This window comes from Pinus tabuliformis, chromosome Q (assembly GCF_031772625.1).
Source record: "Pinus tabuliformis cultivar Carrire ecotype Pingquan chromosome Q, CPIR1, whole genome shotgun sequence".
In the NCBI taxonomy this organism is placed as follows: Eukaryota; Viridiplantae; Streptophyta; class Pinopsida; order Pinales; family Pinaceae; genus Pinus; species Pinus tabuliformis.
This window is the reverse complement of record NC_142296.1, coordinates 374991716-375135894: the sequence shown is the minus strand read 5'-3', so window position 1 is coordinate 375135894 and position 144179 is coordinate 374991716. Positions and strand designations below refer to the sequence as shown.

Here is a 144179-nt window from a genome sequence, read left to right as displayed (position 1 = left end):
AGTATGCCAACTCACTTTGTCAGTTGAAGACCATTCAATAGACGCAAAGGACGATGTGCCTCGTGGTAGAAGGTCCTACTACAGAGAAGATGGTCAAAGAAGCACAATAGATCGTGGTGTAGGGTAATGTTGATTTGTAGGTGCTGAAGGTGGACTTCTGCGAACTCTAAGATAAGGTTTCTGCACCATTTGAGTGACTCAAGGTCGAGTCATCCAATTTTTGTTGGGGGCTTGTTGGGATAGGGTCCCTGGGGTCAAGTTGAGTCAAATTTTGTAATATTCTTTTGCAAGCATGTAAAGTCTCCGCGAAATGTGGAAGTGGAGCACGAAGCTTGTATGAGTGGTATTTAGTCCCTTAGGTGGGTAAGTGATAAAGAGTTTTGAGACCCGCCCATGGTCCGCGGACCATGGTATTGTAAGTAAAACTCTATATATAGATGATTTATAGTGAGTCTAAGTATCGATATTTTCGATAAGAATCATTGGTTTGGGCAAGAAGATAAGGCAGGAAAGGTCTATTTCCTGTACTTAGGCGAAAGGGTAAGGCTCCTACAATTAAGTGCGTGAAGACCTTGGTAAGTCCATAGGCTGAGTGCATGGACCCCTGCAGCTGAGTGCACAGGGAAAATAAGTTTGTACTTGAACGATTATACTTAATAAAGAGAGTTTTGAGTCAATTTGAGTGCATCTGTGTATGGTTTCTTATTTCTACAAGTATCTTTAACTTCACTTTGTGTTATGATTTATATGAATTAATGCTTATTTGCTGCACGAAAATAGTATTTGTGTAATATTAACTCATGCTAAGACTAACTAAGAACCTTCACGAAGATCTGGAAGTTGTTTAAGTGAATTTACAGTAACTGTTTGTTCGGAAGGGTTAAGGGTGTGCGAAAGTATATATAAGACATAAGGACTATAGGAATCTATCACACAGGCCTTTGGATGCATAAACTTGGTTTTTTCATCCCCCAATACTACTTTGGGTGAGACTGCAACCTATGCTACGCAGGTTGCTGCTTAAAGGGCCAAAAATTAGGGTTTTGTTGGTTGGCACAGATAACGCTGAACCTGATTCAGAACCCATCAAGCTAGAATTAAGTCACAACCATTGTTATGTCAGTCACAACTATCATTCCCTAAGTCATAACAACTTTTACCTAAAGTTGTAATTGTTGTTACCTCAAACTACCATTGTTGTTACCTTTGGAACAACTGTCGTTTCCTTACTCAAATCTAAATAAGAGTATTTATATTATGTATTTGCAATTATTTTCAGGTATAATAATCCCTTGAACCCTATTTAAAATAATTGTGATTGATTGAAGAGCTTACCTTTTCCCCTCCCATCGCTCTTTTTTCCATTTTCACAATTAGATGGAAGGAGAAAATTATGTTATCATTCCCTTCTAATAATCCAAGTGATTATTATTCCATTCATGTTGGTTATCTTTTTCAAGTACCTTTTTGGGCAATTTGTATCATTTACTATTAAAGAATTAGTGTCATGACTTCTTTGGAGGCCCATTCTCATATGAATGCATATTAAAAAATACAAATAACAATAAAGGTGTTAAAGAGTATGTTGTAATTTTGTCTTACTCCCTAAAACGCTCCATCATACCTCACCTTAAAATAACCACCATAGAATAAATATGATGAGAGATTTGCTCAAAAACCCAACCTAGGATCTAAAATAATGTGCTTAAAGAATAAAGATTTTGTACCATCCACCTTCGACCATTTAAAATTACCATATATACTATATCTTTAATAGGAAGCTAGAAATACAAGCAAACCCACCAAAGTACTAAATAGGCCTGCTGGCAGTGGGGCCATGCTTGTATGGTACCAAGGTAAATTTGTCAGGGTACTGAACAAGCTTGCTGGCAGTAGGGCTATGCCGGGTAAAAGAAGATAAAAAAGTTAGCACTATGCTATTCACCATGGGAAAGGATTTTTCCATATTCAATTATCATCACTTCCATTAGTTAAAGCTAAGTATAATGAACTACATACTTTAGATTTCGGGGAATGATTCAAAATTTCTTCAAAGTCTTACACCTTAATGTCATATTCTAGATATATTACCTTTTTATGGGATGTGGGAGCCCTATGAGTTTTCACATTTTAATTATATTATTTACATCATTATAAGTTTGTTGCAAAAAGGGAATATCTATTCTACTATCATTAAAGGGATATATCATCCAAATACCATTTATTTGATTTTGCATTTATCTATACTCTTCAGTTGTTATCATGTTATTATTGACATGTGTCATGTCAATTAATTATTGTAACAAAATCTTACATATTTAGGAAGCGATATCTTGATTTAATGATTGAGTTTTCAACAATGACCAAATCAATAAATCACATGGTAAGTCACCTCGAGGTATGATTTCTATTCTCGAAATTTGGAATGACCACATGATTGACCACTCCTCTCAATTGAAATTAATGTATTCATTTCTTGGGGATCAAAATTAAATTTAATTGGGGGGGGGGTGAGGGTACAATGTCATAATTTCATCAGTTTCTCTTGTTACATTCACATGTTGTGAATGTTATTCGAAAGTTGTTATTGCATTTGCAATTAGGAAAGCTGGAAAGCTAGCACAAACAATTCAATAATTCATAGAAGTCTGTAACCATTTTTGCACAGTCAAAGTAAGTTGTAAACACAAGTATGGGTGGAAAATCAATTAGATATAAGGCAAGTCATTTGCGAGCCATAAATGAAGCACCCAATCTTATTAACTAGGTATAATGGGTGCAATATTTAGAAGAATTCTTTCGACAGAGAAATTGCATTAGAATTCATGCAAAAATTGAACAATGGAATGAAGATGGGAAAGAATATATACATGTTCAAGTAGATGAAGAAGCTATAGCTGAGGTTATAAGGCTAGCAACAACAGGTGAAAGATGGTATGAGCTACATACTTCGCTCCAAAATGTAGCTCTACTGTTTCTTCGACTATTCCCTATGGAAGTAAAACTAGAAGATTAATAACAAAGAGTTTAGAAGTAGGAAGGGAAAAAGTGAGAATAGGCTTTTCAAAAAAGTTATCACCATAAAAAGGGAAAATATTTCATTAAAAAGGAGGATACAGGAAGTAGAAAAAATATTAGCAGAAAGAAAAAAACCTTTTGCTGGTCGAAAGAGAAAGGATCCTAAGAAATTTACAGTTGGTAAGAAAAGAAAAGTATCTGTGTCAAACCACAAAAATATAGATCGAAGAAATGATTAAGATAGATATAGGAGTGAAAATAGATGTTATGCCTCCAATTTCCCCTCAATCCTAAAAGCTGAAATACAAATGTTAAAGAAGAATACATCTGAGTATCAAGGGGAGGTGGTTCTTCAAGGTGAATATCATAAGTTTTCGAAATGATTCTATGCATCGACATATATGGAATTAGAAACAACTAAGCACTTGGATGATACCTAGAAAAAGATTTGAGAGTTGCAAGAACAAATTCACAAATTGACCCAAGAAATGGATGATATATGTTCCATGATCCCAGATTTCTTTCTGTAGAGCTCCATCTTGCAATTAAGCTATGTTTCTAGTGGAGAAATATCTAATGCTCAAGATTCAGGCAGTACAACATGGATTTCCCTATGAGTTTTTTGATGTTTTGAATTTCATAAATGTTTTCCATAGGAAAAATGAGCAGGCACAATATATATTTTGTGAACTTTATATGCATAATTATCTACTGATGGAACACAAAAATGAAAATATTTTACCTTTTGTCAAAGACGTGCAACTTCAAGCCCTTATATATTTCACACAAAATCATATAAAGTGGCAAAAGACTTGTAACACTTATGAGTAGAAGGAGGCAAATTGTGACTTATGGGTTCAAGGAGAACCTAAGAATGCATTCACTACATTTGATAGGCATAACAAATTTTCCAAACAACCGAATGTTCGCTCTTCACTCAAAAATATTCATTTGGGAGTATTGATCTCATGCCTTGACTATTTGAAGGAAATCAAAGATGAAGCAGTAAAAGGGGCTAGAATGAGATGGATGAGATCTTCACAAGAGGTGAAGAATAGGGAACCTTTGGCCTCCATAACTTTCAACAAGCTCTCTCTAGAGTTCATGCCTATACTGCAATTGTAATGGAGGAAGGAGTTAATTGGATGGGATGTAGGTATCAATGCCCCATGATTTGGTGTCCTTTTCCATGTTATCAATTTGATCATGATTTATCTCAACAAACTGATTATTCAACTCTTCAAGAAATCAACTACAAGGATGGATTCAGGTACAAATTTGAAGAAACTTATGAAGCTTACTCCCTGACTTCCTTGCATGTTAACTATCTATTTGCATGGTCTAGAGATTAATTGCATGAGGACATGCAATCAAGTTAGCTGGGGGCTGATGTTAGGCCCTGTAATTGTTATCTTTTCTTCCATTTAATATCTAAGTCTTTATAACAATTCCTTGTTCTTGATGACTTTTATTCATGTTATTTGCTTAATATGATGCAAACTTTGGTAAAAAACTATTTGATCATATAATTGTGTTTTAATAAGATAAACCAAGGATGTTTTCTTTATAAGTAGGCTAATAATTCTATTGGATGAGATCATGTTGAAAATAGGGACTGTGACAATTGTGGAGAACAACCATATTGAAGGAGTTCATGGAAGTTGTTCCTTATTGGAGAATCAAGTATGAGACAAAATTATTGGTCTCTTTGCTAAATATAGAAGAGTCAGCCTAATTTAAGATGAACATTTTGAGAATCTTTGCTTCTTAGGAACATTCCTTATTTTGCATAGTTTATGTTATAACTCTCCTTTTTGTAATGAAAAAAAGGAATGTACCTCTAAGAGGGGTTATTGTACTTCTTGTAAAAAAGACCGAAATGAAAACAAAGCTTTTGACTGTAATCGTTTCTCTTTGAAGGATTGTATTGCAAGGATTTCCCATTTTATTTCGGTGTTATCAATTATTCTTTAATTTGAATCTATTTTAGAGGTAGTCCGATTTCGGTCAGTGCGGGTCCGCTTCTTGGATGAAGCACTATCTTTTTTGTGTAAATTAAATTATATCAGTGTTTGTTGTTTCCTTTTTATTAGTAGTTCTTTCCCAATAATTGGTCATCAACGAGTTTTGTTCATGGTATCATTTCGCTTTACTATTTCCTAGATAAATGATAGTTGTTTCTTCGATTTTTTGATTGTCATTTCTTTAATTATGTGTTGTTGATTTGTCATTGTTGTTTCGTGAAAAATTGTTGTTAGACTAGATTATTTCCGATATTATTTTATGAATGGTTATATCGCTGATAAGTTTAGAATTGAAGTTCTTTATGTTGTTTCTTAGTTAGAACACTTTATTCAGTAGATAATTGTGCATTTGAATTTCCATTTTGTAATGAGATTTTCTTTCATTAGGTGTAAAACAATTTGTTGATAATTAGAATTAGTTTGCTTGTGTAAGAAAGACTTAGAATTTAGATAATTTCATATAGCACCAATATAGTTCTTGAATGCCTCTTGCATAAACTTTGTCAACTACCTTGAGATAGAAAGATGGATTTATAGGTAGATAAATTAATGTTGAATACTTGTCTTTTTTAAAGCAATAAATAATCTCGACACTCCCCAAGTGGGATACTAACGCATTAGCTAGAGAAGTGCATGGGTCAACATGCATAAATCTTAGTGTCCATCATCTACAACTAGGACTATTAAGATACATGATCCTTTTTATTCTTAGTTTTTTGTCTTATTGTAAGTGTATACATTGAAATTGTTGTTTCTCTTTTCGAGCTAGAACTGTTTGGTACCTAATCCATTTTATTTTGATACTTTTTTTCTATGTTGATGTCTACTTAGAAATGTGGTTTCACTATCGTTTCTCTTTTGGATCTCTACACATTTTGTTTCCCCACCACAAATTGTTAAAAATGGGAGTCCAAATTAACGTGTGAATAATAACCTCAATACATAATAACAATCACACATAATGATAACCTAAGTATAAGGGATGTGTATAATACAATACATATAATTAAGCTGTATCTCTCAACTTTCTCTTAGACAAGACGAGGCTCCTTATGTGTGTGAGAGAGACACTTCTAGCATAGTAACATAAAAACAATTTAATTTTACAATTTTAAAACTTTTAATCTAGAGTTTTTACAAAAGAAGGTTGCAAGGTACCACATACTTTTATTCTATTGTCCCATTATTGTTTAGAAAGATAACTCATTGTAAAAGATTCATTAAATTAATTTCTACATTTTTTTTTTCTCCGTAAAACTGATCTATTTATATTACAAAAAAGTCAAAAATGTTACAAAAATTACAGCTAGGCCAAAGCCCTGTTTCTTCAACGAAGATCATATACATTACTTCCATGCTGAGAGGAGCGACACATAACAAACTGAGACCGACACGTAACATGCTGTGACCGACACGAAGAGTTCCAGAGATGACACGGTGGATGATGGACAACATGGTGAACATGATGGACGACGCGTGGACTGAAACTATGGCGATATGGACAGAGATTACCGTCCTGAGCTAGATGACAGAAATGCAAAGAACTGAAAATGAAAAGGTCAGAGGAATTCATCCCTTGCTTCCCAGACTTGGCGAGTGCAGCGCTAATCTTCATCCGTGGAATGCGGCTCATCAGAAGCAGGTCCCTTGAGATTTTCCGCAGCTCCCTTGCCCTTGTCTGAGCTTCGTTGCACAGGCTCCCTACCCGGACTCGAGCTTCTGCGAACAGGTTCGCTGGGGCCAGCTTCATCCTTCTGGACCGGGCGCGTGAAATCCACAGTGGGAGTCTCCATTTCGACCCGCGGAACTGTCACCGTGTCCATGCGCCCCTGAACACTGCTGCAATGCTCCACAGTAACAGACACTATGAGAGTATTGTTAGCAAAGGCACAGGGAATTCTGTAGCGAATGGCCGGATGTTCCGCATGGCCACACTCCGGCATACCCCAACAATTGCCTCTGGCATTACGGCCTGGAGGCCTGTTTTGCTCAGAGGTGATTTCAAGTGAAGACGAAGGAGAGATTTCAGGCCTCTGGGAGCCTGAGCGCCCTCGAGACATGCCTCTGCGACTGCACATCCTAAGTCGCTCCCTCGGCATATGGCTATGGCCTGCCTCTCCAGCAATACCTCCAGAATCCCAAGCAATTACCCACTCCTCTGGATTGTCAGAATCCCAAGCAATTACCCACTCGACTGGTTTGTGATTCATCTGAGCGGTAAGGATGGCCTCCTTATTAACCGCCTTGCTCCTCGTATGTTGCAGCGCATTGAATGGCGCCTGCAACTCCCTGTACATTCCTCCAACGCTCCTCTGCTCCAGACGGGACAGCCAAACGACATTCCCATCCCCCCGAGACATTGCGAAAATACCAATTGCATCGCCTTCCGGCGAATTTAAGGTTCGAGCAGTTTGGCTAAATTAATTTCTACATTAGTTAATATAAACATTATTCTTTTATATTCATTATCATAACAAGAAATGAATTGGGATGTGGCTATATTTTTTCCAAGTTGCAAGCATGTTAATGGACAAAAATAACCATATCCAATATTGAGGAGATCACTTGGTCAGGGTCCCAATTAGACCCTTATCTATTTGGTATCGTGATTACGACTGGTTCGGCGAGTCTCTAGTTACCCTTACCCTAAGACTAACCTAAGGTTAATCTAGCCTAAGCTAATATATGTACAAATATCTATGTACAATGCCTTGAGTTTGTTTGTGTATGATATTTATTTTTATGTTCATTTGTATATGATATCTATTGTTTTTATTAACAAACTCAATGGAAAGGAATTATGTGTATTTTATTTCTCTAAAAATGATGATTCTTATTAGGTCACTGAAATCAGGGTTCAGTCTAGCCACAATGAGGCCTGCTCTTATAAAAGGAGACTTAAAGAATAAAAAGAATTGATTCAAAAAGAAATGCAAATTGAATATATGAGGCAAAAAAACAAAAGAAAAAATTAGTTGAACCTATCTCAACGAGAAGAAGGATGAGCCTTCTATTCAAGAGTAGTTAACTAAGAAGAGGGGATAGCACTGAGTTTAAATCTAGGGTAAATATTTACTTATAAATCATCAAAATATTTTGATAACTCTCAAGTTGTTTAAACACATATGTGACAAAAATATTTCAACAAATAATTATTAAAATAATTTCATACACATACCCAAATTCAAATTTGTAAAATTAATTCGTTATAACATTTATATTAAACCAAAGAATTAGTTCTCTAAATATAATATAAGTTAGCACAAAGCAAGACTACGATTGATTAATAAATAGTTATTAACAGGGAAAATCAAGCCTCCATGAATCAGTTTTAAATTCCAATTCTAATTCTACTCAGTCCTAAGAAAACAACTTTCTAACGAGCAACAATTAGCATAAGATAAATCACATCAACGATAATGCCAAAATCGATTACCAATATACTAATTGACACAAAATCGAGCCAGGTGGTATAAACAATTGAAGAAATAATAACAAGATTACAAGTCTAACACAATATTGCAAAGAGAAGCAAACCTATCATTACTTTCTCCCAGTGTTTTTTATACATATCATAAAGGTTTTTATTCATAAGCTATTGAGTCAACATACCCGAGATTGTTTTTCAGGCCGAAAAAAGCTATATTTCATTTATATCAGTAATATAAACAAGAACATTATATCAGTTTATCTGAACTTCATACATAACTTAAAAACATACGAGAGATTTATCCCCAAGGCACAAGCCAAAACTGGAAGACGGAAATGCTCCACATATATGAGCCTATAATAGGAACCCAAACAAATTCCCAATAAGATTGAACAGTATCTGAATCAGACTGCCTAATGAAGCCAAACATCTACAGACATTAAAGGATTGAAGCTATAGCAGACACGCAGTCCATAGCAAATCACAGACAGCAGAAAGAAGCGTGTCCTGGAATACTGCTTCCAGCAACAGGATAATGTAAACACTCATGAAGAACCTGCGATCACTAGAACAACAAGATTAGCAGATAAACCTTCATCTACCAGAGAGAAATATCAGAGTTTTCTAGAAACAAAACCAGAGAAATATGAAAGATCTAGAATCAAAACAAGGATTAGAAATCAGGAGGGAGAAAGTCCTGAATAGATATAATATTGCCCTCAAAAGAAACCTGCAAAAACCATAATCCTGGAGCCACCCGGAGACCCTTTTTGGATAAATCATCTGCGGCATGGTTAAGATCCCTCTTGATATGATGAATGGACACACCCTTAGATCTGTTCCATAAAAAATTAATCCTCTCAATCCAACCAGAGAGCTGCGGATTCCTTATAATGTTCTTACCACGGAGGCCATCAACCAAGACCTTAGAATCACCAAATATGGAAACATCCTGGAGATCGAGAAAAAGACAAAGATGAAGAAGGCCAGCAAGGGCCATCGCTTCCGCCTTACTGTTTGAACCACTGCCGACATTCCAGAACAGATGAAAATGACAGATTTCATTTACCACAATAAAAACGCCGCAGCCACATTGGCCATCCTGTTCAGCCCCGCCGAAGAAGGCTCTCGGCATATCAAACATGTCCTGCTGAATCACACATTCTTTCTGAACTGGCACCTTGGAAGTGCTTTGCGGGATTGATTCAAATATAGAAATGATGGAGGATAAAATTTCCATGAACTGGGGGACCTTACCATTGAAGACAACCTTATTGCGCCATTTCCATATGCACCATATCGTAATGATGAATAATGATCTCCATGATTTCTTTTGAAGGCTGCACCATAAGAACGCATCAGCAATAGAAGAGTGAGACAAGTGTCGGAGACCATGGGTATTCTCCAGATTCCACCACAGAAGACGAGTCCTATTGCAGTCAAAGAAGAGGTGGAAATTGGTTTCTTCTTCAGCCCAACAGATGGAGCAAACAACCGGACCTTGCCAACCACGCTTTCTTAAATTATCCCAAGAAAGATTCCTATTGTGAAATGCCAGCCAAGAAAACAGGATCAATTTTGAGGGGCAACCTGTTTTCCATAGAATGGGCGGAAAGGATGGCTTGAGAAGAGAAGGACCTTTGCTAATCAGATCCTTGTAAACATATTTTACTTGGACCTCATATAAAACCTTAGAACTTCTCCAGATGAGATTATCATGTTCCTTTGATCGAAAGATTCCACAATTCCTGAGTCGTAACTTTATTTTGTCCCACTGCAAAGTTATGTCTTCAGTCATCCCCATATGTTTAGCTTCCTTCCATAGGGGGATGGGACCATTCCATTCAACAATAAGACTCCCACAATAAAAAATACCTTTTCTGTGGAGAAAGTTTAGCAGAGAATTCTGAATCTCAATCATTTGAGAACCGCTCATAAAATAGTCTTTTCCAATGAGAATATTTTTACCTATTTGGAAATGCCAGAATAAATTTTCTAGAAAAAAATTGCCAATTTTCCGAAGGCTTTGCCAAATAGGAGATCCCCTAGAAGAGCCTAATTGCTTTCCCCTGAGCCAGTATGCCAAGCTCTTCCTTCTTAGATATTTGAAATGGATAATGTTACTCCACGAACCCTCCTCAAAAATGCCTCTCCATAGAGTCCTGCATAGTAAAGCCTTCCCAAAAGATTTCAATTCTAAGAGCCCCTAGCCTCCGAGTTTCTTTGGTTTGGAAATGCGGACTAGAGATGGTATTTTTCTCCCCACTTGGTCGAGATTGTTACAACCATCAAAGAACACCATTGACTGCCTGCAATCAACGCACACAATCAGGAATCAAATAATTATGTCTGGTATAAAAAATAAAATTATATTATTGAATTGCGATAATTATAACCATAAGCTCCCCGTGTTAATAAACATCTAAACTGTGATAATCTAAAGATTGCGATGGTTTGAGATGACACAAATCAAATTGATTATTGCGATAGTTATAACCATATTGTAATAAGCTCCCCGTGTTAATAAACATCTAAACTGTGATAATCTAAAGACTGCGATGGTTTGAGATGACATAAATCAAATTGATTATTGCGATAATTATAACCATATTGTAATAAGCTCCCCGTGTTAATAAACATCTAAACTGTTATAATCTAAAGACTGCGATGGCTTGAGATGACACAAATCAAATTGATTATTGGTGAGCACCATCAACAAAGCAACTCTATATGAAATTTCTGGATTAGTTGGTGCTATTAGGTGAAAAAAAATGTGATGATTCATTTCTAAAATAAATGCAATAATTTCATGCATTGGAAAACATATAATTTTTTTGACAATATGACATTGTGAAAATCAAGCGATATAGGTCCCAACCAAAGACTACACATGAAAAGTGTGACAAAGTTTTGAACAATGTTGTATGAGCCATGGCATATTTGTGGCCAGAATAGTGTGTCTACAATTGCAGTTATGCCACAGTGAAATGTGATTAGTCTAATTAGTTTTAATGTAATTAGTCTAATTAGTTTTCCATTTATCAATGTGATATGCTAGAATTTGTTATCATTGCCTCTTTCTAGAGAGAGACTGCATGGGAACTTAGATGTCTTTCCATTATCGTGATTAACCCAAGTAAAAAAGGCAATAGGTCTGATCAGATATTCTTTCCATCCATACACTCAACTTGTAATATTTTATGGCTAAGCTCATATTTAGCATCTTCATAGATTTTTCATGGTTTTTGTATAATTGCTAACTTAAAACAAAAACTTCACGTGCTTTCTATAATACAAATATAATATAAAACAGTCAATACAATACAATACAATATCATATAATATAATATAATAGAATATTCAATATTTACACTTTTGTTAATTACATATTACGTGAGTTTTATTATGATCCCATACAAAAAAATTATTAGCTTGAAAACGATTAGTTTTGCACAATCATTATTTAGTATAATAAAACTTGAATGATGTATTTACAATGTTTAATTATATATTCATGTGGTTTGACTTTTTGTCATATAGAAAATGTATTGTTTATAAAAATATGAAAAATATATTGTATTTTATATAATAAATTACAATTTTTATATTAATTTTATATGTTTTAAAAGAAGAAATTATTATAAATATTTCATGTGAAGATCAAGACAATTTGATATTGGACAACTTAAAAGAAAGAGTTCATCAAATCGCTAAGACAATAAAAAGAATTGCAAGATTTTAAAATGTCATAAATTTTAGTATGGAGGTCGAAATTGAATAAACTTTCTATTATTGTAAAGTAGGTGGAAAGACACACATAATGGAGCCATAAGCAATGAAAATTGAAATAAGTTGAAAACAATTGGAACAAAGGAAAGTAGGCTAAAAATGACATTAACCAAATTTAATGGAGGGCCCCATAAATTTTTAGAAAATTATGGTGGTGTTGTGGCCACAACAAAGATGTAAACAAAATACTCCAAGGTGCCTTGAATAATAGGGCCATGCATATATGCGGCTACTCTAAAATGGCCAATATTTTGTCTAAAAGTAAGCACCTCTCACGATGTTTTCTAATCTATCTAATCAAAAGATAATTGCAAGTTCACAAATGTCCATTGTTTTGTATTTATTTGATTATGGAAGGTCCTATGTGATGAATTCACATTGAATTAATGCTTTAGTTTTTAAGATTGAATGAAATGAGAGAAAACATTATTTTTAGATTTCATAAATTTCATTTTTTTTGGGTTAAAAATTTGTATTAAAATTAGTTTTTGTTTCCCTTTCTAAAACATGTTGAAATAATGACACATATTACAACTTATTGGAAAATTATTTTGAAATCAACAATCAACATGTCAAAATTGATTGATATATACATTTCCTACAGTAGGTACAATTAACTATGACAACATGCATGCAAGAAGTTCTTTGCTCCCATATACATAATGTCAACTTAGAATGACAACATTACCACCTCTTTTGGCTTCCTCCACATGAACCATTGTTACAATGCTAATTCACATTGTCGATCTTATACATCATTTATAAAATAAATGAAGTTTAAGGGGTTTCAAGAGATATGGTTTTCATTCTAGGTACATGAGTAGGATGACTTGCACTTTATCCAAACATGTAAGTTGATAGCTTGAAGTCTTTATTGTCCCAGTCAAATACCTAGTAGATAAGACTATACAATTGTTTATTGCTCATGCACACATGGAGAAAATCAAGATGGTGCAGAAAATTGTTTTATCTTAATAGAGATCAAGGTACATGTAATGATTCTCTATGCCTCATTGAATGCTTGCATATTTATATTTGAGGTTGATTATAATACAATTGTTGTGACCAACATAACGAATTATGTTGTAACTAACATAATTAATTGTGTCGATTAATTGAAAGGTAAGGCTTACATAGTATTCTAATGAATAAGCATGTATGCTCGGTAAGGTTAAATGCATGATAATAGACCTTGAAACATCTTTTCCACTGACAAGGGTTGTTCAACAGTCGTAGAAAACATAGATATATTTTCAAGGAAAATATTTTTTCACAAACATTGAGTGCAACAATTATTGTTATTATTTTAATTTTGAACATCTTTACATTAGGTTTCATCACTGGACATAGGATCTAATAGAGGATGATGATTGTGTTGGTGGAATTTGTTCCTTTGTTGATATAGTTTCTCATGTCCAAACAATAAGAGATGACAACGATGCATAAGAAGTTATTCTTCTCGAATGAATCATTGGTTCACTCCTAACCATTGTGAGTATGATTTTGATTAAATAGCAAATTTTAGTTGGGATAGCAATGGAATACTTTGCATTGAACCACACAAACCTTTGACACAAACAAACACAAGTGGCTAATCTAATCTTGTTAATATGGAAGTATCATGCACATTTTCTTGAGTTTAGTGAATCTTACTAGTAAGAGAAAAATATAAAATACATTGTAACTATTCAAATGGAGGTAAACATTGATTGAACAACTTGGTAAACATCTTGAATTTGACAATTAGCTAAGTGGATTTAATCTATAGTTCCTTGTATTCAACTAAATCAATGTTGACTAATGCTTTTATGTGAAAATTAGTTCAAAGGACCTAGAAGAATGATATGCCTTTCTAAATAATAATGAGTCATAGTATATTGCAAACTCCTCTTACAAAACCTTGAAATTGAAGCTTCAAAATTTGTGACACTTGACATGCAGCTATCTTTTAAATTCTTTGGATTTCTCTAATATAAAATTCTAAACTTTATGAAAAGTTGTGTTTACCAATGCAATGCTCAAGGTCAACAACTATTCAAATACTTTTATCTCTCTTTTTCTTTCCAAGACATTGGTAAACTTGGAAGTTTTTGACTTGTTGAATTGCATGCAACTATATTATATAAAGAATCCCATGCCATTTTTAATGCTAATGATTTCAATATGAGCTAGCGTTGAAGGGATTATTCAATAGTACTAGAAATAAGTAATTTTACCTTCTCACAAGATATCAAGTGGCTTTATAGTGAATGTAGAAGCTTGAAAGCTTCTTGAATTATATTGTGTGAATGTGATGTTATATTTCATCTCTATGGTTCGAGAACTAATGGATACATTGTTTAAATATTGATCAATTCTAAAGCTCTCAATCATGTATTGATTTTTTATAACAATTTCAATAACAAGAGCATTATAGGTGTGGGAGGAGTATCAATTGCTAGTGCCCCATATTATTATTAAAAAATCAAACAATAATATTAAAAATAATAAATAAAGTGCAGGATAAAGATAAAATAACTAAAAAACAATTTTATTGATAAAAGAAGAAGGATAAAATAAGTAACGATAAATTTATGGAAAAGTTAAATTATGATGTTAAAATAAGAATAAAAATGTATGAGGATGACCTTCTTCTAATGGTTAATTAACTATTCCTTCAATAAAGATCCTAGATTGTTTGAATTTCATGTCTTGCAAAATATTCTTCAATTTATGTGGGTATTGTTTCATAAAGAATTATAATGATTGTTTGTTTGATGATAGTCTCCTTAGTTGGGCCACTATCTTAAGGTGAGAGCTTAAGTAAGATCAAAAGTTTAATGAAGAATTGTGATTGGGAAGAGTTTGTGTGTCATTTATGTGATTGAAATTGGTATTGTTTTCTTTCCGCCAAATTTTCGTACTTGGAACCTAGATGTGCATTTAAATCAACAGATCAAATTTTCTGCTAGGAATTTAAGTGTTGGGTGCTAGGTTTGCAACAATCTAACATGAGAGCGTTGATTACCTGAAGATCATGCTCATTGAAAACCTTAGTGGTGATGATAAGGATGAAACAACATTAGAAGACTTTCCTTGAGGAAAATGTGTTGTTTTCGTTGTTTCATGTTTGGAAATTCCATTAGGAAGTTTTGAATGTACCTGGTTACAAACTTGAGATCTAACAATGAGAATGATCGAGTTTAGTATTTTTGTAGTCATTGTCCAATGTTGAATGAGAATCATGTTACACTTGATGAATGGAAATTTCAGGTTCAATTATTTGAATGATAAATTTCAACTATGCTTTTTCTTCATAGGTAAATTTTAATTGTGTGTGGCCTTGATGTATCCCTTTCTTTTGTTTTAAAATGTTCCATATCGATAAGTTCCACATTGCTGAGACCTTATTTTTTATGTTATGAACACAAACATTTGATTATAATCTTCTAAAGAGTGCATATATAGGAAGCACTTTGACAATTCTCTCTCTCTCTCCCTCCAACCCCCTATATTGTTGCAATCATTGAGTTCTTTTACCTTTGCATTAGATACCATTCTCTATTATTAGTCTATATTCTATGGGAATATATTATTAGAAGTGTGTGTGTGTGTGTGTATATATATATATATATATATATATATATATATATATATTTCACCTGTTATTTGTTCCATGTGACTAATACAATACCCATTTTCTTTCTTTTTACAGGATTTAACAACATTTGTTTGTGTTTGCATTCGAGAATTCCTTTCCATTTATGAGATAGAAAAAATGGTAGAGGAGCTTGAAAAATTTGATATTGGTACACATAATATAGTCATGAACCAACTTATTTATAATGAAGAAGGTATTCCTTTTATTATTAGAGTTTCAGTATGTGCAAAAGAAATATCTTGTCCTCAGTTATTTTAGGAGCAACCTCATGTAGAGGATGTCTTATGATAAAGATATATTTGGGTCTCTTCATATTTTCTTAAATGCTATGGGCGACTCACAAAGTGCTATTTTTCTAGTTGATCATAAACACATTCTTTTTGTTAAGGATGATGGCTCCAGATTAACTACTTAATAGGAGTCAAAGTGCACATAAGCAAAATTTGTCCAACATCCTGAAGTTTTTATGTACTTCCAAACTAGTGGCTTCGGTGGAAGTTTTAGGCAATATTATCTAAATGTGGTGATTTTTTATTGAGGGTACAATGAATGTGTAAAATGGTAGAGAGTGCAAGCTCACTTGTTTAGCTTAACCACACTTTGTTAAGATGTAAAATCCTAAGAAAACATTGAGCCTAAGTTGAACTTTATTCATCTTGCTATTAATCCAAGCTTACTTTTGTAGCTAAACCATAAACCTGTACAATCTGTCAAGATGTAGAATCCTAAGAAGTCATTGAGCCTCAGTTAAACTTTATTCATATTGATATTAATCCAACCATATCACATTCTTAACTTGAATTTGGCTTTATCTTGTTGCTAACATGAGGTTAGAGAAATAAATGCAAAGAATAAATATGAAGTTTTTAATATTTTAAGTACTTGTGGGTAAGAATTCTCTCATAGATATCTGAGACAATTTTAATGATCTTTTCTTAATTTTTTTTCTTTGTTTTCCATCTAGATGTTTCTTCGTTCGTTTCTTGCATATGTTAAAGTTTCTTTTATTTTTGGCTTTGATTGCATAATTTTTCTATAGCACAATGTTCATCATAGTTAGCATATAAGGAGAAATTAAAAAATTCATTGATATGAGAATTTTGTAGAAATTAACATGTAAATTTAAAAGGAAAATATACGGAAACTACAAGACTTATATTGTATTTAAAATTATATTTTTCTAATACAAGTAAAGCACCAAAAATACCAATAAACTATGCTAAATCATTCTCGTTCCAATCTATATTGTCATCATCCTCACTATCAACCTTGGCATGATTACCAACATTAAGATTTTCAATTGGTGATTTACATGGCTCTTAACATATTATAGCTAAGCAAACACAATTTGCCATAGACAAAATATAGGATTCTTTCTTTTATGGTCTTCGCTTGTTATTCTTCTTGGAATGCTTGAACATAAGGTTACCTTAGTTCATGTGGTAGACATCTGAGTGTTACATTGGCTAAAAATACGTGAAGTTTTTAGAATCTAGTAGAATGGTTCAATAGGAATCCATAGGGAATGTTGTGATGTGTCTGTTAGAAATATGGCTTAGGAAACAAAAGTTTCTTCCTCATCCTTGTAGGTAGAAAATTGATCTAGTAACCTCATTGGAAGCAACAAATTGATGTCAATGATTGTAACCTTTCTTATACTACCCTCCCTAGAAGCATTAAATTAATCTGAAGAGTCATAAACTTTAATGTCTAGAATTTGTAATGACAATCTTGCAATCCATTAAAAGATCACCATATGTTGTGCAACTCTCCTCAAACGGATGTTGAGAATACAATGTTCATTATTTAATTTTCACAAGCAAATGTGGTGTTTTTCTACTCAACTAGAAGATTCATGTGACTCTTCTCATTGTGCTCCATTGGTGGTCTATATTAGTTGGCTTTAAAACCTCATTTTTTCCCTCATCCATGTCTTTTGGATTTTGCCTCCAACACCATCTGGCCCATTTTTCCGTCTGTGGTCATTTCTATTTATTTTCTCACTTGTTTTTGTTAATATAATAGGGAATGATAGGGGAAAATTGGAATTACTGTCTTTTTCTTCTATGTCATATATTTTCTCCGATACAAATTCATAATGCATATCTCTATTTGACTTACATGGAAATGTTTTGTATAAATGGATTATATTAGTAATGTTTCCTTCTAAATGCTAGGTGACATTACAATTACTTGGAAAGGTATTTTATAAATGGATTGTAGTAAGTAACGTTGCCTTCTAATCAGTGAGTGGCATCACAAAATTTTTGAGTATAAAATAACAGTTTGGATCTTTGTAATGGAATTTATATGTTGTGAGTAGATAATGAATCAAATTTTCTTAAAGCACAAATGCAGATGAAACAAAAATATCTTGATTAGTTCTATATGTTATATAAGGACTTCCACATCATCTTGCTAACACTACTACTAGAAGAGGTTAGTGAGTGAGATATAAAAAATGTTGACAAACAAAACATTATTGTATGGTGGAATGCTTTGATCCTATTTAAATATTTCAGTGCCTTAACCTTTTAGAAATACAAAATGTGCACAAAAACATTTGGCATGTGCTGTTTTGTAGGTTTGTGGAGTTGAAGACTTGATGCAATTTTCTTCTAATCTTATTATTCAAACCAACTTCAGCTAAAAAGGTTCCAGAGGGAAAAGTAGATGAATTAGAACAAATAGTATCTACTTTGCGACTTCAGTTAAAATAAGTAGAGTCTGAGCTAGATAGATTGAGAAAAAGGAAATACAAGATATATGATGATTCAATTTTATAGGCATTTATTATACTTTTAAGTGTGTCAATTTAGTTATTTTCATGGCCTATTGACTTTTGAACATTTGTGGATATTAAAATATTTGCATTATAAGGATTAGTTAACATTTCTTTTCAAATTCATTCATCCATCTTTTGAGCTAGATAGCTAGTTTGTCATTCTACATGATTAATTTGAATGTTATGTATTTTTTATCAACAATTTGTTTATTATTAGTTTGATATTTTGATTTTTCATGATCAAATAAGCATCAAGTCATTTTCTTCTTTACACCTTTTTCCTAGGAGACCATTTAATTGAAAAATATTCTTAGGCTAACCAAAGCAACTTGGAAAGTCAAATCAACAAGGAGACATGCATATTTATTTGTTATAGAGAGAGCACCATATTCTTGAGGACGACTCTTGTGATTTACTATAAGTAGCTGACATTACACATAAGTTCATGTGAGTTTGTAAACTATTTAAGAGGAAATACAATTCTAATTTCTATTTCAAAGGAGAGTTTGCAATGCTTTTGTTATGGGCAGTATACATAGGAAAAGGAAATGTTTGGTGCAAAAATAAATTAATTACTCACTTACTTAGTACATAGTGTACAATGCTATAACAACCATATTCAGAAGATTACTTTGATGAGCGGAACCGTTTAGTATTTTTTTGTGGATAATACATTTATGTATGCCTCTGATTATGAATTACTGCTAAAAGGTCGTGGCTAGGATTTCTTAAAAGATATATTTTGTCGTCAATATTAGCAAATTCTAGCAACTAAATATATCATACAAATCCATTAAAGCATACTAAATCTTACTGCCTTATTATGATCTTTATACCTGGGGAGGGTTTTTCTATATTTCAGTTATATTTGAATGTTTCCCATATTTTTCTATTATAGGATATTTCTATTCTTGTAAGGAAATACGACACTTTATAATCAAGAAACTTAAGAATTTTGTTCCATGATGGAATTATATCTATTTCGAATGAAAATTAATTGAAAATATTGGATATGAATCTGAAATCTGTCATACACATCCAACAAATGGTAATGATGTTATTGCCTTATTATTATCTTTATACTTCGAGAGGATTTTTCTATATTTCAATGATATTTAAAATTGTTTCTTGATTAAGACATTGAAAATTTATCTCATCTTTTGCTATTGTAGGATGTTTCTTTTGTTTTCTTGTAAGGAAGGACACCAATTTATAATCAAGAAACTTCAACATCGTGTTTAAAGGTAGTTTCTAGAGTGTTACCTAATGGAATTGATATATATTTCAAATGAAAATGAATTGTATATTTTGTCATTTGGAGGTGAAACAAATTCTAAGAAACATAACACTTCCACTCTTTCCTAAAGGTTGTATACATTTTGGTGCCATGAAACTTTCCCATCAATCATCTTACTATGCCCATTGATTATGTTCTATAGCTCCGTTGCTTGTCTGGGCCCTATTTGATTCCTTGAGTTTCTTTCTTGTGAAAATACTCCCTAAGTGGGATACCAATGCATTAGCTACAACAATGCATGAGTCAACATGCACAATGCTCTGTGTCCATCATCTACAACTAGGACTATCAAGATATCTAATCCATTTTATTCTCTGTTTTTTTTCTTGGTGTAAGTGTCTACATAGAAAAATGATTTCATCATTGTTGCTCTTTTTTAGCTAAAAATGTTGGGTGCATAATCCCTTTTATTTGGCCACTTTTTTCTGTGCAAGTGTCTACTTAGAAAATTTCTTTCATTGTCGTTACCCTTTTTGATCTCTACTCATTCTATGCCCCACCAGAAATTGTTATTTTAATTTTGAATATCCTTACATTAGGTTTCATCAGTGAACATAGGAGCTAATAGAGGATGATGGTTGTGTTAGTGGAATTTGTTCCTTTGTTGATGTAGTTTCTCATGTCCAAACAATAAGAGATGGAAACAATGCATATGCAGTTGTCCTTGTTGAATGAATCATTGGTACAATCCTAGGAATTGTCAGTTTGATATTGATTAACTTGCAAATAAATGTTGGGTTGGGAATGGAATGCTCCGAATTGAAACACACAAACCTTTGACATAAATGAACACAAGTGGCTAATCTAATCTTGTTAAATAGGGAGTATCATGCACATTTTCTTGAGTTTAGTGAATCTTAACATTAAGAGATAAATATGAAGCACATTGTTACTGATCAAAAGGAGATAACCAGAGATATTGAATTTTACCATTAGCTAAGTGGATTTAATATATAGTTCATTGTATTCAAAGTACAAAATAATACTTGACTCATCGAGCATCTCGAAAACTAACTCAATTTTGACTAATGATTTTATGTGAAAATCAGCTCCAAGGGCCTAGAAGAGCGATATGTCTTTCTAAATAATAATGAGTCCTACTATGTTGCAACCTCCTCTTATAAAACCTTGAAATTGAAGCTTCAAAGGTTATGACACTTGACATGCAAATACTTTTAATTTTTTTGGCTTTCTCTAATATATGATTCTCAACTTTATGAAAAGTTTTGTTTACCAATGCAATGATCAGGGTCAATGGTTATTCAAATATTTTTATCTTGTTTTTTCATTCCATGACATTGGTAAACTTGGCAGTTTTTGACTTGTTGAATTGCATGTAACAATAGTCTATAAATGTAAAATCCCATGCCATTTTTAATGCTATTGATTTCATTATGAGTTAGCATTGAAGGGATATTCAATAGTACTAGAAAGAAATAATTTTTCCTTCTAACATAATATCAATTGGTTCTATAGAAAATGTAGAAGCTTGAAAGCTTATTGAAGTATCTTGTGTGTTTGTGATGTTAGATTTCATCTCTATGGTCCGTGAAATAAGCTCTCAATCATGCACTCATTTTTTATAACAATTTCAATTACATGACCATTATACGTAAGGGTGGAGTATCAATTGTTAATTCCCAATATTGTTATTAAAAAGTCAAATAATAATAATAAATAATAAATAAACTGAAGGATTATGATAAAATAACTAAAAACAACAATGTTATTGATAAAATAAGTAAATATAAATTTATGGAAAAGTTAAATTAAGTTGTTAAAATAAGAAGAAAAATGTATGGTGATGACTTTCTTATGAGTGTGGTTTTTTCTTCTCCTTTCAAATAACTAGCTTTGTGAGGGTGTTGATACTTTTGTTGTCATTTGTGCTGAAACTCGAGGTTGCTTTAAAGGAATCTCATAATTTGAGTGTTATAAAAGCTTGTGTAGACAAGATTTGTGTTAGTGGGACTAATTTGAGTGTTATAAAAGCTTGTGTAGACAAGATTTGTGTTAGTGGGACTAACTATAGTCATGTCAAATACATAGATGTAATAGGATGTGACTCTTATCATGATTAATTAGTGATTCCTTCATTAAAGTTCCTTTTAGACTGTTTGAATTTCATGGCTTGCAAAATATTCTTAAATTTATGTGGGTATTGTTTCATAAAGAATTATGGTTTTGATGAGAGTCTCCCAATATTGAGGCAAAGTAGTTTTGTGGTCTTAGTAGACCTTGTTTCATCATATAGAATGTTTGTGGAGTTGGATGGGAGAAGTTTTGATGTAGAAAGGCTTGCTCCATACTCTTAAGTATCTTTTGTGTTTTCCTTTATAGGAGAAACCAAATACTCACACATATAGTGCACATACAAATATAAGAAAATATAGATTGTGTTGCCACTCCATTCACTTTGATGCAAATCTAGGGAGATAGAATCACATATATCAGCACTAGAGTAGGGGATTTAGCCTTGGTCAACCTTGGGTATTACATATATCATGTATCCATTTACAAGTTTTTATTTAGTAACACATGTGACTTAATTTTTAATTTTTAAAAGATGTAACAAAATTGAGAAAGCAAGTACTCTTGGGATATTGTTGTCTTCATATCCATTGTCTTACTCAATTTTCATAAACATGTCCTCCTAAAGTTTAATGATATTTTTATTTCCTAAAAATGACTTTTTGAATAAAATATTAAGGGATGGTTGATGTCAACTTTACAAGTTCACCCAAAGAAAGGTTCCAATTGGACATTTCTCTATCAAATGGCAAGCCTTTAGTTTATGTCTCAACCAAAGTAACTTATTTTTTTTAATAAATAACACCCTTTTCCAACTTTACATGTTCACCCAAAGAAAGGTTCCAATTGGACATCTCTCCATCAATTGGAAACCCTTTAGTTTATGGCTCAACCAAAGTAACTTGTTTTTGTTTTTACTTTTTTAATAAATAATGCGACTTCTCTAATTATAGGTGTTGAATTCAATGCTCCTAACAACAAACCCAATCTACTCTCTTTTAGCTAAGAGTATTATAGAAATTAAAGAGACAAAACCAAAAGAAACAAGTTAAAAGCAAAAAACAGGGAAATAGTTCACTATATTAAAGTGCTTACGGGTTTACAAATAGGTGGCATAAATTGAGGAAAGCATATAATTTTATTGAGAAATTACATTCCATATTATTTTTCTTAACACAACATACAAGATAAAATTAGTAAATACATTAACATGCACGAGACTAATCTACAACAGTGATACCCAACCTAATAGATTTCTAGAGAACCATGAACACCAAGAATAGTCCACACCCATTCCCATTGATTCAATCCTAGGTCTCCTTTGTGAGACGTGAACAAGAATAGTCCACACCAATCATGATAACACCAAAATTATCAAAGAAGTTGTAAATATAGGATTCATAATTGACCACGAAGATAGCTTAAGTTTCTAAAGGAAAAACCATTTCTTCTTTGTAGTCATAATATTTATACTAAACTTTTGAGGAGAGGAAGTTGAATCATTTAAGTTTCCTGGCTATTCAACTTCTAGGCCTAGTTAGTAGAAATTTGTTTAATGAAAATTTCCCTATATTCTATATAGTCCTTCCAAGCATTACATGCCTTGTTTATTTCAAAATAGCTTAGAAAATGATGCTTCTCAATTGGTTACAATATTTCAATAGTAGCCATATGTCTTCAATCAAACTATGAGTAATTCCCTTCTAGTAGTTTAATCCCATAAAATAATACTGATTTTCTTTTCTCTCAATCAAGGGCATTTTGAGGTGGTTTCCTTGAAATCTTATTTCCATCCTTGCAAATGATTTATTAATTATGGGTACCCTTCTCCTTTCGGTCACTCCTATAATTTGTTAGTAACCATGGGTGCTTCTTGATGTTTGTATTGCAGGTCTAGTAGATTGTTTAAAAAAAAAAAATTGCACCAAGTTCACATTGACATGTATTTCAAAGGAATATTCCATGAAGTCAGTTATATTATATTTAAAAAATTTGCAATATTCTACTTGGCACTTTAAAATTTCAATTTCTTTCTTATCGCCTTCCATCCAATGAGCCATTTTAAGAGCAAATGAACCATTATAATAACATTTGACTTGTTTTCCTAAGTTGTATCTACTCTAGCAATGGCCACGACAGTGGGATCCACTTCATTATTATCCATAATGGTGTTCTCCATGGTTTATATCACTATTTGATCTAAGTCCATCATTATTTCTTATGTGTTTTATTGAAATGTTGCTTTCTCTTTTAATTTAGTGAAATTAGTTCTAACCAAGCTATTTCATCCCCTATTGTTAGATCACTTTCCATGAAGTACCGAAAATTATGATTATCTAGACTAAACAACCCTCTTGTCATCTCAAGGCTCGTGAAAGATGTTGCTAAAATTTTGGCTCTTGTGTTCTAGATAACTTATTCTCTGGGAGACTTATCTCCACCATCACCTTTTGCTTGAGTATCTCCCTTGGGGTTCTTGAAGTCTTTCTCGATGTTGGGTGTGACACACACGGGATTTAGTATCGGCTGTATTATTTCCCCTTGTTACCCCGCCATTGTCCTTCATTAGCCTAATTTTGTACTTCCTTGGGTTTGTCTACAACCTTCATTTTTTTCTCCTCGGGCTTCTTTGGTTTCCTTCATTCTCTCGAATGCCTCATAAGGGAGCATCCTCCATTTTAATTCCACTTTAGTTTACTCTTAATTCCTTGATGTGATATATTTTATCCAATTTAGAGTAAGAATGCATATATCGAATTGACTTACCTGGGAAGGTTTTGTTTAAATGGATTATAGTAGTAATGTTGACTTCTAATCACTAGATGGAATTACAATTACCTAGGAATTATTGTATAAATGGATTGTAGTAGTGATGTTTCCTTCTAATCACTAAGCAGTGTCACCGGAATTTTGAGTATAAACTAATAGTTTGGCTCTCTATAATGGAGCTTATATTATGTGAGCATATGTTAAATCGAAGCTAGTTAAAGCACGCATGCAAATGCAACAAAAATATCTTGACCAGTTCTATATGCTATATGAGGACTTCCACATCACCTTGCTACCACTGCTATTAGAAGAGGTTAGCGAGTGAAATATAAATGTTGTTGAATAACATACCATTATTGTTTGGTGGAATGCTTTGATCCTATTTAAATTTTTTGGTTCCTTGAGCTTTCTGTAATATAGAATGTGCACAAAAACATTTGGCATGTGTTGTTTTCAGGTCTATGGAGTTGAATCCTTGAAGAAAATTTCTTCTAATAAGAGTATCTAATTTGTGACTACATTTAAGAGACGCTGAGTCTGAGGTATATAGATTGAGAAAAGGGAAAAAAAAGGTCTATGATGATTTAGTTTTGTAGTCATTTATAGTACTTTTTAGTGTTTCGTTTTAGTTATTTTCATACCCTACTGAGTTTGAAACATTTTTGGATATTAATAGATTTGCATTATAAGGATTAGTTAGCAGTTATTTTCAAATTCGTCCATCCATTTTGGGAGCTAGATAACTAGTTTTTCATTATACATGACTAATTTGAATGTTAATTATTTTTTAGCAACATTTTTTGTATGATTAGTTTGGTATTATGCTTTTCCATGATCACACAAATATCAAGTCATTTGCTTCTTTACACCTTTTCCCTGGGAGACCATCTATTTGAAAAATATTCTTAGGTTAACCCAAGCAAACTGGAAAATCAAATCAACAAGGAGGCATGCAAATTTATTTGTTATAAAGAGAGCATCATATTCTTGAGGTTGACTCTTGTGATTTATTATAAGTGGCTGACGTTACACAAAAGTTCATGCAAATTTGTAAATTATTTAAGAGGAAACACAATTCTAATTTCTATTTCAAAGAAGAGTTTCCAATGCCTTTGTTATGGGCACATGTATAGGAAAAATAAATGTTGGATGCTAAAATAAATTAATTACTTACTCAGCACATAATGTATAATTCTATAACAAACAATTTTGAAGCTTGTTTTGATGAGTGAATATTTTTAGTATGTTTTTGTGGATAATGCATTTTTTTATCCCTCTGATTATGAATTACTGCTAAAAGGTTGTGGTCATGATTTCTTAAAAAGATATATTTTGATGTCAATATTAGAAAATTCTAGAACTGAAATCTATTATACAAATTCAATAAAGCATAATAATGCTTATTTCCTTATTATTACGTTTATACTTGGGGAGGATTTTTCTATATCTGTCGTACAAATCCAACAAATCATAATGATGCTACTGCCTTATTATTATCTTTATACTTCAAGAGATTTTTTCTATATTTCAATGATATTTAAAACTGGTTCTTGATTAAAACATTGAAAATGTATCTTATCTTTTGCTATTGGGAGAATTCTTTTGTTTTCTTGTAAGGAAGGAAAACAAATTATAATTAAAATACTTATCTAATCTTGTTAATATGGAAGTATCATGCACATTTTCTTGAGTTTAGTGAATCTTACTACTAAAAGACAAATAGGAAACACATTGTTACTAATCAAAAGGAGGTAAACATAGTTTGAACAACTTGGTCAACATCTTGAATTTACCATTAGCTAAGTGGATTTAAAATACAGTTCCTTGTATTCAAAGTACAAAATAAGACTTGTGTCACCACGATTTCTCCTCACATCCAGCCTCTTGACAACTAACTCAATGTTGACTAATGATTTTATGTGAAAATTTGTTCAAAGCCTGACCTAGAAGAATGATATGCCTTTCTAAATGATAATGAGTCATAGTATGTTGCAACCTCCTCTTACAAAACCTTGAAATTGAAGCTTCAAAAGTTGTGACACTTGACATGCAACTATCTTTTAAATTCTTTGGCTTTCTCTAATATAAAATTCTCAACTTTATGAAAAGTTGTGTTTACCAATGCAATGCTCAAGGTCAATGGCAATTCAAATACTTTTATCTTACTTTTTCATTCCAAGACATTGGTAAACTTGGAAGTTTTTGACTTGTTGAATTGCATGTAACAATATTTTATAAAGAATCCCATGCCATTTTTTAATGCTAATTATTTCATTACAAGTTAGCATTGAAGGGATTATTCAATAGTACTAGAAAGAAATAATTTTACATTCTCACAAGATATCAAGTGTTTTTAGAGTGAATGTAGAAGCTTGAAAGCTTCTTGAAGTATCTTGGGTGATTGTGATGTTATATTTCATCTCTATGGTTCAAGAACTAATGGATACATTGTTTAAATATTGATAAATTCTAAAGCTCTCAATCATGTATTGATTTTTTTATAACAATTTCAATTACAAGACCATTATAGGTAAGGGTGCACTATAAATTGTTATTGCCCCATATTATTATTAAAAAATCAAATAACAATATTAAAAATAATAAATAAAGTGAAGGATAAAGACAAAATAACTAAAAACAACAATTTTATTGATAAAAGAAGAAGGATAAAATAAGTAAAGATAAATTTATGGAAAAGTTAAACTATGATGTTAAAATAAGAATAAAAATGTATGATGACGACTTTCTTCTCATGGTTAATTAAGTATTTCTTCAATAAAGGTCCTAGATTGTTTTAATTTCATGTCTTGCAAAATATTCTTCAATTTATGTGGGTATTGTTTCATAAATAATTATAGTGATTGTTTGTTTGATGTGAGTCTCCTCAGTTAGGCCACTATCCTGGGACGAGAGCTTAAGTAAGATCAAAATTTTAATGAAGAATAACGATTAGGAAGAGTTTGTGTGTCATTTATGTGATTGATATTGGTACTGTTTACTTTTTGCCGAATTTTTGTATTGGGAACCTAGATGTGCATTTAAATCAATAGATCAATTTTTCTACTAGGATTTTAAGTGTTGGGTGCTAGGTTTGTAGTAATCTAACATGAGAGTGATGATTACTTGGAGAACATGCTCATTTAAAATCTTAGTGATGATGATAAGGATGAAACGGCATTAGAAGACTTGCCTTGAGGATAAAGTGATTTTTTCACTGTTTCTTTGGAAATGCCATTAGGAAGTTTCGAATGTACTTGGTTACAAACTTGAGATCTAACAATGAGAATGATCAAGTTTAATATTTTTGTAGTCATTTTCCAATGTTGAATGAGAATCATGTTACAATTTATGAATGAGAATTTGAGGTTCAATGATTTGAATGATGAATTTCAACTATGATTTTTTTCTTCATAGGTAAATTTTAATTGTGTGTGCCCTTAATGTATCCCTCTCTTTTGTTTCGAAATGTTCTGTATCGATAAGTCTCATGTGCCTGACACCTTAGATTTTATGTTATGAGCAAAAATATTTTATTACAATCTTCTAAATAGTGCATATATAGTAAGCACTTTGATATTTCTCTCTCTCTCTCCCTCCAACCCCCTACATTGTTGCAATCATTGGGTTCTTTTACCTTTGCATTAGATACCATTCTCTATTCTTAGTCTATATTCGATAGGAGTCTATAATATATATATATATATATATATATATATATATATATATATATATATATATATATATATATATATATATATATATATATATATATATATAATAAATATTTTCACCTGTTGTTTGTTCTATGTGACTAATATAATACCCATTTTTTTTTTTAAACAGGATTTAACAACATTTTTTGTGTTTGCATTCTAGAATTCCTTTCCCTTTATGAGATAGAGAGATTAGTAGAGGAGCTTGAAAAGTTTGAGTTTGGTACACATAATATAGTCATGAATCAAGTTATTTATAATGAAGAACACATTCCATTTATAATTATAGTTCCAGTATGTGCAAAAGAAATATCTTGTCCTCAGTAATTTTAGGAGAAACCTCATGTATAGGATCTCTTATGATAAAGATATATTTTTGTTTCTTCATATTTTCTTAAAGGCCATGGGTGACTGAAAAAGTGCTATTTTTCTAGTTGATCATAAACACATTATCTCTATTAAGGATGCCGGCTTTAGATTAACTACTTGATAGGAGTCAAAGTGTACAAAAGCAATTTTTTTCCAACATTCTGAAGTTTTAATGTACTTCCAAACTTGTGGCTTCGGTGGAGGTTTTAGGCAATATTATCTGAAGGTGGTGATTTTGTATTGAGGGTACATTGAATGTGTAAACCAGTAGATGTAAAGTCCTAAGCAAACATTGAGCCTAAGTTGAACTTTATTCATCTTGATATTAATCCAAGCTCACTTATGTAGCTAAACCATAAACCTATACAATATGTCAAGATGTAGAATTCTAAGAAGTTATTGTACCTGATTTGAACTTTATTCATATTGATATTAATCCAACCCTATCACATTCTTAACTTGAATTTGGATTTATCTTGTTGTTAAGATGAGGTTAGAGAAAGAAATGCAGAGAATAATATGAAGTTTTTAATATTTCAATTACTTGTGGGTAAGAATTCTCTCATAAATATATGAGACGATTTCAATGATCTTTTCTTACTTTTCCTAATTTTTCTTTTCTTTTTTTAAGAATTTCCTTGTTTTCCATCTAGTTGTTTCTTCATTTTGATTGCACAATTTTTCTGTAGCACAATGCTCATCATAGTTACCATACGAGGAGAAATTAAAAAATTCATTGATATGAGAATTTTGTAGAAATTAACATATAAATTTAAAAGGAAAATATACGAAAACTACAAGACTTATATTGTATTTAAAAATATATTTTTATTATACGAGTAGAGCACCAACAATACCAATAAACTATGCTAAATCATTCTCATTCCAATCTATATCGTCATCGTCCTCATTGTCAACATTAGCATGATTACCAACATTAAGATTTTCAATTGGAGATTTACATGACTCTTAACATATTAGTGCTAAGCAAACACAATTTTCCATAGACAAAATAAGAGATTCTATATTTTATGGTATTTTCTTGTTATTCTTCTTGAAATTCTTGAACATGAATGTACTTTAGTTCATGTGGCAGACATTTGAAGTATTACAATGGCTAAAAATAAATGAAGTTTTTAAAATCTAGTAGAATGGTTCAATAGGCATCCATATGGAATGTTGGGATGTGTCTCTTAGAATTATGGCCTAGGGAACAAAAGTTTCTTCCTCATCCTTGTAAGTATCAAATTGATCTAGTAACCTCGTTGGAAGCAAAAAATTTATGTGAATGGTTGTAACCTTTCTTATGCTACCCTCCCTAGAAGTAGTAAATTAATATCAAGAGTCATAAACTTTCATGTCTATAATTTGTGATGATAATCTTACAACCCAGTTAAAAGATCACCGTATGTTGTGTAACACTCAAATAGATGTTGAGAATACAATGTTCATTGTTTAACTTTCACACACAAGTGTGGTGTTTTATACTCAACAGAAGATTCATGTGACTCTTCTCATCGTGCTCCATTGGTGGTCTATATTAGTTGGCTTTAGAGCCTCTTTTTTCCCTCATTCAGGTCTTATTAGATTTTGCCTCCAACACTGTCTGGCCCATTCTTTCGTTTGTGGTCATTTCTATTTCTTTTCTCACCTTTTTTTGGTTAACATTATAAGGAATGATAAGGGAAAATTGGAATTACTATCTTGTTCTTTAGTGTCATATATTTTCTCCAATACATAGTCATAATGCATATCTCTTCTTGACCTACATGGAAATGTTTTGTATAAATGGATTATATTAGTAATGTTTCCTTCTAATCAGTGAGTGGCATCATAGACTTTTTTTTTATAAAATAATAGTTTGGATCTTTGTAATGGACTTCTATATGCTATACAAGGACTTCCACATTAGCTTGCTACCACTACTACTGGAAGAGGTTAGTGAGTTAAATATAAAAAATGTTGATAAACAAAACATTATTGTATGGTGGAATGCTTTGAGCCTATTTAAATATTTGAGTGCCTTGACCTTTGAGCAATATAAAATGTGCACAAAACATTTGGCATGTGTTGTTTTGTAAGTTTGCAGAGTTGAAGCCTTGAAGCAATTTTCTTCCAATCTTCTCATTCAAACCAAATTCAGCTAAAAAGGTTCCAAAGGGAAAAGTAGATGATTTAGAACAAATAGTATCTACTTTGCGACTAGAGTTAAAAGAAGTGAAGTCTGAGCTAGATAGATTGAGAAAAATGAAATAAAAGATGTATGCTAATTCAATTTTATAGAAATTTATTGTACTTTTTAGTGTGTATATTTAGTTATTTTCATGGCCTATTGACTTTCAAACGTTTGTGGATATTAATAGATCCACATTATAATGATTAGTTAGCATTTATTTTCAAATTCATCCATCCATTTTCTGAGCTAGATAGCTAGTTTTTCATTATACACGATTAATTTGAATGTTATGTATTTTGTAGAAAAAATTTGTTCATGATTAGTTTGGTATTATGATTTTCCATGATCAAACAAGTATCAAGTCATTTTATTCTTTACACTTTTTTCCTAGGAGACCATTCAATTGAAAAATATTCTTAGGCTAACCCAAGCAACTTGGAAAGTCAAATCAGCAAGGAGACACACATATTTCTTTGTTGTATAGCAAGCACCATATTCTTGAGTTCGACTCTTGTGATTTACTATAAGTAGCTGACATTACACATAAGTTCATGTGAGTTTGTAAATTATTTAAGAGGAAATACAATTCTAATTTATATTTAAAAGGAGAGTTTGCAATGCTTTTGTTACGGGTAGTATGCATAGGAAAAATAATTGTTTGGTTCAAAAATAAATTAATTACTTACTTAGTACATAGTGTACAATGCTATAACAAACATATTTCGAATCTTACTTTGATGAGTGAAGATGTTTAGTATGTTTTTGTGGATAATACATTTCTGTATCCCTCTGATTATGAATTACTACGAAAAAGTTGTGGCTATGATTTCTTAAAAGATATATTTTGTCGTCAATATTAGCAAATTTTAGAAATTAAATCTATCATACAAATCCAAAAAAACATAATAATGCTCACTTCCTTAATATGACCTTTATACTTGGGGAGGATTTTTCTATATTTCAGTTATATTAAAATGTTTCCCATATTTTTCTATTGTAGGATGTTTCTATTCTTGTAAGGAAAGACGACAATTTATAATCAAGAAACTTAAGAATTTTGTTCCAAGGTAATTCCTAGAGTGTTACGTGATGGAATTATATCTATTTCGAATGAAAATGAATTGCAAATATTGGAATTGAATTTGAAATATGTCATACACATCCAACAAAGCATAATGATGACACTGGCTTATGATTATATTTATACTCCGAGAGGATTTTTCTATATTTCAATGATATTTAAAATTTTCTCTTGATTAAAACATTGAAATTTTATCTCATCTTTTGCTACTGTAGAATGTTTTTTTTGTTTTCTTGTAAGGAAGCACAACAATTTATAATCAAGAAACTTCAACATCTTGTTTCAAGGTAGTTTCTAGAGTGTTACATGATGAAATTGATATATATTTCAAATGAAAATGAATTGTATCTTTTGACATTTGGAGGCACATACACATTCTAATAAACATAACACTTCCATTATTTCCTAAAGGTTGTATACATTTTGGTGCCAGGAGACTTTCCCATCAATCATCTTAGTATGCCCATTGATTGTGTTCTCTAGCTCCATTAATTGTCTGGGCCCTATTTGAACCTTTGAGTTTCTTTCTTGTGAAAATACTCCCCAAGTGGGATACCAATGCATTAGCTACAATAGTGCATGAATCAACGTGCATAATGCCTAGTGTCTGCCGTCTACAACTAGGACTATCAAGATACCCAATCCATTTTATTCTCAAGTTTTGTTTTGTTTTGTTTGTTTGTTTATTTTTATTTTTACGTGATGGAATTATATCTATTTCAAATGAAAATGAATTGAAAATACTGGAACTGAATCTGAAATATGTCATACACATCCAACAAAGCATAATGATTTTACTGACTTATTATTATATTTATACTCCGAGAGGATTTTTCTATATTTCAATGATATTTAAAATTGTTTCTTGATTAAAACATTGAAAGGTAGGATGTTTATTTTGTTTTATTGTAAGGAAGCACAACAATTTATAATCAAGAAACTTCAACATCTTGTTTCAAGGTAGTTTCTAGAGTGTTACATGATGGAATTGATATGTATTTCAAATGAAAATGAATTGTATCTTTTGACATTTGGAGGCGCATACACATTCTAATCAACATAACACTTCCATTATTTCCTAATGGTTGTATACATTTTGGTGCCAGGAAGCTTGCCCATCAATCATCTTAGTATGCCCATTGATTGTGTTCTCTAGCTCCATTAATTGTCTGGGCCCTATTTGATTCCTTGAGTTTCTTTCTTGTGAAAGTACTACCCAAGTGGGATACCAATTCATTACCTGCAATAGTGCATGATTCAACATGCATAATGCTTAGTGTCGATCATCTACAACTAGGACTATCAAGATACCTAATCCATTTTATTCTTAGGGTGTTTTTTGTTTGTTTGTTTGTTTTTTTTTTGTATTTGTATTTTTTTTCGTGATGGAATTATATCTATTTCAAATGAAAATGAATTGAAAATACTGGAACTGAATCTGAAATATGTCATACACATCCAACAAAGCATAATGATGCTACTGACTTATCATTATATTTATACTCCAAGAGGATTTTCTAATTTCAATGATATTTAAAATTGTTTTTTTATTAAAACATTTAAATTTTATCTCATCTTTTGCTATTGTAGGATGTTTCTTTTGTTTATTGTAAGGAAGCACAACAATTTATAATCAAGAAACTTCAACATCTTGTTTCAAGATAGTTTCTAGAGTGTTACATGATGGAATTGATATATATTTCAAAGTAAAATGAATTGTATCTTTTGACATTTGGAGGCGCATATACATTCTAATCAACATAACACTTCCATATTTCCTAAAGGTTGTATATATTTTGGTGCCAGGAAACTTTCCCATCAATCATCTTAGTATGCCCATTGATTGTGTGCTCTAGCTCCATTAATTGTTTGGGCCCTATTTGATTCCTTGAGTTTCTTTCTTGTGAAAATACTCCCCAAGTGGGATACCAATGCATTAGCTACAATAGTGCATGACTCAACATGCATAATGCTCAGTGTTCATCATCTACAACTAGGACTATCAAGATACCTAATCCATTTTATTCTCAGGCTTTTTTTTTTGGTGTGAGTGTCTACATAAATGTTGACACCTAGTTAGAGGGATTGGGTGTACAACTGTAATTAATGTAAATAAATAATAGAGAAGACAGAGAGTCATCAAGAGATGAACTGAACAGTCACTCCCTCTTGTATATAATAATGAACAACCTGAATGAATAAAATAAGTTTTGATTTAAGGGGTTACCTCCTGGTCTGACATGGTATCAGGGCAAGTGCCATTTTTTGGCTTCCTCTTTTAATTTGTAACTCCTATTCTATTTTGCCTTTATTTTGCATCTTTTGTAGGCTGACATCTCTGTCAAATCCCTGCGAAATCTCATTCATTGTTTGATACATTCGTTGAAGTGTGTTGCATTGGAGCTAGCTGTTTTCTTATTCACCGCATACCTTTTTTACATATAAACTACCAATGGTGATGACTTAACCCGCTCGGACACAGTTCCCGAGGTCTAACTTTATTGGGTTCATTCTCGACCGTAGATCTCAAATCCCAAAATTCGATGGTCCACAACAATTTCGGGTCGACTACATACACGAAAGTTAACCGCCCGAAATGTGTGCTTTTTTCTCTCTCCTCGGGTTCATTCTCCACCGTAGATCCCATCTCCCAAAATCCGATGATTTATAGCAATTTCAGGTGCATTAGTTGCACAAGAGTTACCCGCCCGATACGAGTGATTTTTCTCTCTCCCCTAGTCACTATGTGTCCGTCGCTTAGTGGTAGCGGTCGCTCCCCTCTCAATACCACTTACCGTTTTTTATCTACCCAAAATCCCATTTATCGCTTTAAAACCGCCCTCCATCTTGGTTAACGCCCAGACTTCTTCACTTTCGATAACCCTTGATCTTCTACAATTGACGGCCCTTCTCTGTATTTCTCTGCCGCTCATCTCCACCGCTCATCTCCATCGATTCATCTCCACCGCTCATCTTCGCCGTTCATCTCTACAGTAAAAGAACTATAGCTACAGTCAAACTCTAGTATACGGGTGAAAGAAAACGATACCAGGATTATATTAAGTTGAATGCTGTCGATATAACGCTATTGGTATAACAATTTTACGAGTAAAATTTTGCAGCAACAATATTTTTCTCCACTATACACAGATTTTACAATGCATTCAATTATATCTATTGTGGGAGTAGTTCTCAATGGAAAGGAGAATTATCTTGAATGGTCGCGGAAAATCCAACACACTCTCATTTTTAATGAGCTATGGAAAGGAGTGTGTGTTGGAGAAGGAGATGAAGCGCTAGTCTAGCCTACCTTAGACAAGGAGCTCACCAATTGGGAAAATAAGAACAACAAAGCCTATGCATTGATTGCAGCATCAATAAGTGAAGAGGTGAGTCGACACATTTCGCCATTTTCAAATGCATTCGAAGCCTTACAAAAGCTGAAAGAACTCTATGGCTCACACTCTAAGCTTGAAGTTGTTCAACTCATGATTAAACTCTTCACCCTTGAATTACAAAATAATGATCCTCTTGCTCTTGCATCCGAAGTAAAATCTAATGCATGATATCAAAGTCACTAAGGTTGAATTGGATATTCCTCTGATCGCTTTTCTCAAGGCACTTTATCCTACTTACTCCAATTATCTTGAGTCATTGCAAGCAAATGGAAACCTCAAAGATATTACCTTTGACTCCCTTGTGAAAAAAATTGCTGAAAGAGAGAAAGATTTTGGAAAGAAGACAGCGCCTGAATCTTTTGAAGAGGCTGTGTGCCTTACTCATAAAGAAAATAATCTTGCCCAAGATTCTTCTAGAGGAAGAGGTGGTCAAAGAGGAAGAGGAAGATATTTCAGAGGCAAGGGAGCAGACACTCTCAAGGAGAAAAGTCAGATTTGCACTGCATATGCTATAAAAGAAATGGATCACATGATGCCTCCACATGCAAGTTACCTTGGGACAAAATTGAGCAGCAAAGAAACCAACCCAAAGGTAAAACTAGTAACACAGAAAAAGGTAAAGTACCTAAATCCGCTCATTATGTTGTGGCACAATGTAATATTGGAGTAAATGAAGACTTATTTAATTCTTCACTTGATTCTTGGAAAAATGATTGGTTGCTTGATTCAGGAGCAACTTGCCACATGACTCATAAAAAGATTTTTTTGAAGAATTTACTGACAATGTTGACGGAACAGTATACTTTGCAGACCAATCAAAACTCAAGCCATCAGGGCTTGGCACAATCAAGCTTAAATTGCCTGGTCTTCTAGACTTTCTTCTGCATCATGTTCTATATCTCCCACAACTGAGGAGAAACTTGGTGTCCTTGGTCCACATCTGCCAGCAAGGTCACTCCATTCATATGTTTGATGGCAAGCTTGAGGTGAGAAAAGCATCTGACCACTCACTTGCCATGACAGGGATAGAAGAAGAAATGCTTCTCAAGCTGTCGGGGACCTCTGCTCGTGCACAACATTTCTCATACAACACTCATTATGAAGAAGGTACACTTCCATCAAGTTTATTATGGCATGCTAGATTTGGACATTTGAACTATGACAACCTTCGCTTATTGAAGAAAAATGGTGTTTCTGGTTTGCCTACAATTCCTAGAAAGCTTAAGCAATGTGATGCTTGCATTATAGGAAAGCATAGAAAACAGTCCTTTCATGATTCACACTCCAAAGCACATAGAAAACTTGAACTCATTCATTCAGATTTATGTGGTCCAATGCATGTTCCTTCTGCAAATGGAAATAAATATATGATGACATTTATTGATGATTACACCAGAATGTGTTGGATTTATTTATTAAAGAACAAATTTGATGCTTTTCAAACATTCAAGAACTTTCATACATGGATTGAAAATGATGCACAATCTCATATTTGCTCTATTTGCAATGATAATGGAAAAGAATACACTTCAAATGAATTTGAAAACTATCTTCGCCAACATGGGATCAAACATCAAACAACTGTGCTTTATAATCCCCAATAGAACAGTGTAGTTGAAATAATGAATAGGACAATCTTAAATATGGTACGCTCCATGCTCTTCTTCAAAAATGTAAAAATGATGTTTTGGGCTGATGCAGTTCTATGTGCTGTATATATAAAGAATAGATGTCCATCTAATGCTATCAGAAAAAAGACTCCTTATGAAATGTCGTATGGGCACATTCCTTCAGTAAAGCATCTCAGGGTCTTTGGTTCCACCTGTTATGCCTTGATACCAAAGGTACATAGAAACAAACTTGGTGCAAGAAGTCACAAGTGTATCTTCCCGGGGTATTCAAACACCTCCAAAGCATACTGTCTCTATGATGAAGTCAACAAAAAGTTTGTTGTATCTAGAGATGTAATCTTTCTTGAATCATACAAAACTGACAATGTTGTTGAAAGGAAACTTGATCACTTGGATAGATTCACAAATACAAAATCATTTCAAGAACTTGATAATCAGATTCCACATCTTGAAGGGGGGATTCCTATATTAGATCAACCTATGGAATCTTCTTCTGAAGCACTCTCTCCCCTCCATGAAACTCCAACAACGGATGATACTCTGAGTGATGTGATTGATAGAATTGGGAGACATCAACGGAGCAGCCTAGACCATCTGAGAAAGGTCCCCCAAAGTGGTTGACAAAGACACTTGAAAATGTTCATCCTGATGTGGTTGTAAAGAGAGGAACTAGAAATTCAAACCACAAAAATGGAGGTAATGTAGACAACTCTGATTCACCTGTTGATATGGATGTTTCTTATGATTATTTATTCACTTTGTCTACAGATTTTGAACCAAATTCCTTCAAAGAAGATGCTTCTCATGATGAATGGAAAGAAGCAACGAAAAAGGAGTATGATGCCCTAATAAAGAATGGCACTTGGAAGCTGGTTTATCCTCCATTGGGAACTAAACCAATTGGCTGCAAGTGGGTCTACAAGAACAAGTATAAAGCTGATGGCTCACTTGACAAGCACAAAGCCAGGCTTGTGGAAAAAGGTTTTGCACAGAAGGAAGGGGTTGATTATGAGGAAACTTTTCCCCCCATAGCAAAATGGGATACCATCCAGACACTCTTTGCCCCAATAGCTTAGAACGATTGGAAAGTCCATCAAATGGATGTAAAAATTGCTTTCTTGAATGGAGATCTAAAAGAAAATGTTTTTATGTTCCAGCCTGAAGGATTTGCTATGAAAGGAAATGAAAATAAAGTATGCAAACTTTTGAAATCCTTATATGGCCTCAAACAAGCACCACGAGCCTGGTAGGAAAAACTGATTGAGCATCTTCTGAAACTAAACTTCAAACATTATGATCTTAATGATCCAACTTTGTTTGTCAAGAAAGTTGGCAAAAAAGTTGTATATCTTGTGGTATAAGTAGATGATATTTTGATGACAGGGAACAATGAAAGCTACATTGCATCCATAAAGAAGGAATTGAAGAAATTTTTTGAAATGACTGATTTGGGCTATGTTCATTACTATCTTGGTATTGAAGTAACTCAACATCCGAAATCCATATTCCTTTCTCAAAAGAAGTACATTGGAGATTTGATGAACAAGTTTGGCATGACTGAATGCAATCCTTTGACTACTCCAATGGAACAAAACTTAAAGCTCACATCCATTGAAGGAAAAGAATTTGAGGATGCAACAAAGTATAGACAACTTGTAGGAAGTCTCAACTACCTAACTACTACCAGACCAGACATTTCATTTGCTGTTGGAATCCTCTCCAGATTTATGAAAAAGCCTTGTGAGGGACATTGGTCTACTACAAAAAGAGTTCTAAAGTACTTGAAGGAAACTCAAGACTTTGGAATCAAGTATACACATGTGGGCGACTTCAGCTTGATTGGATACTCTCATTCAGACTTTGATGGAGACAAAGAAAGTGGGGTATCTACTTCAGGTTATGCTATGAGTCTTGGATCAGGAGCTGTCTCCTAGAGATCATGCAAACAATCAGTTCCAGCAAATTCCACAACAGAGGCAGAATATGTGGCAGCAGCTGAGGCAACAAAAGAAATTGTGTGGCTCAGGAAAATTATTGAAGCTTTGCAGGCAAAATAGGTACAATCGACTCCACTCATGATTGACAATACCTCTGCAATAAAGTTGGCCAAGAACCCAAAGTTCCATGATCGAACAAATCACATCAATACTAAATATCGTCTGATTCGACATCATGTTGAGGCCAAAACAATCCATCTCCGCCAGTGTTCCACTAATGAGCAAATTGCAGACATCTTCACCAAAGCACTTGGAAGAGAAAAGCTTGAAAGATTTAGAATGATGCTTGGACTCACCAACATCCCTTCAGATTAAGGGGAGGAATGTCGACACCTAATCAGAGGGATTGGGTGTACAATTGTAATTAATGTAAATAAATAATAGAGAAGACAGAGAGTCATCGAGACATGAACCGAGCAATCACTCCCTCTTGTATATAATAATGAACAACCTAAATGAATAAAATAAGTTTTGATTTGAGGAGTTACCTCCTGGTCTGACAATAAAAAAATGCTTTCATCATTGTTGCTCTTTTTGAGCTAGAAATGTTGGGTACCTAATCCCTTTTATTTGGCCACTTTTTGTTTCTGCGGGTGTCTACATAGAAAATTTCTTTCATCATTGTTACCCTTTTTGATCTCTACACATTCTGTGCCCCACTAGAAATTGTTGAAAATGGGAGGCTAGAATAACATTCGATTAATAACCTCAATACAAAATAATTATCATGTATAAAGATAACTGAAGTATGAGAGATGTGTATAATATAATACATATCATTAAGATGTGTCTCTCAACTTTGCTCTGGACAAAATGAGGCTACTTGTATGTGTGAGAGAGGCAACTTGAGCATATTAGAATAAACACTAATTTAATTTCAAAACTTTACAACTTTCAATCTGAAGTTTTTTCAAAAGAAGATTGCAAGGTAACACATATTTCGATTATGTTGTCCCATTATTTTTTAGAAAGATACATCATTGTAAAATATTCATTCAGTTAATTTCTACATTAGTTGACAGACAATTATTATTTTAAATTCATTAGCATAACAAGAAAGGAATTGGGATGTGGCTATATTTGTGTCCAAGTTGCAAGTTGTGTGTAAAATACTCCAAGGTGCCTCCAATAGCAGGGCCATGCATAGATGTGGCCACTCCAAAATGGCTAATCTCTCGTCTAAAAGTAATCGCCTCCAACTATTTTCTCTAACTTGTCTAATCAAAAGATAAATACAAGTTCACTAAAGTCCATTGTTTTATATGTTTGATTATGGAAGGTCCTACGTGATGAATTCACATTGAATTAATGCTTCACTTTTCAAGATTGAATGAAATGAGAGAAAACATTATTTTTTAGATTTTATAAATTTAACATTTTTTATAGTTAAAAAATTTGTGTCAAAGTTAGTTTTTTTTCCCTTTCTAAAACATGTCTAAACAATGACACATAAAACACCTTATTGGCAAATAAATTAGAAATCAACAATAAACACGTCAAAATTTATTGATATGTACATTTCCTATGGTAGGTACAATTAACAATGACAACATGCATGCAGGGAGTGCTTTACTCACATATACATAATGTCAATTTAGAAAGACAACACTACAACCTCATTTGGCTTCCTCCACATGAACCATAGTTACAATGCTAATTCAGATTGTCGATCTTATACATTATTTATAATATAAATTAAGTTCAAGGGGTTTCAAGAGACATGGTTTTCATTCTAGGTACATGATTAGGATGACTTCCACTATTATCCAAACATGGGAGTTGATAGGATGAAGGCCTTATTGTATCTCTCAAATACCTAGTAGACAACATTATACAATTGTTTATAGCTCATGCACAAATGAAGAAAATCAATATGATGTAGAAAAGTGTTTCATCTTAACAGAGATCAAGGTACATGCAAGAATTCTCTCTACCTCATAAAGTTCTTACATAATTATATTTGAGGTTGATTACAATACAATTGTTGTGAAGAAAATAACCAACTATGCAGTAACTAACATAATTAACTATGTTGTCTAATTGGCATGGTAAGGATGACATAATAAACTAAAAAATAAGCATGTCAGCTTGGTAAGGTTAATTTCATGGTAATAGACCTTGTAACATATTTTCCATTGGAAAGGGTTGTTCAATCCTTGTAGCACACATGCATATGTTTTCAAAGTTCTTTTTTTTCACAAAAATTGGATGAAACAATTGTTATTATTATTATTTTAATTTTGAATATCTTTACATTGGGTTTCATCAATGAACATAGGAGCTAATAGAGGATGATGATTGCGTTGGTGGAATTTGTTCCTTTGTTAATGTAGTTTCTCATGTCCAAACAATAAGAGATGGAAACAATGTATATAAAGTTATCCTTGTTGAATGAATCATTGGTACAGTCCTAGCAATTGTCAGTTTGATATTGATTAACTAGAAAATAGAGGTTGGGTTGGGAATGGAATACTCTGCATTGAACCACACAAACCTTTGACACAATCAACCACAAGTGTCTAATCTAATCTTGTTAAGATGGAAGTATGATGCACATTTTCTTGAGTTTAGTGAATATTAATACTAAGAGATAAATATGAAACACATTGTTACTAATCAAAAGGAGATGGCCAGATATTGAACAACTTGGTCAACATCTTGAATTTTACCTTTATTTAAGTGGATTTAGTATAGAGTTCCTTGTATTCAAAGTACAAAATAAGACTCGAGTCACCACAAATTCCCTTGACATCGAGCATCTTGAAAACTAACTCAATGTTCACTAATGCTTTTATGTGAAAATTAGTTCAAAGGACCTAGAAGAGCGATATGTCTTTCTAAATAATAATGAGTCCTACTATGTTGCAACCTCCTCTTATAAAATCTTGAAATTGGTGCTTCAAAGGTTATTCCACTCAACATGCAACTACCCTTTAAATTTTTTGGCTTTCTCTAATATATGATTCTCGACTTTATGAAAAGTTGTGTTTACCAATGCAATGATCAAGGTCAATGGTTATTCAAATATTTTTATCTTGTTTTTTCATTCCATGACATTGGTAAACTTGGAAGTTTTTGACTTGTTGAATTGCATGTAACAATAGTCTATAAATATAGAATCCCATGCCATTTTTAATGCTACTGATTTCATTATGACTTAGCATTGAAGGGATTATTCAATAATACTAGAAAGAAATATTTTTTCCTTCTAACATGATATCAATTGGTTCTATAGCAAATGTAGAAGCTTGAAATCTCATTGAAGTATCTTGTGTGAATGTGATGTTAACTTTCATTTCTATGGTATGGGAGATAAGATCTCAATAATGAACTCGTTTTTTATAACAATGTCAATTACATGACCATTATAGGTAAGGGTGGAGTATCAATTGTTAATGCCCAATATTATTATTAAAAAATAAAATAATAATAATAAAATAATAAATAAATGGAAGGATTAAGATAAAATAACTAAAACCAACAATTTTATTGATAAAAGAAAAAGGATAGAATAAGATAAATTTATGGAAAAGTTAAATTAAGATGTTAAAATAAGAATAAAAATGTATGATGATGAATTTCTTCTGAGCATGGTTTGTTCTTGTCCTTTCAAATAACTAGCTTTGTGAGAGTGTTGATACTTTTGTTATCATTTGTGTTGAAACTCAAGGTTGCTTTAAAGGAATCTTATAATTTGAGTCGCATAAAATCTTATGTAGACAAGATTTATGTTAGTGGGACTAACTATAGTCATGTCAAATCAATAGATTTAGTAGGATGTGACTCTTCTCATGATTAATTAGTGATTCCTTCATTAAAGGTCCTTTTAGATTGTTTGACTTTCATGGCTTGCAAAATATTCTTCAATTTATGTGGGTATTGTTTCATAAAGAATGATAATGATTATGGGGTTGATGAGAGTCTCCCAAGATTGAGGTAAAGTAGTTTTGTGGTCTTAGTAGACCTCTTTTCCTCATATAAGATGTTTGTGGAGTTGGATGGGATAATTTTTTATGTAGAAAGGCTTGATCGATACTCTTAAGTATCTTTTGTGTTTTCCTTTATAGGAGAAACCAAATGCTCACACATATAGTGCACATACAAATATAAGAAAATATAAATTGTGTTGCCACTCCATTCACTTTGATGCCAAGATAGGGAGATAACATCACATATATCAGTACTAGAGTAGGGGATTTAGCCCTGGTCAACCTTGGGCATTACATATATCATGTATCCATTTACAAGGTTTTATTTAGTAACACGTGACTTAATTTTTATTTTTTAAAAGATGTAACAAAATTGAAAAGGAAATTCCTCTTAGGATATTGTTGTCTTCATTTCCATCATATTACTCTCTTTCCATAAACATGACCTCCTAAAGTTTTATGAGCTTTTCATTTCCTAAAAATGATTTTTTGTATAAAATATTAAGGGATGGTTGATGCCAACTTTACAAGTTCACCCAAAGAAAGCTTCCAATTGGACATTTCTCTATCAAATGACAACCTTTTAGTTTATGGCTCAAACAAAGAAACTTATTCTTTTTTAATAAATAACACCCTTTTTCAACTTTACAGGTTCACCTAAAGAAAGGTTCCAATTGGACATTTCTCCATCAAATGGAAGCCCTTTAGTTTATGGCTCAACAAAAGTAACTTGTTTTTGTTTTTAATTTTTTAATAAATAATGTTTCTCTAATTGCAGGTGCTGAATGAAATGCTCCTAACAACAAAACTAATCTACTCTCTTCTAGCTAGGAGCATTATAGAAATGAAAGAGATGAAACAAAAGAAATAAGATAAAAGAAAACCCCAACTAAGCAAAATGAAAATGAACGACCAAACCTATGGTACTATCCGAGTTAGTCCTTTCAGTATTCAATCAAAAGAACTCTGAGCTTTGGAAAACAGCCAAACCAGAAGGGTTAGACGGTTTAGGGTTCTCCCTCCTCCTGCTTGTCTCCTGAATCCTTTCGATCCATCCTGTTAGTCCATAGTTCCATATCTTGGGTTGCCTGATAGAGACAATCCTCCCACAATTTTCCAGTAGGTAACGACTCCCAAGCATACTTAGAGTCCCTGTCCCTATTGGTGACTCCTTCGTTCGCCAACCGATCCACCAACATGTTAGCTTTCTTTTTCACATGAACAAATCTGACAGTTTAAGGGTTTGCAGGTGGAAGTAGATATGGTGAAAAACCTGCAAAAGCTTCCAATGCTTTGACACTTTATTTGGAGAGGTTCCAATGCATATTTTCTTGGCTACTCTAATAATCAATTCCGAATCTGCTTAAATTATAACATTTTGTGAATTTGAATCCACCAGGATTTCCAAGCATTGCTCTAATGCCATGAGCTCAACCATGTTATTAGTGGCCTTTCCCAAGTGGCCATGAAGATTTTCTTTATTTTCCCCTGATCATCTCTTATGGCACCCCCAAAGCCAGCTAATCTTGGGTTGCCCTTAGATGCTCCATCAATATTAACCTTTAAGAAACCATGAGGGGGCTTCCAAATGTTAACACCTATATTTATTAGGCTCACTCCCTTTATTATTCCTAGAGGACTGATGGCTTGGAGACCTAAATGAAGTATAATACTCTCCTCTTGGGACAGAGGAGGATCCTTAGGAAAAGTTCTCAACAAGCTTCTTACTGTGTCTTTGAGCTGCCTTAGAATTTGATCAATTATGTGTTGGGGCTTGCTGTTTTTTTTTTGACGATCTGATTGTTGCGCTCTTTCCAAACATTCCAAATGACAAAGCCTGGAACCGGAATCCAGGCTTTATTAATAATCGCATTCCCTGAGAAATTCTTCCTCCAGTTCTTCAAAGTGTTGGCTATGCTAAGAATATCCCTATCATTTTGTCTAAAGATTGAGGCCAGCTAGTCCCACACCTTGGAAGTGAAAGGATAGAGGTTGAGAAGGTGTTCAGTCATCTCCTCATGCGAGCCACAAAGGTAACCTTTGGAAGGGCCAATAAAGCCTTTCTTTAGGAGATTCTCCCAAGTTAAGATCTTCCTTTGTTGCACTAGCCAGATGAATAACTTTATTTTCATCCAGTGGGGACTTTGCCATATTTTCTTCTAGACTTGATCAAGATTCACAAAGTTAAATCCTGTAACTTCTTGTTTAACCTCTTTAAGGTTAAAGTTACCTTTGGTGTTCTTTCCCCATATTAATTGGTCAGGTGAGGAGGAAATCAGAATCCTTCTATGCTCTAGATCCTAGGCGAGAGTGTTTTCCTTGGCCTTTAGAGGACTCTCATCACTGTATCTTAGAACCTTCCAATTCCTCCATTTTCCATTATTTCTTCCCTGGTCCCATAAATATTTAACCAAAAACATACCTTTTCTATCTGTGTCACTTTTGAGATCTGCTAATTCATTCCTATAAAGGTTGGGTTCTTGTTGCCAATTGTCCTCCCAAAATCGAGCAAGGTTCCCTACTCGGATTTCCCAGAAACAGTGTTGCTGAACAATACTTTTATTTTCCCAGGCAAGGTTCCAAATATGTGAGCCCCTGATTTTCCCTGACATTCTAATGTGATCCTTCGACTCCTTGATCCATCTCCACCAAATCTTAGCTCTCGAAACTCTGCTGAGGGTCTCAGGATCATGAAGCCCCAAACCGCCATGGCTTTTGGGCTTGTAGAGCTTGTCCCAAGCTACTAAAGCCCAATTCTTTTTCTCTTCCCCTTTGCCCCATAGAAAGTCCCTCTGTATACTTCTTATCTGCTACTTAATGCCTTAAGGAGTAGGAAGAGCTAAAAACATGAAAATGGGAATGGCCTGCAAGACCACCTATGTGAGCACAAGGTGCCTGCCAAATTTAGTGACTTGCATGTCCATTTTCTGACCTTGTCCTGAAGTTTATTTAATATTGGCTCCCACACTTTCTTGCTTAGAGGTTTGTCAGTCAAAGGAATGCCAAGATATTTGGAAGGTAGCTGTTCCCTTTGAAATCCAAGAATTTTGGTAATGTTTCTCTGAATAGCAATATTAGTGTTAAAGAAAAAGACTTTGGACTTGTTGAGGCTTACCTCTATGCCTGGTGCCCTGGAAAAGTCATTTAAGATGTTTTTGATTGCTCTAGATCCTTGACTGTAGGTATGCCCTGCAACATTGTGTCATCCACAAATTGTTGATGAGTGTTTGCCGTTCCATCCGAGGTGAGTTTGATACCCTAGATTTGTCCTTCAACATTTTCCATTTTGATAACTCTACCTAGCCCTTCCATCATGAGGACAAAGAGGAACAATGAGAGCAGATATCCTTGTCTGAGTCCTCTGGAGGATGTGAAGGTTCTTGATGGAGCTCCATTAAGCAGTATGGAAAAATCGGTCGTGGTAACTAGTGTCGTAACCCATCTTATCCAATTCTGGTCAAAGCCATAGGCTTTTAGAATTTCTCTTATGTAAGACCAGCGTAGTTTGTCATAGGCTTTTGCTAGGTCCAACTGAATGATCATACCAGCTTGTTTGTTGCTTTTGAGAGAGTGTACCACCTCATGAGCTTGGATGATATTGTTGAGGACTTGTCTTCCTTCCACATAGCTTGTTTGTTCCTTCGAGATGAGAGAAGGTAGAAGGGGTTTGAGTCTATTGGCTATCACCTTGGAAATGATTTTATACACCACATTACATAAGGCTATGGGTTGAAAACCATCTGGTGTCATGGAATTTTCCTACTTTGGGATAAGAGCTATGAAGGAAGCATTAAGAGCCTTCAGTACTTTTTTGGATTTTCTTGAGTCTTCCACTACCTTGAGGATATCCTGCTTGAATGTTTCCCAGCAGAATTTGAAGAATTCTACACTGAATCCATCTAGGCCTGGTGCTTTATCATTTTGCATTTCATTAATCACTTCACTGACCTCCTCTTCTGATACTGGCATGTTAAGATTGTGGTTGTCCTCTCTCGTAACCAGTTGAGGGATATACTGAGTGAAATGGTCAATGAACTTGGATCTATCCTCCAGCGGCTCCTTTGCAATATTGAAGAAGTGTTGTACAAGAACTGATTCCATATCATTGTGAGAGACAAGCTCAATACCTTGAGAATCTTTGATCTCTGTAATTCTGTTGTGTGCCCTATGAGCCATAGTGGATTTATGAAAGAACTTTGTATTTCTTTCTCCCTCTCTAATCCATTGTATCCTTGACTTTTGTCTCCAAAATATTTCCTCTTGTAAGCATCGAACCTCCCATTCTTCCTGCAAAGCGATAGTTAGTTTTTTCCACTCTTCGGAGAAGCCATCTGTGATGTTGATTTGATTGATCTCTTGGAACTTTTGCTCAGTTTCTCTTTTGGCTTTGAAGATATCATCAAATTCCTTTTTGTTCCAAGCTTTAAGTCTAGATTTGATATGGTTAAGTTTCTGCTGGAGAATGAACATTTTTGTGCCCGTTCAACTCCTCTCTGCACCATTCCTTAATGTTACTAGAGAATTTAGGGTGTGAGAGCCAGGAATTTTCGAACCTAAAAGGTCTGTTTCTCGGTGTGCCCAAAAAGGTGGCTTCTAGCTGTACAGGCCAGTGATCCGATCCTCCAAAGGGTAGGATGGAAGCTATTATGGTGGGTCCTATGAGAAGGAGGTCCTCTGAAATAATAAATCTATCAAGTTTAGAAGCAACTTGAGAAGCCCCTCCCCTTTTGTTGTTCCATGTGAAGGTTCCATTTATTGTTTCAGTGTCCACTAGTCCCATGTTCATAATGAAGTTCTGGAAGGCCATGGAGTCTTTACCTAGCTATCTAGTGCCTCCTTTTTTCTCTGAAAGAGATCTTATCATATTGAAATCTCTTGTAACGATCCAGGGAAAATTGGGATGTCTAGCTCTTAGATCCTCCAGGGAGGTGAGAAGCTTGAGTTTGTCTGCTTGCTTTTGAGGTCCATAAAAATTTGTAATCATGTATGTCTCCTTATCACCTACAGGTTGACATACCAAGGAAAGATATTTCTTGGATTCTTCAGCATCCAAGATTCCAAATTTCTGTGGATCCCACAGTGTGAGAATCCCCCCCGCCGAGTTATTTGCCTTAACCTCTAGATACTCATACTTGATTAACCACTTATTATGAATTTCTCTTATCTTTTCCATCGAACATTTTGTCTCCTGAATAAAAACCATATCTGGTATTTCTTCTTTCATTTTGTTACTTAGATTGCTTTGTTTCCTTCTATTCCCTATGCCTCTAATATTCTAGGTTGTGAGCTTCATTAAGAAAGGTTAGTAAAGGAATAACTAGTGATATCTTTCATCTTACCTAAGTTGATCAATAGTTTTACACATTCGTTCAACAACTCATTCTATCTTTTCCTTCCTCTTTTCCTACCTGAGTTCTTTGGAGATTGTGCCTATGAATTATCCATCACTTTGACCCCACTTGGCTCTTGGTTTTCATGATTTCTTTTGACTCCAGCTCACTTCAATTGTGACATCCATAGAAAGAGCTGTTGTACTCTGTCATAATCCTCTTTTGGCAGGAAGTCCACTCCTATGTTCTTCCCTTGTTCCAAAAATTTCTCTAGATCTAGATTTTCCCTATCTAGAATATCCTGTAGTTCATGGTCCTCCATTCACACTTCACTTGGGATCATCTCATGGTCCTTACTGATCTCCATATAGCTTGGTAGATCATCCTTTTGCTGGTTGTTCTGTGATACCCTCCATGTCAACTTCCTTATCTTGCTCCTCGGTTACGTTCTCCATGGCCTGGACTGTCTCCTTGTTCTCCTCTTCTTCCTCTAGGATCTTGAAACTGTTGTGTCTTGTATATATGTCCTCATTTATCTTCTTGTGTGTGCATTTACCCCCTTTCCCTTTGCCTCCGACCTTGGTGAAACCCTCGTGATCTCTATCCACAGTAGTTTTCCCATTACCTTCCATATTGATTGTTGGGCAGTCTTTGAATAGATGCCCATGTTCATGGCATTTGCGACACCTAAAGGGTATGTGCTCATAGTCCACAGTCTGCACCCATTCTTCATCATATACTTATAAAATTATCGCTTCTGGAAGGGCTCCAGATAGGTCCATTTCCACACATATTTGGGCGAAGGAGGTATATTTTCCTTTCAAAGATTCCTTTGAGATCTTTAGAAAATGCCCCAGCTTGTTGCCTATGGTTTTCAAAGATTCTAGTAGCCAATAATCCAGAGGGAGAGAGTATAGTCTGATCCAAACCGGTACTGATGTGAATGTTTCATGTTCTGGGACAAATTTCATCATCCATGGTTGCATGTAGAGTCCTACCGCAACATAGAAATAAATCCCCCCTTTGAACACTCTGTGTTTGTCCTCTAGGCTTGTGAACACCACTGTGAAGAAGCCCTTAGAACCTAGATCTAAATGTATTTCTCCCTTTGGCTTCTAATGACTCCTTATCTAGATGTGTAACACCCTCTTCTTTGGCCATAACCCCATGAACTTGCATATGATCGCATGTTCCATCATGTGATCCCTATGTGCTTGTATCACTGGATCGCTCAATATGACTTGAGGAATGATGCTCAACTTGGGTTTTCAGACCCCATTTGTCCTTATGGAAGCCAGTTTTTCACTGCTACCTCCATTCTCCTTTTCTTTACTTGTTTCCTGTTGATTCCCTTCCTGATCCTGAAGTTTGTTTCTTCCAAATGTTCCCTTGATTCTTGCTTCTGAAACCTTCTCCAAAGGTTTTTTGAAATGCTTCTTTCCCGCATCCTTACTTCCCTCTATGACTACCTGACTGTAGGAGGGAGCGGCACTCCCCCCTGTGCATCCTGCCATGGTACCCTGAGTCAAAACCCTAGCGCCAACTCCAACCCTAGCTCAATTTGCAGCTCCCAGAATCCTCCTTCCACATCCGTAGGAAATTCCAGGTTTTCTTAAAATCTTATTTCCGTCCTTGCAAATGATTTATGCATTTCTTATACCCTTCTTGTCCTTTCGGTCACTCATATAATTTGTTAGTAACCATGGGTTCTTCTTGATATTTGTCTTATAGGTCTAGTAAATTGTTAAAAAAAAACTTTTTGCACCAAGTTCACATTGACATGGATTTCAAAGACATATTCCATGAAGTCACTTATATTATATTTCAAAACTTTTCAATATTCTAATTGGTAATTTAAGCTTTCAATTTCTTTCTTATATCCTTCCATCCAATGAGCCATTTTAATAACAAATGAACCATTCTAAGAATATTTGACTTGTTTTCCTAAGTTGTATCTACTCTAGCAATGACCAAAACCGTGGGATCCACTTCATCATTATCCATAATGGTGTCCTCCATGGTTTATATCACTATTTGATCTAAGGCCATTCTTATTTTTTTATTTGTTTGATTGAAAAGTTGTTTTCTCTTTTAATTTAGTGAAAATAGTTCTAACCAAGATATTTCATCCCCTATTGTTAGATCACTTTCCATGAAGTACCGAAAATTAGGATTAGTAAGACCAAGCAACCCTCTTTTTATCTCAAGGCCCATGAAAGATGTTGCGAAAATGTTCGCTCTTGTGTGCTAGATAGCTTGTTCTATGGGAGACTTAACTCCACCATCACCTTCTCCTTGAGTATCTCCCTTGGGGTTCTTGGAGTCTTTCTTGATGTTAGGTGTGACACACATGGGATTCAATATTGACTGTTGTTAGGTCCCCATACTACTAGTGTAACCCCTTATTGTTATTAGTGCAACCCCCTTATTGTATTATTGTGCCCATAAGTTCCCATGTTGTTATTATTATGCCCCATAGAAACCCACTAGTGTTATTGTTGTGCCCCTACAATATTATTGTTATGTAGGCTCTGATTGTATTATGACCCCTTAGACTCCTATATATAGAAAGGAGGTCTTGTTATTTGTATTATCGAATAATTCTTCATTTGTGTAATGTAAAGGAGTTTTCCCCCTCAAAGAGAATGATTTCTAAGTCATTGATTTGTATTTTCTATCTTTTTGTGAGTTGTTTTCATAACATTTGGTATCAGAACTTTGGATTCTAGAGTTTCGCTGCTCCAAATAGGTTATCGTGGAATTTTTGCTATAGCTTTTTCGCTACGAAGTTTCAGAAGCTAAAAAAAAAACCCATTTGACCCGAAATCGTTCTAAACCTTGGGGTCCAAATTTCAGATCTTGCCTCGCTATATTTTCGGAGATATGATCTGATAAAGTTAGGGTTTTTGCAAGCTCCAAAATTCCATCTCAAAAAAGTCATCGTGACATTTTCACTATAATTTTAGGGTTTTTGTAGACTCCCGAATTACATCCCAAACTAGTGACCTTGGGAAAATTGTCATAACTTTCTCTCTAAGCATCAGCTTGAAATTTCGTAAGAAGTTACAAAAATATGACGGACTGTAATTTTTTGTGTACTATTTTCAGTTTTGAAGGTCGAAACGGTGACACGGGGGACTTCGTACAAGTTCTCTCTACTGAAAAAGTATATAATCAGGTCATCTTGGGAGATTGGGCATAACTCTTTCTTGGAGAATCCAATTCCGATAAAATTGGTGCCACTGAAAAGAGGACACAGTGGGCTACTGCAGGTTGCAATTTTAGACTTTGGAGATCCGAAATTTTAGAGATACAATAGATTCAGGATCGAGCTGCTAAAAGCAAGAAACAAAATGACTTGAATCAAGAAAATAGAAACACCTAGTAAGAAAAATTGGATGGATGATTTGAAGAATGCGATCGAAGCTAAGATAAATAGTTTTATATGTGCCATGGAAGAATATTTAAAGAAAGGCATGGAATATTTGAAGAAATACATGGAAGGTTTGAAGGAAGGTGGGACAAAACTACTACAAGAAAGGCCTCCTAATGATGAAAAGGTAGTAGAGGAAACTCATGATGAGAAAAAAATAAATTTTAATCATGATTTCATAGAATCTAACATTGGATTGAAGACCCACCATATTCCAAAGATTGATGTGAGGAAGTTTGATGGCAAAGATCCCATAACATGGATACTACAAATGTAGAAATATTTTGATCAACATGATGTGCAATTATTACAAAAGGTACGTATTGCATCTTTATATCTAGAACCAAATCAATTTTTTATGGTATAAAGGGCTTTGTTCTCGTAAAGCACTTGGTCAATTTTCACAGAGGAAATGATAGCACATTATGAGGATACAAAGAGAAACATCTTTTTTAGCCAATTGATAAATCTCAAACAAAAGGGTTCAATGATGGAGCATATTGAGGACTTCCAAAAATTAAATATAACGGTAAAAGATATTCCAAAGGAGCATAGGATTGATGTGTTCATAGGGACTTTAAAGGATAACATCCAACATGAGGTTCGCCGTTGGGAATCTGATTCATTGGAGAAGGTATTTAGGTTAGCAAGAAAAATGGAAAGAAAACTTATGGAGACAAAGAAGTCTACCACTCACAACTATAAAGATGGAAGTGTTGTTTCTCATAGCCTTTCACCACCTACAAGGTTGACACCAAAAAAATTGGAAGAAAAAGGAGAAAAATCATTTTGTTACAATTGTGATATAAAATACACTAAAGGTCATGAGTGTGCTGAGAAGAAATTAATTTACATAGATGGGGAAGAGGAGCAAGAAAAGGAACAAGAAATGTCAAAAGAAGAGGATACACACCAGGAACCAATCCCAGAGAAAGAAGAAATGAATCTGACCATACCTTGTAATGCATTGATAGGAATTACCACTCCTCAAACTCTCAATATAGAAGGGCATATCAAGAAGAAAAAGCTAATAGTGTTGATTGATTTGGGTAGTACCCATAATTTATTCATTATAAAATAGCCAAGGAATTGAATTTCTTCCTATATCCAGTACCAGAGTGTCAAGTAATGGTTGCAAAGGTAGGAACCATAACTTTATCTGGAAAGTGCCATAATATCAAGCTATCCATGGGAGAATATGTCTTGAATAGTCCAATGTTTTCCATTCCAATGGCTGGTGCAGATGTTGTACTAGAAGTCCAATGGCTACAATCTTTGGGTATGATAGCTTTTAATTTTCAAGAACTTTTCTTGAAATTTTTTTGGGAAGGAAAGGAAGTTGAATTAAGGGGTATCGAAGGGAAACTGGAAAAGATAATCAACTTTCACAACATGACTAAGCTTCTAAATAAAGAACAACAGGGCGTAATTGCACAATTATGTTCACTAGAGGTTCCCATATCGAAATCATCTATTTCAACAGATCTTCAAAACGTTTTGGACAATAATTCCAAGGTATTTGAGACTCCCAAAGGCCTCCCATCTATTCGTTATTATGATCATGCTATTCATTTGATTCCAAGATGTGTTACCCCAAATATCAGGCCTTACAGATATCCATATACCCAAAAGAGTGAAATTGAATGTATGGTTGCAAAAATGCTAGAGGTTGGTATAATTCAACCTAGTCAAAGTTCTTTCTCTGCTCCAGTGGTATTGTTACACAAGAAGGATGGATCATGGCGCATGTGTCCAGATTATAGGGAGATCAAAAAGATTACTATTAAAGATGAATTTCCCATTCCTATCATTGATGAATTATTGGATGAATTACATGGACAAATTTACTTTACCAAGTTGGATCTTCATTCAGGATATTATCAAATCAGAATGAAGACTAAAGATATTTCAAAAACAACATTTAGAACTCATGACGGTCATTATGAATTTTTGGTCATGCCTTTTGGCCTTACCAATGCACCTTCTACATTTCAAGGTTTGATGAATTCCATTTTCAAACCCTTCATTAGAAAATTTGTGTTAGTATGTTTTGATGATATACTAATCTACAACAAGTCTAGGAAGGATCATGTTCAATATGTTGACAGGGTGCTCAAACTATTGGAGAAACAATTATATGCAAAAAACTCAAAATGTTTCTTTGGAGTACAAGAAGTGGAATATTTGGGTACTCAATTAGCTCATAGCTCATCTTATCATCCACCGTCCATCACATCATCTTTAAAAGAAAATTCTAAGGGTCAAGCAGTGGAAGATCACATCGAGCATCAACAACAAGCTCTCAAACTATTAAAGGATAACCTCACTTTGGCGCAGAATAAAATGAAAAAACAGGCAGATCAACATCACAACGAAAGAAGTTTTGATGTAGGTGACTGGGTATTTCTACGACTACAACCATACAAACAAATGTCCCTCAAGCACGCTAATAAGGATAATAAATTATCACCAAAGTATTATGGTATGTACAAGGTGTTACAAAATATTGGTACTATGGCATACAAATTGGAGCTTCCTGCATCTTCTCGAGTGCACCTAGTTTTCCATTTTTCATGCTTAAACAAGGTTATAGGTGAGAAGATCCTAGTTCAAACAATATTTCCAAAACTTGACAAGGAAGGAAAAATTATATTGGAACCTGAAGCAGTCACAAAAACAATAAATCGAAAGCTACGAAATCGATCAATTTCAGAGTATCTCATCAACTGGAAGAACATACCGTTGAAGATTCCACATGGGAGGATGACAATTTTATATAGAAGCATCGAGAACTACTCAAGCATTGAGGACAACACTTTTTGAAGGAGAGGGGCATGTTAGGTCCCTATACTACTAGAGTAACCCCTTATTGTTATTAGTGCAACCCCCTTATTGTATTATTATGCCCATATAGTCCCCATGTTGTTATTATTATGCCCCATAAAATCCCATTATTGTTATTGTTGTGCCCCTAAAATATTATTGTTATGTAGGTTCTGATTGTATTGGGACCCTTTAGACTCCTATATATAGAAAGGAGGTCTTTTCATTTGTATCATCGAAGAATTCTTCATTTGTGTAATGTAAAGGAGGTTGCCTCCTCAAAGAGGCTGATTTCTAAGTCATTGATCTATCTTTTAGTGAGCTAGTTTCATAACAATTGTCTTTGTTCCCCTTGTTAACACAACATTGTCCTTCATTAAACTAATCTTTGTACTTCCTTGGGCTTATCTACAACCTTTGTTTTTTTCTTTTTGGGCCTATTTGGTTGCCTTCATTCTTTCCAATGCCTCATAAGGGAGCATCCTCTATTTTACTTCCACTTTAGTGTACTCTTCATTCCTCAATGTCATATATTTTCTCCAATTTAGAGTAAGAATTCATATATCTAATTAACTTACCAGGGAAGGTTTTGTGTACATGGGTTATAGTAGTAATGTTTCCTTTTAATCACTAGATGGCATTACAATTACCTGGAAAGTATTGTATAAATGGATTGAAGTAGTAATGTTTCCTTCTAATGACTAAGTGGTTTCATTGAAATTTTGAGTATAAACTAATAGTTTGGCTCTCTATAATGGAACTTATATGTTGTGTGAGCATATGTTAAATCGAAGCTACTTAAAGTATGCATGCGGATGCAACAAATTTTTTTGACCAATTCTATATTCTATATGAGAACTTCCACATCACCTTGCTACCACTACTACTAGAAGAGGTTAGTGAGTGAAATATAAATGCTTTTTAATAACACAAGATGATTGTTTCATGGAATTCTTTGATCCTATTTAAATATTTTGGTTCCTTGAGATTTCAGTAATATAGAATGTGCACGAAAACATTTTGCATGTGTTATTTTGCAGGTCTATGGAGTTGAAGCCTTGAAGCAATTTTCTTCTAATATTCTCGTTCATTACAAAGAAACTTCAACTAAAAAGGTTCTAGAGGGAAAAGTAGATGAATTAGAAAAAATAATATCTAATTTGCAACTGCAGTTAAGAGAAGAAGAGTCTAGGGTAGATAAATTGAGAAAAGGGAAACAAAAGATGTATGATGATTTAGTTTTATAGGCATCTATTGTACTTTTTAGTTTTTCATTTTAGTTATTTTCATGCCCTATTGAGTTTGAAATGTTTGTGGATATTAATAGATCTACATTGTAAGGATTAGTTAGTAGTTCTTTTCAAATTCATCCATCTATTTTGGGAGCTAGATAACTAGTTTGTCATTATACATGATTAATTTGAATGTTAAATATTTTTTAGCAGCAATTTATACATGATTAGTTTGGTATTATGTTTTTCCATGATCACACAAATATCAAGTTTTTTTTCTTCTTTACACCTTTTTCCTGGGATACCATCTTGTTGAAAAATATTCTTAGGTTAACCAAGCAACCTAGAAAATCAAATCAACAAGGAGGCATGCATATTTCTTTGTTAAAAGAGCATTGTATTCTTGAGGTAAACTCTTGTGATTTATTATAAGTGGCCAATGTTACAAAAAAGTTCATGCGAATTTGTACATTATTTAAGAGGAAACACAATTCTAATTTTTGTTTCAAAGAAAAGTTTCCAATGCCTTTGTTATGGGCACTATGTATATGAAAAGTAAATGTTTGATGCTAAAATAAATTAATTACTTACTCAACACATAGTGTATAATGTTATAACAATCATATTTCAAAGCTTACTTTGATGAGTGAATAGTTTTAGTATGTTTCGTGGATAATGCATTTTTGTATCCCTGTGATTATGAATTACTGCTAAAAGGTTATGGCTATGATTTCTTAAAAAGATATATTTTTTTGTCAATAGTAGAAAATTCTAGAATTTAAATCTATTATAAAAATACAATAAAGCATAATAATGTTTATTTCCTTATTATTACATCTATAGTTGGGGAGGATTTTTCTATATTTGTCGTATGCATCGAACAAATCATAATGATGCTAATGCCTTATTATTATCTTTATACTTCAAGAGATTTTTTCTATATTTCAATGATATTTAAAACAGGTTCTTGATTAAAACATGAAATTTTATCTCATCTTTTGCTATTGGGATAATTATTTTGTTTTCTTGTAAGAAAGGACAACAATTTATAATAAAAAAACTTCAGAATCTTGTTCTAGGGTAGTTTCTAGAGTGTTACATGATGGAATTGATATTTACTTTGAATGAAAATGAATTGTATCTTATTACATTTGGAGGCACATACACTTTCTAATAAACATAATACTCCCATTATTTCATAAATATTGAATACATTTTGGTGCCAATAGACTTTCACATCGATCATCTTATTATGCCCATTGATTATGTTCTCTAGCTCCATTTCTTGTCTGGCCATATTCTATTCCTTTGAGTTTATTTATTGTGAAAATACTCACCAAGTAGGCTACTAACATATTAGCTACAACAATGCATGGGTAAGCATGCATAAAGCTAAGTGTCCATCTACAACTAGGACTTTTAAGATAACTAATATGCTTTATTCTTGGTTTTTTATCTTAGTGTTAGTGTTTACATAGAAAAATGTGTTCATCATTGTTGCTATTTTCGAGCTAAAACTTTTGGGTAACTAATCCATCTTATTTCATTACTTTTTGTCTATGTGGGTGTCTACGTAGAAAAGTTATTTCTTCGTCATTGATATTTTTGATCTCTACACATTCTTTTGCTCCACCGGAAATTGTTAAAAATTGGAGGCCATGTTAACGTGTGATTAATAATCTCAATACATTATAATAATCATGTATAAAGATAACCTAGGTAAAAGAGGTGCATAATACAATACATATCATTAAGACATTTCTCTCAACTTTCTTTTTGACAAGATGAGGCTCCTTATGTGTGTGAGAGAGACACTTTGAGCATATTGGCATAAACAATAATTTAATTTGACAACTTTACAACTTTCAGTCTAGAGTTTTTGTAACAAAAGGTGGCAAGGTACTAAATAATTCTATTATATTGCCCATTAATGTTTAGAAATATAACTCATATAAAATACTCATTAAAATATTTTCTACATTATTTGATAGACAATTATTATTTTAAATTCATTAGCATAACAAGAAAGGAATTGGGATGTGGGATGTGGCTATATTTTTGTCCAAATTAGATGTTATATACAAAATAATACAAGGTGCCTCCAATAGCAGGCCCATGCATAGATGTGGCCACTCCAAAATGGCCAATAAATTCTCTAAAAGTAATCAGCTTCCACGACCTTCTCTAATATGTCTAATCAAAAGATAATTGCAAGTTCAGAAAACTCCATTGTTTTATATTTTATTTTATTGTGGAAGGTCCTATGTGATGAATTCACATTGAATTAATGCTTCACTTTTCAAGATTGAATGAAATGAGAGAAAACGTTATTTATATATTTTATAAATTTAGTATTTTTTATACTTTAAAAAAATTGTATCAAAATTAGTTTTTTCCTCTTTCTAAAACATGTTGAAACAATGACACATATTACACCTTATTGGAAAATTAATTAGAAATCAACAATCAACATGTTATAATTGATTGATATATGCATTTCTTACAATATGTAGAATTAATTATGAGAACATGCATGCAAGAAGTGCTTTACTTTCATATACATAATTCCAATTTAGAATGACAACATTATCACCTCAGTTGGATTCCTCCACATGAATCATAGTTACAATTGTAATTCACATTTTCAATCTTATACATTATTTATAATATAAATGAAGTTCAAGGGTTTCAAGACACATGGTTTTCATTCTAGGTACATAAGTAGGGTGACTTGCTTATCCAAACATGAAAATTGATAGGTTGAAGACCTTATTGTCTCTCTCAAATACCTAGTAGATAACACTATACAATTATTTATCACCCCTGCACACATGAATACAATCAAGATGATGTAGAAAAGTGTTTTATCTTCATACAGATCAAGGTATATGCAAGGATTCTCTCTGCCTCATAGAATGCTTGCATATTTATATTTGAGGTTGATTACAATATAATTGTTGTGACCAACATAACCAATTATATTGTAACTAAAATAATTAATTGTGTCAAATAATTGACATGGTAAGGCTAAAATAATATTATAATGAAGAAGTATGTATGCCTGGTAAAGTTAATTGCATGATAATAGACCTTGTAAAATCTTTTCCATTGGAAAGGGTTGTTCAACCCTTATAGAACACATGCATATGTTTTCAAAGAATTTTTTTTTTCACAAATATTGAGTGGAAAAATGATTATGATTATAATTATTTTATTTTTGAACACATTTATATTAGGTTTCATCAGTGAACATAGGAGCTAATAACGTATGCTAATTGTGTTGGTGGAATTTATTCCTTTGTTGATGTAGTTTTTCATGTCCAAGCAATAAGAGATATCAACAATGCATATGAAGTTATCATTGTTGAATGAATCATTGGTACAATCCTAAAAATTGTTAGTTTGATATTGAATAATTAACAAATATAGGTTGGCTTGATGGCAGTGAAATACTCTACATTGAATTAGACAAACCTTTGAAAGAAAGAAACACAAGTGGATAACCTAATCCTTCTACGATGGAAGTATCATGCACATTTTCTTGAGTTTAGTGAATCTTACTACTAAGGGAAAAATATGAAACACACTGTTACTAATCAAAAGGAGGTAAACATAAATTGAACAACTTGGCCAACATCTTGAATTTTACCATTAGCTAAGTGGATTTAGTGTATAGTTCCTTGTATTCAAAGTACAAAATAAGACTTGTTTCACCATGAATGCTCCTCACATTGAGCATTTTGGCAACTTACTCAATGTTGACTAATGCTTTTATGTGAAAATCAGTTCCAATAACCTAGAAGAATGAGTTGTATTTCTAAATAAAAGTGAGTTGTAGTATATTGCTACCTCCTCTTACAAAACCTTTTGAAATTGAAGCTTCAAAAGGGTTAACACTTGACATGAAACTATATTTTAAATTCTTTGGCTTGCTATAATATAAGATTCTCGAATTTATAAGAAGTTGTGTTTACCAATGCAATGATCAAGGTCAATGGTTATTCAAATATCTTTATCGTACTTTTTCATTCCAAGAAATTGGTAAACTTGGAAGTTTTTGACTTGTTGAATTGCATTTAGAAATAGTATATAGATGTAGAATCCCATGCCAGTTTTAATGCTAATGATTTCATTACAAGTTAGTGTTTAAGGTGTTGAGAAACCAAGATGCTTGTAGATTAGGGTAGATTTCTCTTAACTTGATAATTACTTGTGAATGTTTGTTGACTTGTTATTAAATTTATATTCTCTTCATCAAGAAATTACCAAAATGTACAAAACATGAAGATCACAAGAAACAAAGGACACCAGAAATTAGGCTCCAAGCCAGGGAAAACCCAGGAATATCCTCTTCCTATAGAATCAAAACAAATGAGATATTCGAGACCTAAGACCAAGACCAAGACTTCTACAAAGACCCAAGTCAACCCTCCTCGAAGCCATCTTCAACAAATCAAAATCAACATAAGTCAACACTGGTCAAATATTTGAATTCTGACCATCTCCTAAAATTTTGGCCCCTAAAATTTCAGGCTCTAATAACACAAAATATTCCTAAGGAAAATGCTCATGTGTGAATAGAGTTAGTGCAAAAATCAACTTGTATTCTCTCTCTTTTGACTATCCTCTCTCTCCTTTGAATTTGGTTTGTTTTCTTATTTATCTTTCCTAGAAATTGATGTGATGAATGGCTGAATTGATTGGCTCCTCAAGTTTTCAGATAAGCTTATCTATATAGTTGCACATAAGGTTGAAAAGATGCCTCTTAGGTCGGCTAGTCAAGGAGGGACGACTTGGCGTTTGTGGTGACATTTTTTACTTTTTGACTCAAGATAAAAATATTTTCTTTTTCTTATAAGAAGTCCAAATGGGACTTTGACTCATAATAAATTTTCTTTTGACTCAATAAACCTTATAAGCATAAAGAACATGCTTTGACTAGAAATAAATAATAATAATGAATATAATAAATACTTAAATTGTACATTTGAGTTATATTATGAAGATCGACACTAGTTACATTTTTAACACTCCCTCTTAACTAGGGAGGTATTCATAATGACACAACACAATACTTTCAAATTGAAATATTCTCATAATAAGGGATTCAAATTGACAAGCATCATCATAATCAACATTGTCAAACATAACAAGGCCTTGAATAACAAGCTTTATCTCTCCACTAGATCAGAGCAAAATGTTGGGAGGCATAAATTTGGACACCCACCACCTCTCTAGGCACATATCCCATTGAATGTTCACCAAGTATGTCCTCACAAGACTCTTCTTATCTTGGATACCCTATCCTCAAAGAATATCATACCTTGAGACTATTCTTATCTTGGATAAGACCCCTCAAATAATATCAATCCCAGATGCTTATCCAATCCATTATTCTCCCTACCAGTGCCTTCACTAGGCTTACAATTGTTAGTCTCGACCATCATTCATGACACGTAGAGAATACAAATTCCATCCTCACTCCCTCTCAATAGGGAGAAATAAACCCAAGCCTAAGCTTGTAAAAAATACTCATCAATGCATCGACTACTTGTTCTTCCATGGAGATCTTATTGTAGCTTTTTGGATCCTATTTGCATCACATGATAATGAGCTTCGACCTTCCTAATTCTCTTACAGTCTTCATGCAAATTTGAATTCAACATGTCATCAAGTAGTTTATCAAACATCTTATGGAGCCAAACTTCTTCATAGCTATTTACACAAGCCTTCACATCTTCTTTCTTTATAATAAGGTTATTCTTTCATGCTCTTCCAAGAAATTATATTAGCTTCCAATTAACAGTAATATCTCTATCAACATCATTACTTTAAACCAAATCAATGTGTTTCTGAATCAAATTAATCAAATGTTGGTACAACAGTATCAAAACTCTTCAACTTTTTGCTACATGATATTGCCCTAGATCAGGTATCTCTTTTTTAATCATAAGCGTCTCTAGTTTTTTTGTTAAACTTTAATTTGTATTGTATCCATCCAAGTTCTTATAGCTTCCTCTTTCCATATTAGGTAGGAGAACTTCTTCCCTTTCATGTTGCATACTCCAAACAACTTTCTCCCTTTTCAAAATCTTCATGCTTTGCTATGTTTTTCCAATTATTCCATTTGTTTCTCAAGCTTTGGATAGTTCTCATCTTGACCTGCAAGCTTTATTAGAATATCATGAATGAACAAAAGGAAAAGTACAAAAACAATATAATTAGTAGTAACCAAGGAGATGTAGAGTACTTATATTTTAAATAAGGTCAATTCCCTCTTAATCTTGGACCTTTTCATCAACTTTGTCTTCTCATTAACATGATGTCATTCTTGTCATTCTTGGCATTCTTGTCATTCTCAACATATATGTTTTTCTTTTTATATCGGAAACGATTAGTTAGGGTTTCTATTCCTAGGTTTTCTTAACTCAAACCTTTTCCAAGGTTTACAAATTCTAGATGCCAAAGTCTTCAAGAACTACCATTCAAAAATTGCAAAATTCTACAAACACACTAGAGTTTTTTTTTTATTTTTGATAGCTTGGAAGGTACTCCAAGCCCTAGGGTTTAGGCTTTGGAGGTTGGAGCACCACAATAGGTCATTGTGAGCTTGGAACCCAAGGTTGGGGTTTTGTACCCAAAGGGTTCGAGCCAAAACCATGGAGCATTTTTTATATGTGATGGATGGAGATGATATAGGGCATCGAGGAGAATCCAATGCTTTGAGAATCATCAAAATCTATGTTGTCCTTAATGAGATATGAATTTTTGAAGATCATGATGGGGTTTTGGGAATTCAAGTTATGTGGGCTTGAAGTAGAAATTCCCAAAAGACTTGTCACTTAGGAAATTCAGTGGAGCCTTTCTTATGTGTATAAATAGAAGGTGAGGAAGGTTCATTTCTACACATCCACTAGGTGCAACACAAGGACAATGAAGAAGTGTGGGAAGAAGCTTGGAGAAGGAAGGTTTCTTTGTGGTGGCCAAAGATTATGAGTATCTTCAGTGAGGAAGAAGAAGTTTAGTTGGAATCCTTTGTGACTATTTGAAGGTGTTGTTAAGTCTGTTGGAAGGTTGCATTAGAAGGGACATGTTCTTGGCTAGTAAAATGTGGGAATTCCTCCATGAAGCAAGCCAAAATGATGAATTTATTGTGATGATTAGCTGTCGCAAGCTTGTAGTGGTTGGTTTGAGGGTCAAAGAATCCCTAAACATGGATTTATAGGAGCTTATTTAGGTAGCGAAGCTATTGACCTTGTGAAGGAAAGGAAGCCACATTATGTAAGGTGAGTTTTGATAGGATTAGTGGGCTACTGTAGGCTACAAAAGAAGCCCTAACCAATGACCAAAATTATATTCATGAAAAATAGTAAAGAGGTATGTCATTTATCCATTAGTGACTTGTGTTGGATCCTAGTATTTGGATTAGTTTGGATGAGTTTACATTTGCATCCTATGGGAGCCAATTGGAGGGCTTGACTTGGTGGTTAGAAGACCATCCTATGAGCATATTTCATAGTGGAGATATTGGACACTTAGTGGTTGGTGGAGGGAAACAAGAAAGTGTCCAGAGTAGCCCTAGATCATCATGACAAGAAGGAAATTGACAATTGTACATTGGGTGAAGGATTAAGCCTAGTGAGTAGTTATTTGATGGACGAAAAAAGGTATTATCTAGCCTACAGGAGAATATTGGATCAACCCGTGTTCATTGAAGAAGAAGTGACTTGCAACAATGATAGGTGGAAGCCCTCCTCGAGTCTCTATTTATTGTCTCTTGATGGACTAAGGGGTAACTAGAGAGCAGAAAGGAAGTGAAGGATCGATAGGATGAGATACGACATAGATGTTGTGATTGTGCACTAGAACAACAAGTTTGTCATTATATATTGTATTCTTGCACTTGTGGATAATTGAGGGCCACTATCCCTTGTATGGGAACCCTAGACTATTGTATTACTCAGTTAGTTTAATATAACGAATATTGGGTTATTGTACATATTTGTACAATATTTTGTAAAAGGTTATCTATACTTATGCATGTGTGGTTTAATGCTATTTATATTCCATTATGCAAAGTAGATTTGTTGAGATTCTTGGTTTGGTAGCGTAAAATATTTTAATATTCTATCCCAGACACCAAGGTTGAGGAAGATTAACATGGTATCAGAGCATGTCTGAGCTACTTTGGGAGGAAATGAATTAGAGTGTGCACAACAAAGTACAACTTAAGAGGGAGTTGGTCACATTGTAGGTGAAGGGATCACTACAATGTCGAAGTTATAGGCTAGTTTATTGTATGAGGATAGGTTGGAGGGGTTGTCAAACTATAGCCCTTGGAAGGAAAGGATCAAGTTGCTCTTGCAGGTCAACATGATTTGGGAGTTCACTGAGAAATCTATCAAGAAGCCAATTGACCCAAAGGAGCTGGAAGTGTACGAGGATCTAGATATGAAGGCGCGATTTATTATCCTAGATGGTGTGAAGGATCCCATAATACCTCATTTGTTGGGTAAGAACACTACAGATGAGATGTGGATGGATTTTCAAATTTTTTTCTAGAAAAAGAACGAGAATCATGTACTGGTATTGAAGGATAAGTTGAAGTCCACCAAGATGATACAAGGTGAAGGAGTGAATTCATATCTAACGATATTGTCTCAGTGTAGAGATGAGATTGTTGTTGTTGTTTGAACTATTTTAGATTCTGATATGGTGAGGATTTCTTTGAAAGGGTTCACCGAGGAATGGGAGCCCTTCATCAAGGGGATTGTTTTGAAAGAGAAGTTTCCATACTGGAATAGGCTGTGGGAGGAATTATTTCAAGAAGAGTTGCAAGATGAGGATCTTCATCTGAAGAAGATGGCTTCAGATGATAACGTGGCACTTGCAGCACGATTTAAGGGTAAGAAGAAGAAGGACTTGAGTAAAGTCAAGTGTTTCAATTGTGGTGAGATGGGTAATTTTTCATCAAGATGTCCAAGGAAGAAGAAGATGGGAGATGATGAGAATAAAGGGAAGCAAGTCACTGATGTTTCCACTTCTGCTGAGATAGATTCTCTCACTAGGAGTTTGGAGGAGGAGGACTTTTCTATGATATCTCATTTCTCGTATGGTACCATCGATGAGGATGGATGGTACATGGATAGTGGTGCATTGAAAAATATGACAGGGTCATAGGAGGTATTCAAGACTCTAGCTGAGTGGTACTCGAAGTTTCACATGATGTTGGGCAACAAGAGTTAGAAGGAGGTCTGAGGATTGAGAGTTGCATCATTCAGGATGGAGTCAAGATGAGTGATGCAAGTCTAGGATGTACTATTTGTACCAAGACTTAGATATAGCGTGATATCTCTCTCGATGATCCATAAGAATGGGTTTGAGGTCTTATTCTAAGATGGGAAGGCAAGACTTAAGCCCAAAGGATCTAGCTCCACAAGTATTGTGCTTGGAGTTAGATAGCATGATCCATACAAGATGACATGCATGCCTATGAATCATGGAAATAAGAAGAAGTACTAGGTATAGGCTCCAGAGAAGTAGGTGCAAGTGTAGGCTTCATAGGTGCACGTACAAGTTCGAGAGAAGTAGGTCTAGGTTCCAAAGACTCAAGGGGAGTCGAGTTCTAGAAGGAGTTTGCAGGTTCAGAGGGAGACTTTGCAGTCCAAGAAGAGTGTGGTGAGTGGGGAGAAATGATGATTCTACATCTACCAATAAGGAATCATGGATGGATTGGAAAGTGATACAAGAAAAGAAGAAGAAGAAAGAAGCTTCGAGTGATAGTGACACTTCCAAGAGAGGCATAGTTCACGATACAAGGATTACTGCATTTGTGAGCGCCATGGAAAATTTTAGGGGCCAGTGGGCTAACTTTCCATGATTTTTCCACAAAAAAGATTTGCTAATTTCCAATTTTATAAAATACGATTCGCCCAAATTTTAGAATATAAAATTATTTTACCTTAATAATCGTCAACATTATATTGAGACTATATATAAAATCATTATAAATTTGAATAATTTTACAAATATATCAATAAATATTTTATAGTTTGCATATTAGGGATCACTGATATTCAATGTTTTTAAACTTCAAGAAAATTTCCCATCCTTAAAATTTTCCTTGAGTGCTAGGAGTTGGATGAGCATTACGAGTAGTGATGATGTTGATGAGATACTTCCTAGTCTTGGAAGTAGTTCCCTCTCTAAGAGTGTGTCTTACTCTCTTGTCATAAACATGACGTCCAAAAGTTTGATGAAATTTTCATTTCCAAAAAATGCAATGGTATATAAAATATTAAGGGGTGGTTGATCTCATCAAGGATATATGTTGACATGAGTAAACACCCTGTGTCAACTTTACAGTTTCACCCAAAGAAAGGTTCCAATTAGAAATTTCTCTATAAAATGGAAACCGTTTAGTTTATGGCTCAACCAAAGTAACTTATTTTTTCTTAGTACATAACACCCTTTGTCAACTTTACAGGTTCACTAAGTGAAAGGTTCAAATTGGACATTTCTCCATCAAATGGAAAACCTTTAGTTTATGGCTCAACAAAAGTAACTTGTTTTTATTTTTATTTTTTTAATAAAAACGTGGCTTCTCTAAATGCATGTGTAGAATGCAATGCTTCTAACAAAAAACTAATATACTTTATCCTAGCTAGGAGTATTATAGAAATGAAAGAGATGAAACCAAAGGAAAAAAAAAATAAAATAAACAAACACTGAAATAGTTCATTCTATTACAATGTGTGCATATTTACAAATAACTAAGGGAAATAGAGGAAAGTGAACAATTTTATTGAAAAATTATATTCCATGTTATTTTTGTTAACACAACATACAAGATAAAATAAGTAAATAAATTCACATAAATAAGGTGATACCCAAACTTAACATATTTCTAGAGAATCGTGAACAACAAGAATATTCCACACCCACTCCCATTGACTCGATCGTAGATCTCTTTGGTGACAACTGAACAAGAATAATCCACACCAATCATGATAGCAGTATAATTCTAAAAAAAATGGCCAATACTCGATTCACGATTAACCATGAAGATAGCTTAAATTTCCAAAAAAAACCCCTTTCTTCTTTGCAGTCATAATATTTATACAAAATGTTTGAAGAGAAGAAGTTGAATCATTTAAGCTTCGTGACTATTCAAATTCTAGGCCTAGTTAGTAGAACGTTATTCAACGAAATTTTCCCTATCTTCTATATAGTCCTTCCAAGCATTACATGCCTTAGTTTATTTCAAAAGAAATTGGAAAATGTTGTTGCTCAATTGATTATAATATTTCAACAATACATGTATGTATTCAATTAATATATGAGTAATTCTCTTCTACTAGTTTAATCCCTTATTAATTATGGTCATTTTATTTTCACTCAATCGAGGGATTTTTGAGGGGGTTTCCTTGAACTCTTATTTCCATCCTTGCAAATGGTCTATGCATTATTTCCACCCTTCTTCTCTTTCCATCCCCTCCTACAATTTGTTAGTGACCACGGGTGCTTCTTGATATGTCTTGCAGATCTAGTAGATTCTTTCTAAAAAACGTTTTGCACCAAGTTCACATTGACATGGATTTCCAAGGCATATTCCATGAAGTCACTTGTATTATATTTTACAAATTTGCAATTTTCTACTTGGTACTTTAAGCTTCAATTTCTTTCTTATATCCTTCCATCCGATGAGCCATTTTAAGAACACATGATATATTCTAAGAACATATGAATTTTTTCCCTAAGTTGTATCTACTATAGCAATGTCCATGGTTGGGGGATCCAATTCATCGTCATCCATAACGGTAGCCTCCATGGTTTATATCATTGTCTGGTCTAAGCCCATCCTTCTTTTCTTATGTGTTTGCTTGAAAAAATGTTTTCTTTTTCAATTGAATGAAAATAGGTCTAACTAAGCTATTTTATCCCCCATTGGTTGATCACATTCCATGAAGTGTCAAAAACTAGGATTAGTTAGACCAAGAAACCCTCTTGACATCCCAAGGCCCATGAAAGATTATGTTGCTAAAATGTTGATCCTTGTGTACTAGATAGCTTGGTCTATGGGAGACTTAACTCCACCACCACCTTATCCTTGAGTATCTCCCTTAAGGTTCTTGGAATCTTTCTCTATGTTTGGTGTGACATGAATCGGATTGAATATCGACTGTCTCAATTCCCCTTGTTACCACAACAATGTCCTTCATTAGCCTAATCTTTCTACTTCCTTGGTTTTGTCTACAACCTTTGTTTTTTTCTTGGGTTTCTTTGTCCGCCTTCATTCTCCCCAATGCCTCATAAGAGGGTGTCCTCCTTTTTACTTCCTCTTTAGGGTACTTTTAATTTGAGTAAGGCCATTCTATGCTTAAATTCAATCAATGGTTAGAAACATCCTTGAACGAAACACTCATTTTAAAGCATTTAGGCTTAAATCTATAGTCTTTCATTTTATCGGTCTTATTTCTTGCAAATTTGGAGTTTGGAGGTTTGAATAACCCAACGGTGATATGGTATGTGGGCCATAAGTTCTTCTATGTAGAGGCAAAGGTTTCATTTGAACTCAAAAAAATAAAAATTAGTAAGCAATTTCCTGAATGATTGATCTATCAGGTGGATGTTTTAGTAAATTATGAGAGACCTTTGTTATTCCATATATTTTGATGTAGGATGATTCTTTAAGCACTTATACTATCTTGATTGCATTTTTTATTTTCTATGTGGTTCACGATCTCCAGAGATCGGTGACCGCTACACCCACAGAATAATTATACTAGATAGATCTACCCGAAAGGATCATTTCCTATTGAATCAACCATGGAGCCTGACCCTAGGACTGTCAAGATAATTGAACCTATAACCTCTCAATAGCAGAGGTGCTATAACAAAGGGGAATAGACCAATTGAGCTAACCCTTCGGACTTATCTTGATTGCATTTATAAATAGTCTAGAGTATTTTATTATGAAAATTAACTCATAAAAAAGAATAATGAAATGGTCACATATCTACCCATATTATGAGTATTTATTCTCCCATAAATCTTGATAATATACATGCACTATAGGAGAAGTTGAATTCCAAAACTAGGTCATCCAGGGAAGCGATTGACAATGCACATGATATCAAGAAGCTAAGATGATAGATAAAACTTCACATTGTGTTCCTTTCATGTCACCCAAGGTGAGTGATAGGATGAAAACCCAGTTCAATACTTTTCCTTATTTAAATACATTGTATAGAGGGATTGGAGATTCTAAAATGAGAAGAATTCTTCTCTCCATAGAATTCTTTTATAACACACTGTACACACTCATATTTATGTGGTCGTCCTCTAAATTATTGGCAGCTCAAGATTTGGTGTCATGTAGAGTGAAACATTAAAATAATAATAAATGATTTAAAACCCATTCTAAAATTAACTATTAGTAAATAACCAAAGATCATTGTGCATAAAACGTTTAATAGTAAACTTTATAAAATATTACAAAGCTTGTCTTCTTTAAAAAAATTATCACAATCTAATATTTTTGACAAAAATTAAAAATTTAAACTACATAATGCAAATGGATAAATCATAAAGTCTCATTTGCCAAGAATGCATATAAAGATTACCAAGGTTATAAAATATTACCAACATTATAAAATATTACCAAGGTTAACATCTTTCAAAAACCAATACTTTTGGAAATAATGAAAACTTTAAACTATATATTGCAAAGGGAGGATTCATAAACATTTTATAGTAAAAGTTGATGATTACCACACTAATTTATCTCGTAACTTTTCTAGTAAAAGTTAAAAAGCACTAATTTACGTTTTCTAGTAAAAGTTACAAAGTTTACTGCACTAATTTCTCTCACAAACTAAGCAGAGATATATGTTTTTCTTTTTTGCAAAATGAATAAGCGTTATATTTCAAATAATACTTTCCAAAAAGAGTAAATTCTATATTTCAAGAGAACTTTCTTTCCTGCAAAAAGAATAAGTGTTATATTCCAAAGAAAACAAGTAGAAACAATGTGCATGGTGCCTTGAAAATAATGACTTCTAAACTCTGAAACAAGACTTGTGCGAACACTATTATTAGATAAAAAATAAACATATAACCTTTAAGGAAACCAACTAACTGAAGGAGGATGCCAGAGAATACAAATATGAACACCATCTCTTCCAATTATAATTTACATGACATTGTTTTTTTTTCTTCTACCTTTTTTTTTAAATGGAGACTACACATAGATAGGTCTAAGATAGAATGGTATTTCAATTCTTTTGAAGATGATCTCTTTACAACTTCTTATAGGCTAGTATAAAAATAGGAAGTGAATTTTATAGTTTTCATTTTTTCCTTTTAAATTAACTAGAGCATATTAAGAGAAATTCACCATAACTAGCTCAAATTTAACTTCGAGGTTATTAGTATGAAGATTCCAAGCTTAAACTCAAGTGTGAATTTGTGGAAATTATTCTAAAACTTTAATGATTATCTATATTAATTCTATGTAGTAATTTCAATAGTTTAAATACAAACTAAGCTTCAACTCGAATCTTTCATAATAATATCAAAATTATAACCTTTAAATGGAATAATAAGAAATGGAAAGAAATTCCAAATTTAGTCTCCCCATAATTTTACAAATTATTTCAAAAGTATATCCTTAAACCAGAAAACATGAAGATGAATTCCAAGCTAAATCTCCATGCAAATTGAAACTCAAACCATGAAAAGTACAACAAGATGAGGTACCATCTCAATGCTAAAGTACAACAAGATGAAGTAAAAGCTTTGTGCTAAGTGTTGTAATATTTTTAAAATTATAGCTTTTAAGGAGGATAAACTATGTGCTAGAGTTCCCTAACAAATTTTTTATTATTATTAAGTTGGAGGGGATTATTAGTTTAGAAAATACCTATATATTTCCAAAATCTTAACAAAAACTATACAGAAAATTATTTCGGAGGTCTGCGTCAATTTTCTGTCTTTTTTTCTCAAAATTTAGGCTCAAACCAAAAAGAGTCTAGAAACCAAAAATAAAATAAAATAAAAATTAAAAACTAAACAAGGACATGAAATTTTAGCCTCAAGCCTTAAAAATAAAAATAAAATAAAAATAGTCATCCAAATTACACTTATTGTAAGAACAAATAATCAAACACACACATAACAATTCAACATGGATCCAAATCACCATTCATATATTAATACACTAGCAAATAGGTATGCCCATTATGCCCTAGTGTTGTAGCTCGCTCTGATACCATATGTAAAAATAAAGCAGAGAGATGCAAACTGAAAATAAGAAAAGTACACTTGTAATCTATAGAAGACATAGGGACTACAATTAACACTACCATGTTGTCGGCTCACAACCCATTTAAATGAAATAATTACTATTTGGAGCTATTCACCCATTAGTTAAAATGAAAACAAGAATGACAAGAACTATTTAAAAGGTAAACTAGTTACATCTTAATCCAAGAAAGGTTAATTAAAGAAAAATATAACAAACTGGAAGTTTTAACTGATACTCAATCGTCTTTGTTCAACAGTTTCGCTTTCCAACTCCAACAAACCAATCACTTTTACCACCCAACCATATCCAAGGGAAACATTTTAGCCTTATGAGCTCACAAAAAATACCAAATTCAACAATAGTGAGAATCATTGGGCAAACTATGGAAGCTATCTTATCTTCCTCTCACACCACTCAGTTTCCATGAACTAAGAAAATTTATTGGGATTTTTAATTTAGGATTTTAGTAGTCATTTCCCTACTCTTCCTCCTATTCCCCCTCATTGAGTGGAGTGACACCTCGCTACCTCCATGCAAAATTAACTTATTTTTACTTTATTATAATTCATATTATTCATCACCCTCCCTAGGTAGAAACCTCTCATTTATTTTCTTAATTATTTAATTACTTTAATTATCTAATATTCACCCCCCCATGTGTCCTTTCTAGAAAACTTTCTATTATTGATTTTTCAAAAATAAGTAATTAATATTTTAAAATAATTTTTATTTAAATGACCCTCTAAAGTGGGTAAATTGGAATTAATTTAAATGAAAGTTTAACTTAGATTTATTCACCTGGTTGATGTACTCCCTTAAGTGGTGTTTATTTGCAGTCAAATAATAGGGATTCCACACCACTATTGTGCACCTCTCTTGACTTGTTAGGACTCCACACCCTCGCCCTACACCTAAGACTCCACGTACTAGTAGAATCAAGACTCCACGCCTTGATCTATTGCGAATATCCAAGACTCCACGCCTTGATCTATTGCAAATATCGAAGACTCCATACCTTGATCTTTCAGAAAGTTAGGGCTCCACTCCCTAATATTTTCCATAGATTCTTATTTATGCTTCATTGAAGCTCCATGCTTTTCCTCAAGTTACTAGTTGTGAGCTCATATGCATTTGATGATCTGTTGGCAAGGTCTTGTTTCCCCAGACTTGCATGCATCATAACCTTGTTTATTAAGTACAACAACTAAAATTCATAATGAATTAATTCAATCACATTTTAACCAACTGTATATGTGACCTCCACGATCATTTATTATCTAAGCATCCTTCTTAACATAATCATTATCTAAGCATCCTTCTCGACATAATCATTTAATTCATAGATCATCAACAAGATTATGCTAAGTTAACTACTCCACATAGTAGTTTTTTTTCATGTGTGACCATCATTCATGTCATGCACCAAATTCAATATGGGATTCCAAAAGAGAAACATCTATAATATGCACTTAACCAAAATACACAACCATAGATATTATCATAAGCATGCAAAAACCATGTGACCCAAACTAGGTCTATAGTGTACAAGCATATACATAAGTCTAACATATATAATCTTTATACACTCCATCAAAATCACCCTCCAGGTGTCACCAAAACTAACTAACATACATAAAACTTGGCCCTAAGTTTTCCTACAGTCTAACATATATAATCTTTATACACTCCATCAAAATCACCCTCCAGGTGTCACCAAAACTAACTAACCAAGAAGGGACACTACATACTCCCCCTCTTGGGCTAAACTTGGCCCTAAGTTTTCCTACAGTTATAAGATACTTGGTTATTTTTAATTCTCTTGTCATAAAGGTTTTAACCTTATGTATAAGTATTTGATATCTTTTTCTTCATGTCAATTCATAACTCAATGCTTTGGTAAAGTGAAAGCATCTCCATGAAAACCAAAACATACCATTCTTAATCAAGTAGGAAATATATCCATACTATATTAGATATGTTTCAATATATAAAATGCCAAATATTTATATATCAAAACCAGCCATACAATTTATAATACCATAACAAGATAAGATTTTATGTAATTGATATGACATCTACTTAAGTTATTTATAATATCTTGACATTCCACATGTTTTTCTTCTCATAGTTCTCATTAATCCTTCATGTGTCATATTTTGGGTTCTATAGTATATTGAGCTTGCCAAGCTATAAATAGCTCCCACCTTAGTTGTATAACAACATTGATGGTCTATCCTAAAACTTGCATGACAAGAGGTAGCAAATCATACATATACAATCATATTAGGTTTCTAAATCATGCAACAATTCCAATTCAACAAAAATGTGATCTCACTCTTCTTCAAATTCTCCCTCAAAAATATCACTAGCACATATTCTTGTAAAATAAGAACTCAAATAGACTTTTCATTAATCTCATACCTTATGCTTTAAGCTTAAATAAAAATAAAGTTCCAATCACTAAAAAAGGTTTATCTCTAACATGTTATTCTCTTAAACGTGCTAATCAAATTTCAAGAAAGTAATTCTTCATGTTCATAAACAACATGAATTTTAAATCTATCAAATAACTAAAAATAGGTTTGAGAAGTTCATGTGTTCAATCCTCATAATTTCTCTAATTAATTTTGTTAAATACAATTCAATTAATATGTCATCCTTAAATTCATTAAGGAGATTATTATGAATTTCCTAGGCACAACAATATGAAATCTTCTTTAAATATGCTAGACTTCATTTGTCTTAAGCAAACAAAAAAGATATTTCATCAACTCATTATAATAATCTCTTTCTACATTTTCAAGCATTTCAGAATCAATTTAACCCTACTTCAATCAAGCACATACGAAAAGAATTACAATATTGGAGTATAAATACCTAATCCACATTTGACTACATATATCAAGATAAGTTATTACAAACATTCTAAACCACCTAATGATGTACATTATACCAATATTTTTTTCTTTATTTGTAATCAAAGGAAAATAATGCATTTAAATCTCAAACAAATTCTTGTTATGAACATTTATTCCACTAAATTCAAAGTATGCATAATCAACCCTTCTTAATCATGTCCATGATATTTCATCAAAATCAATTCTTCATTATATACACAAATAATTACTTACCTTACATATATAGGTTAATATACATTTTACCCTCATTCATAGCATAGCAGTACATCATTCAACTTTCCCTAAAATGGTTTCCATAACCATTCACACCTACAAGTTTTTTGAACCCCTTATTTATTAAACATGACATACGGTATACCTCAACCTAGTCCTTGAATAATTTCAAGTTATCTCATGAAGAAAACCAACCCATAATCAACACTTAATAATAAGAAACCATAAAATTTCATTCTTAACCATTAAAAAAGTCTTCATAAAACATATTTTAACTCTTTAATATCCGTGCATTAGTTATGCACCTACATTCATAGTTAAAAATCACTTGTTGGGAATAACTTACATTGAGTTCTAATTAGCGTGGATAATTTCATAATGAAAATTAGTATGATGAACTCAATCATTATGCTAATAAAAAAATTTCTACTTCTTACACAATACAATCCATATACACTAAGTCACTAAGTGTCCATTCCATAGTAAGTCATAGTTTTTCTTGACACGTGTAATTTCATCTGGAAAATGTGGTTTTTTATCCCATCAAAATTATTTTATATTTACATTTCCAAAACAACAAACTTATAGACCCCTTCTACGATTAAAATAATGTTGCATATAAATGACATAATAAGTGATTTTAAATTCTCTTTTCCGTAAACCCATAGGAATTGAAACTGAGACCAAATAGTCCTTGAACATAGAGCATATTATGAACCTTGAACGACTATTTTTTTTTTTTGAAATTTAGGATAATCGGTAATTGGTGAGAGTTATCTTGAACAGACCTAGGATCAATTCCAACTGGCTGCCACTATAAACTTAGGTTAGGTGCAACAGCCTGCAAGCCACACTATAGCAATTAACTTATGCCTCACAAGAGCTAAACTAGGTGAAACCCACGAGATAAAGGTTCAAATCTCATTAAATATATATATGACCTATTGTGTCTTGACTAGAAAAGTAACCTTGAACGACTATTACAACTACATGTCTTTTATACTCTAGAACAGTTTTATAAATTTCTAAAAAGCTTTTCATAGCCAATATATTTGTTAAAAAAACACACAACATTTTTTATTAAATCCTGGTCAAAAAAATAAAGCATAGTAATTATAATTCATGGTTGGCCAAGAAAAATTCATATATTTTAAATAAAATAGTATAATAATTTATTTCGTTATTTCAATTTTTTTATATGCATTATTTATTCATTTGGATTTGGTCACAAGTTTCATAATTTTTCGAGGTCGTTGGCTTAAAAATGGAAGTTAAAAAACTTGTCAAGTGTTTTCTTTTATAATTTTTATTATATATATATATATATATATATTTTTATTTTTTTTTTATTTTTATTTTTATTTTAAGATATATGTAAAAATATAAATATTTATTTTTATTTTTATTTTATTTATATATTCAAAAATTGATGAAAAACAAATTTTATTATAGATATTCATTATTATTTATTTTATTTTTATTTTTTTTAAATAATGTGAACCATTTTTATTATAAATGATAATTACGTAAATTTCACCATAAAAAAAATTAATATTTTGGTATTTTAAGTAAAAACATTAAAATTGAAATTTTGTATTATATATTTAAAATTGCAAATTTTTAAACAAATAGCTTGTTTTTGGAAATGAGGGACAACATTGTCATGTTATTGATAATGATAAATTTTAATTCAAAAAATAAAAAAATAAAATAAAAAATAATATATATATATATATATATATATATATATATATATATATATATAGATATATAGAGAGAGTGAGAAGGGATGCTAGGAGAGGCGCGGAAGGCAAAGATGTTAACAACCTCTAGCATGAAAATGGAATAACTTGTTGCTCTCTAGCCTTATAAGACCTACCATGTTATCACATTTGGGCATGCAAGTTCATGATTTTAGGTTAGTGTTTAAAGTGGCAGACCCAATTTGTATCAAGGTGGAAAACAACACATTATTCATAATGCACCTTCTAGCATCCCAACATTTACTAATTATGGGTTCAAGGTTGTCCAGTACTACTTCTAACATTATACAATCCTTGACAAAATTATGGACTTTTATGGTAATGCTTTGGTTATCGTCCTCCACTATGTGAAATTATTTCTCCGAGTTGTGGCTCCATTGTTTGCAAATATTTTTCCTAGGGGCTCCTAGTCTATGCTTTCATTATGGGTTACACTACTCCTTTTTGTATTTCCTGCAAGGGTTCGTTAAAGAACTTGTGCCTATTGAGGTGGCAGAGGTAGGGGCTTGCCAAGTGGGATATGAGCTCATTCGTGTGTGGGAACCTCGACTTCGCTCTTCAAGGAGCACATGCCCCCACAATTAGAGCTCAAATTGACGAGGTGTAAAACAGTTTAAGGTGGGAGTGTCAATGCTTATCTGAATTAAATGTGATGAAGTCGTGTATGCATGGGTGCCAGATGCTAGCCACACCTTGGGTAGGAAAAACTAGTATATTTGAGTCATTGACTTGTTTTTGTGTATGAAGGATTTTATAGGGAAAGTTTTGTTGAATATGAATGATGCAAAGGAGAATATTCTGCTGGTGTTGAACAACATTTTGCTGCAACTCAAAGACATAAAAGAGTGCCTAGTGCATACTGAGGAGAATGTAGGCCTTGGTTTAGCTACTTGCCACTCTAGTTCGGATGTTCTTGGTCCTATTGAGGTTGATACCTCCCATTCGACTTAATTTGTTGTCTCTCTTTATCTATTTTTTTTTTGTTTTCAGTCATTTCCCTACTAAGGCTATTAGAGTCAATACTTCTAGATTTCTCATGTAGCTAAGTTAATAGGTTCCTCTAAAGCCTCTAAAGATTTCCAGTATTTGTTATATTTTGGCATTATCTTTTGGAGAAATCACTTTTAAGTTATTCAAACATTTGTTTTCTTAGTGATCTGATTTGATTTCCCAAGTGACAGGCCACTGACCACATTAGATCTCAGTTTCACAATCTTTGTTACAATACTGACCTTCCTAGCCTTTTACAATGTCAAAATTATAGTGAGCTCGGGAGGCTTCTCTCCAAGCTTTTTGAGCATAGGAATAAAATCTTAAATCAAAATAAATAATTTGTTTCTTTAGGTCCGATAGACCATTGTTTGGTCTCAGCGGACGTTAACCATCATCATCATCAACATCAACAAACAACAACTTATGTATTATGTAACTTCAAGTTACTAATAAAAATATTAACTTACCAACACAACAATAATAATATAACATTTATATGTTCATTTAAAATTTAAGAAAATGGTAAATAATATTGAAAATTTTAAAATATATTAAACTTTTTTAGAATAAATTTTAAAGTGACGGAGTAATTTATTTTTAAAGTTAAAATGATATAGAAATTAAAAAACATATAAATAGATATTTTATTTATTCTTCATTTTATATGATTATAACTAATCTACATTCAATAAATTAAACTTCAATTTATGTGTATATATAAGCATAGTCTAATAAAATAACTTTTTCACTTTTTCACTAGAATTTTGTTATGAATATAATTTATATAAAAATAATATAAATATAAATAAATAAATAATAATCATAATAATATATTTTTTTAATGAAAATCATAATAATATATTTTATTGAGTCGAAAGGCTTATTCTACAATACTAGATGTGTAAGAGTGTTTGTTCGTCATCAAAATTGAAATTTGGCCAACATAAAAAAATTTAAAAATCTATAAAAATAAAATAAAATAAAATAACTATACAAAAATTTAAATAATGTCGTCTCATAAAAAAATTCGCAAGAAATTGGATCCTTCTCGGCTCGTGTTAGATTCATATTTAAACTTCTCGCTTCATGTTAGAATCATATTTAAAATGGATCTATGTTGGTTTTTTAATAGTAATGACTAAGCAAGATCCTAGATGTCTCGTATTGACCATGACAAAATGAGGCCACCTACTCCCAAGATGTCTATTATTGACCACAACAGAATGAGGCCACCTACTCCTTAATCCTTAATGAAGAGGCATGTCCCTAAGGACATGACCGTCCACAAAAGGGGCACCAAGCCAGCTCTCATTTGTAACAATAAAATCATCTCATGCCTTTTATACATTTTTTATATAAATATATTATTGCCCTATCATGGATATTTAAATATTCTAGATTTTCTAAATATTTTGTTGTGTATATGAACTTTGTTCATAACAAATTCAATTATACAATTTCAAACAAGATTGTGAATTTTGTTTTTTAAAATGCATAAATAGATTCAACACATTAAAAAACCTTTGGGCACTTAAATTTTATAAATTAAAACCAAATTTGGTTAAAATTAACAAAAAAAAAATACCCTAAAAAATGTCATTTCATTTAGTCTATATATATATATATATGGAGGAATGTGAATTATCACTAGAATCTAAGGGAACTTAGAAGGAAAACCTTCTAATCATTTCTAATTGTATTTATACATATATCTCATTAATATTATTCATTCAATGTTGATCATTTATATCTGGTCCGTGCATTCTAATAATGGTATCAAAGTTGCGTGTACCTCCTATCTTGCATCCACTCTGTGTTTAGGTTGTAATTCTATTGGTTCTCATCCCTCTTTGTACCCGTAAGAGATATTATTATGGCATAAGCGTTTGATATATTAGTTGTTCACTATTGCTTTATTGGCCTAAGCACTTCTATACATTCTTCTCCCATGCAATAACTTTCAGAACCTGTGCCCTCGGTGTTGTCCCCTCAGCATTTAGAGTACCTAATGATGTCTTGTGGATTAATAGAAAATCAATTTCAAATGAAATGTTGAATGTTGGAAAAATGTGAGAATTGAGTATCCGAGTATTGTGAAAGTGAGAACCTGGAACCTGAGGTCTTTCTTTTAAGATGAAGTTCAACCTTCTACTAACCATAAATGATTTTCAATTGGAATATGCCAAACAAGCCCTAGGATTTGTTTTTTTTCCATTCTTGAAATTGTCTTGTAACTCATTTTATTTTCATATCTTAAGTCATTGCGGGACATCATTGAAGGAAGTCATGAAGGAATGTGAATAGCCATTTTGATTATCTCCAAGAAAATTAATGGCTACACCTCCAATGTTAGGCTCTGCAATTTCATAACTATGTGTTGATGTCAAGTGTTATTCCCACAGGGTTTGAACATCTCTTGTTTGTTCATCTACAAAACTCTATGTGTGTAATAATGTCACAGGATTTCAATTGGTGCTCTGTGTATAATAATGTTTGTACTCATATTTCAATTGGTGTTCGAGGTTGAAGACTTCGAACATATTTTTGAATAAAGTAAATTTGTCTCTGTTAAAAGTTAGAGGATTTGAGAGATTGAACCATTTGCAGACAAAGGTGTACTCCAATTCTCAATGATGGTCACTCATTTCACCCTCAACATGAGTGGTATCACCTCTATAAGATTCTCTCTGCACGAAGAAGCTGAACACAAATCACCTAAGACTTAACCAACAATGAACTATAACACGTCCTTGGCTTGGTCCTATTGCTACAACACTTGTAGTGGAGCTTACAATATCCATTCTACATCCTTCTCTCATATTAACGCTCCAACAGACAAGGGAGCTTGTGTGATGTAGTTGAGATATGAGGCCTGGTTATTAATATTTTTGTGAAGCGTTTCTAGATGTATTGTTAGGATACATGAGATGTTTCTTATTTACTCAGTAGGTTCAATATTGAAGAATATTGGTAACTTGCAAATATATTTTTTCCAATTTATTCGTTAAATTGTATTGTAATAAGGTGCATTTTGGGAAAATGCTATAAATAGCGGGCTTAAAGGAAGCTCCCGAAGATGAACCCTACAGCCGCCGTCACCTCTGCGCCCTCGGCCATCGCTTGGCCTCGGCTCTCTATCGTCGAAGGGGAAGATCGATTCCAGACCAGGAAGCCGAAGCACTCCTCAACGCTGGAGAAGCAGGCATTGAACAGATATTCGGAGCAGAAACCAAACCCTAAATGCGAGGCTGCCACCGCCGTAGCCTCCTTATCCTCGGACGCCGCTTGGCCTTTGCGCGAACATGCTGATGAAACGGAGGCTCGATTCAGGGTCTTTCGAAGGTTCGAACCAGAGCTGAAGCTCCAAGCGGAGGTTGAGCCGAAGGAAGAGGCGAACCTCCATGCATTGAACTCAGGCGCGCACAGCCATGACAGCTCTGGCCCCTCCACTGAGCAGCGGCCTCTCCACAGATCTGGTGCCCTTCACTCTGCAGCGGATCCGAGGTGGAGCAACAGGTACCTTCAGCAGAAGATCTCTTCTCCCCCGCTGCCTCCTTCGCGTCAAGAGATGGGAGACTCTAAAGATTCTGGCTCCATGCTGCTCCAGAAATCTTTTGAAATTTCCCCTGCCCCCTTTCAGGTTCAAATAGCACAGATCTTGGGCAAAACCATTCTACAATGGGTAAACCCTACAGATCTGGTGCAGAACCTCAAAGAAAATCTGGAGTACAGACTTGGGATCCCCTCAGCCCTACAGAGACTTATTTTCCAAGGTAAACAGCTCGAAGATCCTCTTCCTCTCTCTTTTTACAGCATAAAAAACAACATTTCTTTAGTGTTTTCCTTTCGCTTGAGAGGTGGAGCTGCAGGGCAATCCTCTTCTGCTCCTCCATACTCCTACAAAGCTGCAGTCCGCTCTGAGATACCCGCAACCCCGGAACCTCCCAAACCCAAGCCTTTTTTGGTTGACAAATTGGAGGAGGTTCCCTCTGTTGAGATCTCCTCCTCTGACCTTGCAGACAACACCCAAAAATTTGCTGAAAGGGCCATCATCTGCAGATTCAATGGGCTCTGGCCACGCTCAAAGGATCTTTATGACTGGATCAAAGACAACTGGACTGATCGTTGCAAGGTTTATTTCTGTGCAAAGGGATATTTTATAGTGTTGTTCGACAACCTCGAGCACTACGAAAAAGCCTTAGAAGAAGGCCCTTGGTTCATGGGTTCAGCAGGCCTCTTCTTAACTCCATGGTTCCCAGACTTTGACCCAGCTTCTGCAGTCATCACTAAAGCCCCAGTATGGATCAGACTTCCAAATCTCCCAATACACCTGTGGCGCACAGAAGTATACAGGCAAATAGGCAACACCTTGGGTTGCTTTTTAATGGGAGATTACAAGAGGGAACAACAAGGTCTCTTTACATATGCTAGAGTATGTGTGGAGCTAGATTTAAGCAAGGGATTGCCAGAGCAAATCAATCTCAAGATCAATGACTCTGTTTGGACCCAGTTTCTAGATTACGAAAACACTGCCTTCTGATGCCGCCATTGTCACCTAACAGGGCACCTGCAGAACTCCTGCCCATCGCTGACAGCAAGAACGAAAAAGGGCATCTTCGCAAAATCCAAACCCAAGCGTTGGGCTCCCTGTCCACCGCCGCCAGCTGGGAGCTCTAGCTCCCCAAGTATGGAGGATGAGGAAAGCGATTCAGAACCGGACCAGGCGCCTCAGCCGATGGTTCCGCCCACGGACACTAAGGGGCACACCCATGTCTCAGCAATCTCCCAGAAACGCGCCCAAGAGACTTCCTCCTCTGAATCAGAAAAGGAGTTCCCGAAGATAGAGAATTCCAATCTTCAAGTTGTTCTAGCTCATTCTCCCCATGATGGCTGGACAAAAGTCAACAAAAAGAAAGGGAAAAAACACTGTGTTGTAGTTTCTGACCCTCTGGGGTAAAAGTCTGTTAGTCAGTCCTTGCACTCAAACTATTTGATGTAGCTCTGTGATTGAATCTTTCCTCCGGGACCGAGGTTGATGGATCCATCATTTCCGGTCTGTCGGTCTCTTGCTTCTCCTGATTGTACTATATTTTACTTAATAGATTTAGTCTTTATCGAGAAAAAAAAAAAATAAGGTGCATTTTGGTAGAAGTTGACACCCTTTATTCATTGAGCCAGGGAAAATGACCAAATTGATGAATTATTTACTATTACCATCACTGATACTCTAATACTTTATAGTATTAAGGGTATAATCAAAATCAATAAATGTATTGTTACCAATATTCATATCTATTTAGAAAATGTACAAGACAAGATTGAGTTTCTGCAGCTCAAATCTCAACTCTAGCGAGATGAACTACAATAGAAGAGTCATCATTCTGAACTAGTTCTTGTTAAATGCACAAGACAAGATTGAGTTTCTGCAGCTCAAATCTCAACTCTATTGAGATGAACTGCAATAGAAGAGTCATCATTCTGAACTAGTTCTTGTTCAGAACAATTTTATTTTTGAGTTAGAGAAAGACTCCCATAAGCGGCCATCACTTGATCATATCAGTGAGCCCACTTTAGAAGCATATTTACATGAAGATGCAAGGTTAAACTTGCACTTCCCAAGCCCATCATCATATCTAACATAGTTACGGATGAAACAAGAACTATTACCTCAAAACGGGTACTCAAGCCCAAAAACCCCAAAAAAACATGAAAAAACAACCCAAAATTGGAAAGTGTTTATTCTAGAACGATGTTTTTTTAGGGTAAATTTTCAACATGTTTTTTAAATGGAAGTAAAAATAATTTTTTTTTTTTTGAAAAATGGATCAAAAAACACCCTTAAAAAAATTGTTTATTCTGGAATAACAAAAAAAAATCGGGTTATAATTTTGACATTTTTTAGCAATGGAGTTAAAGAGAAAATATTCGGACTTTGAAAAACTGTAAAATTCCAACAATTCTCGGACATGATGTTAAAGATAAAAATATTGTGTCTCGAATCCTGATAATTCCAACTATTTCCATCCATTTTGTTAAAGATAAAATATCTTGACTCTAAAAAACCTTGAAATTGTAATTATTTTCGACCATATCATTAAAGATAAAATATCATAATTCAGAAAACCTTAACATTTTGACACCTTTTCAAACTTGTAATTAAAAACCTTCAGTTTGTAACACATTTCAACCTTTAAATTATGGACAAATTATATGACTAATTTTTTTTTTTAAATGAACAAGTAAATGAAAGATTCATTATTCTAAGAGTAATTTTTAGCAATGGAGTTAAAGATAAAATATCCGGACTTTGAAAAACTGTAACATTCCAAGAATTCTCAGACATGATGTTAAAGATAAAATATCATGTCTCGAATCTTGATAATTCCAACTATTTCCATCCATGTTGTTAAAGATAAAATACCTTGACTCTGAAAAACCTTGAAATTGTAATTTTTTCAACCATAGCATTAAAGATAAAATATCATAATACAGAAACACCTTAACATTTTGACAAATTTTCAACCTTGTAATTAAAAATCTTCAGTTTGTAACACATTTCAACCATGAAATTATGGACAAATTATATGACTAAAACAATTTTTAAAAATGAACAAGCAAATGAAATATTCATTATTCCAAGAGAAATTTTTAGCAATGGAGTTAAAGATAAATTATCTTGACTCTAAAAAACCTTGAAATTGTAATTGTTTTCAACCATAGCATTAAAGATAAAATATCATAATTCAAAAAAACCTTAACATTTTGACAAATTTTCAACCTTGTAATTAAACCTTCAGTTTGTAACACATTTCAACCATGAAATTATGGACAAATGATATGACTAAAACAATTTTAAAAATGAACAAGTAAATGAAAGATTCATTATTCCAAGAGTAATTTTTATTTCAAAGGATAAAACTATAGCTCTTTTCAAATTTTAGCCTAAGACAACTTATCTTATTGTAAGATAAAACTAAAAATCGACCATCAAAATGAAGTGTTCTTTTTAATGAGGCATTAAAATTTCAACAATTTTAAAACTATCTTATAGCATGTTGGGTGTGGAGCCTGATTATCTTCTGTATTCAAAGGTATCACCACATTGGACCCCAGTTCGAAATGGGGCGGTAACGCTGCGCGTAAAATATTCGTTGTAGGGGGGTCCAGGGGGAGCGGCTACAACCTTTGGGGAGCCCCCGAAGCTAAGAATAGATGTAAAATTTCCTTGTAAAAGTATAGTAATTTCTAGTCAATCTGGGCCATTCATTAGGCAGAGATCTGACAGTAGAAGTTATGTTTAATTTAGGGTTTTTTCCCTAGAAGGTAACCCCTCACTATATATGAGGGAATTGTATTGCGTCTATGTAGATTTGTATTCTGAGTGAGAAAGAGAGAGGAGATTGAGAGTGAAGAGGGTGTTACAGTGGATCTGCTGTAGGTTGTATCTCTTCAGTTTGTTGGATAATATAAAAGGAAAGACTGGTTGTTTCTCCGTGGACGTAGCCCAAACTGGGTGAACCACGTATATTTGTGTCTCTCTTGTTTTATGTGTTTTCTGTGTTTATATTTCTGCAATATTTTATGTGTTCCATTGCTCCGTAATATATATAATTTTCTAACATCCCAAATGATAACAATAAATAATATCATGAAAATATCACTGTATAATTTAAAAAATCAACATTAATTTCTAATATTTATTTACTTTTAATCAAAATATCAACTTTCCTAGATTGAATATCACATACATTAAAGCATATAATCCAAAAAACATAGAAATAACTCATAACTTCATGTAAGATCATATGGAAGTCAAAAATATTTATTTCAAGTTACCATGCAAACATCTCTAAAGACATGAATTTCTTTTAATTAAAACATTAAATCCAACAAACATAGAAATGACTCATAAATTCATGTGAGATCATGGAAGTCAAAATATTTATTTCAAGTTACCATGCAAACTTCATTTACATAAAATGTCTTAGACATTTATTCAAAATCATCCATAGGATCTAGCAAACCATCAGAATCTACATCTTCAAATTAATGACAGGATGCAGATGAAGATGACCCATATTCTTCTCTTTCATCAACTAGAGCCCCATCTGAGTCAACATGCATGCCCACCATTTCAGGTTTCAAAAGTCTTCTAGATCTACGACTAGGTTCAGCAGACTCCCATCTCAACACTGTTCCTTCTGGTAGCAACTTCTTCAAAATATCTATGGTCTTGAAGCGAAGAGTTCCTCTCTTTGTTAAATTGAAGTCATAGACAAGTATGTCAACATCCTCCAATTTTAATAGGTCTGTGCGGCGACGATTTATATTTGTACCCTTTCTTTTTCTCTTTCTGTGAATTTTTTTATCAACTACCATCTTTGGCTTGTACACACCATTGAATGGGTGGGTACTTGTGGCATACCAATGTACCTCAACAGCTGTAATATCTTCATTTTCTTTAATGACTTTTATAACCTTCGCAACCCAAAATGGATAGCCAAGTGGATCTCCATCTGCTAATACTGCTATCATGCAACCCTCCTTAACATCTTGCACAGAACCCCTGTAAAGGTCTTCCATGGCTTCACGTTGTGCACGTGATCTTCTAGAACCAATATATATTTCTCTTTCCTCTTCCTGTTGAGAATTAATAATGCCTTGAGATTGTTGTTGTTCAACAATGTGTCTTTCCTCATGTTCATTTGGCATATTTTGAGGCCAAATAAATGGATTCTTTAAAAGTGTATATTCATTTCCTGATATTGAGATGATATCACTTTGATCCTTGAAAAAAGACTCCCACCAAACTGAATCAACAACATCAAAGTAGTCATATGTATCTCTAATATATTTTTTTATTTCTTCCAGACATTCAGAATAATTTATCTCTCTCTTATGCCTTCGTGCATTATTGAGTTCAGAAACTGATTGTAATAATATTATCTTTGATGCAAATATTGGATGATCTAGAATGAACTTCAAAAATGCTAAACCTAATGACGGCTCCCATTTTGCAATAGTTGAATACTTCTTGCCCCATATAAGTGTTTTTCCATCAATTTTTTTATACGAAATTGATGTTGGAAGCTAATGTCATTAATTTGTTCAATGCATTTATCCTTGCCATGCGATCCCAAAATAAACCTTCGCATGTCAATAATTTCCTCAAGCACATGAAAAATCGGCTCTGGAATATATGCTTTCTTAATACATTCAATTAATGATGGAAGGCTCCCAACATTCTTCCTCCTCAATGTTACTGAAAAACGACTAAACATCTGATCAATATGGTCATGAGTGTGCCAACAAGAAGGAAACCAACCTTTACCTTTTTAAAAATTCTTAATTGAAGAAGCATGTTTAGATATCCAAAAAGAACTTGATTTTTATGTTCACAGCTTGTGTTATCCAATTGCAAATACAAAACTTTAGGAAGAATACCAAGCCAATGAGAAAGCACATCATGGATTATAGTTATGGTAAGATTTGCATCATTATGAATATTTGGAGTTGTGAGGTAAACCCATCTTCCCATTAAAGACCATACAGCCAACCAAGTGAAACTGAATAAATTTTTCTTCCTGTAAATTTTTTGGTGTGCGGACAAAATGTGGCAGAAGTGTTTTCTTTTGGTCCATACCATCAATTATCAAACCCAAATATTTATTTGGATTATCATAACACTTTTTTCTATGTTTATACAATTTTTGTCTTTCACTTGTTTGCTGATTGTGATGCTCTTGAAGTGATTTGACAATGGAACCTACACATACAATAAAAGAAATCTATTAATAAATATATTTTCATAGTTAATAACTATCCAATTTTTAAAATTAATGTTATGAATGCATACCTCTTTTTGACCCTTCAAATTTATCTCTTTTTTATTTAAGAGAAGCACATGTACTGCAAATCCCCATCCTTGTCTTCTGAGGAATATGAACATTGTTGAATTTGTTCCTCCATATGGTAAAATATGAGTATGTGATAAAATTACCATCTCCTTCAGCACCTTCTGCATATTCTCTGTATAAGTTGTAGATTTCTCGTCCTGAGAAATTATCTAGAATATATATTGTGTCTTTATTTGGAATACACTCTCCATGCTTTGAAAAGAAGCATCTCATCTATGACATTGCAGTAATTGATGATGGTCCAACCTCTCTTTTCTAATGTACTTCTAAACAATATGTAGGGTCTTTTTCCAGTCTATTTTGGATTCTTGACAAACGAAAATTACCAACTGAATGTAGCATTTTGAAAGCCTTTCTACATATCAATACATTCCCAATATGATAATCATAACCTGCCAATGTAGATTGCATGCAACCCACTAAAAATGAATTTTGAATGCTTTTATTCATTGACAAATATTTCTTCCTTTGCTCCATAGCAAACTTGAAATCCATATGTTTCAAGCAATCTTTTCGACAACATTCACTTGAAATCAGATCACTCACAGAACTTCTACTTGTGAGATATTTTGTCCTATCCCTTGTATAACTGGAATATTTTGGATTGATATGAAAAGGCCTGCTCCTACTCCTAGATACAATATTTGCTTGCAACGTCTCCCCCATTTCATTATTATCTGCAAAAACATTTTCATCATCAGTAGGAGGAATATTATATTGACGAAGATAGATAGAAAATTCATCACCATCATTGCTTGGAAAATATTCATTACCATCCTCACATGAAGGAAATTCTTCACTACCAACATCTGCGCTTTTGAAATCTTGACTCAGACGAAATTCTTCACCATCTTCATCCCTGCTTTTGAAAACCTCCCTTGGAGGACTCAATTCATCATCACCACAACTACCTTTGAAACACTTAATTAGAGAAAATGCATTATCGACATTTGTGCCTCTAAAATTATTTTTTGCAAGAAACTCTTCATCCTCCCCTTCATCACATGTGCTCGCATAATCCTTAGGATTATGAATAAGCAGAAAATATGACTCTCTATTCATAGTCAAATTATCATTTGCACGAAATTCTTCATCCTCCCCTTCACTAGTGGTGGTTTCATAATCCTTGGGATTAGGAACAAGTGGAAACTTTGAATTTCTATTTAATGGAAATTCTTCATCCTCCCATGCGTCAGTGGTTCTCTCATAATCCTTAGGATTAGGACTAAGTGGAAACTTTGAATCTCTATTTACTGGAAATTGTTCATCCTTGCCCTCCCCTTCATCAGTGGTGCTCTCATAATCCTTAGGATTAGGAATATGTGGAAACTTTGACTCTGCAAATTCTTCATCCCCCCCTTCATCAGTGGTGCTCTCATAATCCTTAGGATTAGGAATATGTGGAAACTTTGACTCTACAAATTCTTCATCCCCCCTTCATCAGTGTTTCTCTCATAATCCTTAGGATTAGGAATATGTAGAAACTTTGACTCTGCAAATTCTTCATCTCCCCCTTCATCAGTGTTGCTCTCATAATCCTTAGGATTAGGAATATGTGGAAACTTTGACTCTACAAATTCTTCATCCCCCCCTTCATCAGTGATGCTCTCATAATCCTTAGGATTAGGACTATGTGGAAACTTTGAATCTGCAAATTCTTCACCCCCCCTCCTTCATCAGTGTTGCTCTCATAATCCTTAGGATTAGGAGGAAGTGGAAACTTTGACTCTGCAAATTCTTTACCCCCCTACATCAGTGGTTCTCTCATAATCCCTATGATTAGGAAGAAGTGGAAACTTTGACTCGGGAAATTCTTCATCTCCCCCTTCATCAGTGTTGCTTTCATAATCCTCAGGATTAGGACTATGTGGAAACTTTGATTCTGGAAATTCTTCATCCTCCCCTTCATCAGTGGTGCTCTCATAATCCTTAGGATTAGGAGGAAGTGGAAAAATTGACTCTCTATTCATAGGAAATTCTTTTTGTTACCCTTCATCAATGTTGCTCTCATCATCCTTAGGATTAAGACCAAGTGGAAAATTTGTCTCTCTATTCATAGTGAAATAATTCCTATTACATTCATCAAAATGAATAGATTTGTTGCATGATGAAGATGTCGATGCTAAAGAAAGAAAAACTTCACTATCAGAAGAATCCATGACCTTCAACCAGAAGATGTCGAATGATACAAATGCACTCTCTCAATGACAATATATAACTTAAATATTGAGAATTTCCCTCTAAAGTTTTCCCCCCAAAATTTTTCGCTGAAAATTTTCCCTCCAAAGTTTGCCCCCAAAAACTTTCGTTGAACATTTTCCCTCCAAAAATTTCATTTTTAAATTTTTCCCTCCAAAATTTTCATCTATAATTTACTTGAAAACATATTACTAAACTTTTGGTTTTGGAAAATTTCACCCTAGTTTCTATTTAAAATATTGATAGAAACTCAAAATATTTTTTCTATTTAAATTATTTAGCATCGACTATGTAAGTAAATTAATTTTTATAATTAATATTTTTTTATCCCATAATGAATGTAAGCTAACCTAAAGCTATAATATTAACTATAAATTATTTTATTTTAATTTTAAGTTTAATCCCACATTCAAGAAACAATAAATCATTCCCGCAATCATCGCTATAAAATAAAATTCATCGTTTCTATTCATCACATCACATCAAGTCTTCTGGGACTTGCTAAAAAGTTTGGAGTGATTTTGAGGAGGAGCTGCGAAGGCGCTGCATTAGCACATTCATTGGGAGTTTTACATTCAACGGGAGTTTTACATATTTTGAAGGTTAGTTTTGTTTCTATCTCGACTATTTATAGATGAGTTTGGGGAAATTTTGTGTTTTTACTGGAAAAACCACACATAAGAAAAAAAAAAAACAAAAACAAACAAACAAAACAAAACAAAACAACAAAAAAACAAAACAAACAAACAAACAAACAAACAAACAAAACAAAAAAACAAAAAACAAAAAAAAAAAAACAAAAAACCAAAAAACAAAAAACAAAAACAAAAACAAAAAAATAAATAAACAAACAAAAAAAACCCCTCTTTTTTTATATATTTTTATAAGGATGAAAAGGAAAAAAAAAAAAAAAACACAAATTTTTAGGATTTTTAGGAGAAAAATTAAGGAATTTTTAAAATTTTTAGGTTTTTGAAAGGAAAAATGGGTGTTATTTTTCTCTATTTTTTCTAATTTCGTTTGGGGAGCATTAAAATTGTTGCATAGAAACAAAATAAAAAATAAAAAAATTGTTCAATTAGAAAAAAAAAAAAAAAATACATTTATTTTTTGTTATATATTTGTAATTTTTTATTTTTTGTTTTTTATTTTTTTTAATTAAATCTATATTTATTAAACACTATTAATAAAATTTTAATTTTTTTTTTTTAATTCTTATTTTGTTTGTTATTTTTTTTTATTATTTTTTTTAAATTAAAATATATATATTTGAAAATATTAGAAAACTTTAATTAAAATTTAATTTAAAAACAAATATTTAGATTTTTTTTCTTTTATATAAATTTATTTGTTATATGTTTTTTTAATTATCAAAAAATAATTTATAAAAATAAAATTATTTTTTTTGTTTTAAATTTATTTTGGTTTTAATTTAATATTATAAAAAAACAATTTATTGATTTGTGTATTTTTGTTATTTTTTTTTAACTTAAAATTATTTTTATAATTATTTGTTTTATTGTTATTTTAATTTTTTTAACCTACAATTTTTATTTTTATTTTTTTAATTATTTGTTTTTTTTTCCCATAAGGAAAAATCTTAATTTCATTATAAAGAGGAAATTACATTCTGTAGATGTTGGTGCATATGCAGTGCATGATCATAATCATGTATAATAGAATCGTTGCCTTTGATCCACGCAGGGGACAACAGAAATAAAAACAAAAATAAGAGACATATGATAAGCAACCTGTTATCATGTACAGTGACAATATATACAATCAAAAAAGGCTTGTGCCTCATCAAAAAAACATAACTAATAAGATATCATGAGTTACACATCAAGTTCCATAAAACGCCTATGATAATATTGATAAAAGGCTTGTCCAATCTGTTCTTTGATCATCCAAAAGCCCAGCTCCCCGATCACAGCCTCTTTGGATAAGCGGTCAGCAGCGCCGTTCTACTCCCTGTAAATATGTGAGCAAGTAAATGTGTCAAAATGTGATATCAATCTCAATGTCTCATCCAAGATGTGCAATAATGTATATGTAGAACATCTAGTTTCTTATTCAGCCAATCACAAATTATTTTAGAGTCTCCATAAAGTTGTAAATCTGTGCAATTTTTCTCCAAGGCGAATTGTATGAGATGTTTGGCGGCAAGGAGCTCAGCTGAGTTGTTTGTGCATCTGCGGAATCCAATCAGTATGTTGTAAGAATGAAGATGGGATAGGTGAAGAATAGCCCCCCCTCCACAGCCTTGTTCTTGGGTTGCACCATCAAAAAATTCCCAAGGTTTGTTGAAATTTATTTGAGGATGAGATGGGTTGCGTCGATTACTGGGAGGAGGATCATCCGGAATGAGTGAGTAATCAGTAATGACTTTAGTCACGAGAACAACCCAGTTCGGCGCTAGGTCATGAAATATGTTGTGATTCCTAGCAATCCAGATTGTCCAACAAATTAACAGTGGCAAATTCTGAAGCTTGTGAGTTGAGGAAGTGTGATACCAGATTTGCCAAGCAGCAAGAATAGGATTTCCAGCCCAGGTTGCAGTAGGAATGATGGGTTGTAGGATAAGTTTCCACATGTTACATGTTGCTGAAAATTCTAAAAAAAGGTGAGAAGTGGACTCATTTGCCTACTTGAAGAGGCAACACTAGTGGGGTCTATTAGCTCTGCTATAGTTTGCAACATTTAATGGATTGAATCAGGTCAGGCAATGCTGGTTTTGGGTTGCAGAGGGTTTGCAGCAGTTGGTTTTATATCTCCCTTTCATTTGCATTATGCTCTTTTAACTCCTTATTCCTCCGTTTCCTCCCCTTTTTCCCTGTTTTTCCCCTCAAAACCCCTCATAAACTATTTTCAAGGTTCTCGGGCTTCATTTTGTTTAATACCTGTTAAACCTTATTAAACCATGTCACCCTTTATTAAAATCCGAAAACCTTCTAAAACCCTGCATTAATCCATTTTTGGTTTAAACCCCGGTGCAAAGGCCATAACCCTTTATAACGCGCAGTTGTAATAAAACCCGTGACCCTAAGCTTTAATAAAGCTCGATCCCACCCCTCACCTGTCACATTAGCCCTAAATATGTTCATTCATTCTCGGTCGTTGGATCATCCCGCCTTATCATCTGCCGATAGTCGCTTTCCCCATTCCGCAGACCTGCACACCCGTTAGTTCCTGGGGAAAGTGGTTTCCCCGCCAACTTACCTAACACGCGTCACCATGCCATTGTATCACACCGCCCTGTATGAAAACTACCGTAGCCCGAAAGCGGTGCTGGGAGACCGCTTACCGCCCTCTCGGTACGGATCCCCGCACGTTAACCGCCGATTATCTTAACCGCCCGTCGACTGTCCGATCTCCCTTCTCATGATCTGACGGCTCGCATTTATCTCTGCTCGATTTTCCTGTTAAGCTCCCTATGATCAAATCTTCGTCATCCATTTCTCTGATCTAACAGTTCATGTTCAATCGCGCCTTTGTGCCTTCCCATTGCCTCCCATCAGCATATCTCGATCGTCCATGTAATCCATCCAATGGCCAGCGTTCATTCTCGGATTTTTGTCCATTCTCATTGCATTTGGCAGGATTTTTGAGCCTGTTTTCCCGCGCAAAGAAGCAAGAGATGATCCAGCAACCTGCACATTTAATCATCAGCTACCACAGTTAAAGAGCAGCACGGTCAAGGACGAGAAAGTACTGCCTTGAGCAGATAAATCACTGCAGCATTTATTGGAATTTATTCAGAAGAATACTTCACCTGTTCAAGGAGTACACCAAAGTACAAAAAGAGCCATTTTTTTCATTAAAACATTCAGATTGTAGCAGAAGACCCATATCTAACCGTAAATGTGGTTGGTGATTCATTAAGACACCTACACGCATAGCCTAGCAGAGGTATTTTGTAAATAGATTCTATATATACCCAGAAAAACGATGTAATCAGGTTGATGAGTGATTTTCTGTTGTAAGCTTCAACTTCTGGAGACTGTAACTATTATGAGACCTGCAGCTTTTGGTCTTAATTTCTAATTAATACAAGCTTCTTTTGCTGTCAATTGCTCATTTTTCACTTCTTCTATGTTCCAGGCTGTGCTTGTATGCATTTGTTCATATGCTATTGATGTCTAGCATCAGAGGGGCTGTCATCCCACCTCTGTGTTAAAATCTAGTTAGTTTCATTGAAATTGTATGCAGGTTTATGTTGTTTTAATGCCAGAGAGTTGTCATCCTGTCTGTGCATTAGAATATAGAATTGTAGACTTCTTCACTAGTTGCAGCTGGCTATCATAGGGTCTTGTGCATCTACTGGTGTGATCAGTCTTCTCCATCATCACATTTTCCCTAAACTGTGAGTAATTGGTGGTCTAAAGCCTTGTAGTCTGGGGGTGTTCACCTAGGTCTGGGGTCAAGCATAGTAGAAGTGGTTATCTGGCTTGAATATGTAGCATTTGTTTCATTCATCCACTAATTTATCCAACTTTTGTTGAGTTTGTAATGTTCCCGAGCATCACTGATATACAACCTAGGTGAGTTTCTTGGGGTGATAACATTAATTGGCATCGTTTTCGGGGAAAGGAGAATTGAAGCTCAGCTTCCCTGGGAGAACGACACAGCTTCAAGCTTTGATGACAGACAAGGTTTTAACACAGTTTCTGGTTGTAATCATCTGTCTGGCGACTCCCTTGGAGGAAGACCATCATTTGGCGACTCCACATTGAAGTTCTGGCTTAGTTTGTGAGAAACACTCAAAGAAATCCTCAGAAATTAGCAGCTGAACCAGTACCTGAACCTGAGAGGACTATTAAATCAAAGAAATATTCACAGAAAGGGGCATCAGGATCAGGTAAGCCTAAGAAATCTAATTCATCTCTGAAAGATAATGTTATTGCTGAAGAATTGCAATTTGAAGATTTAGAGCACAGCACTGCTAATAGAGAAAAATCTTCAGAGATTAGTTCAGCCCCTTGTGCAGTTAGTGCCCCCTTGAATCTCAGTCCAAAGAAAGCATCCCATTCAGTCCAAAACATCTCTTTATCTCTGCCATCCATAACATTACTCCCTACCATTCAATCTGCTACTATTCTTCCAAATATTCCAATCATGGCAGGACAACAAGCACCTACGAGGATAGAAAGAATTGTAGCTGCCAGATATGGGCCTTTAGTGTTGCCCGTGCCTTTAAATCCTATGCCTGTGGGAGAATATCAGAAATATATGCCTAAATTCACTGGTACAGAGGGAGTAACAACAAAAGAACACTTAGAAGCTTTTTACAATTATGCTGATAATTTAGATATAAGTGAGAATGATGTGTGGATGAGAGTTTTTGTTCAGAGCCTTGATGGAGAGGCTAGGAAGTGGTTTAGAGAATTACCCCAGAGATCTATAACAGATATTGAAGCATTAGATGATGCATTTTTGAAGCAATGGGGAGATAAAAAGGACTTGTTGTATTACCACACAGAGTTTGGTAACCTGAAGAGGGAAAATGGGGAATCAATACCTGATTTTAATAAAAGATTCAATAGAATGTATAGTAAGATACCAGCTGAGGTAAAGCCTACTCCTACCTCTGCCAAACTCACTTATGCCAATGCTTTTGACTCTGATTTCTGCCTATTATTGAGAGAAAGGAGATGTGCTATGCTGGCAGACATGCAGGATGCAGCCCTAGAAGTAGAATCCAATATTATGGCTGCAGAGAAGTTAAAAAGTCAAGCTGACAGGAGAAGATAGAGAAATCAGGCTTCTGCTTCTTCTGCATCATCTTCAGAGCCTAAATTAGATAAGGTGACCAAGATAATAGAGTCATTGGCTGCTAAAATTTCTAAGCTAAAGGTTGAGCAGAATTCAGGGAAAACAAGGCAGCAGAACACATTTGCTCCAAGAAACCCCAATCCATTCAGAAGAGCAAATGAGCAGTTGCAAATCATGCAGAGGGGTGAAGAATCAAAAGAAGACCAGAAAGTTAAAGCTCCTTTCCAAAATGTAGTCATGGAGGAGGAAAAATTTGAAGAAGATGAGGATGAAATTCACTGCATGGAAGATAAAGGCAGCGCTGCATTTTTGACAATGGCTAAGTATGAACAATCTTTACTACAAGAACAAACGGCTAGGAGTGGGACAGAGGAGTTGTTCTACAAACTGGTGACCAGCATAGATATAATCTAAGATCCAATGCAAAGAATGTCAAAGAAAATCTTGCCCAAAGAGCTGTTGTCCAAATAGAACCACAGAATATCAAGCAGAGAAGACCAGTAGCTGATCCAGTCATCCTCAAAGCTCCAGTTCAAGAGGTAAAAAGTTTTGGTAAGTCATCTTCTTCTTTCATCTTTGAGTCAAAAGTTCGGAAATTGAAAATATCTGTGCCTCTGGTTGAGTTGGTGAAGAGTGAACTATTTAGGAAGCCTATCCTTGAATCCCTTGAGCTAGAAACCAAGCAAACCTCCACTGACTCTGTTAATTTGCAAGATGAAAAGCCTACCATTGTGCTCAGTCCCATGATTGAACCTGCTAATAATAATTCTCCATCTTTTTATGTCTCATTGACTATTCATGATAAAATCCTCCAGAATTTCCTGCTAGACACAGCGACCAGCCACAATCTAATGCCTAAAGCGGTCATGGAAGAGTTAGGCCTTGATATCACTAGACCCTATCATGATTTATTTTCTTTTGATTCAAGGAAGGTGAAATGTCTTGGATTAATTAAGGATCTGTCCATTACCCTAACTCAGCTGCCCATGAAGAGTATGATGATGGATATTGTGGTAGCAGATGTCCCTCCTAAGTTTGGCATGCTGTTGTCCAGAGGGTGGATTAAGAGACTAGGTGGGGCACTACAAAATGATCTATCTTATGCAACTATCCCAGTGTTTGGAGGAGAAAGCAGGAGATTGTACAGAGAAGCATAACTAGCGTATATCATCAGTGATGAGAAGAATCCTACAAATCATCCTATATATGCAGTGGACACTGATTTTGGGGCATGCATTCTCCAAATGGAAGAATCTCAGAAGGTCGTAATGCTGATCAGGAAACCAACTGTTTAGGCCGAGGAAAAGCAAGGGAGTCAGGTTTGGGAGATGTTCTTTGATGGAGCATGTTCCAGGGAAGCCGCAGGAGCAGGGGTGGTGCTGATTTCTCCACAAAAAGAAAGCATTCAGCTGTCTTTTAAGTTGGCTTTTCAAGAAACAAATAACATAGAAGAGTATGAGGCTTTTCTATTGGGCCTCAATGCAGCAAAAGACAGAGGAATCAAGAATATTAAGGTGTTTGGAGATGTTGATCTGATTATTCAGCAAATCAATAAAATGTTTCAAGCAAAGCACCGAAGGCTAAAAGCATACAAAGATGAGGTATGGAGAATCAGAGACTCTTTTGATTATTTTTGTATTTCATATATTCCTAGAGCCCAAAATCAGCGTGTTGATTCCCTTGTTGTTTCTGCTAGTCTATTTATACCTCCCATGCCTCCCAGATTAGTATATGAAGTCCAAATGAAGTACAGACCTTCCTTGCCTGATAATGTCTGTCATTGAAAAGTTTTTAATGATGATGATGAGTTGAATAGATTTCTTCAAGTCATTGATGAATTTGCTGAGATGCAAATTGACCAAGAAAATGATGCCTTGGAAGAAAAACCCCAGTCCCAACTTAGAAATAAAATTGGTAAAGACAGCATAGTCTAGCTTCCTATTAACCATATCCCTAAGGGTCTAATTCCTCTTGAAAGATTGTTTGACCAGAATGATGTTCCTTACAAAGCTGCCCAAAAAGAAGACCAATCTACAGTCTACAAACATGATATAGGAGGTCCAGGTCAGCCTAGGTATGTGAATTGTATACTCATTTGTCCGCTGATCAAAGTGTTGAAGACTAAAATTTAATGAGGCAATTTGTTGATGTGTTTGCCTGGGAGTATAGTGACCTGAAGACATATGATAAGAATATAATTCAGCATAAAATCCCTCTGGAAAAGACATTGTTCCCTTCAAACAGAAGCTGAGACCAATAACTCCTATGCTTCTTCCACTAATTGAAAAAGAAATTAAAAAATTGTTCGCTGCCAAGATCATAGTACCTCGCAGATATTCCAAGTGGGTGGCCAATCTAGTGGTGGTGAGGAAGAAGAGTGGAGAAATCAGATTGTGTGTTGATTTCAGGAATTTGAATAAATGCTCCAAGAAAGACAACTATCCTCTGCCAAAGATGGAACATTTATTGCAGAAGGTCTCAGCAGCTAAAGTGATGTCATTTTTGGATGGATTTTTAGGCTTCAATCAGATTGTTGTGCACCCAGATGATCAAGAAAAGACTGTGTTTACCACTCCTTGGGGCACTTTTATGTATGCCAAAATTCCATTTGGATTGATGAATGCTGGAGCCACCTTTCAGAGAGCTATGGACATAGCATTTGTGGGAGACAAGGACAAATTTGTGTTGATCTACCTTAATGATATAACAGTTTATTCCAGCAACCATCAAAATCATTTACAACATTTGAAAAAAGTATTCTTGAAGTGCAGAAGGTTTGGAATATCAGTCAATCCCAAAAAATCACAATTTGCTTTGAATGAAGGCAAGCTGTTGGGACATATTGTGTCTGCTGCAGGTGTTCAAATTGACCCAGAAAGAGTCAAAGCAATTCAAACTTTGACTATCCCTAGATCAAAGAAGGATGTTCAGTCTTTTTTGGGCAAAATAAATTTTGTCAGGAGGTTTATTCCAAATTTTGCAGAACTAGTGAAGCATGTTACCTCCATGTTGAAGAAAGGAGCATAGGTAAGATGGACTAAAGCAGCAAGAAAATCTTTCGATTCCATCAAAAGGGCTATTATGGAAGCTCCCACACTAAGCAACCCAGATTATAGCAAGGAGTTTCATATTTTCTCATTCACCTCTGAAGACACCATTGCAGCTATTTTATTGCAGGCAGATGAAGAAGTTTCAGAACATCCAGTGGCATTTTTCAGTAAGAATTTGAGGGATGTTGAACTAAGGTATGATATTATAGAAAAACAAGCATATGCTCTTATTAAATCCTTAAAGGCTTTCAGATTTTATATCCTTCATTCGAAGATAATTGCATATGTACCCTCTATTGCAATTAAAGATGTCTTGACACAACCTGATGCTGATGGAAGAAGGGCAAAATGGATTGTAAAAATGATAGAATTTAATATAGAGTTGAAGCCCACCAAGCTTGTCAGAGGTCAGGGTCTTGCCAAGCTATTGGCTGAAGAAAATTGCAGGTCTTTAGATGTTGATTTCCTATGCACAATTGCATAAAATGGTCAGACAAATGAAGAGGAGGCAGCAACTAAAACACAGGGAAAACAATCAGTGGCCAAGAATCTAGCTTCGTGTGGTTGGTATTCTGCAATAATTAATTTCTTGTTGAAGCTAGAAATCCCTTCAAGCTTAAGCACAAGTCAAGCTATAACTTTAAAGCTTAGGGTTGTAAAATATTGTATTAATGAAAATCTGCTCTATTGGAGGGATACATCTAGAGTGCTTTTAAGGTGTCTGGACAAAGAACAATCAAAAGAAGCTATGCAGCAGTTTCATAACAGCATGTGTGGAGGGCACCATTATTGGAAAACTACAGCCCACAAAATTCTCAGAGCTGGGTACTACTGGCCCACTTTATTTTCTGATGTATTTGCTTTTGTTAAATCTTGTGACAGGTGCCAAAGATTTGAAGGAAAGCAGCAGTTGAAATCCCTGCCCCTAAAACCAATTCAGGCAAAAGGACCTTTTCAACAATGGGGTTTGGATTTCATTGGAGAAATCAATCCGCATTCCAGTGGCCAGCACAGGTGGATATTGGTAGCCACTGATTATTTCACTAAGTGGATTGAAGCATTCCCTACCAGGAAGGGCTGATCACAATGTGGTCGTCAAGTTTTTAACAGAGAATATCTTCACCAGATTTGGTTGTCCACAGAAATTAGTCACAGATAATGCAACAGCCTTCAGGGCTAAAGAGTTGGTGGAAATGTGTGACTCAATGGGCATCAAATTGATTCATTCCACCTCATATTATCCTCAAGGAAATGGTCTGGCAGAATCCTCTAATAAAAGTCTAATCATGATAATTAAAAAGTTGTTAGAGGACAATAAAAGAATTGGGAAAGTATGCACTGTGGGCTGACAGAGTGACCATTAAGAAATCCACAGGGAGTTCTCCATTCAAGCTGGTATATGGCACTAATTTTGTATTCCCAATACAATTGACTCTCCCTGTGGCAAAATTCCTTCAAGAAGAGGTGAATGAAGAAGAATACAAGGCAAGAAGAATCACTGATTTGACAAAGTTACATTAGATTAGAGAACAACTGGTGGAAAAGGCTGCAGCACATCAGAAGAGAATCAAGGATGCTTTTGACAAAGGGACAAAAATAGATAATTTTCAGGTTGGAGACTTGGTTTTGAAATGGGATGCACTAAAGGAGAAGAAAGGCAATCATGGGAAATTTGATGCTTTCTAGACATGGCCTTTCATCATTTCACAGCTTCAAGGGAACAACACCTTCATAATGAAAAGTATGGGAGGAGAGACAGTTTTTGATGGCCCAGTTAATGGGCGGTTTTTGAAAGTTTGTGTTGTTTAAGGTCTTTTGGCCTTAAAGACTGTAAATATTTTGTTTTTATTAGTTTTGTGCAAGCAAACTAGACTCCATGCCCAATGGAACACTAGGAATTTTTATTAATTTGCTTTCAGCTAGAAAGGCAATGGTCTGCAGGTTCTTGAGACCTCACAGGGAGGATCTCATCCCCAGAAGGAGCCAGTGTTAGCTCTGCTACAGTTTGCAACATTTAATGGATGAACTAGGTTAGGCAATGTTGGTTTTGGGTTGCAGAGGGTTTGCAGCAGTTGGTTTTATATCTCTCTTTCATTTGCATTATGCTCTTTTAGCTCCTTATTCCTCCATTTCTTCCTTGCCTTTTCCATTTTTTTCCCCTCAAAACCCCTCGTAAACTATTTTCAAGGTTCCCAGGCTTCATTTTGTTTAATACCTGTTAAACCCTATTAAACCTTGTCACCCTTTATTAAAATCTGAAAACCTTCTAAAACCCCGCATTAATCCATTTTTGGTTTAAACCCCGGTGCAAAGGCCATAACCCTTTATAACATGCGGATGTAATAAAACCCATGACCCTAAGCTTTAATAAAGCTCGGGCTCGCCCCTCGCCTGTCACATCAGCCCTAAATATACGCGTTCATTCTCGGCCATTAGATCATCCCGCCTTATCATCTGACGATAGTCGCTTTCCCTGCTCCGCAGACCTGCACACCCGTTAGTTCCCAGGGAAAGTGGTTTCCCCGCCAACTTACCTGACACACGTCACCATGCCATTGTATCGCACCGCCCTGTACGAAAACTATTGTAGCCCGAAAGCAGTGCGGGGAGACTGCTTACCACCCTCTCAATACGACTCCCCACGCGTTAACCGCTGATTATCTTAACCGCCCATCGACCGTCCGATCTCCCATCTCATGATCCGACGGCCCGCATCTGTCTCCGCTCGATTTTCCTGTTAAGCTCCCTATGATCAAATCTCCACCGTCCATTTCTCTGATCTAACGGTTCATGTTCAATCACGCCTTTGTGCCTTCCCATTGCCTCCCGTCAGCATATCTCGATCGTCCATGTAATCCATCCAACGGCCAGCGTTCATTCTTGGCTTTTTGTCCATTCTCATTGCATTTGGCAGGAATTTTGAGCCTATTTTGCCCGCGTGAAGAAGCAAGAGATGATCCAGCAACCTGCACATTTAATCATCAGCTACCGCAGTTAAAGAGCAGCACGGTCAAGGACGAGAAAGTACTACCTTGAGCAAATAAAACAATGTAGCATTTATTGGAATTTATTTAGAAGAATACTTCACTTGTTCAAGGAGTACACCAGAGTACAGAAAGAGCCATTTTTCTCATTAAAACATTCAGATTGTAGCAGAAGACCCATATCTAACCGTAAATGTGGTTGGTGATTCATTAAGACACCTCCACGCATAGCCTAGCAGAGGTATTTTGTAAACAGATTCTATATATACCCAGAAAAACGATGTAATCAGGTTGATGAGTGATTTTCTGTTGTAAGCTTCAACTTCTGGAGACTGTAACTATTATGAGACCTGCAGCTTCTGGTCTTAATTTCCAATTAAAACAAGCTTCTTTTGTTGTCAATTTCTCATTTTTCACTTCTTCTACATTCTAGGTTATCCTTGTATGCATTTTTTCATGTGCTGCTAATGTTTAGCATCAAAGGGGATGTCATCCCACCTCTCTGTTAAAATCTAGTTAGTTTCATTGAAATTGTATGCAGGTTTCTGTTGTTTTAATACCAGAGAGTTGTCATCCTGTCTGTGCATTAGAAGATAGATTTGCAGACTTCTTCACTGGTTTCAGCTGGCCATCACAGGGTCTTGTGCATCTGCTGGTGTGATCAGTCTTCTCCATCATCACATTTTCCCTAAACTATGAGTAATTGGTGGTCTAAAGCCTTATAGTCTGGGGGTGTTCACCCAGGTCTGGGGTCAAGCATAGTAGAAGTGGTTATCTGGCTTGAATATGTGGCATTTGTTTCATTCATCCACCAATTTATCCAACTTTTTTGAGTTTGTAATGTTCACGAGAATCACTGATGTACAACCTAGGTGAGTTTCTTGGGGTGATAACAAGGTCCATGTTGTGCTCGCTTGAGGAGGTTTTCTCCAGTAGGAATTTTGTTTCGGAGGATGGTCCACATTAAGAGTCTAGTTCTAGGGGGGGCCTTGAGTTTCCAAAGATGTCTCCACCAGTTAGCAAGTAGCAGAGGCTTCCTTGGCGCTGCCAAAGTCAAATAACCATCTTTAGGTGTATACCTGCCATTTTTTGAAAGTGTCCAAATAATCTCATCCTCGCCATCAAGTATATAGATGTGAGCCAACCTGCAGGTGGCCAGTAGAGTTTGTTGGGTCAGCTTAACAAGAGTCCATTTGTTGTGAAGTTGTGTCGATCAGCTTGGTGAGAGAGTCACTGATGTAGTACACTTTGACAGTGTTGAGCTTTCTTGGGGTCCAACATGTTTTCAACAGGGTGCAGCATTTGCTGCTGTGCTCGCTTGAAGGAGGTTTCTCTACCAGTAGGCAATTTTGTCCTCGTAGAGAGGATGAAGTCCACAATGTACAGAAGTCTATGTTCTAGGGGGGGCCTTGAGTTTGATCTGCATGGACGGCCTACCAGATGGCTGGGCGTGGATTCGGGAAGCCAAACCAGTGATGAGCAAGTAAGCAGATGGCAGTTCCTTGGCGCTGCCAAAGTTTGCATAATAACTTCTGCTGTTTCTGGGTCACTCTTCCGTTATGGAATGGAGTTTTGTTTGGTTTGGGCTATACAAGCCCTGGTTCTATGTGACAATCTCTTGCGTGGGCTGAGTTGCCTTTTGTCTTTTTACTGGCGGTTGTAAGGCGCAATCTAGGTACCTTCTCAGAAATGTAATCTATGCTACAGCTGCCATGGAGCCACATGAGCCATATCGCATGTAATTTTTAGCTGTAAATATTAATACATAGTAGTTAATGTTGCTTAGAAAAAAAGTATATAGATGTGAGCATCCATGAGGGCTTCGGTGTATTCCTCCCATTGTTGTGTCCAAATAGGGGGAATATTTAGTTGTTGTGCAGATTTCCAGACTTGTTGAAGCAAAGTGGAATTTTCCAGGTCAGCAATTTGTGATATATAAGTGAAGTTTTGTTGCTGGAGATACTGAATGAGGTCCCTGGATATTCGATGCATGTCCCCACATCCCACCCAAGGATCTAGACCAATGTGAACATGTGTCCTGATCAAATTCTCCAGGTGATACCTTCCTCGATCGGGATCAAAGCCTTTAGTATAGCCTTCCAGATAATTGAGACACTTGAGGTACATAGATGGGCTCTCCTAATCTAGTCCATGATGTGTAAAGGGGTGATATATTTGGCATATGTGACCCTCGTCCATAGGCTGTTTGCTGATACTAATTTCCAGCCAAGTTTTGTAGCAAGAGCTAATGAGAAATCCTCTAACTTCTTTAGGCCCCAACCTCCCCATTTTTTTGGTAGATTCAGGGCCTCCCACCTGACCCAAGCAAAAATCCGTCCCTATTTGTTCCCTTGCCAAAGAAACCTACAACAGAGGGCTTGTATTCTATTGAGAATGCCTCTGGGAATCCAGGCCAAGGACATCCAATAAACTGGGGTGGCCTCCAGGACACTTTTGAAAAGAGTGAGTCTTCCAGCCCATGAAAGATATTTGAGGTACCATGTATTTAGTCTTTTCTCCATCTTGGAGATGAGCCAAGTCCAGTCAGCAATTTTGTATACCAGTGGCTTCAACTTGTGCCCCAAATATTTTAAACCATCATCTAAATGCAACTGAGTGAAGTGGAAGCACTGAAGTGCAAAAAGTATCTCGTGCAGAGTACATTCAGCTGTTGTCAAGGTGGACTTGCTATCATTTATGATCATACCTGTTGCCACTTGGAATAGGGTGAAATTTTCCTTGATGATCCTAATGTCCCCAATACTGCCATTGATAAAAGCCAGGATGTCATCAACAAAAATAAGGTGTGTCAGGGTGCAACCTTCTGTTATCTTTATGCCTTTTAGTCTGCCCCTTTGGTGCTCTTCTTTGATGAGATTGTTGAGACCTTCCATAACGAGCAAGAATATCAAAGGTGAGAGGGGACATCCCTGTCTCAGCCCCCTTTCAGAGGTAAAGAAAAGGAGATGCACTTCCATTTACTAGGACACTGAAAGGGATATTATTAATGCAACTCATGATCCATTTAATGAACATGTAAGGGAAGCCTAAATGAGTTAACAACATTCTAATATAAATCCAATTAACTCTGTCGAAAGCTTTTGATAAATCTACCTTCATAATCATACCTTTGCCTCGCCTTGAGTGTAAAGTATGAATTACTTCCTGGGCAGTGCCAACAGCTTCATGGATCTGTTTGTCTTGTAGGAAAGCAAATTGCTCCGGCGAGATATGATTAGAGAGAATAAGTTTCATCCTATTGGCACTAATCTTGGCTATGATCTTATATATGCAATTGCAGAGAGATATGGGATGAAAGTCCTCAAAGGAGTCTGGGTTGTCTTTCTTCGGAATGAGTGCAAGGAAGGTAGAGGTGATAGAATTTTCAAGAAAGCCTCTGATTCTCGAATCCTCAACTATTCTGAGCAGATCTTCCCCAATGATGTCGAAGAAATCCAAGTAGAATTCAACCGACCAACCATCGGACCCAGGACTCTTATCCTTTTTGAACCACTTTAAGGTGTGTTCCAATTCCTCCAGAGTGACTGCCTTTATTAATTCATCTCCTTCCACAGGATCCACAAATCTGGGAAAAAGTTGTGCAACCCTGATGATTTCTGCAAGGTTTGTCTCTCTGGGGGCTTGGTATGTTCTTTTGAAGTGTGAGGAGGCAAGTTCAGCAAGTTGCGGAAAAGTATTTAAAATCTGCCCCTGATCATTCTGTAGCTGCCATATGGTGTTGATCGCCTTTCTTCCATTGGTGAATTTATGATAAAATTTAGTGTTTTCATCCCCTTCCAGCATCCAGATGGCTCTGCTTCTCAGGCACCAGGTTTCTTCCTTTTCCTTAATAATTTTATCCCTCTCAGCATAATGAGAAACCATCCTATCCTTATGTTCTTCCGAGGTGTAAATGCCTCCTAGATTATTCTCAAAAGCAGCAATTTCAGATTCAATTCTACAGAGAGTTTGTTCCTCCTGTATTCTTTTGTTGTGAGCCCAAAGTTTGGACATCTTCTTAAGGGTTGTAATATTTTGTATAAATCTTTTGGTACTGTCTTCTCTTCTCCCTGGGGAGTTTGCTCTCCAAAAATCAGAGACCAATTTTTTATAAGAGTTGTCTTTGAGCCAAACATAGCAGAACTTGAAGGGTCCTTTAGGTTTTCCTCGCCGCCCTTCTATTTCCAAGTAAATGGGAAGGTGGTCAGGGATTCCACTAGTACCAACCCAGTGTCTGATTTGAAGCCCCAAGTCCAATACCTTTTCTTTGACAAGGAAGTGGTCAAGTATGCGGGTCAGACTGTCTTCCCCAGTCCTATTGTTCCTCCATGTTTCTTAGGGTTTTGCAGAGGGGATATCTATCAGATGGTGGGCATCTAGTTCAGATAAGAAATAATCCGAGAGAGAGTGTCGTTGTGCCCTGTGTCCCCAGGATTCAGCATGTCCGATGGAAAAATTAAGGTCTCCACCCAGGATCCAGTGGTCGATCAAAAATGAATCAGAACTTAGGAGATTCTGCCAAAATGCAGGTCTGTTCTGGCACGAGCCATAGACATTTAAAATCCGAAATTGTAACCCCAGGTCTGCTAAACTGACGTCTGCTCCAAAACGACCCAACCCCCCCAGCAATTATGCATTTTAATGGTACAGGAGTTGTAGCAAAAAGCTAGACCTCCCGACCTCCCATGCGCATCAAGTCCAATAAAGATCCAGCCAGGAAGCATGTTTTGGAGGGACTGAAAAATGTCTAATATAGGTCCCAGGGTTTCTTGCAGAAAAATAATATCAAGCAGAGCAATTTTTAACAGTCGGCGAAGGGCTAGTTTTTTTTCCGGCCTAGCCAGCCCTCTACAGTTGTAGGAGAAAATATTCATGGAGGGGGGGTTGGCTGGGATTCTCTGGCTCTAAGCGTCCCTGGGATGGTAGATTGAACCCCCAAAGCAATCTCATCTTCAGCAGTGCCTTGGGCTTTAGAAAGGAAGGATGGTCGTCCCCTCTGAAGTTTTGTGGGGGGGGGGGGGAGTGGAGAATCTCAAGCCCAAAATGATCATGGGCTTGTCTTTTAGATTTCGAGCGTGTCATGTATCTCCCAGGAGGGGGGACCTGGAGGGAAGGAGTAGTGGACGGGGGATGTGAGGGAGGATTCAAGGAGGGCGCAAGGGAGAAAATAGGGGCGGATGAAATCGGACAGGTGAGAGGAGAAGTAATATGGGGGTTTGAACCAATATCTTGACCCGGATGATCAATAGAATGGTTTATTACATGAAGTACAGAGATAAAATACAATCAATATGAGAAGTGCTGCAAGTGGGAACAGGGATGGTGGAAGAGTTCATACCCAACGAGGGTAGGCCCTTAGATGGTGAGTGTGGACAAGATGGAGGAGGCTGCTGTGAATGGTTGGGAGGCCGCCCTCGCTTCTTCAGCTGTGGAGGAAGTGTTGCCTCTTCTACTGGTGACTTCTGCTATCTGGCCGGTATCTCAGATGCATCCGGAACCTGTGTGGCCAAGGGAGCCTGACTCTTAGGCTGTGAGTCATGTTGAGTATGCAGATGGGAGGCCATATCCTGTTCTGAGGCCTGTTTTTTCTTTTTGTTCAGCAGAGGTCAGTCCTTATAAAGATGCCCGACTTTATGGCACCGTCAACATTGGAAAGGAATGCCCTCATAGTCCAACAATTGATGTCTGGTGTGGTTCCTCCAGCGAATGTCAATAAACTCAAGCAAACCCTCTGAAAGGTCCAAATGTACCAATATCCTTGCATATGCTAGTTTCCCCGAAGTCTGGTATGAATCATCAAAAGTGAGGTAAGTGCCGAGGGAATTTCCTATGTGCTTGAAAACGTCCTCCATCCAGAAATGCAAGGGTAAACCGAGCAAGCATACCCAAATAGGGCCTACATCCACCCTCTCCTGCACGGGGTCGAAAAAGGGTGTCCATCTTCGGAGGAGAACAGGGGCAAGATCTAGGTGCCAAACCGTGGACAACACCCAGTTGGTGTGCTCCAAACAGTTGAAGTGCAGTGCGAACCATCCTTTGACAAGAGTTTGTACCTTCGGAATATCCTTCAGGTTTTCTCCCCAAACCTTCGAGACCCATTGCTATAGTTTAGCCACACTGTAATGTCTGCCTCGCACCCGGTCGACCAAGACCTTCTTTTCTATGTCCATGGTGTCCAGTAGTTTTATGTCTTCTGCAATATTGAGGGGTGCGACATAGGGTCGAAGCTTTGGACCCCTATTCATTCTCGAATGCCCAAAAACCCCAGCGTTCGTCGCCTCCTGAGTCAAAGAGGGAAGTGAAGGTCCCGGTGGTGGGGAAACCCTAGGTTTGACAGACACCTCCTGCAGGATGGTAGCAAAAATGCTGGAGATAGGTCTGATGCTTGTGAAACGCCCCCAAGAGGGAGCCGAGGAGGTCCACGGAGCAGTAGGAACCGAGCCTACAACTGTCGAGCCTGGGGGAGATCAGGGGGAATGGAACAAGTCACCACTGAAAGAGGGTTCTATGCATTCTTTGTTCCTAAGGTATGGTGAACTGGTTTAAGCGGCGGGGCGGTGAGAGCCAGGGAATGCGGCGAGATAGTATGAGAAATGAAATCAGGGGGAGAGGTCGCTTCTTTAGGGAGGGTAACCGGTGAAATGCGAGGGCGAGTTATCGGAGGAAGGGCTTCAATCTCGTCAGTGAGGTCAGACATGAAGGGGAAGAGACCGGCAGCAGTGGTCCTGGTGGGTGTCCATGTGGGCACATCCTCCAAAGGGTCCAGGAAATCGCTCAGGTCATCCATGATTGTCGGGGGAAGTTATGACAGTTTCTAGACAAGGACAGCAAAACAACAGAAAACCGAGGTTAGTCACTGGGAAGACTTGTAAACCAGAGGGGAAGAGGGAAACCGCAAACAACTAGAAGCAGTCTAAGCAGATAACCAGAGCAGGTAAACGTAGAAGTTTGCTAGGGTTGATAGTTGGTTAAGGTGGCCGATGCAGGCAAACTTTCATGAAAATGAGCCGCTTGTGGACACAGCATTGAATCCCAGGACCACCCCTCATCAAAACCTCGCGATCGAAAAGTTGTCTATGACAGAGAACTTAGAAGTGCATTGAAGGAAATAAATATCATCAAAAAGAGGGAATATCAACTATATTTGTTTTATTTTTATTTTTATTAATTTTTGTTTATTTAAAAGCATAATTTTGATTTTATAATTGTTTTTTTTGTTTTTTTGTTTTTTAATTATAATTATAATTTTCTAGAAAAAAAATTGGTTCAATTTTAATTTTTTTATTTAAAATCTAATTTCAATTTTATAAATTTAATTTTTTAATTTAAATTTTAATAATTTTGTTTTTTATTTTAATTTTTCGTTCATTAAAAATTAAAATTAAAATTTTATATTTGTTTTATTTATTTATTTTAATTTTTTATTATTTAAATAATTAAAATTTGTTTTTTTTTATTGTTTTTTATTTTTGTTTTAAATTATAATTTTAAATTTATTAATTTATTTAAATATAATTATATATTTATTTGTTATTTAAATTATTTTTTTTAAATTACATATATATATATATATATATATATATATATATTCGATTTATTGGTTTTTTAAATTAAAAAAATAGAAATAAAAATCAATAAATAAATAAAATTGGTTTTTGGGCTCGGCCCTTTGGCCGCTCCCCTCCACCCGCCCGGGCCCGCGACCAGCGGCCAAAGGGAGGGGTCAGAAAACAAAATATTTTTTTTTAAATTTAATTTATAAACCTAAAAATTGAAATTAATAAAAAAAAAAAAAAATTTAATTGATAAAAATTTTATAATTATAAATCATTAAAAAATTAAAACAAAAAACAATTATAATTTTTTAAATGATTTAATTTTTGTAAATATGTATATATATATATATATATATATATATATATATATATATATATATATATATATATATATATATATATATATATATATATATATATATATATATATATATATATGATTTAATTTATGTGTGTGTTCATGTCAGAAATCCTGCTTGAAACTTGGCAGTTTTATGAAGAATCGTTTGAAGATTTTGCGCCTCTCCCGTGGATCTCTCATGTGGGCGTCTATCCCGTGAATCTCTATTCTGCGCGTCTCTCCCATAACAAACCAGCAAGCGTCTCTCCCGTGGATCTCTATTCGGCGCATAGTTTCTATGCATATGTTTTCTTGACGGAACAGGGCAACTTCTCTTCAACAAATCGCTCTCCGATTTTAAAAATCGTATTCTGCCATCTCTCCCAGGGATCTCTATTCTACACATAGTTTCAATGCATATGTTTTCTAGATAGAATAGGGCATCTCTCTATCAGTGTTGTTTGGACTTCTGCTTTACCTGGCCTATCAGGATCAGCTTGGACTTCTGCGGCTAGATCTAGATCTAATATTCTGCCTTATTTCTCTGCGGCTAGGTTCTACACGCAAATATGCCTCCCAGCTTCGCGAAAATAGTTGTTGGCTCAGTTCCGTCCACTTTTGGAGGGCAAGCTCCTGCCCATATCGTCAATGAAGCCCCAACTCCCACGGTCCAGGTGGTCCAGGCCTCACTCGATGAGGCTTTGAAGTTTTTTGAAAGTGCCCTAATATGCCGGTTCAATGGTTTTTGGTTGCGGCTTACAGCTCTCCACAATTAGATCTTGGAGGTATGGAAGCCTGTCATTTCTGATGAAATTAATATCTATTCCTGTGCTAGGTGTTTCTTTATAGTAGATTTTGAAAATCCTGAAAGCAGACAATGTATTCTAGAATCCGGCCCTTTGTTTTGGGAAAACTTGGGCCTATTCATGAAGCCATGGAACCCATCATTCGATCCCTCAACAGCGGTCATAACCTCAGCACTAGTTTGGGTGAGATTGCCAAGCCTACCCTTGCATCTCTGGAATCTCTCCTCACTAAAGACCATTGGAAATGCAATTGGGAAATTTTACTACAGGTGCCCAGAAACAGAGGAATATGCCAGAACCACCTATGCACGCATTTGTGTGAAAATGGACTTCAGCGTTGGATTCCCAACTGAAATAAACCTAACAAGTAAAGACTATGTGTGGAACCAGAAACTCAATTATGAAAGTGTTCTCTTCAGATGTCGATCATGCTTTGAGACAGGCCATCTAGCCAAAAATTGCCCAAAAGCCTCCCAAAAAAAATCTGTTAGAAAAAACCACCACAGATCTACATGGTGGGAAGGAGCACAAAAAGAACACTACACTGTCATCAAAGAATAAAACTCTAGAGAAAACTCTATCACAAGAAATCAGGCAAGAAAGAAACAACTCTCAAGACAAGCATGGAGAAAGCCCCACCCAACAACAAAAAAGTGAACTCGACAACCCCTCAAGCATCAACAATTATGAGGATTCGAATATCGCACAAAATAAATCTTCATTTAATAGCAAAGCAGATATCCTAGACCAAACTTCTTCTCCGACTATCTTCAAAAGGATGAACACAATAGATCGCGAAGCTAAGACACCAATGTCCCAAGAACCAGAAGAGATCAAGGAGATGCAAGATAAGGGAAGTTGGAAGACCGTAGAGAAAAAAAAAAGCTACAACATCAATCTCGCCAAGAAAGACGAGGAGCCAGACAAGTAAAAACTAAGAAAATTATAGGTCCGATAGACCAATTTGGTCTCAGTGGACGTTAATCATCATCATCATCATCAGATATATTACATTAAAAAAAAAATGTTTTTTAATTAATATATTATGTTTTAAACCAAAAAAAAAACCAAATTTTTTTAATTAATATAATATGTTAAAAAAAATTAAAACTAAAATTTATATTTTAATAAAATTATAATTATCAAATTATTATAAAATTTTAAAATAATTTCATTAACAAATTTTAAAATAATAAAAAAACATTTATACATAAAAATTTTAGTACAATTTTATTAATACGATTTTTTTAAAATTTAAATATTATATATATATATATATATATATATATATACATCGTTGTTGATTTTATTATTTTTTAATTGAATATCCCATAATTTTTAAAAAAATGTTTTTATATATAATTTGTTAATTTTTAATAATTTAAAATTTCATATATATGTTGAATTTAATGGTTTAAAATTTAATATATAATATTTTGTTTTTTATTTTTATTTTTATATATATAATTAGTCGATTTAATAATTGAAAATTTAATATATAATATTTTTTAATATATATATATATATATATATATGGCTTTTTTATTTTAATAATTTAAAATTAAGTATGCAATTGTATTTTTATAACAATCTAGATATAAACCATATAATTTTTTTTTAATATTTTATTTTATTTTATTTTTATGAATTTCAAAAATATATAAATAAATTTTGTATATAATAAATTCTTTATAAATTTGTAGATATAAATTTTATAACTATTTTTTAAAATTACATATAATTTAACTTATTTTTATATTTAAATAACAATTATAGTGTGAAAATTTTAATTTTTAATTTTTTAATTTTTAAGTAATATATATGTTTTTTTATTAACTAATTTACATGTTCATGTTTATGTTTATATATATATATATATATATATTTGTTTCTCAGAAAGATGGCATCAAGAAATGTCTCTATGAATATGTCTAGAACAAAGGCAACGATTCCATCATCTAAAGTTGCAAGTGGACACGTTTTGAAGACTGTCGACATACTAGAAGTAAAAGTCAACCAACTTGTCCATCAAGTGCACCAAAGATTGTTTCTGAATGGATGAATTCACGAGAAATAAATAAAATAGAGTTTACATGGCATGTCCAAAATGTTGAATTTGATGATACTACACATCTCTATCTATACTATGGTATGATTTATTTGGGTAAATTGTATGAGGTGATAGGCAGAGTATGAGACATGTTTGGTGCCGAATTCAAACATTGTTTATGTTCTTGCAAAATTTCCCCAAGTCACATGAAAAGGTTAGATATCGTCTCGCAAAGACACAAATCAGGAATCTACACCATGGTGTGAAGAAATCTCATCCAACATTTCAAATAACATTGTAAGTATGCTTATTTATATTTGTGTGTAATATATTATTGTAGTGATCATTAAATTGTTTATAAATGATTGATCATTGACATATTTTATTCTCATTGATAGGATTTTGTTGAGTCTTTCAATGCCGCTAGAGGGTATTTATTATATGGAACCAAATATTATGTATGTCATCAACAATTTCCATATAGAGTCAGAACAAGAAAAGAAAATGAGGCAAAGATCAACAATCCATAACACTACAATGGTACATGCACGGGATCGACAAAGAATCCATACGGTGGGTCAATCTAACAAAGGTAAACATGTTTCTTTTGAAGATGTGGCAGTTGTAGCTCACGCTAAAGATCAAAAATATGTTTCCATTAGTGAGAAGGAGGTTAGAATTGTTGTTGAAAAGGAGAAAAGAGATAAAACATTGAAAAGAAAAATGTCCATGGATGTCTCTCTTCCACTTGATGATGAGGAGATTATTTCTGTCGAAGAAGAAATGTTAACTAGGAAGAAGAAGAAATAAAAAATTGGTGAATCTGTTAAAATCATAAGCAACAGTTAAGAACAAAGTGAAAGTTCTAAAGGCAACAAAGAAATCATAACACCAAGTGCTGATTTAGAGGATGGCATTATGAAAACAAAACAAAATGACATTCGAAATCACATGAAGAAGAATAAATTAATTAATGGTGGCAAAATATTTGAGCTTAATGTCATCCAATTCTATAGGTCAGATGAAGGACAATCTCAATATCAAATTAGAAAGGCACATCACCTACATGTCCATAATTTGAAAACATTGTTCAGGTACAATCCATATGCACATGTGGTGCCTTATGTGATTCTTGTTGATCTAAACCAAATTCCCAATAAGGAGGAATTTGATAGGACACAATGTTTTGACTACAGATATTATGTAATTGGAGGGAACCATTCAGCAGAGGCCAAAAGACAATTGATCGAGGAATATCCTGGAAACTATCTTTTTGAAATAGTGAAATGCATCATTTATGCTGGTTTAATAGAAACAGAAGCAAAGTTATTAGAATGGAATCATAATGCAGATAATGAGTATAGAATTTCTATGACTTTTGTTCAAAGGGTCAGATTTATTCATAATGAATTTTTAGAAAATGTGGTGGGGATAAGCTTAATGTCAGTTTAAGCTTTCGGAAGGAATGTTGTATGGAAACAAGTTATCAAATTGAGGATAGAATCCAATCAAAAGGTGGCAAAGTAAATTCAGAACTATTCAGAGCCATAGATAACATTTTCCAGTTGGAATTTAGAACAGGGGAGATAGGGGAATTGATTGATGACATTTTCGAATTATGGGAGAATAGTGGGGTAAAAATTCAAAAGGTCTAAACTCATAATATGTACCAACAGTAAGACAGGGCCTGAAATGAAGCAACTTCCAGATGATATGACTATCACACCTTAGAAAACAATGCAAGGTGTGAAAGATGAAAAACTAGTCAAATCAATATTATGTCGTGTGAAGTTAAGTGAATTGTCATTGGAGGAAATGTGCTCGGAATTTCAAAAGTAAGTCTATTGAATTACTTTTACTTTTTCTTAGATTATAATTTTCTTTTAAATATAACATATTGTTGTTGGTATTATTTGTTATATATATCATTATATTAACAATTTTTACTTTATTTATTCAGTCATAAGATTTATATGAAAATACAAGAACATGTGGTTAAAATTTTGAATGAAGAGAGTTGGAATGATGTTGTCCTCAACTACCCAGAATCAAGTTCTACAGCAACACTTAAATATTTTTATCTTGCATTCAAAAAGGCATGTTGATTTTTACATTCATTTTATTCATAGAATTTTTTATTTTATTATATTACTTATACTTATATTTATTTAGTTCATTAAAGATGTCGAAGAAGGATGCGAATGGAGTACTAAATACTTTCAAAAGTTTCATTGAAAAAATTAAGTTGGAAAGGTTGAGAAAGAAGCGTCTTAGAAATGTTGAACTTGATCCTACTCTTACTCATTTCATTTGGAATGGGCTAGCGACTATCCAATATCAAATAATACAAGGTGACTATGAAGACATTGCAAAACTCATACCTAAAATGGAATATGCCTTGGTTATTGCAGGCATTCCTCATGGTTTCAATTTCCCAAACATTGAATATGATAGTGAGCCTTACACTTATCAAGCTTTTAATAAAGTGGTTACAGGCTTTCAAGAAGTCACAACATCACCACTTTGGAGATTTGTGACATTTCATTCAGACACACAATTTGCAATGTTATTAACAAGCTTCAAGGGAAAATCAAACTCAAGGATGCAGCTTACATGGTAAGACATTGAAATTGTATGTTTAATTAATGTAAACAAGTGGATTGAACTTTTACTATGTCGTGTTACAGGAAAAAGTCAAATCTTATTTCTTCCAGAGATCAACCAATTACAAGTGATTGTGAGTTTATCCATGTTGAATGTTGGGCAAAATATGATAACTATAAGTCCATTCTTCTGAACTAAGTAGATAGAAAGAGTCATAGCCAAGTACTGGTTCATGATGTTGTCGTAAAAAAGTTAACATATGAGGATAAAGATGCAAAAGGAGAGATAGTTAACATTTATCAAAAACCACAAACATTGATTAACTATCTTATAGATTTATGTTCAAATGAAGGAGATTGGGTTTTGGATTTATTTTCAGGTTCAAGTAAGTTTTATTATATAAAATTGAATTTTAATATTTTATTTTTTTGTTTTTATGTGTTTATAATAATTTACTTACTTATTGTTTTCATGCTTGATGATTAGGTACAACACTAGCATGTTGCCTACAAAAAGGAATAAATTGCATTGCAATTGAAAGAGACGCTCTACAATGCAATTTTATTCAACAAAGAATTAATGCTCTTCAATTTCTTCCAAATGAAATGTAAGAAGTTGGTTTGAGGAAAGAAGATTTTAATGAATCATGTGTGGCAAAAAAGGCAAAGGAACCTCAACCACCACTATATGGAATGATTGGAAAAGGACACTTTGGGAGATTTGCAGACATGAAAGATCTAGTAGACAAGGAAAATGAGGAAACTCAAGCAAGAAATATTATGGAAGAAGAAAATAATGAAGCTGAAAAGGACGATGAACATGGATTATAAGATATTGTTGATGACATTTAAGTTATGATTGCAAATCAAACTCAATTTTGAGAGACCTTCATTAGTTTTATTTGTAATGTTTTGACATTGAGATTTTATGAGAAGAATGAACATTTGATTATTGTTGTTATATGTTCAATATTTGTATTATCTTATTTTCACTGTAATTTTTATGCGAATCATTTTTTTTGTAAAAACCTTGTGATTACTATTATTTTTTAACATAAAATTCATTAAAAATGCTATTTTTTAAAGTTTTTTTGTTAGGATTTTCCCATAAAAATTGTTTATTTGACATGTCATTTTGACAAAAATTCTGAAAATGTGTATTTTTTTCATTATATTTATATAGAAAATGTGTTTTTTTGTGAAATTTTTAAAGTTATTGTGTTTTAGTGACAATTATTTGATGTCCATTGAAATATTAATTAACACTACATAAACATATAGAAAATAATAACTTTAAAATATTGACCATTTTTTTATTTTTTTAACTACGCGAAAAATGAAGATTTCATTACAAAGAAAATTGAAAAGAAAAATGAAAACACAAAAGCACAAAAAATACACTTAAAAAAAAAATAAAAATAAAATAAAATAAAATCTTACGAGAAGAAGAAGACATTAGAAAATTTAAAATGTCAAAAATCAACCCTCTAAAAAAAATGGGTTGATGCTGCATCAAAACTTTTCAAAATCAGCATGAAAATCACTAACATCGAAAAAAATGTTCATACATGATACAAAAGAAAATTTAAAGTGCCAAAAGTATGATAAAAAGAAAAAGTTTATTCTCACATCACCACTTTCTAAAATCGGGTGATTTTTTGCTACCTCAAAAGAACGGGTACTAGTTCACTTTCTATTTTGATCGATAACGATGTTACCTTGGGAAGAACCTATCAGCGACAAGAATAGAACCAATCTCAGATATTAAAAGGATGTGTCCTTTCACATTCTAGACTATTCTAAACCCATCTAGTTTCAGAGTGTTAGGTTTCAGTTCAAGACAACTCATCTTCTTTTGCTATCTTCCACATCAGCTTCATATTGTCAAATGCCTACATTGTGATCAGGTTGGCCATGTGAAAGATCAATGTTTTGATTTTCACCCTTGTGAGTATTGTGTAAAACATACTCATCATTCAGACAAATGTTCCAAACAAAAGATTTCTACAAGAGAAAAGATTCACCTTGGGTGGATCGCTTCTTGGAAATGGTCTTCAATAGCCAAGAAGATATATCAGTGATAAATTAGAGTTCATTCTTGAGTATTAACATGTCTTGTAGTGGATATATCTTCATCTTCTCACCTAGAGATAGAGATAGACTCATGTTTTATGAGCATGATTTGGTTGGTGGCCAACATTAAGCCACCATGATAAAATACTTTGGTTTCTACTACCCATGTCATCAGTTTGTGGTTATCTTTAAACCATCATCATGGAGTACTTCCACTTCGCAAAATGTCTAGCTAGATTTGGAAATCTTTCAAGTATTGCTTCGAACCAAGTTCCAGAGTTGGTCGTCAACCTTATCCCACCACCAGTAGACGACTTCAAATTTTGCTACCTCGTTTGGTTTGTGGTCTTTCTTAAATCACCATTTCAAAGAACACATCCAGCCATTAAATGTCATACACTTTTGTACTTTAGCTCTCTTCTTGGACCTACATAGCCCATTACCACCTCAACCTTCTTGGGATGAATTAGAGAAGGGAAATGATGAGATGAGTTGAAGACTCAACCTACACCTGCACTCAAAATAAAGAATGACCAGATCATATAGAAGAAGAAGAAGAACCATGGGTATGCTTCAAGTAAAGCATCCCTTGTTTTCCATTGTTGCAAGAAGAAAGGCCATAATGTTGTAAGTTGTTGGTACTTGGAAGCATGCTCATTCTATGGGAATGTTGGCCATCATGAGGCATCTTTCTTGGAGAAGCAAGTCACATGCCTTAAGCTTGAATGGTTTCAAAGGAAGAATGGAAAGAACATTTCTCCAATCTAAGAATAAACTCAGGGGCACATGGAAAGGAGTATGTCAAGCAATCCATGTATAAGGACATCACCAATCACCAATTGAGTGAACATTGAGAAGCAAAGTGTTGGTGAATTCTTCTAGATCTTCGCCCCAGAAACCACAAGCCAAGAGAAAATTGTGGAGAATAAAGACTAAAGAGGATAAAAAATCCCCTAGATCTCCAACCCAAGAGGCTAAAGTTGTCCACCAAGTTATAGGTGACCACTAAAGGTCTTAATCACCATTGAAAATGACAATAGTTTGATGTCAACCACCAAGGTTGCACCATTCCAATTGCTGGGGGACATGGGGAATAATAATAGGAGAGAACATTGCAAAATGGAAAATGAAAGATAAACTTTTTGACCTTCCCATTACCCCAACTCTCCCTTTTTTTGTATTTGCAATTTCAAAGGAATTTTTTGTTTTCCAAGAGGTGAAGATGAAAAGGGGAAGTTGTGTAAATTGTTCAATGGCCTATGAACATGCAACTTGCATTATAAAACAAATATTTTCGAAATGAAAACTAAGCAACCATTTGACATTGGTGTGTTTTTTTTCCTTCCCGTTTCCCCAACTGAAATTTGTGCCTTTGTGTGATGAAATTTCCTCAATGGATGGGTTATAATTATATGTGATAAATATTGCTACTCTCAATGACATTTAATTTGTTTCCTATGGTTGAATTAATGTTCAAAATTAAGAACTCTCCATTATATTTATATTCATGTGACTCAGAAATATAATTTCCCACTAATGCTCTGTAAAATCCAACTATGTAATAATCTCAAGCCATTCATTGTTGACTTTAAGATCAATGGTTTCCATGATATGACTATTTCATTTAATCAAATGTATTTCTAATTTCATTCCTAGAGAATAGTTGAAATGAGTTTGTGACAACATTGGCAAGTAAAGGTAGGTTTGTGCATAGAAAACAAACCTTCCCTAAGGCTAAATGCACCTCCAACAACATGTAAGTGGCATTGTTGGTCCCTTAAGATTGCATGCATACTCAATTTATAGGTGAGAAGTTTGTGTGGAAAAATCTGGTAGTCTCTTCATGATTGGGTCCTTGAATGGGTAGTGTATGTTTTTGTCTAATACTCCCACTTTACTAATCATTGGGCATTACTTTCGTTGGTGCACATAGCCATTATCAAATCATGTGGTGATATGTGAGTTTGTCTCATTATCCACGCATTGGGATTTTATTTGTTGTCTCATACAATTAGTTTTTAGAGCTATTATATATCTATTACTTGACATGTTTGTTGGTAGTTACTTATATGGACATTAGGGAATGAGACTAAGAACCACAATTTAGCCATAACTTTTCCCTACAATCTATTAGAATTAGAGATTGCTTTTCCTTTGGATTGCAATAAGAATTTCCATCCAAGATACATGTTGGCCTATTGTGGGAGAGATTGTAGAAGACACATGAGATAATCAACATTGGTAATTAATTGCAAGAGAATTTAAGATGCTCATAACTTCATTAACAATATTTAATTTTCCACTCAATGTTAAAATACTTGTGTTGTTTCTAGAGTATTGATGATTATTAAATGCCTCAAACTAGAGCACATAAATGTTCTCACCTTCAGGCCCAATTTCCCAATGCAAAAATTATATGTTGGTGCATTATTTTGGAATAAGTTTTGCATGAACAAATTTGTAGTTGATTAATTTATGTTGTCGTTCAGGAAACCCTATATAGGTACACTTAGTTGATGTGGCTTGTCACTGCTTGGATAACATTATCTTATCAGTCTGGACCTACTATTTTCCATTCATCAATTACATTTTTGTTTTCATCAGTCATTCACAATGGTGTATCCCTTCCACATGCCCCTGATCTCATACATGATACATTATATTTCATGTTGATTCGAATTAGTGGTTGGTATGGTTTCATTTTTAACCTCCTCATCTGAAAATGATGCTAAGGTTTCATTTTGTTATGCAGATGTCAACATTAAATGGATTCTTTATAGCTTTTAACTTTGTAAGGATGTTACCATGTTACTACTTCTAACCACCAAGACATAATTACTTTTGGATAAGTGTGCCATTAAGCTAGACCACTAGGTACTACTTGTTGACGAGTGAATTTTCCTACGGTTTGTGACTTCCTTGAATCTCATAGTGCAGGTGAGATAATGGGACTATGCTCAGAGTTTATTTCCCTAAATTATATTATTAAACTATGCATAATAGATTGGTATATTGAAATAAAAGAAAACTATCTACAACAACGAAAAAAAAGAAGACAAAGGATATAAAGAATATGTACATTTTATAAATAAATTGAAATTTGGACAATGTGAAAATTAATAAATGAAATTACAGGGGGATTTTATTATGATTCTTTGTTATCCATAAGACCACACAAGTATGTGCATTTAAGTGGCGCCTATTGTGCACAAACACTGATTTTTTTACTCTTCTAGGTGACGAGTTTTAAGTTATCTTGACACATAAAAATAAAATCACATGTAAGGTTTGTGGTGAGTGAGCCTCAACATATTATGCATGGATCAAAAAGTACAAGGAAACAAGAATCTCCTTTCAACTCGTATGACAGGTTGCCAAGACGGAGTGGCATAATCTAAATAAAACCTCATAATACATGTGAAATAAAATGATTATGTGCACATATTTGAGAAGTAGAAATGTGGGGTGGAAAAGTCGTGTAACACAGCCTAAATACATAACCAAAATAGTAGGACACAAACCAAATAAATTCTTGTGTTGCATGTAAAATGAAGAATTATATTCCCATTTGTGTGAGATGAAATGTGGCTCGTAGGTGCTAGAAAATCAAAAAGGAAAAAAAAAAATTCCATAGTTGACAATTACTTGTGATATCTTTGAATTCTTTATATCTCTCTTATCTTATTCTTTTATCTTAGTTCATCAAGCAATTATAAAAAAAAAATATGAAGATCAAGGACACCAGATGTAGGTAGACAACCAAGGCTAAAACCCCTATATAGGGGAAAACCCAGTCAATAAATCTTCCTTCAGTAATTCAAATTGAAATGGACCAAGACCCTAGACTAACATACTTTCCTCCTCCACAAAGCCAGCCTTCCAAGATGATATAGTAGTCCCTTCTTATCCAATAGCTCCAACCCAACAACAATCTAGAAATTTGACTTCCCAGTTGCAGTATTTCGACCTCCTACAACAAAATTTCGGCCTCCCAGTTATATAGTGATTTTGTTGCATAGTTTAGGACAAATTTTCAAGTTTTGAGGTCGATTTGGTGGAGGAGGCCTAGAAGACTAATTTTAATATAAAATAACTTTTTTTCCCAAGAAGGGTTCTTTACATTATGACATGGACAAGGACACTTGACACAAACCCTTGAAGCCTGCAATGGAGGCTTTGACCTAGAAATAATTGACCCAAGCATGAAACTCATGCTTTAATAAATAAATTTTAATAATAATAAAATTTCATTTTCTTTCTTTTGATAAATACATTCTATTGTGACTTAAATACATTTATGAAGACCAAACCTAGTTACACTCTTCAACACTCCCTCTTAACTTGGGAGGTATTCATAATTACAACTATATAGAGCTACATGGAAGATCTCAAAAATGAAATACAAAGAGTTCAGGCACACTCAGTGCCACAGACTAGATATAGTGACCAGGGTTATCTATTTGGGTGGGAATAATATGGGCTAAAGATTTCATCCAGTCTAGGTACCATCGGGATTACTATCTAACCATCAACCCATGGATCTAGGTGTGTATCCAAGGTGAGAGTTATAAGACCAACGCCACCCTCCCTCTTCAGCATCTAGACATCAACACATAGGCTGGCTAGATGTCCTCCCAAGAATCTGCCATTAGACACTTCAACTCTCCCTAATAAACTAGATATATCCATTTGACCAAGCATGCTTCCAAAGTGTTTCAACCTTCTTGTGGAGATATTTACCTGTACAATCACAAACCCAATCAATAATAAACTTTCAAACATATAAACAAGTAAACACAAGCCTTCGAGTAATGGATGTTGCTTATATCATCAACGAGTTATCCAAATACATCTTGTCAGAAGCTTTCTTCTACCACGTCTTTAGCAGCACCAAATATAGCCTTATTACTTCTCAAGTCTTTTGTTTTCAAATTCAGAAATCACGAACATTTATCGATAGTACTTTTGCTTACTTCAAAGTATTCACTGTCATGATATGCCTTCCCTCTCAACTAGGGAGATATACCTTTTCTTCTATCAAGGCTCCCTCTCAACTTAGGGAGATTAACAACTTCCTTCTTCCATAACATTAGAAAATATTTTATGGCTCCATTGCTTCTTAAGTTTATCTTCCTTAATTATTCTTAAATTAATATCTTCATTATCTTGAAGATTGTGGACCTGCAAATATTGCAATAGCAAGTACAACCAAATGCAAATAGACAAAAGCATGAAGTTAACTATATTGAAAATAAAGTCATTATTGTTGGAAATAATACTAAGAGGGGGGGTGAATCAGTATTATCACACTCTTTTCAATTTATACAAATATTTGCAGATCTTACTAATGAAACTTGTGTATATCTTCCAGACTTATAATTAATATATTCTTCAGATGTGGATTATTAATCTTTGTGTCAGAACCATATAAAAGTAAAAAGGAATAGAGCAAACAATCACACCAAAGAACACAAGATATAAGGTGGAAACCCAATGTGGGTGAAAACCACCCGTTGCAATATGTCTCTATCTTCTTTCAATTAGAAACTTCTTTTTACAATGATTCTGTACTGGTGCAATCTTATACCAGCACGCAGACTTCAACCTGCAGAAGGCTACAACCTTCTCTTTTTCCCTCAAGGATCACGTTTCATGAATTTTCAGACTGGATCCAAGAATATCAATCAAACATCAAATAGATCTGCAATTAACCAACTTCCTTGTGAAACTACTGAATCAATAACTTCTCAGAACACAATACCAGTAAACAATTCAGAACCCTGAACACTGCAGTAATAAGCAAAAGCAGCTAAACAATATTTCAAGAAAAGTCTGCAACTTCACCAATAGTAAGTTGCGCACATCCGCGCCTTCTCTGTGTCGAAACTGCGGGTCTCCGCGCCCACACTGTGTTTGTCCTGCGAACTTCGCACCTACGGTGTGCAAAACCTGCGAACCTCTGCACCTGCTCCTTCACTGGCCTGCGGGTCTCTGCACCTGCGCCTTGACTGTCCTGCGGTTCTCCACACCTGCACCATGTCACACCTACGGTCCTACGGGTATAAATATTTTTCAGACTTCAAGTATACCCCAGACTAACAGATTTATAGATCTGATCATGCGCCAAGGAGATCTCGACCCATCAGTAGATCCATCTTGTAATGCTCAGGTTTCTCCTTGATTCAGATCCAGCTATCACTCACCAACCAATCACCAGAATTTCAGATCTTGCTCTTCTTAAGATATTCAACACATGAGTGCTCAGCCAAATGATCTTCTTTCCTTTTTATAGACAAGCCATTACTCAAACCATGGACCAAAACCATAGAAACTCAATACAAGGGACCCAAAACCTGGGTTCAATACTTTAGAAGCAAAACCATGAACCAAAACCATAGGATCAAAAACGTCAGACGAATACCATGGACCATCCATAAGATTTCCCATGTGCGCGCGATTTTCTCTGCATGAAAGTGTGTGTACTTTACAACCGCACTTTTTTGTTTGGTACACCTTGTTGGGACTCACAATTGACCTATTTTTGACCTTATCTTTTGCCGTATTATTATCCTTTTGCAGTCATAAGTTGAAAGCTTTTATTTTATAATGACATATTGACCCCAAGGTATGAAGTAACCTTCCGCATATCTATGTTTAATTGTTTATTTCATATTCGTGAATATCTTTATACTTATCCTTGGAAACGCTGACTAAATTGTCAAATAATTGCCTTAAGTTTGCAGGAGTTATAATGTATAGTTGCTGTAACACCAAAGACAGCAACTACGCAGTTGCTGTAACACAAGAAACAGCAACTACGCAGTTGCTGCAACACCAGAAGCCGCAACTCCGTAGTTGCTACAGTCAGCAACAGCAATTACCTAAAGCAAGCTATTTTGTAACAGCCACGAACAACAGATGGCAACTATTTAAAGAACCTTGACGTGGCATAATCAAGCGGAAGCCTAAAGAAAGAAGAACACAGTCAGCATGGCCCAAATCAGGAACAGCATGGGGAAATGGCAAAGGAATATGAAGATCCCGAGAAGACGATCGAAGTCAGTTACCCGCTGTGTAACAGCCAAAGCTCAAGAAAGAATGTATTATCATATGGTTGTAACAGCACTCTGAATTGCTTATTTTTGACAAGATGGGTTAACTGAATAGGCTATAATACTTTATTGTAATAGATGTCTCCTCTATAAAGAGGAGACATCTACATGAAAAAGGGATTAGTCAGTGTCGATGGTCGGTTTGTAAGAAGAGATTCTGAGAACATCAGCAAGTCTGAACTCTACTGTATTTAATCTTTTTGGCAGATGAATATAAAACTGTTTTGAGCACTTAATCCAGTCTTCGTTTTCCTAGGGAATCTTGTGAGAGGGACTGGGCCCACCTTCCTCACAAGATTCACCCATTTACTTTCTTGTCAAGTGTGTAAGTGTGCAATAGTTCCTTTCTGGTACTCTGCTTGGATTTGATAGCATTACCTCTGGTATTCTTTGTTTTGCTAGTACTTTGTTTCATTACTCACTTGAGTTTGTTTCTCACCGGTGAATGAGAGTGCAGTGTGCATTAGTAAATCTGATTACAGGGGCAGGTGCTGAACGTCCCCATCTGGAGGATAGGGTCCTGATCCTCTGCCAACAGAGCATCCATCATTTCGCTTTCCAGATTTGTAGTTTTAATTAATTGCTTTTATTTTAACAAGTATTGTAATGACATAGCGTAAGAATTACGTATACTACAGCTTTTCGATGCTTTTAGACTTTGAGTACATACAGTACGCAGTAGCCTTTGAAATAAAAAGACTTTCCCTGGTTGACAATTAATGTGGTACTTGAATGTTTAATTCATAAACAATTCAACTAGCCAACATTTTGGCGCCGTTGCCGGGGAAGGCAACTAAAGAATTCTAAAAGCATTAATGGTTTCTTTGTGAAAATAACAGGTGTATGAGAGGACGCAAGAAACCTAATTTTACAGGCGGCAAAGGAGGAAGGAAGACTTACATCGACGAAATCATCTCTAAGGCCGAAGCATCACAGAGGACGAGTTCCCGGAGACCCCAGATCCAATACTCCTCACAAACAGACCAACAGACGGAGGAAGTAATAGGACCTGAAAGGAAGCTGGAAGCACCAGAATACACTGAGGAACCGGTAGAGGAACCTGAAGAAACAGAAGACACAGAAGATAAAGCGAGTGATTCAGGGAAAAGACCAATGGAGGATAACAGAACAGAAGGGAGAGGGGAAAACTCGCTCTCTACCCTGGAATTCCCTATTGGGGAACTCCCGAGAGGAACAACCCCCATGAAAAATATTCCACTCTCGGCATTACCCAATTTTCATGGGTTATCCTCCGAAGACCCGGACGAATTCCTCTTTGAATTCGACATACTGTGTAGAAGCTATGATTACATAAGTCCTAATCAGAAGCTGAAATTGTTTCCAGCAACACTAAAAGGGAACGCATTGAGGTGGTTTATGAGCTTAGGAGCTCAGGCAATCACCACCTGGGACCAGATGAAAGAGGGATTTCTGGCTAAGTATCAAGACTACTGCCAGACAAGAGAAAGAAAGGAAGAATTGTTTAAAATGGTCCAGAAAGAGGACGAGAATTTGGAAGATTTCGTGGAAAGATTACAGTATAATCTGCAGCGGTCTGATCATCCTAATATGAGCAAAGACATTTTGAAGACCATACTGCTGAAAGGGGTAAGAGATGATTGCCTGGACATGCTGAACATGCTTGGAAAAGGGGACATTTCTAAAGAACCCTTTGATGAGATTATTAGGCTCTGTATGCGGTGTTCAAGGGGAGCGGCAGGCAGATCAAAAAGCAGAGATAATGTGTATTCGAGGGTTCAGAAGTCAGCCAGTGGAGGAGCAACAAGAGCTGAGATAGGTAACTTATTAGAAGAATTTAAGACTGAAATGCTAAGTTCTTTTGCTTCACAAATTGATGCTCTGCAGGTCAAGAAGAAACAGGCAGAAGCAGAAGCTGCTCTGGCAATTTTCTGTTCAAAATGCAGAGAAAAACATCCACTTAGAGAATGCCCACTGGATAGGATGCCTATATGCACAATCTGCGAGAAGGATCATGAAACACAGCAATGCCCCTCTCTGCCTGGAATCAAAGCAGCACTGCAGACAACTGAAGAAGAAGCTGAAGCAGTGTACCTAATGACACAGAGGAGGAAATGGCCGCAAAGACAAGGTACGAGCTCTAATACAACATTCAATCGATGGAATAATAATTCTCCTTTTTACCCACCCATGAATCAAATGAAATACCCACCCTTCAACACAATGAACTTTCCACTTATGCAGCAACCAAATATCCCTTTTCCTGACCCTACTATGTGGAATCCTTGGGCCCCCCAGCAACCATACTTTAATCAATGGAACCCAAACTGGGTAGCCCAACAGATACCCTTTCCTCAACAACAACAATCTCTTTCCTTACCATCTAACAATCCTCCGAATAATCAGGCAATGAGACCACAGCTGCCTGTACAACCTAACCCCAATCCAAATAATAATAAGGCCTTGCAAGTTATTGACATTCAAAATCAGCCTATTTCTCCCCTGCAATGTAATGATATCCACCTTCGCTCAGGGAGAATAGTTGAACCTATTATAGATGATATCACGGACTCTGACAAAGAAGAGACTAGAAAAGAGAAACCAGCTAACCATAGTACTAAAATAGTAGAATCAGCACCTAACAATAATGACCAAACGGTAGATCCACCATTCCCTGAAAGGCTGACTCTCACTAAAGCACCTGAACAACCTACCTTCAATCTTTTAGGAGAGTTACAGAGCTTATATGTCAAAATCCCATTATTGCAAGCACTAAGGGATGTTCCTATATACACTAGAACTATTAGAGACATCTGTGTAAAGAAACCTGGAAGGAAGGCTAAAGGCCCCCTCACAGTTCATGTGATGGGGGAATTAACTGCCTTAATGACTGAAAAAGATTATCCTGTCAAGTATGGTGACCCTGGTCACCCTACAGTAACAGTCCAGGTCGGAAAAACCTTTATCTCTAAAGTCTTAGTAGACTTAGGAGCTGCAATAAATATCATGACTCTCGAAACAGCTCAATTGCTCCAGCTAAAAAACTTTATCAGGGAAACTCCTACTATCTTAGAATTAGCTGACCGTTCTACGATCAAACCTGAAGGGGTCATTGAAGACCTTATAATCTCTGTAGAATCCTGGAACTACCCGGTTGACTTTGTGGTCTTACAAACTAAAACAAAGTTGGGGGGTCATCCGTTGATTCTAGGGAGACCTTGGTTGGCTACAGCAGATGCTTTCATCAGCTGTAGATCTAGATCAATGACCATCTCCAATGGACAAGAGACTAAACAGCTGACCCTCTATCCTCATGCCACTCCCATGATTAACAGTGACAATTCCATATGGGTAGACTATGAGGATGAGGAAACCCAACCGATATTAACTATTGGGCAAGCTTTGACTTTTAAAGACTCCACCGAAGATGAACTAATTAGCAGTTTTATTTCTGAACCCTCTTCGGTTAATCCAGAAACATTTAATCACTTCGCTGCAATCCTAGAACCTGAATCCCAGCAGAATATGAAAGATGAAAACTTATGCCAGACAGCATTAGGCAACTCTTCCAAGAGCACAACAGTTGAAATTGAACCTGGTAAAACGCTGAATATAAATCCTGATTTGACTGATGATGAAAAACAGAAATTAATAAAGTTACTGCAAGCAAACAAAGAGGCATTCGCATGGGACTACACAGACATGAAAGGAATCTCCCCTGAATTATGTACTCATCGTATATACATTAAGGAGGGATCCCGGCCAGTCTGTCAACCCCAGCGAAGAATGAACCCTAACCTCAGAGAAATTGTGAAGGAGGAACTCCAAAAACTTTTAAATGCAGGATTCATATATCCAATATCTGACAGTGAGTGGGTTTCTCCACTCGTAATTGTACCAAAGAAGAATGGGAAATGGCGAGTATGTGTATACTATAGATCATTAAATAAAGCAACCCAGAAAGATCATTTCCCTTTACCTTTTATTGATCAAGTATTGGATAATTTAGCAGGTAAGAAATTCTTCTCATTCTTGGATGGGTTTAGTGGATACAACCAAATCAGGATTGCACCCCAGGATCAGGACAAAACCACATTTACCAGCCCATGGGGAACCTTTGCTTATAGAGTACTTCCATTTTGGTTGTGTAATGCTCCAGCGACATTTCAGAGAGCGGTGATAGGAATCTTTTCTGATATGTTAAACGATTCATTAGAAATATTCATGGACGACTTTACTCCTTATGGAGTGACCTTTGAAGATGCCCTGCAAAACCTTGAAAAAGTACTTAAGCGGTGCATAGAAGCACACCTCGCTTTAAGCACTGAAAAGTGCCACATGATGATGAATCAGGGCATTGTATTAGGTCATTTCATTTCATTTTTAGGAATCCAAGTCGACCCAGCAAAGATTCAGGTGATTCAGAACCTTCCTATCCCCAAAACACAAACGGAGGTGAGAATTTTTTTAGGACATGCCGGATATTACAGAAAATTTATTAAGTATTTTTCTAAAATAGCTTCTCCTTTGTTTGTGTTATTAATGAAAAATGCTGAATTCAAGTGGACTGATGACTGTGAGAATGCATTCAATAAACTTAAGCATCAGTTGTCCACAGCTCCTATTTTGAGAGGACCTGATTGGGCATTACCCTTTCACATTTCCTCTGATGCCTCAGATACGGCAATTGGAGCTGTCCTGGGTCAGGAAGAAAACAATCTCCCCTATGCTATCTATTTCATTAGCAAAAACATGACACCAGCTGAGTTAAATTATACAGTAACTGAGAAAGAATTTTTAGCAGTTATTTATGCTATTAATAAATTTCGGCATTATATTACTGGCTATACTACCTTTGTGCATACTGACCACTCGGCCATCAAGTATTTAATGAATAAATCAATTACAAATGCTCGAGTCACCAGGTGGTTATTACTATTACAGGAATTTGATATCACAATTGTAGATAGGCCAGGAAAAGAAAATGTAGTTGCTAATTTTCTTTCTCGTTTAAAAACCGATGAAAATGTTCCAGTAGATGATTCTTTTCCTGATGAGTATCTATTTGCAGTATCTGCTCACTCACCTTGGTATGCAGACATTGCCAATTACCTAGTTGCAGGAAAATTACCATCACACCTATCACACAGGGAAAGAAGGAAGATCATCCAGCAAAGTGCTAGGTACAGCTGGATAAGCGGGTGTCTGTTCCACACAGGAATAGATCAAGAAATCAGGAGATGCGTTGGGGAAGATGAGATTTATGACATATTGAAAGCTTGTCACGATGGTCCTTGTGGAGGACATTTTGCAGATAAAAGAACAGCTCACAAGGTACTTAGAATGGGTTATTACTGGCCATCACTTTTTAAAGATGCTAGAAAATATGTGAAGGCTTGTGACAGCTGCCAAAGAATGGGCCAGCCCAACCATAGGGATGAAATGCCACTCAACCCTCAGGTAACTCTCGAACCCTTTGAGAAATGGGCATTAGATTTTGTAGGTCCCATTAATCCTCCATCCAATCAAAGAGTTTACATTTTAGTATGCACAGATTACATGACTAAATGGGTAGAGGCCAAAGCACTCATTAAAGCTAATGAAGAAGCAGTACTAACATTCTTATTTGAAGAAATCTTTGTTAGATTTGGACTACCCAGAGAATTAGTCACTGATGGAGGACCTCCTTTCAATTCTCACGGTTTCAAAGATACGCTTCAGAAATATCATATCAAGCATAAGATGACCACACCTTACCACCCCCAAGCAAATGGGCAGGTGGAAAGCACAAATAAGGTCATAGAAGCTATCTTAACAAAAACAATAAAGGAGAATAGAAGGGACTGGTTTCAGCGCTTGCCCGAGGCTCTTTGGGCCTACAGAACCACTTGGAGAAACACAACAGGATTTTCACCCTATGAATTGGTTTTTGGAAAGAATGCTATTTTTCCTGTAGAATTTGAAATTAAAACCTTAAGAACTGCCTTAGCTATTAACCTTGATTTAACCGATGCACAGACAGCCAGGTTGCAGCAGTTGCAGGAACTGGACGAGAAAAGACTGGATGCCGTCCACCAAACAACTATGATACAGCAACAAAGGAGCAGATGGCATGACAGAACCATTAAGCAAAAGCAGTTCCAGAAAGGTAACTGGGCTCTACTTTATGATTCACGTTTCGAGAACTTTCAAGGGAAGCTGAGAACAAGATGGCTAGGACCGTATGAAGTGGATACTGTTTTCCCAAATGGAACGGTTAGACTATTAACAATTGATGGAAGCAGAACACCACTGTTAGTGAATGGCTACCGACTTCGGTTATATCAGCGGCCGGTTTCCAAAGAGGATTTTAAAGCCACTTGCATGGCAATAAAACAGTATTCTTTTCCAGGGGAACTTGCTGTCCCTCAAAGCACTTGAATTTCTATTATTTATGTAATTTTTAGGATTAGACATTTTTTTTTTAGAAACTAATAAATCCTGCCAAGGATTGCAATATTATATTTCGAGATCTTGCAGATGTAGCATGGGGAAGTAGCTGAGAACAAAGGTTTCAAAAGGAATTACTGGGCGGACTCCGAATTCCCGTTGCTGCAACACCATTTCCTGTTGCTGCAACACCATTTCCCGTTGCTGCAACACCATTTCCTGTTGCTGCAACACCATTTCCTGTTGCTGCAACACCATTTCCCGTTGCTGCAACACCATTTCCTGCTGCTGCAACACCATTCCCCGTTGCTGCAACACCATTTCCCGTTGTCCCAACATTATTCCTATTGCGGTAACACTAGTTCCATTACTCCAGCACATTCCCCGTTTTCACAAACGTTTTCCCCTAATCCCTGTTGCCCCAACAGCAATTCTCTGTTGCTGCAACACCAACCCCGGTGCCACGATATTGCTTCCTGATCACGAAATATCCTTTCCGCACGAAATATACCACCTTTCATGATGATTACAGTACCTCACTGTCACTTCCCGTCATTATCATTATAAATCACCCATATTCCCGTGCTTTCAGATCCGCGGTAATGATTATAATTTGACAGCAGACGAGAAAAGACTTTTTGACGCAGCGATCAAAAAAGGTAAAGGACGAAGGTACGCACGTTTATGAATAAGCATTAAATAATAGATAAGCGGAAAAAGGTTGATAGGTCCATCAAATGATTGCATTCCCAATCATATCATTTACACGTAGGAAGGGGGGGATTACCAAAGCAATTCCCATAATGGTAAACCACGCCAACCACCGCCACCCTTAATTCTCCCGGTTGTATGTAAAAACTACAGCATGTTACCATTTGTGATGTATACTCTGAGTTGAAATCGGTAGCTCGGCCCTGAATTCTGAAGATTTACCGAGACAATAGCCATGGGAGGAACCCTCATCACTTATGAACCAGGCACGACAGCAGTTCTGGAACTCTTTCCGGAAATTTACCAAATTTTCTTGCAAGCTGGATGGATAGAATATTTCAGGAGACTTCCGGACTTTGACAAGCAGCAAGTCCTGGAATTCACATGCAATTTGACAGAAGGATTCTCTGTCGTCCAAGGAATTCAAGTTCTGGTTACGGAAGAATTCATAGCTGAAGTCACCGGACTCCCAGCCACTGGTACACGGTGGTTCAACAGGAAGCACCTGATTTTGAACGCGCAGCAAGACTTTCTCCGTCCGGGCGAGGAAGTAGAAACCAAGGGCAGAGGTGTAGCATTGCGGTCGTTACCTCAACCATGGCCAAGAGTCGCTGAATTCGTCAAGCAATATCTGACATGCGAAGGTCGTTACCAGGTAATCTACCAGCACGACTTCGTCCTGTTAAATCATTTAAGAAATGGTCAATTATTGAACATGCCATATTATTTGCTGGGTTGTCTTAAAAATATGGCACGATATGCTATGAAAGCGAAGCATCCAGTTCTCTCCCTAAAACACCATCGCCTAATCCAATTGCTGATTAACAGAGCTCTTGCTCTAAACATCCCTCCACCCCCCATTAATCCCCATCCGGAGGAAAGAATTCCACAGCCTGTGCAGGGAAGTCCTCATCAAGAAGAGGAAACTTCTCGTCAAGCTGAGGACACACCTCAGCGAGACCAGGAGCCTCCTCAACAAACGGACGAAATCCCTGAGCAAACCCCTTTGGAAAACCCTCAGCAAACAGAGCATATTCCCGAACAACCCCAACAAACACCTTTGCATGTTACAGAGAATGAACAAGCAGCAGCGGAATTAACCATGTCTCCCAAAAGAACCAATTCTCCCGCCCCCATACTCAGTATTTCTACTGATGATTCCGACGATAATATCCCAATTACGCAGCTTAAACGAAAAATGCAGCAGGCAAAGAAAACCCCAGTAAAAAGAAGAAGAACGAGGGTTTCAACCAAAGCACCCACCACCCCGGCTACTGTTCCGACCTCAAGAGCCAGCAGGAAGAGAAAAACACCTCAATTCCCTGCCTCTCTACCAAAACGAAAATCGGCAGTAGTTGGATCCCCTAATTCCTCCAGCTCACCATCCATCGCTTTAAAACCCCGCACTCCAGCCACTCCTCGAAATCCCTCTCCCTCACCCACAGAGGCTGAGATGCAGATCGTTCATAGCTTCGTGGCATCATATCTTAAGACAGCTGATACACAAGAACCAGCTGCCGACACCCAGAATGATAGTGAGCAAGTGGCTGCAACACAAGAACCAGCCACTACCCCAGGTGACACACAAGAACCACCTGTGGGAAATATTGATCAAATTGACGTAGCAGAACCTCTGCCCCCACTGGAATCTACTGTCTCACAGGATCAGCCTACTATACCCGCCCTGCAAGAAGAAATTGAGTTTCTGAAATCTCAGATTCAGGATTACCAGGAAGAGATAATAAGGGTCAGGGAAGCATATCAAGAAGAATTCAGCCTGCATGTTTTAACAAGAGTAGCGTCGGCAGCAGAGAAAAGCAAAGATATCGAATATATGTGCACAAGTTGTGGTGAGATATATGCTCAGGCAGGATATAAGGTAGTACAAGAACCAATAAAGGAAGCCCCCAATGCTGAAAATGAAACAAAGGAGTCTGCTAATGCTGAAGTAGAAATCCCACAATTCTCTGCTGAGACAGAAAGACCTGTTGCTACACAAGAACCAACAGGATCTTTAGAGGAAGTGCAGACAGAGAAACCTGTTGCTACACAAGAACCAACAGGATCTTTAGAGGAAGTGCAGACAGAGAGACCTGTTGTTACACAAGAACCAACAGGATCTTCAGAAGAAGTGCAGACAGAAAGACCTGTTGCTACACAAGAACCAACAGGATCTTTAGAGGAAGTGCAGACAGAGAAACCTGTTGCTACACAAGAACCAACAGGATCTTTAGAGGAAGTGCAGACAGAGAGACCTGTTGTTACACAAGAACCAACAGGATCTTCAGAAGAAGTGCAGTCAGAGAGACCTGTTGCTACACAAGAACCAACAGGTCATCCAGAGAACATGCAAGACCAAGACCAGGAACTTACTGACACACAAGAACCAGTAAGTTCACCTGAAGTTGCACAAGATCAAGAACTTACTGACACACAAGAACCAGTAAGTTCCTCAGAGGCTGCACAGGAACAAACAAAGGAGCTTCCCGACGCTATGCAGGAAGAAAAGGAAGAAGAAAACAAGGACTTACCCCGGCCTACCCAATCTGATATGCAAGAAGAAGCTACACAAGAACCAGGAAATGAAGAAAGAAACACTGAAAGTGTTACGGAACAAGAAAAAGATATAGAAGAAGATGAGGATAAAGGTACAAATTCACCTCGGCATACCCAGAGCATTATAGAGGAGGAAGAAAAAGACACAGATTCATCACGGCCTGCCCAGACTACTATGGAAGAAGAGCAAATAGTTTCAGAAGGGAATAAAGAAGAATTGAATTCACCTAGCAAGGAGCAAGAAGCAGATGAAGAAAAAGAGACAAATTCACCCTGGTCCACCAAAATTAATTTGGAGCAAAATGGATTAGTCCAACAGGAGGAAGAAACTCTGATTAAGGATGAGGAGAGAGATGTTGGATCATCCCAACCCACTTCAACAGAGCAGATGATCTTGATTGATGCCTGTATGCAAACAGAGCTTCCCACTGTTAGTAATGCATGTATAGAAACAGAAAGCTTTCAGGAATTGAAACATAGATGGTGGAGAGAATATCAGCAGTCTCAAGGCAAAGCATTCGAACAACAGAAAGGGACCTGGTTTGATCATGCTTATAAGAACTGGGAAGCACTGGAACAGTGTAGGGCCCAGTATAAAGAAATTAAGGAACTGAAACACAGAATGTCCCAGATGTTTGAGTTATGTCAAAGGATGCTCGCCACAAGGAAACCCTCCTTTAACTATGCTACATTTTTAAGGGAAAGACTTGCATTCATTCAGCTGAAGGCTATCAAAGAGGGGAGGCCTCATCAAGTGGTCACAGCAAATCAGTTTATGAAGACCTTTGCAGAGGCACCCAAAAGCGACCAAAACCTGCTATGTGAATTGTACCTCCATAATGAGGCCGTGTCTGAAGAAACAAACATGAATATGATACCTGTAGTGGGTGACATACAATTGAGAGCCTTCATCTCCTTTTTGGCTAATCAGCTTACCTGGAAAAATGCCTATGTCTCAGGCCTCCAAAATGAACAGAATTGTCTTTTGTGGATTCGATCTGAACCACAGAACGCTGCCACTTTCATTTCACAACACTTAAAAATGATAAGCAATGCTGATATGAAGGATCATGTTATGAGACTGCAAACAGAGGTCCTAACAGACTGTCAGCAGTATGTAAAGACCAAAGCATCCTTGGTTGTTAAAGCAAATAAACTATTTTGGGATAACTGCCCCGCAGAAAGGAAGGAATATCACCCGTATAACCCATCAAATCTGCAAGTAGCATTATCAAGGGTACCTCGGTATGTTGAATGCGTGCAGCGTTGTGCTGAGAATTGGATGGGTTACAAATTCAAGTTCCCACTTTTATGTTTGCCGGGTGATCAGTATAAGGGCCAGTTTGGACTTTCTAACAGAGAAGAGGCAGCAGCATGGAAACATATACGAACTATTTGTGGTTTCAGAGACAAGTTTGATGTTACTCCCTACAGCTATTGTCTTAGTAATCTGCATTGTTCGTCCCAGTTCTCCGACTCAGACTCAGAGTAGCCATTGCATGGGGACATGCAATCTCTTCAGTTGGAGGGGATGTTGGGACTCACAATTGACCTATTTTTGACCTTATCTTTTGCCGTATTATTATCCTTTTGCAGTCATAAGTTGAAAGCTTTTATTTTATAATGACATATTGACCCCAAGGTATGAAGTAACCTTCCGCATATCTATGTTTAATTGTTTATTTCATATTCGTGAATATCTTTATACTTATCCTTGGAAACGCTGACTAAATTGTCAAATAATTGCCTTAAGTTTGCAGGAGTTATAATGTATAGTTGCTGTAACACCAAAGACAGCAACTACGCAGTTGCTGTAACACCAGAAACAGCAACTACGCAGTTGCTGCAACACCAGAAGCCGCAACTCCGTAGTTGCTACAGTCAGCAACAGCAATTACCTAAAGCAAGCTATTTTGTAACAGCCACGAACAACAGATGGCAACTATTTAAAGAACCTTGACGTGGCATAATCAAGCGGAAGCCTAAAGAAAGAAGAACACAGTCAGCATGGCCCAAATCAGGAACAGCATGGGGAAATGGCAAAGGAATATGAAGATCCCGAGAAGACGATCGAAGTCAGTTACCCGTTGTGTAACAGCCAAAGCTCAAGAAAGAATGTATTATCATATGGTTGTAACAGCACTCTGAATTGCTTATTTTTGACAAGATGGGTTAACTGAATAGGCTGTAATACTTTATTGTAATAGATGTCTCCTCTATAAAGAGGAGACATCTACATGAAAAAGGGATTAGTCAGTGTCGATGGTCGGTTTGTAAGAAGAGATTCTGAGAACATCAGCAAGTCTGAACTCTACTGTATTTAATCTTTTTGGCAGATGAATATAAAACTGTTTTGAGCACTTAATCCAGTCTTCGTTTTCCTGGGGAATCTTGTGAGAGGGACTGGGCCCACCTTCCTCACAAGATTCACCCATTTACTTTCTTGTCAAGTGTGTAAGTGTGCAATAGTTCCTTTCTGGTACTCTGCTTGGATTTGATAGCATTACCTCTGGTATTCTTTGTTTTGCTAGTACTCTGTTTCATTAATCACTTGAGTTTGTTTCTCACCGGTGAATGAGAGTGCAGTGTGCATTAGTAAATCTGATTACAGGGGCAGGTGCTGAACGTCCCCATCTGGAGGATAGGGTCCTGATCCTCTGCCAACAGAGCATCCATCATTTCGCTTTCCAGATTTGTAGTTTTAATTAATTGCTTTTATTTTAACAAGTACTGTAATGACATAGCGTAAGAATTACGTATACTACAGCTTTTCGATGCTTTTAGACTTTGAGTACATACAGTACGCAGTAGCCTTTGAAATAAAAAGACTTTCCCTGGTTGACAATTAATGTGGTACTTGAATGTTTAATTCATAAACAATTCAACTAGCCAACACACCTGCGAGCATATCCGCACCTTTTGTTCTGAGCGCCTGCAGAACCTGCCGATGACCGCAGCTTTGTGAACAGGAACCTGCGAACCTGCCATTTTCTACCATTCCGAGTGCCTAAAACTTGTGATCTGCTACTTGAGTGAGTTTCCATCAAGGACAACACTTATGTCATCAAGCCAAACCTGTGTCAAAATTCCAACAATTATAATGGAAGCATTAAAACCTTCAAACTTTAGACATCTGATACCTAAACCTTTTGTTAGTATTATTGCAAACCCTAGATTCCATAAAGCCTTTAGATAACAATTCTACTATGCATGGTAGATTCTACTAGGGCTTGTTTCAAACCCTAGATATCAAAACTAAAACATATTAATAATATCATCAAATCATAGGTTATCAATCTTTACTAGGCATTGTTACAAACTCTAGAATTCATGGACTAAACCATGAGCAATGACAAATAGGTCAACATATATACATATCTAGGATTTTATAATCATGTACTAACGAATCACAACACTATCTACTAGGTAATCCTAAGACACAGACATTAATATATTAAAGTTAGACATATAACAAATTTTGACAAGACTAGGGTTTCAATCAAACAGACGAATACACACCTAAGGTTTTATCCCTAGAATCTTACTATAGACATCACAAGGGTTTTTCCCATAAACTCTAGTTTATCAAACCCTAAGTATCTAGGGTTTCATTTAAACATTAACAACAAACCCTAAAGGACTATGGTTTTTATTATAGCAATACCAAAACTCTAACAGTAAGAAAATAGGATTTCTAGACTTCATCATCAACCCTAAGTAGACTGGGGTTTTATAAATATAGACATACCCTTAGGTTAGGGTTTTATAGAGAAACTTTTAGGGTTCCATATGAATGATCAAAATATAATGAAGGTAGATTCAATCTGATAATTAATCAAACAAGAATATCTTACAATTCAAAACCATATACATAACGATGTTAGTAATGTAGAGAAAAATTTAAAAGAAGGATTATTTTACATTTATATGAAGAGAACTTTGTGATAAAGCTTATAGGCTAAGACATACCTTGGGTTATTTCTTAACAAACCTTGTAGGACATCAATGCTTGAAGGGCTTCAGTAGAACTTCTTTCATTCTTCAAGTCTATCCCTTGAAGTCTTTTCCAGAACCCTTGAGAAAATAGAAAGGTTTCAAGAAAAATATATAGAGAAATGTTATAAGCATACAATACAAACATACTTTGATATGAGAGAGAAACCAAACACAAAATAGGAGACAAGAAATAAAATACTTATCTTTTGGTAAATGATGGAGGCTCCCTCTTAATCCAATCTTTGAGGGATACCTCAAAATTATAAAAGTAATTCAAATATCTTAACACAACATGTTAAACCTACAAATCTTTAAAAATCAAAACATAAAGGAAATTAAAAACTTAGAATAGAAGACCAAGGGAGGATATGTGAAAGGGAGGACTTAGTAGTACAAGTCCTTGACTTTCAATTCTTCTTCAGTCTTGTTTTTGTTAGATGGAGCTTCATTAGTGACATTTGCTTGATCCCTATTTCTCTTCTTATTTCTTGGATTCTCAGGACAATGAATCTTGTAATGTCCTGTATTGTGGAAATTGTAACATTCAACATTGGATAGGTCCATTTTCCTCTTTGTTCCTTTGAACTTATTGAAGGTTCCTTTCTTCTTGCGATGAGCAGAATAAGAATTCGAGGTGTTTTCTTCTTCATCCTCCTTCTTGTTGTTTACCATTGATATTTTAGATTCTTCTTGACTACATGCATGCCACATTTGTTCAAATGTTGGAGTATCCTTCTAAATATTACGTCCTGATGCAAAAGCACTCCAAGATTTAGGTAGTCCTAGAAGGGAAGTAATTACGGGCTCCTTTTATGGGGCAACTTCATCTATTTCTTGGATTTCATCCCTGATTCTAGATATCCTTATAAAGTATGATGAAACAGTAACATCAATTGTCATCTTAATAGTTCTTAGTTCATTCTTGAGGCTTGCTATTTGACCAATGTTCTTGATTGTGAATAACTTGGAGAGAGCCTCACACATTTCTTGAGTGAAATTTATGTTGGATATGTATGGAATTAAGTTGTACTTAACTCCATCCACTATTAGATTCATAACCACATTTTCTAGTTCTCTAAACTTTGTTTTCTTTGCATTACTTGATTCATCAGTAGACTTCTTAACTTTTCCTTGAACAAGATCTAAAACTTTGTTCTTTTCTAGAATGAGATATATTCTCTTTTTCCAGGCCTTGTAGTTGGAGGCCTCTTCTAATTTGTTTTCTCCCTTCATTGAGTTTTTCATTGTTCCTATAAATAGTAGGCTTGTCTTCTTATTTGATCCCCTTTTAATTTCCCTTTTCTTGATCTCCTTTTCCTCAATAGAGCCTTTAACCTGTCTTTTTTAATCTTATTTTTCACCTTAGCTTTGACACCAAGTTAGAAAATCATAAAGGAAGAGATATTTTCTTTAGTTGATAATTACTTCTGATATCTTTGAATTATTTGTATCTTTCTTATGTTCTTCTTTTATCTTAGTTGATCAAGAAATTATCAAAAACAAAATATGAATATCAGGGACACCAGATGTAGGCGGATAGCCAAGGCGAAAACCCCTATATATGGGAAAACCCAATCAAGAACTCTTCCTTCAGTAATTCAAATTGAGATGGACCAAGACCATAGACCAATAAACTTTCCTCCTCCATCAATTCATCCTTCTAAGATGATATAGTAGTCTCTTCTTATCCATCATCTCCAACCCAATAACAATCCATAAATCCGACTTCCCAGTTGCAGTATTTCGACCTCCTGCAGCAGAATTTCAGCCTCCCAATTACTGCAAAATTTCATCCCCCTTCCAGTAGTTACACAACTTTACACATGTGGGAAAGAGAGAAAATTTCGATTTTTATGCTTGAAATAGTCCTCATTCTTCTTTGTTATCCTTCTTCTTCTTCTTCCTTGAATTTTGCACTTTCCCTTGGCATAATTACTGCAGATTGAACTTGTTGTGTGAGAGTGACAAATGAGGTCAATTTGTTGCCTTTATATAGTGATTATGCTGCCCAATTTAGGCCGATTGTAGAAAATCGTGTAGATTCACAAGCTCATCTAATCTACTAAAACAAGAGACATGAATCTACCTCTACTCTTTACAGCAGAATCACATAAAGATCGAGCAAAACAATAATCCACAAGGGGAAGAACATAAATGGCACATAACACAATAAGTATCCAGGGAAAGCCACAACTCAAAACCCCACTACCCGTATTGCATTAATAAAAAATCCAAGATGATAATACAATGCTTGTTCTCATAAGAACAATCTTAGCACTTAGTAAAATCAAACTCCAACTCACAAGTAAACTCTTGGCCAACACTTAGCCAATTATCCAGCTCTCCAAGTCCCTATTTCCTTGCACCCTTGGTCAAAGAATTTGGATGAATACAATATGCTCTTCTCGACCTTAAGCTTAACCTGCATAAGTATTTCCTATCCTCTGCCTGATGACTTCCTTTGGCCAATACTTAGCCAAATTTCCAAGCCTCCAAGCTTCTAATTCTTTGCACACTTCATAAGAGAATTAGCCCATATTTAAAGGGAAATTCCTCATCCATAACTGCACAATCCAAAATTAAGTCTTCTATAATTTCATACATGATACTTACAACTCAATAAATCATACAATTGATAGTACATTGTCCCTGCAATTTAGTCTCAACTAGGTCTTTCTCAGAATCAACATGCATGAGTTTCTGATGAGGGAATCTTCAGTTAACTAGAGTGACACTTGTGGATGCACTAGTGCATCAACTGACTGTTAACTCCCTATTAGTTCCACAAACAATTTGGAACTAATTTAACTAAACATAACTCAGTAAACTGATTTATTTAATTACAACTCACAATTAAACTCATCCGAGACCCGTAAAACTTAGGGATAACATATACATTACTTCCAAAAGACTTCCAACTCAAAATTCCTAATATAACTAAGTCGACTTAACTTAGTTAACTATTACAAGTTTATATGAGAAAAGAATTACAATTTTAATTCACAATTTAATTAAATTGGAATTTCTAGATTTTATTTTTAGCATTTCTTGTTGCTATTTTCAACACTCCCTCTCAACAAGAAAGGAATTCAACTCTATCCCGATCCTGAACCTTTGGAATGTTCTACATGCAACACTTCTCTCTAGTGTTGTTTCTCCAGCAACTCTAGAAACAAAAAATCATCCAACCTGAATCAATATGATGCATCTATCATCAAAGTCTCTGACTGTTATTGCCTATGTCAACTGAAAAATTTACGCTTCTGCTGACTCTGCCTTTCTGCATTGTTTTCAACCCTCCTCTGTGCCCTTCAGTATTTTATTGCTCTAGCCTTTGTCACTTTGATCTCTGACTGCATCAATCCCACTGATTCCTCTCACTACTATGTACTTTGGCCTCCCCTAGTAAGGTCTAATCCATGAGATAAAACCACTCAATGGACCCTCCCCAATTTCAGCCCCCTTGGGACTAACACTTCACATTGCCCTGCCTCACACCTGGAGGTATATATGCATGTGCTCCCTCTACCCACTTGGCTTGAAATTACCCCCTACTAGAGGTCTCTACATGACTGGATTCCTCCACTCAGTCTCCTATCAGCTTCTCCAATTGTAGTTGCTTCACAATTTTCTGAGATTGCTTCTTCTTTTCTTGAATGGATCTCTCCACTTGGTCTCCTCTCAGCATCTCTAGATGTGGCTGCTCCACAACTTCCTGAAGCAGCTTCAGAGGCTTCTTCTGGGGCTGCATGTTGAGAGGTAATTTACTCTCCCTCTCAACCACCAAGCGTCTAACCTTTGCCTTGATCTGTGGTGATGTGTCTAAGGAAAACCTTTCCCTTACTTAAAAAACCACATCATAACCATGGTCTTTCAATACCGCGACTGAAACAAGATTCTTCTTTAGTCCTGGAACATACATCACATCTGTGATCCTGAGAGGGGAGCCAGAGTCCCTCTCAAAGGTAACCATACTGATCTTGATAGCTCTATACCTCTCTTCATCTCCAAACTCTATTATCTGCTTGAGGTCTTTCTCCTCAAAATCACTAAATAGATCTCTATTCCTCGTCATATGGAATGAGGCACCGTTGTCAAGATACCACACGCCTACCATGGCAGTGTCGACCATGCATGCAATGAGAGTGAATTCAAGTTCGAATTTTGAAGCTAGAGCTTCACCTACTGCTGCTATTGTCGACTCCTTTTTGTTTTCTTTCCTCTATGGGCAGTTCTTGGCATAGAGCACATGCTCATGACAGTGAAAACACTTGATTTTCATCAAGTGCATCTTCTTTTCGCCCTCCTCTCCTTGGGACTTCTTTCCCTTGGCCTCCTTTTCCTCCCTCACTAAGGAAAAATCCTCTTCCACTTCCTTGGGAGTGGTCCCATCTTTGGTGTTCCTCCTGATCTCCTCCTGCATCAAATTCGACCACAGTTGTTCCCATTCTGGAAACTTCTCCCAACCATTGATAGAGTCTTGATAACTATGCCAACTCTTTAGGAGTCCAAGAAGAGAAAGGCTCACCATATCATCCTCAGAAACTGTGATTCCAACACTTCCAAGTTCATCATGACATTGAGTGAACTTGGTCAAGTAATTTAGAATTGAATTGCCCGCCTTCATCTTGATTTTTTGAGGTTTATCTTTCAGTGCCAACTTCCTTTGGTCACTATTGTTCTAGAAAATATCCTTCAATGATTTCTACATGGCATGCGAAGTTTCCTTCCCATGTAGACTCGAGACAATGTGGTCTCGAACTCCCTCAAGGATTATCCGCCTCCCCCTTACCACACACTTCTTCCATTTGGCCAGATTCTGAGCATCCGATGTTGGTGGCTAAGGAATGTCTTGATCAATGAATTACTTCAAGCCATTATCCTCCAACACGTCCTCCATCATGTCCTTCTAGGCTATATAATGTGAGCTTCCATCCAAGGCATACTTGAGCCACAAACGTAGAACGCCATATGTCGATCCTGAAGTATGTATTGCAAATTCGAATTTCACTTGTAACCCTGAATTCAAAAGTTTGAAATCTCCTCTAGTATATTGTTCTTAGCTTTGATGCCATGTAGAAATTTTCTACAAATATAGCTCTGATACCATGTAGAAAATCCTGTAGATTCACAAGCTCATGTAATCTACTAAAACAAGAGGCAAGAATCTACTTCTTCTCTTTACCCCGGAAGCACATAAAGATCGAGCAAAACAATAATTAACAAGAGGAAGAACATCAATGGCACATAACACAATAAGTATCCGGGGAAAGCCACATCTCAAAACCCCACATAGGTATTTCATTAATCAGAAATCCAAGATGGTAATACAATACTTGTTCTCACAAGAACAATCCCAACGCTCAGTAAAATCAAAATCCAACTCACAAGCAAACTCTTGGCCAACACTTAGCCAATTCTCCAACTCTCCAAGTCCCTATTTCCTTGCGCCCTTGGTCAAATAATTTGGATGAATACAATATGCTCTATTCAACCTTAATCTTAACCTGCACAAGTATTTCCTATCCTCCACTTGAAGACTTCCTTTGGCCAAAACTTAGCCAAATTTCCAAGCCTCCAAGATTCTAATTCTTTGCACACTTCCTGAGATAATTAGCTTGTATTTAAAGGGAAATTCCTCATCCATAACTACACAATCCAAAATTAGGTCCTTCTCTAATTGCATGCATGATTTTTACAACTCGGTAAATAATACAACTGATCGTACATTGTCCCTGCACTCTAGTCTCAACTGGGCCTTTCTCATAATCGACATGCATGAGTTTCTGGTGAGGGAATGCTTAGTTAACTAGAGTGACACTTGTGGATGCACTAGTGCACCAACTGACTATTAACTCTCTATTAGTTCCACAAACATTTTGGAACTAGTTTAACTGAACATAACTCAGTAAACTAAGTTATCTAATTACAACTCACAATTAAACTCATCCTGGACCCCTAAAACTTAGGGAGAACATATACATGACTTCCAAAATACTTCCAACTTGAAATTCATAAGATAACTAAGTTAACTATTACAAGTTTCTATGAGAAAAGAATTACAATTTTAATTCACAGTTTAATTCAAGGAAAAATTAAATTGGAAGTTCTGGATTTTACTTTTAGAATTTCTGGATTCTATTTTTAGAATTTCTTGTTGCTATTTTCAAAACCGACTTGTCCATTTTTTAGGATGATTTGGTGGAGGAGGCCTAGAAGACTAATTTTAATATAAAATAAATTCCTCTCTTGACAGATAATTCCCAAGAAGGGTTCTTTACATTATGACATGGAAAAGTATACTTGACACAAACCTTTGAAGCCTGCAGTGGATGCTTTTAGTTAAAAATAATTGACTCAAGCATGAAACCCATGCTTTAATAAGTCAATTTTAATAATAATAAAATTTCATTTTCTTTCTTTTCAAAAATACATTATATTGTGACTTAAATACATTTATGAATATCAAACCTAGTTACATTCTTTAACAGGAGGATGACTGAGTCCCATGTAATTTACATTATCTTTTTTACCACGGTGATGAGCCTAGGTATTGCAACAAGAATGCTGCAACTCCCAGGGCTACCAATTTTACTTATCAACCCGAGGTTCATACAAACTTGGAGGTGACAGTGCTATATGCACAAATAAAAGTGAAGGTACTGCCTGTTGGCACTGCTCATCTGGCAGGAGACCCCAAGGGTTCCAAGCCAGACTTCTATAGGATCAGAAGAAGCTTAACTTTTTGATGGAAGAAGAGAAAATATATCCTAAGGGAGAGCTACTTCTACTGCAGTATTGAAGAAAACAGCATGTAACCCTAATTAACCAATTAAACAGTTATGCTAAGCAGAATTGTTAAATTAATCACTAACCTAATGTTGCTATCTAAGTTATAGAAGCAAAGAGCATTAAACTATACTAAGGTGTAGTGAAGAAACTTAAGTTAAATTTGGT

The 144179-nt window shown here is 35.1% G+C and overlaps 1 protein-coding gene across 1 annotated transcript; it reads right to left on the bottom strand.

Moving 5' to 3' along the window:
* Positions 1–9145: 9145 nt before the first annotated feature.
* On the bottom strand, positions 9146–10270 carry LOC149219730 (uncharacterized). Its single transcript, XM_089386899.1, has one exon. The coding sequence runs from the start codon at positions 10268–10270 to the stop codon at positions 9146–9148; it is 1125 nt and encodes a 374-aa protein (XP_089243025.1).
* Between the last annotated feature and the right edge of the window lie 133909 nt (positions 10271–144179).

Excerpts from the sequence above, each read along its gene's own strand:
- LOC149219730 (XM_089386899.1), bottom strand. The coding sequence starts at position 10,270 with ATGACTGAAGACATAACTTTGCAGTGGGACAAAATAAAGTTACGACTC.